Raw genomic sequence first — 111,313 nt, 5'->3', positions numbered from 1 at the left:
GGGCTGATCTGTGTTGTCTTCCGGCACTATAGGTCTGGTGGCTTCGCTGTGGATCAGCAGTGCGAAAAATGATGGCTTGGCAGGAGCATGTTTCAGAGGACGCGTGTTTCAGTCTCCATTTCCTGAGACGCCAGGGGTTTGCAGTGGTGAACTGGGATTAATAATTACACAGTTGGCAATTCTAAATTGGGGAGAAAAAATTAGGTAAAAATCATCGCCTAAGTCTGTCAGGCACTTCTGGGACTTAATTAGCTCCCCTGTTGGTCCTCAAAAAATGATGGTACCTATAGCCCTGCAATCCATACTTCTTATTCAACTGGAAAATAGCTAAGAAACAAACATATTTAGATAAGAATGTGCATACATTTGACAAATATAGCCCAGTGTTAACTGCAACATTTCTTTGTGCACCTGTACAACCAGTACATTTATTTTTAGGGGCAGTCAAAATGAAACCACATGTCTTATGTTTAGTATGATAATCAGCCCTTATATTTGGCTGTACAGTATATTTACACAAAGATCTTGTGTACTGTGCTAATTGATCAGCTGTATTCATTTAAAAAAAACAAACTAACATATAGAGCTGTATATTTTACTGCCTGTTACCAGAGTCCCTATAATATGCCACTTCTGACTAGAAAAGTGATTTGGTAAAAATAGCCTTTAACTGTGTTGCACTAGAATAATATGCTATAAATGTGCTTTACTGCATTATAGTACTTTAGAAATGTATAAATGTGCTTCACTGTATTATAGTATTTTAGAAATGTATAAGTGTGCTTTACTGCATTATAGTACTTTAGAAATGTATAAATGTGCTTCACTGTATTATAGTATTTTAGAAATGTATAAGTGTGCTTTACTGCATTATAGTACTTTAGGAATCTATAAACGTGCTTTACTGTTTTCTACACCATTGATGTTGAGTAGAAGCTGCAATCAACTAAAGTGTGTTGACCCTCAGCATTCACAGATACCAGTGTAACTCTTATATGTGTTAGATTTTAATGGATGGGGATTTTTTTTTCAGCTTTTAGTGGTTCATTCCCTTGTCACAGATTCCCTCATCTATGGGTTTCTCCAGTCTCCATTGAGATTGCACCCACACTATTTACTTGCTGCCCTCTTGTCCTGGCCAGTCTGAACCAAACTACACACTCACTTCAAACACGACCCCACCCTAGGGACAAAACCCCTGTGTCAGGCCTTCCCGATTCTATAAAAGATACAGTACCCATGGTTACCTTGTTTTTTGTTTCAACCTGGTCCGAATAAGACTGCAATATTTACCACAAAATGGTATGAGAGGATGTGAATTGTTTTATGATTATTGATTACTAACATGTCAAATATTTAGGTCTTGTTTGAAACTTAAACCTGGAGCATACAGCATACAGAACTACATTTGAGAATCACCTTGTTTTTTAAGATGATGTCATTTGTTTCTGTGAAATAAAAAAAAACAATTACAATCCACAGTCAGCAGTTAGAGCCATGTACTATATATAAAAATAGAATGAAATGTATACAGATAATTTAAAGTGAATACAAATAATTGTCAAGCTGGTTTTTGTTAGCCCCCTAAGGAAAAACAGTGTTAAGCTCCACAAACCTGTTTATTCACATCTGATCAGGAAGCACTTTCAAGAAACAAGAGGTCATTCACAGTGCACAGCAAGAATACTGAAAGCATGAATGGTGCTGATGTGATGACGGATTATAGGTCTGTCTGCATTCATATTAATAAAATTAAAGCTGTCTAAACCAGAGAAACTCAAATCTCACCTGATTGCCAAAGACAAAATGTTTATTGAAACATATTTCTCAGAGTTTCCTTGTTTCTGAAAACGTGAATGTACAGTGTGTGCTGGGTTGAATACTGTAAGTCAGATTCATGGCTGTTTTTTTCTTTCACAGCATGGCTCACTGTCTGGCTGCCAGTAGAGGTCACTGTGGTACAAAGCTGATATCTGTTCAACGAGAAGGAATTAATATCAGGGAAATAATGAATCAATCATAAAATTGTGCACATAATTAATCAATTCATAAATAGATATTAAGTGATATGTAAATGTGTGCACAGTGTATTCTCCTGGACCATCTCAAATGTCATATGATAACATGTATATGAAATTCATTTGAAATGGTTTCCTGTGTTACTGTTACCTTGGTCTCAATCAATTTAATGTGTAATGGAGTGATATCACTCAGACCTAACCTTTTTGTGCTTCTGTAAATAAAACAGCTATTTAAAAAAAGCTAACCTTTTTGTGCTTCTATAAATAAAACAGCTATTTTGTTTCTTTACAACTGAAAAAATACAGTATGATGTAGATAAGACTTCCTTTGAATGTAACATCCCTCGAGCTTAATTTGATACACATTTGTAAAAGTCATGTAGAACTGTAAATCTGCAACAGGTGCCCACTCCAGGTTTAGCAGGTAAAATTGGATAATTAACTACTTTTAGGGTCTAGGTGGAGGTTAATTGGTTCAATCAAACAATTTAGAAAAGGGTTGGAACAAAGACCAGGACTGGAAGGGCCAATTTTGGCCACCCCTGTTCTGAATTGACTCAATGTTATGAAGTCGGACTGCAGAAAAGAGTTATAGAAAAGCATCAAACGCTTTTTTTTTTTTGTTGTTGGATTTTTTTTTTTTTCATCAGGTAACATTAGTGAATGTTAGGTTATTGTCATAACCCTATTTCCCTGAAATAGAAATGGAACCATTACCTAATGAGTCTTTACCTCTCCAATACCCCAGAACTTGAATATTATATACCAAAGCTGCTTGTCCGGGCCTGTGACGCAGTCATGCCCATCCCTGAGGGTATAAAAGGACTGTGCTCACAGATCTCTGCATCATTTTTCCTTCAAGCCTGCTGCAATCATGGACACGGCAACCTTGAAGGTTAATGGTTACATTTCTATTTCAGGAAACCAGGGATATTATAATTTTCCTTTCAAGTAAGAAATGTAACCATTACCTAATGGGTGAGTATACCCAAGCCGTCGCAAGGGCATTATTGCAGAACAACTGGAATGCTACAAGGCTAAACCGAGAGGCTGCCTTGTGCGTTACCATTAGCAATCCCAGTAACAAGTAGCTAGGGCTAAAAACTCGCGTCTATTCCTGTGTTGTAAAGGATGACTCGAAAGCCACCCTTAACACTAGTTTCAAAGCCAGGGTTTAAGGGTCTATGACATTCAATCTGTAGAACCTAGCGAAGGTATCGGGAGTAGCCCGCACCGCTGCATTGCATGTCTTTGATAGATGCACCCTGGAATAAAGCCCACAAAGTTGCTCCTGGTGTAATGGGCAATGAGCTTTCCTGAAGGGAGCAAGTTGGCTCGCTCACAGGCAATCCTTACTATCTGCTATCCATTTGGTCAGCCTCTGGTTAGACAGGGATTGAGCATGGGACTTTGCTCATAGCAGGCAAAACCTTTCGTCCTGTCAACGTAATATGCCATGGCCTGCACTAGGCAGGGTGTGTGGAGCTGTGTGGCAAAGTGGTTTGCAGTGCGTAGGTGCAGTGGTGATGCGGTGCTCAGGATAAACAGACACAAGACAGTTCACAATAAAACAGCTCTTTATTTGGCTGGGTTGCGCGCTGGCAACACTTAAATAATAAACACGGGCTCTACACAACAATGTGTATCATATGTGCAAAACAATGGGTTCAGTCCCGAAATAATACGACACGATATATAACACAACACAGTCACAAGTCTTAGTGTAGGTGGTGAAATACAGGTAATGTGCACAGTAGTGATGTGATGTCCGGATTTGGAAACTGGCCCCTTAGCAACAGTTCCCGGCTAAGTTAGCCTAATAATGACAAATGCAACAGTTGCCAGACAGGACAAAACAAACACAACACTCACAATTAGTACAAAGTTTTTTCCTCGTAGGTCTTTGCGTAACCATAGCACAAGGAACAGACCTCTCGGCCACATCTCCCAATATACTTTCAGTCATGTCCCCTTTGGTAGTGAGTGCAATCACGCCTCCTCTAATCCATAACTGACACATCACCTACCGCAGTAAGGCGCTGACTTCTAGTATTGTGGCTTTAGCCCCTTTCTAGACGGACAACTTCCGGCTGACCCTGGAATGAACTATCAAACCATCCAGTCCGGGGCACACTGTTCCTGTTATACCGTGCCCTCACAGGTCAGGATGAAGATTGTTGACTCAGATTCATTCGCTCTCTGTCACATATCCCACCACTCAGAGTGGAGCCAAAGAACACTTGGCTGAATCTACTTTCCCCATTACACCCCCTCCCAGGAAAAGTAATCCGCATCTTTCCCTGCATGGTGTGTCATGAAATGTTGCAGCGCTAGATACCACGGAGTTATCCGGTCGTTGCTATCCTTCATTGTGCTTAACCACTTGAGTGGGGTGTGGTCAGTGACCAGATTGAATGAATGTCCCAAGAGGTAATAGTGTAAGGTCTGACTGACCCATTTAATGGCCAGACATTCCTTCTCAATGACAGAGTAATTACACTCCAGGGGGAGAATCTCTTTACTTATGTAGAGGATTGGGTGTTCTACTCCATTGACCTGCTAGGACACGACCACCCTCAGATCAACATCCAAAGCGTTGGTGTGGGGGATGAATTCCTTGTCAAAATCTGGTGTGATAGGTGGCGCATGGCAGAGTCTCTGCTTAATTGTATCAAATGCCCCCTGACATTCTCCTATCCATTTAATCAAATTTGGTGTGCACTTTTTAGTGAGGTTCACTAAAGGGTTAACTACTGTGACACACTTGGGGATAAACCGTCGGTAATAACTGGCCAACCCCAAGAAAGACCTCACCTGGGACTTAGTTTTCAGGATTGCCACGTCCATCAAAGCCTGGATTTTGGTGGAGACAGGTTTCATCTGCCCATGCCCCATAATCAATTCAAAATATTGTGTTTCTAATTTGACAAATGCACATTTACCCAGGTTGACTGTCAGCCAGGCTACCCTCAGAGACTGCAGGACGGCCATGAGCTAGCCATATGCTCTCTCCAGGTGGAGCTGTAAATAACCACATTATCAATATACGCTCCTGCATACTCCCGATGTGGGCGTAAGACCTGGTCCATTAATCTCTGAAAGACAGCGGGCGTACCATGTAGCCCAAACGAGATGGTTATAAAATGAAACAGACCACCAGGGGTAGAAAAAGTAGTTTTCTCCTGTGAACTGCAGGTTAAGAGGATCTGCCAGTATCCCTTTGTCAGGTTCAAAGTTGAGATGAACCTTGCCGTTCCCAGTCTGTCGAGAAGCTCGTTGACCCAAAGCATAGGGTAGGCATCAAACTTAGCAATAGCACTTATCTTATGGAAATCAACGCAGAAGTGGTTCGTGCCATCCTTTTTGGCAACTGTCACAATTAGACTGCACCACTCGCTCCTGGAAGGCTCAATCACTCCAAGTTTGAACATTGCCTGTACCTCTTTGCTAACACCCCTTTGTTGACTTCACAGGATCCAGTAAGGTCTCTCTTGATCTGTGATACCTGGGAGAGTGATAATAGCATGCTCAACAAGATTAGTTCTGCCAGGCACTTCAGAAAAAACATCCCTGAACTCTCCAATTAAATCAAACAGATCTCTTTTCTGACCTGTTCACCCATCAGAATGCTCAGAGTGCTAGGGGCCTCTATACAGGGTCCAAAATCATCCTCTAACCTTGCCTGAGAGTATAAATAAGGCCCCCCTTGGCTGCTATGGCTTTAATAAATCAACATGGTCAATTTCACGCTCATTGCAGCGATAAGGCTGCCAAATTTCGTAATTCACTTTCCTTATAGCCTGAATCACCTCATACGGCCCCTGCCATTAAGCATACAGTTATTATGTGATGTGGGAAGAAGCAACAATATTTTGTCTCCTGGTCGACAGGTCTGAATGTGTGCATTTTGATTGTACTGCTGCTACTGCCGATGCAGAGCCAGTTTTAGACTGTCGTGAGCCAAACGACTGACCAAATCCAGGTGATCTCGGAGTAGGAGCACATGCTGCACTACATTGTTTGACAAGGCTTTGTGCTCATCCTACCCCTCTCTCAACAGATCGAGGATTCCGGGGCTGTCAGCCGTACAAGAGCTTGAAGGGGGAGAACCCTGTTGAGCTCTGCAGCACCTCTCTCACTGCAAAAAGGAGGTAGGGAAGAAGCGTTTCCCAATGTTTTTGCTCTTGGTTCACAAATCGTCTCAGCATCTGCTTTAGGGTCTGATTAAAACGTTCCACCAAACCGTCCATCTGTGGATGTATTTTTTATATTTTGTACACTTGCTGTAACATTTGAGATAAGAAGTTAGTTCTATGATCAGTCAATATCTCTTTGAGGATCCCTAATCTCGACATAATCTGCACTAAATTCCTTGGCTATTGCAGTTGCACTTGTAGACCTCAATGGAACTGCCTGGTACTGTGTTGCATAATCTACCACTACTAATATATGCATATACCGGAGACAGAAGGTAGCAAAGGGCCTACAATGTCCATTGCTGTGCGCTCTAAGGGAGTGGAAATTATTGGCAGGAACCAAATGGTCGGGGCACACTCGACCCGGCGCTGCTCACTGGCAGTCTGGGCATGTGGCTACATATATCCACACTTCCTTATAAAGTCTTACCCAATAAAATCGGGCCAATATACGTTCCCTAGTTTTATCAGCTCCCAGGTGCCCAGCAAAAGGGATGTTATGAGTCATTCTCATGACCTTGGGCTGATAAGACTGGGGAACCATCAATTGTGTTACAGGCTGTCCTATACATGCCCCTTGATAATGAAGTGTGGATATATTAGTGCCCCAGTGGCTTTAACATTCTTACCTTCAATAGACAGGATCTGTCCCCAAGAGTATGGGGTCATTTTGTTTGGTCCCACACTAGGTCAGCACTTCAGTCCCACATGTCCAGTATATTGAGAGGGGCCGGAGTAACCTCTGCCCTTGATGTCCCAGTAACCTCGCCCTCCTGGTCAAACTGCGTACCGACTCCCTTTGAGTGGTGTTTGATACCATCCGAGCTCCCACCAGACCCCAGCCCTGCCAGGAAGTGACCTCCTGGGGATACCGAGTAAATTTTGACATGGCAAGCTGAAATAGCTGCCAGATAGACCTTTAATTTAGAGGGGGAAATCCCCTCGTCAAACAGGTCCCGCAAAATTTGCAGTATAACTGCCATGGGACAAGTTCTGGGGTGAAACACACGAGGCCGACACCACATCGGAAAAACACCCCGCTTGTACCCGTACTGAGAATATGTGGACTCTGATCTTGCATTTTGTAGGTTTTCAATAATCCTTTTGGCAGACCCAGATGGCTCAAATGCAGCCGTTCAGGGGCCAGACCCAGAGCTGCAGGCTTGAAGGGTAGGAATGCCATAAGGTTTCCCTGGGAGGCAAAGACATCTATCTTTGCTCTCCTGAACCTCTCCCAACCTCGGGGTGAAGCAGCCACTCTGAAGTGCTGGGAACTCTCCTTGAGAGGAGGTCGCCACCCAGTTTGTCATGCCGGTTAGATGTACTGCCCGCAGTGGGAGGAGGTTCTCATGTGCCCAGAACAAAAGTTGGCGGACCATGCGATGGAGACTGGGCGACCTGAGATCTGTTCCCATCGCATTGTACATCTTTCCAGTACATAAAATGGATTGGTTTGTGGTGCATGAAAAAAGATAGCGATTGTGCAGGTGCATCATTAAGTAAAAAACAAGAAGTTCAGAAATATGAAGAAAGTTACTTAAAAATTGTATTTACCTTTGTTGGAACTGCAGTCCTCAGTGTGTTATTTGTGGCGATGTACTGGCTAATGAAAGCTTGACGTCTTGCAAACTGCGACACCATTTGGAGAAGAGACACTCTGGACTGAAGGATAAACTACTCAACTTTTTCCGAAAGAAAACTTGAGGGATTACATCAGCAAAAAAGTGCTGTATGCAAACATTCCATGGTTTCTACCAAGTGTTTAAAGGCTTCATATGCTGTGTCATGCTCAACTTTGCAGCCTCACAATATAGCCCTGGTTTTGCCAGCTGCAAAGGACATTTGTTCTGGAGAAAGCTCTGCTATGCAGATTGGTGCCATTCCATTGTCAAATAACACAATGAGTCGCCAAATTTCAGAACTCTTCAGTGATGTAAAAGATCTCTGTTATTAGCTGCTGTGTTGCTGCTACTATTCCATGTATTTTGCAATTTCCACTGTATTTAATGTATTATGCGTTTCGATTTTACTGTATAGCATGTATTATGCATATTTCTGTATTTAGGTTTGACATTACAATTTTCCTTTTCCAGTCCGATGTCGGATCCTATCTAAAGACATCAAGCACAGGTCTCTAGTCGGTTTTTCTCCGGAAAAGCAGAGAAAACCTTTCAATGGCCGAGTGAGACCGAGAGGAGCTGAGAGAAACTGAAAAAAAGGGGCGAATCTGAACAATATACACAGCCACTGCATCATAGAGACACGGACATAAGCAAATGATAGCTGCTTCTGCATCCAGTGCTCAAAGAATACCAGTGAAATTTGCAGAGCTTTTTGTGATGTTATAGTAATAAAATAATGACTTGGAACACATTACTGAGGAGTTTGGTGATAAAACAACTGATCAGGAGAGGATTTATCAGTATGCACGACTATGAAGAGGTATGTGAAAAAGGGGTGGGGCTTGGCTGGAGACGCAGTACTGTGTGTCCTTTTGCTATGCAGTGCCTGTTTTACTCTGAAAAATATATATTTTAAACAGCGTGTGTGAAAATAAATTGGACCTGACATGACAAGCGCTGAATAAATGGACTGCTAAAGGTTTAAGGCACTATATAAAATGATTGCTTGTATTAATTGATTGATCAAGGGGTGAACTACATCAAGATGAGCCAATTCTATGCATACAACTTGATGAGACAACCAATACCGCTGTGGCTGTAGCTGCTTGTTTACATCAGATTTGTGCATGAAGAGTCACTTCTGAAGGGATTTCTTTTTTGACACCCCCTTCCAACTCACACAACCAGGGAACAGATATTTGCAGTGTTAGATGACTTTGTTTATGAAGAAGTTATGGATTGGGATCAATGCATTGGGGGTTGGGGTTTGGGGGCTCCCCGTAAAAAAAAAATATTGCTCAGGTGGGACGTGATTCAAAAAAGGTTGGGAAGCCCTGCCTTAGCAGATGCCTAAGCCAAGACGTTGAGTGGCAGACTGAAAATTGAAAGGCGAAAACTACAGCACAAAGGGTTGTTTTAGACAGTATCAAATGTACTAACTGCCTCAAGTGCACTCATGCTATCCCTTAAGACTACCTTTTATATCTCAGATTGCTCTACAATAAGGGACTGGCAACATCCTCAAGATAGGTTCTCTCCTTAGTCCTCTACAGCATCCTTGAGAAAGGTTCTCTCCTCAGTCCTATCCAGCATCTTGGAGAAAGAGTCTCTTCTTAGTCCTATTCAACATCTTTCCTGGGTGGGACAGCCACCCTTCAGGTGCACACCCCATGGCAACAACATATATCTAAAGGTCTCTTGCACCTAAAACATTCATCCCTCAAAACAGCATTTCTAGCAGAGCATAGTTTTCAGCAAGAAGAGTAAGTGAACTAAAAAGCCCTAATTGAGGTCTATCAAGGCACACAGTTCTTTAAAGTCTAAATCCCAACTTCCTGTCAAAAGTGGTCATAGAATTCCATCTATCTCAGTCCATCATCCTCCCAGAGTTCTAATCCCTGCCTCACAGCGCAGCAGAGGAACAAAGACCATCTAGATGTGAAAAGAGCCCTCTACTACTATATATTGAGAATAAAAAAATATAGAAACGGTCAAATTTTTGTTATCTTTGGGGAGCACACCCTTGGGAGGCCAGTATTTAAACAAACCATTGCAAACTGGCTGACGTAGTGTATAAAGACCTGCTATCCTTGATGGCAGACCTTTAGAAAAAAAACATCAAAGCACTCACTCGGGGGAATATCTAACTCTTACGCCAACTTCAAAAATATTTCCCTATTAGACACCTGCAATGCAGCCACCTGGTCCTCTTTTTCTCACCTTCAGAAAACACTACAACCTTCACAAGCTTCTTTTGCACACTCAATATTGTGCACTGCTTTCCAATAATAACACTACCAATCACTCGCTATAATCTTTTTGGCATAGGGGTTCATGTGTGGAATTGATCAGAACCAGTAAGAATTTACTTGTAATTACTTGTAATGTCATTTCTTCCAGGTCAAGAGGAACTCCACACTCCTATATTTCCCTACCCCCTTCCCTGGTACCTAGATGACAGTCACCAATACCACAAAGAAATGTTAATACATTTCTAATAAATGCAGCTTGACAAGAAGTATGTAGATATGCAACAAAACAAACAGGCACACTGTAGTGAATTTGGTATACAATTTATTTATATATACAAATTAGTCTCTAGGTGCCCTGTTTAAGAACTTCCAAATGTTAATAACTGAGACATACCATAATAGTTCGGTGATATCATGTAGAACTCGGATTCCCTTGACAACAAGTCAGAAATATAAAACAATTGTTTATTTAAGAATAAAAGGAGAGCACAACTAATCTAATATTACAGAAAGGAAAGGCTATTGGTTAGAGATATGCGTAAATAGTACACAGTTAATTGATTCCATAGTCAAACGATTACAACGACCATAAAATCATTAGCATACATGGTTAATATACTAATATTGAATATGGTTTATCACACAAAATGTCTACTTTGCAATAATATTTTCAATACCCGTTTCTTGTTGTAATCAATCATGTCAGTATGCACGAGAATTACTTCAACTTACCATTCAGAAAGGAATCCAACATTCCAGTACCTAATTTAGCAAATTAGTTTTACCGTGTTAATTTAGTTTAGATGTGATGTACCAAGCTAATAATATGTTATCAACCCCAGTTGATTATATATTCAAATTAACTCAGAAATGGGGCAATGATTAAATTCTCTGCATTTAAGAGGCAACTCCTCAAAGTTGCACATTTCAACAAACAAAATACATTTCTTACATACTCTAGAACAGGAAGTTATATTATATTCCTAAAACAGATTCCACTTAGTAGTAACTTGATAGCATTTGCTTCAGTTACTTTTTCGAGTCATAAAGTATTTAACCTTTGATATGTTGAATACTTATCGATTTCCATATAACAAGTCAATCTGTGTCGATGAAGACTGCAGCTGTTCGGAACCGCAGTTCTAATGAAGACGGCACTTTGCTTTACACACTCTATTGCGTAGGCTCACAATAAACAAATAGTTCCTTTCAAACAGAGATCAGCTTGTTGATCTCCAAGTCTTGCAACATTACCTTTGTTGTCAAGAATTTTCCACTGGGAATAGTTCCATTGATCAGACGTAACTCAGTTCAGATAATTCATTGCAATTGAAATGTTATGGAGTAGATGTGTTCTTGTTGCAATTCTTTTGTATGGCTTTGCTTCTGTTTACTGTTTCAATCTCTCGTAGGCAAAACAGCTACGGCTCTCTTCAAAGCTGATTTTAGCCATTATTCAGAACATTGGCTCCCTTTCAAAGGGATGACAACCATTAACAAATGGGAAGAGCCCTCTCTGACTGCCAATCACTGAGCATATATATAAAAGCTGCCCTATCAGGACCCTGCTGTAAGGGGGAAGTCCCTCCCACCTCCTGCTGAAGAGGGACATCCTGACTGTAGAATATAGCCATTTTCTCTCTCACTTTACTGAGACAGGTCACAGATTGCTTCGTGCTTTCTATGTCCAAATTTGGCTGATCTGTCATTATTTTACTGTAAAATTTATTTTATCCACGGTAGAATCATGCTTTTGAGTGTTTTTGAGAGCGCTCCTACCTAATTCTCGCGTCAGTTTACTGAGTAGAGCTGGTTTCAACCCTTCTTTTTGAGATTGGTAAGCAGCCATTACTCTCTTTCACTGCACAAGGCTTCTAGTTTTCAAATACTGTGTGGAGAGCTATTCTGGTACTGTAAGGAGACCCCGCAGGCTTGCGGCATTGTCCTCTATGCCGATTTAATTGGCCAAAGCGACCACAAAAAAACAAAAAAAAAAAAACAGCTCGGGCCTAGTGCCCCTCTCAAGCCTCGGGCTCACCTAGCTCGGCTGCGCTTGCCCTCGGTGACCATGCCTACTGATATGCCAACTTGGCTGCATATCCCGGCATTGACCGCAGTTTTCCTGCCGATGTTCAGGCTTGAAGAAACAGCGCCTACCCAGCCCTGATTGACTCGGCACCAATGTAACCATCTTCGGCGCCACTGACAGCCCAGCGGCGACCACGCCTACCATCGGCACCGATCTTGGAACCGTTTGACTCGGCACCGACTGTTCGGCACTAACAGCGCTTTCCTTGATGCCAATCCCGGCAACGATTGACTTGGCACTGGTGACTAGCTTCAGAGCCATCTATAGCCTGGCACCAACCATGCTACACATTGGCACTGACCACTCGGCATTAACAGCAATCTCCTCGGTGTTGTTCCCTGCACCGATTGATTTTGCACCAGTGAACCTCATCGGCGCCATCTACAGCCCGGCACTGACCACGCTACCCATCAGCGCCGACCTTGGCACCAATTCACTTGGCACCGACAGTGCTCCCCTCGACTCCGATCCCTGCACCAACTGATTCGACACTGGTGAATAGCTTCGGAGTCGTCTACAACCTGGCACCAACTGCGCTACCCATCGGCACCGACCTCGGCGCCGATTGACTCGGCACCGACAACGCTCTCCTTGACGCCGATCCCGGCACTGACTGACTTGGCACCAGTGAATAGCTTCAGACCCGTCAACAACCCAGCACCAAACGCTTTACTATCAGCATCAATTGACTCGACACTGACCACTCAATCTCTGCACTGAGTGCAGCAGCCCCACCTAAGAAGCCGTGTCTGTGCAGTCAGCTGGGCCCTCTGCTGGCTTTCACCAGTGAAGCTGCCTAGACAGGATGAGCATTTGTCCCGCGCCAGATGCACTGGCGGGTGAGTTGGACTGCTCTCCATGCAGAAAGTTCTCCAATAGAACTAAGCACAGGAGAGCAGCCCTATCCCCAATGGAGTCTCCTTTCCCGAGCCAGGGAAGAATGAGATCCGTGGTCCAAGGTCCTCTGCAGCGGTCCTCTAGGACCCCCGCACCACAGTGACCAGGGAGCTCCCCCACTCACCTGGGTTACCCTCCCTTTCTCCACCACCTGTGCAGAGGCGCAGGCATCTCTCAGGGGAAGTGAGATGGTCACCGCCGAGGCGGTACAGTCGAGGGGCATTCACCACGGGACAGACGGTCACCACGCAGGGGCTGGTCTCCTTCCCCACGCAGACGCTCGCTGTCGGAGTCACCTCAGAGATGCCCAAGCTCGGCTGAGCATAGTTTTCGGGAACTGGCAGAGACTGGAGGGCTTAGCAGACAATGCTGGAGACCCTGCTTAAATCTCAGTGCCGATTGCCCCCTACCAACAGGCAGCCCCAACTTCCCCAGTCTCGCTCCCCATTCCCTATGCATAGACCTAGCCCAGGCGAGTTGTCTTTTACTGCGTCTAGGTCAGATGTGTCTGACCCAGTCACATCCATCGGGCAAGCCACAGCGGGGGGCTCCTTACCGTCCTTCCTGCATATGTCTCAAAAGGAAGAGTTCCAGACACTCATGCAGCATGCAGCTGCAGCCACGGACGTTCCCTGGCTGGCAGAACAGGGGGAAAAGGGGAACTGCTTCCTGCAGAAGAAAGGGTACCCACAGCATGCCCTCCCTTTATGCCAGGACTTCCTCAAGCTGGATTGCCTATCCTGGAGTAACCCAGCCTCTGCCCCCTCAGCCTCTAGAACAGCAGAGGCCCTGCTACACACTGCAGGAGCCCAAGAAGTGGGCTTAGGCACGTTCCCCACCATCGGGGACACAGTCACAGTACTGTTGCAGGGATCCAGCTTCACCAGAGGGGACAAAGACCCAACCTGCCCATCCAAGCCGTGCAGAACAACTGACCCCATGCTTAAAAAGGTGTATGTGTCAGCGGCATTATCAGCCAGGATGGCCAATGCAATGGCTATACTGGTCCTGTACCAGACACAGCTGGCTGAGAGGCTGCAAGAGCAGGCAACAGAAGTGGACACAGGGGAGTTACTGTCAGTAATAAGAGCGATGACCTACCTAATGGAAGAGTTAGGCCAGGTATCAGGCAGGTCTCTAGTGGAGCTGGTAACTGTGAGCAGACACCTCTGGCTAACACAGGCCAAGGTTGTCGAGACGGAGACGTTCGGAGCGACCATTGATGTGAGCCTTGAAAGGTCCCACAAGGCCACAGAGGTCGCTTCCAAGTTCTTGCACCTTCCCGCCTACCGCCAGTGCCCAAGGTGGTATTCACAGTCTGCGGAGGCAATAGGGCCTGAACGCCACCAGCCACCCCAAAACAGACAAGCAGGCAAGGGACCACCGCCAGCCAGGGGTAACTGGTTCTCCGGCTGGAGACCGAGGCCGGGGCATAGGAAAGACCCGCTCCCTCCTAAGCCAAAGGGAGACCGCCCCTCAGGGGCCCCGACTGCCACAAACCCCCCTCACAACCGGACTGACCAAAGGCAGTGACCCAAGGCAAGACTGCACCCAGGACTTCTGGGTGCTATCGACAATGAGTCACGGATACGCTCTACAATTCCTCTTAGGTCCGCCACCCTTCATGGGTGTGCTCCTCACCACCGTCGAACCAGCGAGCACGATACTCCTTCAACAGGAGATCGCCAATCTTCAACAGAAGAATGCTGTGCACTTGATAAATCCAAGCAATGCCCTCAGTGGCTTTTACTCCAGGTACTTCCTGGTGCCCAAGAGGGTTGGCAGTTTCAAACCTATTCTGGACCTCAGGGTCCTCAACTTGTTCCTCAAACAGAGGAAGTTCAACATATTGACAGCACAGCTTATCCTCCTGGGCTATTGGTTCACATCGATCGACCAGCAAGACGCCTACTGCCATCCGTCCCGCACACAGAAAGTATCTGCGCTTTGCTCCACTCAGACTATAGGGTATTCAGATCCTCAACTCTCTGGAGAATTGGCTAGTTTGCGTTCATTCCAAAAGACGCGCAGAGGCGCACAAAAAACATGTCATAGATCATTTGACAAAGTTATGGTTCTCAATACATCAACAGAAGAGCAACGTACCGTCTCAGTCCACAGTGTTCCTGGGGATCAAACTGAACTCTGTGAGCATGCTTGCCTCACTGTCGGAAGACAGGATTCGGTCATTGGAGGCCACACTCTCCCTATTCAGAGAGATGCTCTCCTACAGGTAAAAGTATATCAAAGGTTGTTGGGGCTGATGGCAGCCGCCTCAAGAATCCTTCCACTAGGGCTGCTGAGAATGATCCTGCTTCAAGCCTGGGTAAGTACGCTCAAGGTACACCCGGTCCAAGATTGGTACCGGCTGGTGTGAGTTTCCAGACAATGCTGGAAGACACTGGAGTGGTGGCTCCGTCCTGGCAATCTGCGCCTTGGAACTCACCTCGGATCTCCCCTCAGATCCCCTCACAGAAGGGAAGTGATCACTACAGACGCCTCCAGCCTGGGCTGGGGAGAGGTCTGGAATGGGAGAGGAATAAGAGGTCAGTGGAAGCAACATTGGCAGCGAGTGCACATAAATGCCCAAGAGCTGCAAGCAGTGAACCTGGCAATATCTCATTTCCTGCCAGCAGTTAGTGCACAAACATGTGCCGGTCCAGATGAACAATACTACAGTGGTAGCCTATATAAACCACCAACGACCTGCGCTCGCAGGACCTTCACTACGCAGACTCCTGTCCTGGATGCTCCGAAACTTGCGTTCCATCAGGGCTATCACCTCCCCGGTGTGGACAACAAGGCAGCAGACCATCTGTCCAGAAAAGCTCCAGACAGTTCGGAATGGAGACTGCATCCTCAAATGGTGAAACAGATTTGAGAGAGGTTTTGTACCACATGAGTCAACCTCTTTGCCACAGCTGAGTCCACTCATTGCCCACTATGGTTCTCCATGGAGAGAGATGTGGGCCCCCTGGGAGTAGACACGCTAGCTCATCCCTGGCCACAAGGGCTCTTGTATGCATTCCCTCCGCTATCATTATACCCCTGACACTAGAGAGGATCACAGGTTTTGCTGCTTGCACCCAGATGGCCAAGACGTCCCTGGTTTGCTCTCCTCTCCGACATGTTGTTGGGTCAGCCATGGCAGCTCCCGTTGCACAAGGACCTCCTAGGTCAAGCGGAGGGGCTATTATGGCACCCGAACCCAGCCAAGCTCCAACTCTGGTTCTAGCCATTGAACGGAGCCGTCTATTCAGACGAGGTTTGCCAGATGCGGTAGTAGAAACACTACAGTCTGCTAGGGCGCCGAGCACTAGAGCCCAGTACTCATATAAATGGAAAGTTTTCCAAGACTGGTGCCTTGCTGAAGGTCATGATCCTGTGACCTGCCCTACTGAGACAATATTAACCTTCTTACAACACCTGTTTGATGCAGGCAAATCAGCGTTCACTTTGAAGGTATACCTGGCAACAATATCGGTGTTCCCTGGGGCACATTTCCTGGCAGTGCAATTTCTTAAAGGGGCTCAGAGGCTCCGTCCTCCCGTGAAAAGTATGGTCCCCAAGTGGGATCTAGAACTAGTACTGGGGGTACTGCTGGCAAAGTGCCAGCCCCTGTGTGTATTTTGTGTTATATGTTGTGTGTTAATGCTGGTGTGTAGTCACTGGTACAGGGTATATAAACAGGTCAGCGTAACACAAGTGTTTAAAAATGTATATTTATTTAGGCATGAGGATTGCACAGCACTTCACGTGCAAGTAAAAAGTAACATGTGAGCACAGGGAATTGCACTTTATTAATTCACTGCAGCATGTTTTCATCCACTCGTGGTTGTGTGTTCGGTGAGTGGAGAACGGGTTTGGAGAGGAGAGAATTAAGAATGAGAAAATGAAACAAAGTAATTTATATAACCGTTGTTTTCACTCACCTTGTTTGTCTGTTAGTCCACTGTTTGGTTAAGTGTTAGTCGGTTTTGTTTGTCTGTTTATTTTGGCCTCATGTGCCGTGTGCTGTTTTTGTTACAACCTTTTTATTTACTTTTCTGTTCACTCACTAAATGCTGAATGAAACCATTCGCTCAACCCTCTTTGGGCTCTAGGGTGTTGCAGGCGGCATGCCCTGAGGCTATCACCGTGAGGCTGTACTGTCAGTAATCTGGAGCCACGACATCTTTGGTACAGCTTTCCATTCGGTAATGGTTATCATTACATTGAAAGGGAATGTTAGATTATTACCATAACCCTGGTTCCCTGAAAGAGAATGACAACCATTACCTTTCAAGGTTGTGTCCCCAGCTGATCTATTTTTTCGAAAGAAAATGGCGATATGCTACTGTGAGGACGTCCCTCTTCAGCAGGAGGTGGGAGGGCCTTCCCCCTCACAGCAGGGCCCTCATAGGGCAGCTTTTTTATATATGCTCAGTGATTGGCGGTCATTCCTATTCGGTAATGGTTGTCATTCTCTAATGTTCTTCCTTGCCTTCTGTGAATTCGAGCATGTGTTCTCCCATGACTTCAAAAACTTTCTTCAGAGCAGTGCAGCTTCCATTTCGTATCTCCGAACTCCAAGCCACTTCCTCTCGGCACGACTTTCTCTTGCCTGGAGCACTGTTCCATTTGTGGGGAAACCTTCTCAGTGTGGGGCGCGCATGGGTAGCTCGTATGGAAAGCTGTGCTGGGAAGCAGGCCTGAAAACTTAACTTTTTGAAAGTAGGAATGGAACACTTCACTCTCTGAAAGTCAGCGGCTTTTTGCGATTCTCTCTTCAACCCTGTGTTTGGTTAGTTTGGTTATTTTGGGCTGTGCTGGAGTCCACTTGGCGTGTTTCTCATTGGTCGTTCTCGTTCAGAGACAGCCCATTGTTCTCAATTAGTTATTGAGCTATTCCACCCCCTGTCGGCCGGATTTATGAGATGGTCTGGTCACTGTGTTAAGTATCAAGGAATACTTAAAACTGTCTAGCTTGCCTTCTGCAAGATACTGCTGGCGTCTAAATGATTAATTCAGTGATAGATAAAGATAAAACATTTGTCCAGCAGTTAGTTTACGACCCTTTCTAAAAGCATTCTTTGTCAGTGGGGGAGTTTGTGACCAGACCAAGAAGACACAGAGAAGGGTTTAAGATCCCCCCTCTGCATATTCCAATTCTGTTACTTTCATACATAGAATGATATTATGACCCCCCCCCCCCTCCCCCGACACTACAACACTAGAATTAAAAGTAGAGCCATAAGTATCATGAACAAGTACAATGACCTACATCCCAAATACATTACATGCATAGAAATATGTAAATGTGACATATTGTATATTTGATAAGGAGTACACTAGATATACCGTATATACAAATGTTAGTGACATTAGACGTACGTAGCTCCACTATATCTTCATGGCTAGTGATATGTATCCCTTGCAGGGTAAAAGTAAGGTGACCACACTCAAAAGTTTAAATTAATTAAAGACTAAGGAGGTGACTAGGATGTTGTCATGTATTTGTGACTTGTTTTTAGGAGCATGGAGACAGTTGCCATGTGTAAAGGTTATATTTTATTTTTAAAATGACAGAAACTTCAATTAACAAAGGCCTGTGTTTTGATATTTTAATCTTGTTTAACCCATAGTGCAACAAAATGTGTCAACATATACATACATAGTGTTGTTTCATTCCACACAAGTTTTATTTCCTTTGCTATTAATACATTTTTTAACATAATTTAAAAACAAAACATAATGCATGCTTCCATTTGAACCGTTATGAAGTATGACCTTATGAAGAGCCAATATACATATTACACAAATCTGCACAGAAACATCCAAAATAGTAGAAATGTTTTAAATAATTCCCCCAAACACATAATTACATCAGCCCACACACAGAGCAAACAATCAATTGTTGGGTGCACAATGTGTCTAAGGGACACAAAAGCAGTCAGTGCAGAATTTAATACCTGAATTGAATGTTTTTAAATTATATTCTACCTGTTAGACAGCAGTAAGTTGGGTTTTCCATTTGCTGATAGATGAGCTACTGTAAACTGAAACATCCTTCATCGTGTTGCTTTGTTTACAGCACTGTTGGTGCACTGTGCAGGCGTTACTGAAGCAATGTATCAGTAACCTAGACTATATGTTGTCCAGGCAACAGCGGGTCCTTTTCTATGTGATGGTTCAACCTCTAGTTTATTCATCATAAGCTTTGACAGGCTCTAGGCTAAGCTCAATACTCTCTTACTCTTTCACATAACAACAACTTTTGCACTCCTGGAACTTATAGGTATCAGTGATTCTGACTGGAATGTTACAATTATTTGTTTATTTTAAACGAAACTGATGTCATGGATCACCAGCTACACGACTTTTTGTTTTTATAAATCTTGAAATTGAGTTGAATGTTTGAAATCTGAAATATGCACTGTATACATCTAACCAAGATCTCAATGCAGCTCCAGCCATGTGGGTGTAAAAAGCCTGGAGGAAAAACTGAACAAGGAACTGAAACATTCCTCTTAGAAAATGTTATATATGTTAGATATAAACAACAAAATCCCTGAACTTACAAAATTAAATTTTTGCACATCAATATTTCAATACATCTGGTTCGTCTCTTTCCTAAACCATTAGTTTTGAGAGATCCTTAAATGCTACCTGTTCATGGGTGGTATTTTTAAGGTTTACCTGGACTTGGACAAAGATGAGTTAAACCTACACTGAGCCTACCTTGGCTAATTTTCATTCCAGTCTTATATACAGAATATTAGAAAGAGGAGGCTCAAACACTACATAACATTAAGAATGCCCAGGGGTACAGTATGATTCTTTTTTAAAGTTATACAAGTGTATTAAAATAAACGTCAGTTACAACTGGAAGACTTATATACAGTACATGCTTCTTTTTCAACAAAAAATGCGTACTGGCAGTAGTACATATTTGAACTGTCTCATTTAGGAGCAAAATTTGTCCTGTAAACTGCTTAGTCTGGTTACAGGTAGACTGAGAGAAGCAGGTGAAGAGCTGTTTGAAAAGCAGACTGTTTTAGAAAGGCAGCAGGAGTTTCAACCACGATAAACTGCTGGTGTGTAAATGTTCTCAGAATGCCACCTAATGGCAGCCTAAAGGCGCTTCTTGAAACTTCCGTTTTCCTGGCCAAAGTTGAAGGTACAGCAGATGATTTATAAAGGTGGCGACCTTAAAGAGGCGCAATGTGCAAAAGTATATTTCCAGATATATCTATTTTACAGAGATGCCGAAGTAAATATTGTTTAATCAAACAACATTGACAATCAGCAGTCACTGTCCTGGCTGCTACTTGATTGGTTATATACTGTCTATATGTGTAAATGATGGCCTGCTCGTTGGAAGTTAAACGTATGATGTCTTCCTCGCTAATATCCAGACTTTAAACTGTGCTGTTTGGTAGTATGAGATGTCAGGAAGCTAGAGCCCGCAGCTACACTGCAGGGTTTTTAAATTGTTGCCTACAGCTAACAAGGACACCTGCAGAAGCTTTTGGGCGGCAGCCCTGCCTTGTGCATCTTAAGGTACTGAATGATAACAGCTCAGAGAAGGGGCTGTTTACAGGGAGTCCGCCAGCAGCTCACCCTGTCAGGGTCTGGACGTGTCTCCGTAAAAGCCCTTCCTCCAGGCTTCACCTAGGAGCGATTCTGGAGGGAGACATTGGCCCTGGGGAGCTGCGGTGGATGGGCGAGGAGGATGGCGACAGTCGGACAGGACTCATGGGCTCTCCAGTTTGGAGTCTCCAAAGCAGCTCCTCATTTGTGCGGCTCAGCCGCTTCTTCTCATTGCTCTCCTTCTCCACATACTCCTGCAGGTTTGCATTCTCCTCAGATAACTCTCTGCAAATCAAAGAGAATCAGTTCAAACATGAAGACAATTAGTGTGACCCTTTATCAGTGCTATGCATAACTACACATAGCTATGCATAACTACAGTAAGGCTCTATTCAATGGTTTGGTGGATGAAAGCTCCTTTGCAAACCAGACATTGAAAGTTAATACAGCATACAGTGCCAAGGAAATACTTAATTTGTTTGGTTTTTAAGCATGCTCCTCCATGTGGAAAATTTTGGGTGTAAAAAATCCACGAAAACCCTAGAAAATAAGTGATCCAGCACTGAGAATTGCATGGATAAATAATTAAATAACATGAAGAAAAGAAGGTGGTGGTTATATTGTTGATTTTTCCTCACTCAGACCCTTTACTTAATAGATATCTTGGTATCTCTGAATATATGATCTCTTCTTTAAAAATATGCACAAGATTTTAATGAGCAAGAATGCAGAATGGTTGTGAAATGTTCTCTTTTTTTGTAGGCGAGCAGTACAACTGTGGATGGTGAGTTTGTTGCCTGATGAACTTCACTCAGATGACTTCACTAAATATCTTGCTACGGTACCTCTAAAAACATACTAAATATTTTAATGAGCAATCCGCATCCCAAATATGATCCACTTCCTACGAATGCAGAATGACTTGGGCTTGACATTTTCTTTTCCTTACACCCTCAGTAATAGGTGCCTGGCTAATGGCTGCCAAGGACAACACTACTTTGACTATTAAAGCAGTCTTGGCAGTCATACTTCAGGTAACTTTTTTGGGGAGTAAAATAAAAAACAAATGTTCCACAGTCATTCAGCATTGGTAGGAAATTTGGGGTATTAGGGGTACCACTTGCTATTTCAAATATGTTGCCTATTTCTAAAGAGGAGATGATTTTCTATTCGGGGATGCAAGTAGTCTGAGTGAAGTTACCAGTCAACAAACTCCCCACCCCCAGTTGCATTGCTTTCCAAGAAATCTGAGAACATTTTGGGGTACCGTTTTACCTGTGAGATGTCTTGCTCATTTTAAATCTTTTGCCTATCTTTATAGAGGAGATAATGATCTATTCAGACATGCCAATATATTTAGGAGTTAAGGGGTCTGTTTTAGCGAAAATGGGCAATACAATTCCCACCCCCTATTTTGTAAATCATTTGTGGTAATTTTGCAGTTATACTGTGGATTTACCATGATTTGGCATTTTTTTAAAAAAAAATTAATTTGCTTTACCATACCTCTCTGTGCTTTACAATTCTTATCTACGCTTTACTATGCTTTCACTGTTATTTATTACACTTTGTTGTGCTTCTCCTATGACACACTTTTATAAGGCTAGCTGCCAAAGAAACATTTTTGCTCTGGAATTTATTAATGTGAAATTAAGATACAAAAACCTACATTAATAACCATATGACCTTATGGTGAAACATCTCCAAACTATGGGGGGAGTGTTCTAAAAACTTGCTTTAATACTAAATGGGAAAAAAAAACAGAACAGCAAACCTTGACATGGCGGCATTTCTATCAATTCTGACTTTGAGGTCTTCATTTTGCTGTTGAAGCACTTGAACTCTTTCTTGTAATACAACATTTTTCTCAGCCTGTTAAAATAATAGGCAAGGAAAATAAAAAAGTGAACAATCGTTGCAGGGGTGGAAATCCAGACAAAATACATGTTTGCCATATAGTACCGTGAAAAAGTATTTGCCCCCTGTCTGATTTTCTGCATTTTTGCATATTTCTGACACCGAATGTTAACAGATTTTCAACCAAAATCTAATATTTGATAAAAGGGACCCTGAGTGAACAAATAACACAGACTTTTGATACTTATTTCATTTATCTATTAAAGAAAGTTATGCAACACCCAATGCACCTGTGTGAAAAAGTAATCGCTCCTTAGACTGGTTACACCACCTTTAGCAGCTAATGTGAAAAATGTGCAAAAATGCAGAAAATCAGACAGGGGGCAAATACTTTTTCATGGCACTGTATATTAGTGCTGGGACAAATATCCAAATATTCGAATGAATATTTTTTTGACGTGTTCGGATACAAAAATCAGATGTTCGTATTCGCTAGAAATGATAAAAATACCTTGCACTTATTTATCGCTTCACCAGAAGTTGTGTGACAGTTTAAAAAATAGAAAATGAAAAAGAGATCTGTGTGATAAAAACACAGACAGAATCAACACAGCAGCTCAAGCCTCTATGTAAAAGTTTTAGACAGCAAATAGTAAACAAACCAGATTATGTGCGCGCAAGCATAGTCATCTGGCTTGCTTAAACAGTGCCCAGCTTGCTGGAAATGTTGTGTAGTGATATATATATATATATACATACAGTGGCTTGCAAAAGTATTCAGACCCCTGATCAATTCTCTCATATTACCAAATTACAAATGGTACACTGAAATTTCGTTCTGTTTGCTATTTTATTTTTAAACACTGAAACTCAGAATCAATTATTGTAAGGTGGCATTGGTTTATGTTGGGAAATATTCAACCCCTGTGCTGTGGAAGCTCCCAGTTAGCACCGATGAAAGAATATATATATATATATACATACACATACACACACACACAGTGGCTTGCAAAAGTTTTCAGACCCAACGAGGACACAATTACCTTACCATTGGCCTCCACCTGTGAACCATTAAAGTTGTTGTTACATTTTCTAGATAAAAACCCCACTGCTGAAGGATCATTGGTAAGGCTGTGAATCTGAAGGAAAATGAAGACCAAAGAGCATTCTACAGAAGTTAGAGATAAAGTGATAAAAATGCATAGATTAAGGAAAATAATATTCAAGTGTTTGGATATCCCAATGAGCACAGTTGGATCAATAATCAGGAAGTGGAAGCTGCATCACACCACCCAGGCACTGCCAAGAAAAAGCAGTCCCTCAAAACTCAGCGCTCAATCAAGAAGGAGACTTGTGAGAGAAGCCACAGAGAGGCCAACAATCACTTTGAAGGAGCTACAGAGTTCAATGGCTGGGAGTGGAGTAATGGTGCACCAGTCAACCATATCAAGAGCTCTGCATAACACTGGCCTGTATGGGAGGGTGGCAAGAAAGAAGCTGTTACTCAAAACGTACCATCTGAAAGCGCGTCTGGAGTTTGCCAGAAAGCATGAGAGTGACCCAACTGTGATGTGGGAAAAGGTTTTGTGGTCAGATGAGACCAAGATAGAGCTTTTTGGCCAAAACTCAAAGCCCTATGTGTGGCGCAAACCTAACACTGCCCATGCCTCAAGACACACCATCCCTACAGTGAAGTATGGTGGTGGCAGCATCATGCTGTGGGGATGCTTCTCATCAGCAGGGACTGGGCATCTTGTTACAATTGAAGGAAGAATGGATGGAGCAAAATACAGGAAAATACTGCAAGAGAATCTGCTTCAGTCTGCTAAAAAAACTGAAGCTTGGGAGGAAATTCACCTTTCAGCAGGACAATGATCCCAAGCACAAGGCCAAAGCAACATTGGAGTGGCTCAAGAACAAAAAGGTGAATGTCCTACAGTGGCCCAGTCAAAGTCCTGATCTCAATCCCATTGAGAATCTGTGGCACTATTTGAAAATTGCAGTCCATAAGCGTCGTCCAACCAACCTGAACAACCTGGAGCAAATATGCCAAGAAGAATGGGCCAGCTGTTTTGCAGCGAATGGTGGGTCTACTAAATATTATTTTGTGGGGGTTGAATACTTATGCAAGCAAGATATTTCAGTTTTTTATTTTTCTTAAAAATATTTCCCCAACATAAAACCAATGTCACCTTACAATAATTGATTTTGAGTTTAAGTGTTTTAAAATAAAATATCGAACATAACTAAATTTCAATGTACCATTTGTAATTCAGTAATATGAGAGAATTGGTCAGGGGTCTGAAAACTTTTGCAAGCCACTGTGTGTGTGTGTGTGTGTGTGTGTGTGTGTGTGTGTGTGTGTGTGTGTGTGTATATATATATATATATATATCAATTATATATAATATATATATTATATATATATATTATATAATATAATCTTACATTAATTGCAACTTTCTGTAATGTGAAATGTAATAAACAGAAGCAAAAGGTGAGTTTTTTAACCCTTTGTTTTACAGTGTCATTTCCATGTTTGTTTTATTTCAAGTGTTAAAGTTACATTTCAAAAAAAATAAATAAAATGTGGTCTCAACTTTATGTACTATTTTTTCGGGAATAACCAAAACACAGTTTAACTTGACCTGCTGTTTGGCATCCTTTGTGTTGTAGTTAAGTCACTGGGGTAAAGTACAGCCTACACAATGTATTCTTTACTCCTGGGTTATTTCTTTACTTTAACATGTTACATAACGTAACGTCGTGCTGTAAAATAAAGGCACACACACACACGGGCCACGTCCCCCTGCCCCTGCTGCTATGCTATGCCTGCGTTCTGAGCAATATAATGGATTTTATTACTTAACGAATATTAAATTATAAGTGAATATCCGAACATGAAAATCCTGTGTTTGTCCCAGCACTACCAGATACAGAAGTATAAAACAAGCAACACTGTACAACATTTTACAAAAAACATTAGGTTAACAGATGGATTACACCGTGTAACAAATTATTATTATTTTCTTGTTCCTGGGTAGTAAGTGTTATTTCCTAATTGCTTACAGTATAATTGCAAATCTTGAAAAACTACTCACTTCTAAATCTTTTGTAGTCATTTTTGTATTACTTTAGTATAAATACATGTTAATTTGGATTCATATGTTGTTTTTTTCTGACTTTATGTGAACGAAAAGACACACATTTGCCCGTTTTCCCATTGGAAATAGTGATATTTTGAAATATCACTGTCCTGGTCACAAAAGCAAAGTTTGTGGGGAATAATAGCCATTTTCTATACTTTTGAGGCATAAGCAATTAAGAAATAACACTTACAACCCAGGAACAAAAATTGTGTTACATAGTGTTATTGATTTTAAACTTGAAGAAAATAAAACACTGCACTGTACTATCGATTTCTCACATAAGATGTACACATTTACAGCTTACATGAGGAATCATGTTTCAAATACAATTCAAGAAAATGAAGTGATCACTTACAGGATATATGCCTTGTATTTAAGGATCTGATAATTCTGCTCATGAATACATTGGAAAATCTTTACTTAAAATTTGTTCCTGAGTTGATCTGAACCTAATACAATGCCTCCATATACTCACCAATCTTTCAAACTCCATAATCTTCTTTTCCTGCTCATGAATTTGCTGATTCTTCATCTCTAGAATTTGCTTCAGACTCTTCATATCTTCTTCTATATGTTGATAGGGGGCCAGGGCCTCCTAGAAAGTGATGGAAGAATAGTTACACACACGTTTTATTAGCTATATATATATATATATATATATATAGATATATATATATATAAATATCTATATATATATATATATATATATATAATATTTGGTACAGTTCAAGGGAACAGTCCTACCATGTCAAGGCTTGTCAGGCTTCTCGTTTTTCTCTGTAACACTTTTCTGGTACACAATTACTCTGATAACTAACAACTTGATATAATTGAATCTGCCTTTGCAGGCAGGTAGAGGATTTGGTGATCTAGACACCTATGGCTTTTGGGTGGGTAATATCCCTATAGAAAAGGTAACGACAGACAATTTACCACTAATGGTACAGGTGCAGCAGCATGCAGTGACCTGGGCTCTGTTCCACAATGAGAGATCTGTTTCATTGCTGTGATTATGGGGGTATTATTGGTTGAAATCCAACAGGAAGCTCGATGGAAGGGGGTAGATGTAGCTTTGTGTTCACTTTAATTAATGCTCTAGTTTCTCCTGATTTTATACACCTTTGTTAGTTACAAAAGAAACTGTGCAATTGTTAAAAAAACATACTGTACAATTGGCTTTACTATAGATTTACTATTCACCCCTTAAGGTATATAAATAATTGAGTGGTTGTTCAAATGGTTTCTTCTTAAAATACATTTGAGAGTGACTCAAGTATCATGAGGAAACTGACAAGTTGGGTGACCAGATCCAGTCAGTAGCTTTGTGCACCTCATTGCAAAAATAAGAACGTTTGCATCATTTGTATTTGTGGGACACATATGACCCTTGTACCTTAAAGATTTAATTGACTATAAGTTCTTGTTTTGGGGAATTTACAGACTGAGCTTACAATAAGTAAAACTCTGCTGATTATTGGTTGAGGGATGATGCATCTCAAAAATAAAGATTCAAGATAACCTGCACCAACACCTGTAGCACAGCATGCAGGGAACTGTACAACACTTTGAATAGGAGGGGAAAGAGGAGGGCAGCTCAGCTTTGTGCAGAAACCAGACTGCAAAGAGGTCATTTGCCCCACAGCCCTGCCGGTGCTATGTGAAGATTCACATGGTAAACATCTACATAGTGAAGCTGAAACTGTTTGCCTGCAGCAATCTGTAAAACCTGGAGCTGCTTACTTGATGCACAACTCAGGTTGCCTCCTTCAACAGGAGCCAGAAAGCACAGCATTCATGTACTTTCAGAATGTTTTAATACAATCTGTCTAGTCAGACAGCAGAGAGCTAGAGAACTCATCACTCCTGGCCTGGACATTTTGATTACTGTACATTTGGGTTGGATTTAAATTATTATTATTTTTTTTTTATCTCTACATTAATGAAGCATTAAGGCATGATAAGGGATGGCTTAACATTAAGTGTGCAGTTATATCATGTCAACCCTTCCCCTGGAGGACCTTAATGTTATTAGAAAATTACACTATGTAACACAATTTTTGTTCCTGGGTAGTAAGTGTTATTTCCTAATTGCTTATGCCTCAAAAGTATAGAAAATGGCTATTATTCCCCACAAACTTTGCTTTTGTGACCAGGACAGTGATATTTTGAAATATAACTATTTCCAATGAGAAAACGGGCGAATTTGTGTCTTTGCGTTCACATAAAGTCAGAAAAAAACAACATATGAATCCAAATTAACATGTATTTATACTAAAGTAATACAAAAATGACTACAAAAGATTTAGAAGTGAGTAGTTTTTCAAGATTTACGATTTTACTGTAAATCACTTTCACGAATCAGCCCCCAAATCTCCCATCATGTTCTCGTTATACTGTCCTTGGTAGCGGCGTTCAAAGTCCAGTATATCCTGGTGGAAGTGCTCGCCTTGCTCCTCCGAGTACGCTCCCATGTTCTCCTTGAATTTATCAAGATGAGCATCAAGGATATGGACTTTGAGGGACATCCTACAGCCCATTGTGCTGTAGTTCTTCACCAGAGTCTCAACCAGCTCCACATAGTTTTCGGCCTTGTGATTGCCCAGGAAGCCCCGAACCACTGCGACAAAGCTGTTCCAAGCCGCTTTCTCCTTACTAGTGAGCTTCTTGGGGAATTCATTGCACTCCAGGATCTTCTTTATCTGTGGTCCGACAAAGACACCGGCTTTGACCTTTGCCTCAGACAGCTTAGGGAAGAAGTCTTGAAGGCTGCCGACTCCTTATCTAGAGCTCTGACAAATTGTTTCATAAGGCCCAATTTGATGTGCAGTGGTGGCATCAGCACCTTCCGGGGGTCCACCAGTGGCTCCCACTTGACGTTGTTCCTCCCCACAGAGAACTCGGTCCGCTGTGGCCAGTCCCGCCTGTGGTAGTGCGCCTTGGTGTCCCTGCTGTCCCAAAAGCAAAGATAGCAGGGAAACTTGGTAAAACCGCCTTGGAGACCCATCAGGAATGCCACCATTGCAGCCTCTTGATGCCATCTCAGAAAAATGCAGATATGTATCCACTTAGGCAGCTGGAACTAAACTGAACTGGTGGGCTTAAGGCCCCTGTATTTATACTACTATTTATATTACTGGAAAGTTCTAGAAAGTTCTAGAAGTTACTCCAAGTTTACTCAGCACTGAATCTATCTGGAATGTTCTGGAAAATAGGTAAATTTCAAAATATCACTGTCCTGGTCACAAAAGCAAAGTCTGTGGGGAATAATAGCCATTTTCTATACTTTTGAGGCATAAGCAATTAGGAAATAACATTTACTGCCCAGGAACATATTGAAAATATTGTTACACTGTGTTATTACATGTATTTACTTTTTAAATTAACACAACAAATAAAAAACAAAAATCTTTACAACAGTAAATATACTATGCACAAGACACTAGTACCAGTCTGAACAAACATGCTCTGAATGAACTGTATTGACTGTTGTACTGCCGTAAGGGTTACTGCTACAGGTGGAAACAACAGTGTCAGTGTGAGAATGCTCTTTGTGCTTCACATTTTTTAGCTGCTGGTGTTATTGGGGGATAGTGTGTTGTTTTATTTTTTCCACTTTGTCTCCTTTTTAATTACTGTTAGCATAAAGTCACTAAATTCACTTTTCTGCTGTATGGTGGGTCATTCAAAAAGCGATTGATACCAGCTTGCATAAAGCTAGATATGCTGTACAGCTCTCCATCTCTACTCCTTATGGAACCAGGATAACATTCCCTGAGGAGACTGTTCAATTTGTTATTAGAAAGTGAATGAAATATAATGCCCTTTATCACTGGCATGATCTATGTGGTTCAGAACCTACCCAGGCAGGACCCGGTGTCATCAGTGTACGTGATTTCACATTGCTTTTGATAAAGCAAGGTTGGCCTGGATGACAGATGCAAGTACATAATGCGGTACCAATGCCCTGGAAACAACTTGTTACTGACGTTTCTATCCAGGCTTCTCTCGATTGAACTGTCAGCAACATTTTTAATTGGAGCAAATGTTCCTACATCCCTGCTGCAATCTGATTCATGCTGTGTCTCAATCAACAAAAAAATGGCTAAACAGAATAAACAGAAAATTTCCTTGCGGAAGTGAACCTTCACGCAGGCATGGCTGTTTGTTATTGCGGCGGCTCACGAACGGCCATCAGGCATTTTATCTCGCTCAACCTGGGTCAAAGAGTGTCGACCCACATCCTAACATGGGTCACTGGGACCTGGGTTAACTGGACCCGGGTAGGAGTGTCAGTGTGAAAGGGGTTTTAGAGGTCCACCTTTTTCTTGGAGAGAATTTTGCCTTTAGAAATTTGAATTTTGGGTACTTTGTGAAGTTCAGGAAATTAATCTTCATACCATTTTTTCCATTAAAATTATCAATTTGATTCTGGGTCTGACATTTTTTTTTAAATTAGCAGTTACTTACAGATATTAAATGTTATAGAATTACGACAGGTAAGGGGCAGAGGAATATAAATCATAGGTGGTATGCCTGTTGAAATATAGTTGATAGAACGGAGGTAACCAATCAGAGAGCTGGATTTTTCTAAGCAGATATTTAATGTAGTGTGAGATTTTGAGGCCCCTATTGCCCGATTCGCACAAGATTCCAAATCACCACATAAACTGGTGAATTCTGAATTTTTACCGACATCGTGAAATTTAGTCCCATGCACACCATTAATTTCTTTTTATCCCAGATAATTCTCAGAGGTACTCTCATTTCTTTACAGCATATCTTGACCTTCTGTAAAATTTAAAACTCAACTGATCCTGTGTATTTGTACTCCCGTGCGAATCGACCATGTCAGTATTATGTCATGATAGAAGCATTTCCATGATATTCATCTCAAAGAAATCCCAGCCTTTACAATAAACCATAATATAATTTTAATATTGGTATGATCTGTCCTAAGATTCTAGAGTTCAGTAAAACACAAATATTGGGCATAACCAAATCGGGAACAGGTGAAAATACAAAACATAAATTGCTGACATAAAAATGTAAATACATATCACTCAAAGGACAAAATGGTTATTCTATCCTTTGGAAAATAAGGTATAATGAAATGAGTTATTTACATCCAGTTCACTGTTTAAAAATCATGCACAAAAGTCCCTTCTCTGGCCACAACATCGCATTTCAATTAGAATTTACTGACTTTCCTTGATGAAAACTAATCCACATCTGGGATGTTACTAGATGTTCTTTGCTTTTGGACCCCTGATTTTTAATCCCATGTGAATCATGCTTATGTGCTCTGTGAGACAGGGTAAAGATTAACTTATGTGAATTGTGGAATACAATATCCAGTACTTTCCTACTCACAATGATCACAGCTTTTTGATCAGTGTGTGATGAAGTGGTTGCAAAAGGATCAAATAATAATACTACCACTGATCCTCCACTGTATTATACTATTTGCTATTTGCAATACTGGTATGATTAACTATCTGCTACAGTCTGTGGCACAGAAGATCATTTTCCCACATATTTTACCTAAAAAAAAAAAAAAAACACCCCAGTGAAGAGCTTTCATATATTATATATGTCAATCCTTTGTTTGGAGAGCAGCCAAAGGGACTGGACTGCCCTTGGAGCACAGATGAAATCTAGAAAGTTACCATTGAAAGACAATAATCAATATGCTAGAAGTGTACTGTGATCAGGTATATTTTTTAATTTGAAGCAGGTAACAGCAGCAATCTGTTATGTAGTGGACAATATTCTCATTATACATTCTGAAAGAAATTCACTGATTTATTACCCAGAGCAAGTTGTCGTACATGCACGGAACTGCTTCTTAACTGTGTCAGTTTAAATTGAATAAATAAAATGGGACCTACAAGCACAGTTTTGCATTATGGATTGCACTATGATGTCTACCTGACTTACAAATAGAAGACATCTAATTTATCAGCTTCAGATTAGATGGTGCACTAAAACTGTTAATCAACGTTGGTAGTAGGGCAGTTGATGTAGGAGGCATTATTGTAATACAGGATATTTGCAGTACCACCTACATTTTTTATCAGCCATAATATAGACTAAATATGTCATTTAGAACAGCACACTGAATTACTGTAGCAGCAAGAGAGAGCTTTACAGACAAGCTCCTGAGGAGGAACAAACCAGGAAGATGGAAGATGTTTTCAGCAATTCTTTTACTCAACTTTATCTTTTGTGTAACATGTTTCTTTTAATGAAACATTAAGTTGACTACCACAATCACTTGGTCATACCTCAATATGCTCATCTGTGCTTCTTCGTAGTGCCTCCTCAAACCGCCTAGCTCTGTCTCTCAGAGTGCAGTTCTGAAATGTCAGCGTGTCCACCTGGTCCTGTCATACACAAGGTTAAAATTATTTGTTTGTCACATGTGCTGAACTACTATAGCTATGCTCATCAGCAATTACCACCTACAAACAGAACACCATAATAAATAACCAATAGGTCAAGGCAATTTGACAGATCTATAATGTATACTATTCATAGCTTAGATATTAGTAGTATTTGTGGCTCAGATATGAATATTGATGGGTCAGAATTAATATTATAATGTATATAGATCAGAGGAAAGTGTTTTCAGGTTTCTGCCAACAGGGAAATAAACGCTCAATAAAGGCAAGAGAAAATGCACACTTGTTTCACACCTTAGGAACGCTGAAATAATTCAAGTTCAGTACATCAGGACAAACCCCACAACACAGAAATCTGAATTTAAGGAAACATTTTATTAATGATTATGCAATGTATGGAAGAAACAATTTGGCATCAAACCTGCTTGGTTTGAGGGTCCACCACCTGGCAGCCTGGGCAAGGCAGGAGACCTCCATAACTGATTGCACATAAGAAGCTGGGGTGGAGATGGGGGAGGTAGAGGGATGCAAATGAATCAAATGCAAGAGATGGGTGAGTTACATGGGTATTTATGTTTTTGATAGGTTACATTGAGATGATGAAATGTGTGGGGGCTGTCTCTATTCCCTAACTTTAGTTTGTAAACTTAATTTCAGTAGTTCAGGACAAACCCCACAACACAGAAATTTGAGTATAAGAAAATATTTTATTCTGGACGAGGCAGGAAACCCCCAAAAGATCCAAGCGGGTCCCAATGCCGTAGAGTAGATTTTAATTACTGAGCACAGCAAAAGGTCACTAATGTCAGTTCTGATATGTGACCTGCTCCTATCTGAAAAGAATGACCTCAATATTTTTCTACTGGAAACCCAGAACTGAACGGGATCTGGTGGAGGTGATAGATAAACCTATGACGGATGACAGTGGTTCCGTTTTCATTCTGGCTCTGGGAGCGACGGAGGCTCCTCCTCCCTCTCTGGCTCTGGGAGCGACGGCGGCGGCTCCTCACCCCTCTCTGGCTCTGGGAGCGACGGCGGCTCCTCCTCCCTCTCTGGCTCTGGGAGCGACGGCGGCTCCTCCTCCCTCTCTGGCTCTGGGAGCGACGGCGGCTCCTCCTCCCTCTCTGGCTCTGGGAGCGACGGCGGATCCTCCTCCCTCTCTGGCTCTGGGAGCGACGGCGGATCCTCCTCCCTCTCTGGCTCTGGGAGCGACGGCGGATCCTCCTCCCTCTCTGGCTCTGGGAGCGACGGCGGATCCTCCTCCCTCTCTGGCGGAGGCGGGATCCTCCTCCCTCTCGGGCTCTGGGAGCGACGGCGGATCCTCCTCCCTCTCTGGCTCTGGGAGCGACGGCGGCTCCTCCTCCCTCTCTGGCTCTGGGAGCGACGGCAGCTCCTCCTCCCTCTCTGGCTCTGGGAGCGACGGAGGCTCCTCCTCCCTCTCTGGCTCTGGGAGCGACGGAGGCTCCTCCTCCCTCTCTGGCTCTGGGAGCGACGGCAGGATCCTCCTCCCTCTCTGGCTCTGGGAGCGACGGCGGATCCTCCTCCCTCTCTGGCTCTGGGAGCGACGGCGGATCCTCCTCCCTCTCTGGCTCTGGGAGCGACGGCGGATCCTCCTCCCTCTCTGGCTCTGGGAGCGACGGCGGATCCTCCTCCCTCTCTGGCTCTGGGAGCGACGGCGGATCCTCCTCCCTCTCTGGCTCTGGGAGCGACGGCAGATCCTCCTCCCTCTCTGGCTCTGGGAGCGACGGCGGCTCCTCCTCCCTCTCTGGCTCTGGGAGCGACGGCGGCTCCTCACCCCTCTCTGGCTCTGGGAGCGACGGCGGCTCCTCACCCCTCTCTGGCTCTGGGAGCGACGGCAGCTCCTCCTCCCTCTCTGGCTCTGGGAGCGACGGCGGCTCCTCCTCCCTCTCTGGCTCTGGGGACGACGGCAGCTCCTCACCCCTCTCTGGCTCTGGGAGCGACGGCAGCTCCTCACCCCTCTCTGGCTCTGGGAGCGACGGCAGCTCCTCACCCCTCTCTGGCTCTCGGGAAGGCGGCTCACCCCTCTTTATTGGAGTGACCGGGGCATCTCCCATGTCTACCGCCAGGTAATTAACCACCATGAGGGCAACCTCTGGGAAGGAGGCCGGGTGGTGTTGTTCCTCCCACTGTTCCCACCTCTCCCCATCTCGACGCCACAGCGTGTTGATAACTATGGGGAGATCGTGGACGAGGTCTGCCTCAGGGTGCATCAACCAGTCCCAGATCTCCTGGGACGGTGGTGAAGGTGGTGGTGCTGGAGGTAGTGGGGTGGCCCCTGATGCCCGGGGTGAACACTGCACCTCTTCCTGGGCCTGGTTGTAGGGGCATCCTGCCCAGTTGTGGCCGTCCTCCTCACACCGGCCACACCAGTTTGCCGGTGGCACGTCTGGGCAGGACCGCCAACGATGGTCCTCCTTCCCACACCAGGAACACCAGGGGAAGAGGCTGGCCGGGTCCTCCAGCGGTGGCTGCAGCAGCTTACATTTCTTCAGCTGCTGCTGCTTTTCCTGCCTTTGCCGCTGTCTGCTCTTCTTTCCCATTTTTTTTTTTTCAAAAAAAAAAAAAAAAAAAAAAAAAAAAAAAAAAAATTTATCCCAAAAATTCCACAAAACAAAACAAAAATACTGCTCTGAGCCTCTAGGTGGCGCTATCCCACTTCTGACACCAAATGTGGGAGGCTGGCGAGTGGATAGAGGCCCAGAGACAGACTGCAGTTCAAAAAAAATAACTATTTTATTATAAATAAACACAAAATGAAAGGGCACAAGGGCCAAAACAAAACAATTTGAACACAAAGAAAGACAAAAAAGCAAAATTTACAAAAATAACAATCTCCAGGCTGGGCAATGCCTTCACTGGATTCAAGCTCTCCAAACAACCAAAAAAAACCAACCTGCTTCCTCAGCTCCCTCTCCCCAAATGAGAAGCAGAGGCCTCCTTTTATATCAGGTGGCTGGGCGCTGATTGATTGTTAATCAACCTAATCAACTAATCAACCCCAGCCACCTGAACATAATAAACCCAGGCAGGCAGGGGAAGTTAACCCCATCCCTGCCAATTTAAAAGGGCAGAGCTTTGCTCTTCCACAGACCCTATCAACTGAACTACACAGAGACTATCCATTACATGCAGATATATGACGGAACACTGTATTACAGTGTAATATACATTTACTCATGCAACAGTGAGTAAAGGGTATCTTGAAGTTAACAGGAATAACTTTTTTATATTCAGTAGTCCTGAGTAAATATTATATTTTTCAGCTACCCTTATTTGTGGAATAATTACAGTACACTATGAAAATGAATGGTGTATCCTCTATATATAATTATTTTTTCTAGCTGTTTAGGCTACAACTAAATCTACAATATAATATGTATGGATGACAAACACCATGTAATGGCAATAAATAAATAATTATTTTGGTGGGTAAGGGTGGAATTTCAACCAGTAATAAAATCTTAAGCGAGAACTCTGCATGCTAAGCAACACAACAACATTTAGATTGACAACAGATTTCTGTGTGACATTTAGAGTAAAACCATGAATATTTATATGGTTGGAGGTATGCCCCCTGTACATCTTACATTTTCACTCTAATAGGGCAGGGGTCTGTAAAGTTGATGGTGTGATTATCCAGGGCTTGTCATGCATATTCATAAACCTGTTCCCACTACCCTGAATCTGTGCTGGAGCGACAGGTAGGACAGATGAACCAATCAAAATGCTGAACTTTGGGAGAGGAGTCAAGAACCAAGGAAACGTTTCTGATTGAACAGGTTGGAGTTTAGCAGCCGATTTTATGAATTCAGAAGACATTTTGACTAGAAGACTGAAACTGAAAATAGCTAATCAAAACTGATGTATGACCAGGGATATATCAGTAAAGATATCAAAACATTGTTGTTGAAAGATTATTGAATTATGTTGAAAAATATATTACAACAAAGCAGGAAACTAGGGGAAGTAATGTGTTGTGATTTAAACCCAACGGCCTGTTCAGGAGTGATTTTAACTCCTAAAATCACAGTACTTTGCTATTCATTTTGGTTTTTGTGGTATTAACATGTCATAATTTTTTTATATTGTTTATTAAAAGTCAATTTTCTTATTTCTTACTACTGACACAGCAAAACCACAGTGACAACACATTACCAGGGGTAAATTGTGTTTTATATAACATAATTGACACAGTAGAAAAAGACTAAATCCTACCAGAGCAAAAGTTTAAAACAAAAATGATGGATTATTGATTTCTCTACAGAATAAAGGGCTACAGTGTGGATTATTTATAGAATATCTCTTAGTGTCAGGCCCATAACTTGGCGAATAATAAAAACCATGAATCACTGTATGATATCCAAATTAATGCACAGCAATGCTCAATGCTACAGTGTCACAACTGGGAGCTGATGACCCATATCCATTCTCAATTATAGCCTGCATGGGTCTGTTTAAATGATCCAGGCAAATCTACATGCTGCCCCTGTTTACATGATTAAAAAAGAACCCGAAGGTATGATATGGTGTTTAGATTTGCTGCTGTTTAGATCCATTGACTAGACCCCTATACGTGATTGTCTTCTCAAAACTAATAGGTCATAGTAGTAGAAAGCTATGGACAAGTTGACATTCAGTATAGTAAATGATCACTGGATATGCAAACATTTTAAGAAAGATTCAATTAATCCCTGAATTAAGTAGGTACATATTCTGAATGCATTATCTGAAAGGTTATTGTATTTATTTCTTATGGTTTTAACTAAGAATTTATAACATTTTATAATAATCTGGCAGGGTGAAAACCCTAAAATGTAAATAGTGTGTGTGCAGGGGAATGTAAGGTTGGCAGGGATGGGGTTAAATCTGTCTCTGCCAACAATTACAGGTGTGGCCATTCCCAAATTAGACAATTGGGGAGTGGCCATCTGATTAAAAAGAAGGAGAAATTCTTTGTGTGGTGAGAGGGAGTTAGGTAACTGTAACTGTGTATTTTGTTGTATATTGTTGCCCATGTGTGAAGAAGACGATTGCCCAGCCTCCAGCCAGTTAGTCTTTAATAATAATAATAATCTTTATTTTTATATAGTGATTTTCATAGTGGACCCCATCACAAAGCGCTTTACAAGATATGAGACTAGGGTGTGTGAACTATGCATCAGTTGCGAGTCACTTACAACAACGTCTCACCCGAAAGACAGAGCACAAGGAGGTTAAGTGACTTGCTCAGTTAGTTTAAACTTTTTATTTTGGCCACTTTGCCTCTGTTTGTTTGTTCCTGTGTTTTGTTTGTTTAATAACAGCGCTTCATTGCAGCTTCTGCCTCTGAGTCTCTACTTCATGTCGGTAACATCTGGGGCCACAGTGCTATCCTGTGACAGGAATAGCCACACTTGTGATTGATGGCAGGGACAGATTTAACCCCGTCCCTGCCAACCTTACATTCCCACACAGACACTCTTTACATTTTGCAGCTTTCGTACCGCCACACTGTGTTTGAAGTTGTGGATGAATATAATTCACAGTTACCTCGCTTTCCCAAAGGGTCCAAAAGTCTTTCTTATTCCACAAAAGATAACATCGACATTACAAGTGACTTACATAAAAGCTTTGGCCATGTAACAGTGATGTGGTGCAGTGAGGTAAATGTGTTAGAATAGCATTCTGGAGACACCACAGCTATGTTTGACAGCTGCATGAGTTTCTCTTTGCCAGGAAAACAAAGCCTTCTGAAACGCTTTAGCTGGCCCTTACCTGCAGTGATAGTCGCAGATTTTCAAAGTCTTCCTCTAGTTTTTTTCTTTCAAGTTCATGAGCTGTTCTGAGCTCTGAAAAAAAAGTACAAGTGCCTTGTTATGGTCTGGTCCTGGTCCTTAATTAATTGGTTAAACCAGATTTGATTGAGTGGTGGAGGTCTTGAGCTGAGATGGGTTGAGTGAGCCACAGGTGAGTTACCACAGCTTTAGCTGTAAAAAATATTTCATATGGATTTTGGGATATGCCATTTGTTTGTATTGTTCCTTTGCATATGATTTTATGTTTTCATTGTTGTTTTTTTATTTTTTGACCCAGTAAAGTAGTGACTGTTAACTCAGTTGATTATGATACAGACATCACAGGCAGTTTTACATTATAGTGAAAACAGTGTGTTTATTTTAACATACCAGACATAGTGCTTACCTGGAATTCCAAATTCCTCACTTATATTTTCATTTCCAGTAGTTCTAGTGTTATCGTTATTGTAACTCTTTTGTACATCAATGAGTTCACAGTACCTGTCAGTTTATTCTCATGGTCATCATTCAGCTCTGCAATTGCTAAAGTGTGACTGGTTTCCATCTCGAGGATAGCAGCTTCATGGTTCGCATTAATATCATCAATCTGGCAAAAGAAACAATGCCATTCAACTGTTTTGCTGCTACACAATGTATTACACTTACTGGGTTGGCATCTATCTCATCAATAAACAACTGAGTTGATGCAGGAGCTCTTTACTCCTCCACCCCTAAAGTTATTTAACTCCTTGCCTCCATGCATAGGCCACAGTGGAAGCTGTGACAACTCTACCTCTATTCTCACTGTGACCAATACCTTTTCTGCACCAGTTTAGTTCCTTAGCAACCTTATAACCACCCTGTGGACAAAAATGTAAGGCCAAATATTTGTGAAGTACATGTAAATATATATTTTGTTTCTCAATGTAAGTGAGAGGGAGCAGAAGCAAGAGGCAGGTTTATTTCTAGAACTCACCTGATCCTGGTGCTGAGACCTGATCCTTTCCAGGTGTGTGAGGTGCTGCTCCTGCAGTCTCTCCTGCTGCTCAGTGTAGTGTGACTTCAGGTTGTCCTCCAGGGCCAGCAGCTCAGCCTGCTGCTGGTGTTGGAGCCGCCGCACCTCCGTCTCAAACCTCTTCTCCAGCTCCACCTTGTCCCGCTGCAGGCGCTCCCATCTTGCTGTGTTGAAGGCTGAGAAGAAGAGGTGCTGCTTGTGAGGAGGCACTTGCACACAGGGAAGCATATTACTGCAGTGTGTCAGAGACCAGCGAGTTCAGACGACAGCTGTTGGAAACCCTAACAATAGTTTTTGGCTGGGCAGAGCTGGTCGTGTGAGTTTTCAACTTGTCCAGCTGGTTCAAGAGCAATTATGTCGAAAATCTGGTTAAGCTGGTTCAATAAAAAAATAATCTATCTGAGTACACTTTCACTGTAACTTTCTAATTACTGGTAACCTATTCAGGTTTTTTTATTATTATTATTATTATTACTCAGTTATCTTTCAACACAATAAAACATTTGTGCTATACTTTCAACATTTGATAGTCTTATTTTCTTTCATTTCAGTACAAAAGCCTGGTAACATTTAATATACTTGAATAAACCGTTTATTGTTTGTGGTGAAAATATAAACCGCACAGAAGTGTTTTATTTCCCAGACCAGATGAAAAAATACAGGCCTCTCACACTGAGAAATATTTGTAAACTTGTTCACAAACTGCAGTAAACTAAGCTGTGTTGTTTAAACTTAAACATTTACTGATTGTACCAAATATGGCAACTCACACAATGACATTGGTTTAATTAAACTCTGCATTGTCAAGCAGGGCTCCCCATGTCGTAATCAATACAGAATGTATTAATATAAACTATAAAAGTACCAACAAAAATTTAAAATGAACACTGATTTAATTTAAAATGTACACCCCTACAACATTATTATCCACATATTTAGTTGCTCTTTCTGTTTGCATTTGTTCACTGTGTTCAAATGGCCTCAAATCAGCTCAGAAAGTACAACAAACTGTTAATAATGATCAAGACAGACCTGACAGAAACACCCTACTATAGTTTTCAAACATAATTTTCAAGATCTTCAGACGTGCATTCTTACAGCAATGGTTTCCAACTTTATGTGAATATGAAGCAGTTTCATGGAACTGTAGAACCAGCACAACTACTGGCTAAACATACCTCTACAGATCACTATCAAGGCTGCCAGTAAAGGCATACTATAATTATAAATATACTACTTATTAAAAACTGCCCACTGTAAATGGTTGCTGATTAAAACCACCTTAAGGGAATTGAAAGTGTTTGTTTTCCGTGGGTGTGCAATATTAAAATTAAAAACTCAACTGGCAGCTTACTGTCCAAAACACATTTCTAGCAGAATGTAATTAAAAAAATAAGTTACCAACATGTATCTTACTGCAGGGCCTTGACACGTTGCTTTATTAGGCATTCCAGTGAAGACTAATCATTTGACAGAATGCAGAGACTCAAGGGCAGAACAAATCCTCTTAGGAAATTTGACATTTTCACTCATGTTCAGTTGATCTTAATTATTAGTTGTAAAACTGGTTCCTATGTTAGTCTTTCTTTTTTAAAGTTATGTTTGAACTTACGTAAACTTCAGAACAATATGTTTTATATAAGGAATTTAAAATCAGCGAGATAAAAACAGCAAAAATAAACTGGAATTCCATACAGTAGAACACCAACACTGCTATGACTATATTAATTTCATCATCATACTACTACTACTACTACTACTACTATAATAATAATAATAATAATAATAATAATAATAATAATAATAATAATTAGTTCCTGTTCATACCTAAAATTTCGATTTTAAAGAAAAATTTGAATAACAAACTTATTGTTTAATTACACCGTGTAACAAATTTTTTTTTTTTTTTTTTGTTCCTGGGTAGTAAGCGTTATTTCCTAATTGCTTATGCCTCATAAGTATAGAAAATGGCCATTATTCCCCACAAACTTTGCTTTTGTGACCAGGACAGTGATATTTCAAAATATCACTATTTCCAATGGGAAAACGGGCAAATGTGTGTCTTTTCGTTCACATAAAGTCAGAAAAAAACAACATATGAATCCAAATCAACATGTATTTATACTAAAGTAATACAAAAATGACTACAAAAGATTTCGTAGTGAGTAGTTTCTCGAGATTTACGATTATACAGTAAATACAGTTGTGTTACACAGGGTTATTATTGTTTTCAATTGTGAAAGCAGCAGAGGTTGCAGAGTATGCTGATGTTTTTTAACCCAAAGTGCAACATCTTGTCCCACAGTGACAAGCAGGGATCTGAACTACACTTCTCTTACTGTACCTTTGCTGTATAATCAGCTCTGAATATCTGAGGAAATTAGTTTCGGTGGTCTTAGCCTAGTCACTGGGACACTGTGTCAACTTCAGAAACCAACGTCACAACAGGCATTCATCTTTCAGTCTCACAGAAAAGACAAAGACTTCTGCAAATGTGCATGTCAACTGAATTGCTATCTAACTACACCCATCAGGGCGGTCCTTGCTGGGGAGTTTGAGAAGCTTGTCACTGCTGGTGCCACTTACATACCTATTCTATACATCACCCTTACCTTTAGAAACTCACAGTAAACCATAAAACTATATAAAGCTGGGTGAAGGTTAAATATAGGGGTGAAGTTTGGCCTCCTGGGAGATAGAGGTGCTAATGAGGTTAATTTCTCAATCCTCTCCAGGAAGGAACTGGCGACAGGCAGAGTGTCAGGTTGAGGTGGTCATCTTGGTGAGGACACATAAGCAGGTGCTTCACGTTCCAAATCATCAAGACTAGGGAGAGGTAAAAACAAACACACACTGTCCCCCTGAAGCGTGTGCCATCAGCTGACCACTTCTTTTCACACTGCAGTCCAACCATGCAGCCACCTCAGAGCTACAGCGTTGGAGGAAAACGAATCTCTGGGCAGCTTACAGGCAAGCCCGCAGGCACCCTGCCAGACTACAAGGGTCGCTGGTGCGCAGTTAGCTGAGGACACTCTGGCTGATAAGCCCTCCCCAGGCGGTGCCCACTGGGAGCTCCCGTCCATGGTCGGCAGTGGAATAGCCCAGACTCGAACCGGTGATGTCCAGGTTACAGGACGCATCCTGCACGCCTTCACCAGATGTGCCAGTTGGGAACTACACTAAACTTTTTGTATGAGAATACATCTATTGACAAAACAAGTATGAAATATTTAAGCAATGGAACAAGTTCTCAACTGAATTTTCTCAGTTTTGTACATTACTGTTGAATTGTCATCCTTCTAAAAGTATGAGTTAATTAAAGACTGGAGTAAACTGTTTGAGAATATGGCCATTCATCAGAAGGCAGTCCTTGTTTACTGTACATTCTCCAAAGGTTGTTGTCGTTATAAAATTCCATGCCCTTTGAACTCTAATTGCCACTATAACTATGTATGACAGTCACAACCCTGTTACTACTGCAGCAGTAGAAGGTTATAAATGTCACAAGTTCAATTATAGTCCAGGAAGGAAAATAATAATTTAATAAGGGCATGTTTTCCACATGATGATTTTGATAACCTTTAACAACTCTCACATTAACCGTGATTGGGGGGTTACGAGACCCCTAGTGCACAAGCTGCTACAGCCCTGCTTAATATACTGAAGAGAGAGGGAGGGGGGGGGAGAGAGAGAGAGAGAGAGAGAATCCCAAGGCACAGGACAGCCTGTAACCTAACTCAAATCATCAAATCAAATTAAAGTTTATTTATATAGTGCCCTCTCAAAGCACTTTACAGGACAAAAATAGTCAAATTTATCAAAATAAAACAAGCAAACAAACAAACAAACACATGTCAGATGAAAAAAGTTTAAGACATATATAATGTAAACAACAGTAATAAAATTAAAAAAACATATATAATGTAGATAAAATAATTATTGGTTTCAAAGTCTTTCCAGCCTGAGGTCATGTGGTTGGCTCATGATATTCCTTTTTTTTCTGGACACTTGGGTTATGGAAAGTATTTTTGATCAAATATTGGCCCGGTTTTATTGGATGGGAATTTTTGAGGGTGTGAGGAAATATGTAGCAGAGTGCCCGGAGTGCTAACAAGAAGCGCCAGGGCAGATTTCCCCAGCCCCACTGGTCCCATTGTCCCTGACTGGAACCCCTTTTGAAAGAATTGTGATGGACAAAGTGGGTCCACTGCTCCCCTCTGACTCTAGATATACGCACAAAGGCAGTGCCATCGAGATCCACTTGTGCATCAGCAATCTCCCACAAGTTAGTGCAGATAGTATGTAGAATAGGGACCCCCAAAGAGATTCTGCCTGATCTGCCTTTATGTCAAATTGTCTAAATCAAATGTATAAATTGTAAAAAATCAGGTCTATTAGGACCACCATTTATCATCTGCAAACGGACAGACTACCTAATAATGTAATAGACCTTAAAACAGATGCTGTGGTTTGTCAACCAACAGCAGAATTGGGTGAAAATTCTTCCTTACCTCCTTTTTGCAGTGAGAGAGGTGCTGCAGAACTCAACAGGGTTTTCTCCCTTTGAGTTACAGTAAGGGAGACAACCCCGAGCAGTGGCAGCTTGTCATAAGAGGCCAAGTTTGTAAAAGTAGCCTCCAAATGGGAGGGATTCTGTGTGTATTCCACCTGCAATCACCCTCTGTCTGTCAAGTTTTAATGTATTTGTATTGGCTACACGACACAAGCTTGCAACTAGCCTCTACCATTTGTAATTAGACTTAATCTTGACGTGTTTGATGACAGGCAGGTTAAGGGCCAAGTGTGGCTACTCCCTGAAGTTTTGATTTCCATATACAGTATGTAGTACATTGTTTTATTAATTCATACACAATAAATAACAATAAAGGTCATCCAAAACCTAAATTGGACCTTCTTTAACAGGGAGGACCAAAACAGAATTTCCTTTTTAATTGCTCATGGTACGAAAAAACGAAATGGTTGACTGTGAGTATTCGCAGTTTGGTTTTTCAAACTGACTCTTCATCTTCCCTGTGGATTTCTGTGGGCTACAGTAAATCTTCCACGGGCTATAAAAATATTTTTTATACAAATGACATCACTCAGGACTCATCAATCAAGTAAGTACATAATGTTTTTGTTATATTCAGTTGCTTGCCTTATGTGCTGTGTATACTACATTACTGTATTACATTTCTTATCTTGTAAAGCGCTTTGTGATGGTGGTCCAATATATATAAAAATAATAATAATAATAATAATTATTATTATTATTATTATTATTATTATTATTATTATTATTATTATTATTATTATTCCCTGCATGTCATTCACTAACACACACACACACACACACACACACACACACACATATACGCTAATTAATCACTCAATTGGAATCTCGGCACAGCTGCACGAGAACTAATTGTGCTCCCTGTGCATCCATACTAATACTCACTTTAATCTGCACCTGGAGCGATTGTGCATTTCCTCGTGCCTAAATACAAATAAACATTTTACATCACCAGTACTACATAACCCACACGCTGTGCACCACTACAATAATACATATAACAGACAACATTAACATGTCACATAAAACACAATAATATTCAGGGGCGGGGCACCCCCAACACACCTCCCCACTTATTAAAGTCATGAGCAGCAACTGACCCCCAAGGTATTTTCGATCTCGTAAGAGAGGTGGGAAGACCAAACTAATAATTCCAAAAATGTAGTGAAACATGCACTACTTAGTTGGTCATTTGGCACAAGAGAATTTAAAACTGACTAAGCATGGCCAGGAGCAACAGTACAACAAAAAGGAAAGAATTCTGACCTGAAGATAAAGTGCTGTTGCTACTACCCACGTCGGAATCTAAGTTATTTGCTGAGTGGCAGGGACCTTATGAGGTGACTCTGGCAATTGGTATAGTAAAGGAAATTAGATAATCTGATAACTGAAATGAACTACAAATTTACCAGATCAATTTGTTAAAACCCTGGAAAGAACGAGAGGCCCTGTTCACAGCTTCGGACAAACCGGAAAAGGATTTTGGCCCCGGTGTTGATCCACTTAGGGTAAGTACCATTACGATGGAAAAACAGTTAAAAACAGGAGCTGCAAGAGTTGGCGAAAGAGTTTGGTAATGTACCTGGTAAAACTAATTTTATCGAACATCCTATTGTCACTCAGCCAAGTGTCAAAGTCTGCTGTGTATTTCCATTCCTTTTACCTAGTACTGTGTGTTCTTCCAGATTTCCATTAGAAAAAAATCAATGGTACAGAGATTCTGAACTTAATATGGATGTAAACCCCTCCCCCATCTTTTACAGCAATTGTTTTTTCTTCACCTCAAAAACTAGCAAAACCAGTATTTTGACATAGACTTAAGCAGAAAATGAGGAAACAGTAATAAGCAAGACTGTTTACACATGACTTCTTGTTACATCCTTGTTTAGTGTATCCTTTACATTATCTAGATCTGAGACGTGTACCTGTTAATGCTAAAAAGGAGGTTAACAGACTTGAACACACACAGACTGTTTGACTGTGAACACAAACATTCTTTAGCCTAGTTGTAATAGCTTTTTTGGTTTTACTTCTGTTAGGCCAGTATTCATTTTAATGGATCACCAGGGATCATGATGAGTTCAATTATTCTGACCTGAAATTCTGAGCGATAGAGGGACAGACAGGGTGTTTGCTGAAGAAGCGTTCTTGTCAGCTTTTAAATGTCATTATAAAAGTTAGTATCTTGTGGCAGAGCACAGCTCTGCCCTTTAGAAATTGGCAGGGATGGGGTTAAATTCCCCTACCTGCCTGGGTTCATTGTGTTCAGGTGGCTGGGGTTGATTAGATGATTTGTTTAATTAATGATCAATCAGCGCCCAGCCACCTGACATAAAAGGAGGCCTCTGCTTCTCATTTGGGAGGAGGGAGATGAGGAAGCAGGTTGGTGTTTTGTTGTTTGTATTTTTTGAAAGTTTGATTCCAGCGAAGGCATTGCCCAGCCTGGAAACCTTATTTTTTTTGTAAGTTTTGTTTTGTTGTCTTTCTATTTGTGTTTGAAGATTTTTTTTTATTTTGCCCTTGCACACTTTCATTTTTGTGTTTATTTATAATAAAATAGTAATAAATTTTTGAACTGCAGACTGTCTCTGGGCCTCTATCCACTCATCAGCCTGTCACAATCTGGATAAAATATGTTATAATAAAAAGCGCTGAGCTTTAGATCTGGCATGGCCTATTTTACTAAAAATAACCATTCCGTTTCCAATTTAACACAAAACATGAACTCATTCTAAGTTAAGCAATTAAGAAGAAATATATTAAAAAGCTTTGTACCGATAATTTTACTATTGGGAGTTAAAACTAAGAAACTTCTCAATTTTAAAAAATAACTTAGTGTTACAGAACCCCCTGCAGTGTTTACCTGAGTTATCCAGATCACAGACATTTACATTATAACATATTAACCATAGTTTTGATAGTTTTGATATACATACATCATAGGTAAATAAACTGGGGAATATATATATATATATATATATATATATATATATATATATATATATATATATATATATGAGCAGGTGGAGGGTTAAATTCCTCCCTGCCTAAAAACATGTGCGTATGCACGCTTTGTTTAATTGTTTTATTAGTTCATTATCATCTGCACCTGGCTATTATTGTAAATTAGAGCCAGGTGCAGGGTTTAAAAGGAGTACAGCCAGTCTATTCAAGGCTTCTGTGTGGAGAGCCCTCTTGATAGTGTGCTCAGGTGTATGGAAAAAAGGTATTGTGCATGGCCTTTTGTAAAATAGTTATTTGTAAAAACTGTGTTTTTGTTTGTTTTTGTGTTAACAGGTAAACAGCTTAGCTGTCCTGTTTGTAAGTTAGGTTCCTGCTTGTAGTAGTCAGTGCTTGTATAGAGCTAGGTTTTTGTTTTCTGCTTTGTTTATTTTGCTTTATTAAAAGTTTTAATTTCAGAACCTCAAACACGAATTGTGTGTCCATTCGGTACTTTCCCGCTTTACTTGGACTCAGCGTTCCGACAGGCTTGTTTAAATATATATATATATATATATAGATATATATATATTATATATATATAATATATATATATACATGTTATTAAATTTTATATATATACACATTTATTTATTTAAAACACAGCAAAGATAACATAATATGTTTCTTGCAAACTTTGCAAGGTGTTGTGTAACACCTTAATGAAATTTAGCTTGAATCTGTTAATGTTTTGAGAACACTGCAATAGTCAACCAATGCCACGCTTTCATTTGTTTCAAATAAAATGTCTGATCAAGAATGAGGTAGTAGTTGGAGTCTGGAATAAGTTAAGGAATTTTTTACTTTACGGGTTGACGAGGAGGTGAATACAGAAAGGAAGGTCACTGGATGATGGATCGACCCACCCTCAAGCCCGGCACAACAAATGGCAGTAAATACAGTATAATCATAAATCTCGAAAAACTACTCACTTCTAAATCTTTTGTAGTCATTTTTGTATTACTTTAGTATAAATACATGTTAATTTGGATTCATATGTTGTTTTTTTCTGACTTTATGTGAACGAAAAGACACACATTTGCCCATTTTCCCATTGGAAATAGTGATATTTTGAAATATCACTGTCCTGGTCACAAAAGCAAAGTTTGTGGGGAATAATAGCCGTTTTCTATACTTTTGAGGCATAAGCAATTAGGAAATAACACTTACTACCCAGGAACAAAAAAAAAAAAAAAAAATTTGTTACACGGTGTAATTCATGAGTGTCACCTGCCTGTGAGTTTTTGTTTTGTTTATTTCTTTTATTTCTCTAAATAATAAAATCGCACAACGTGCTTAAAAACCTTACATTTCTTTGTCTGGGTCTGTATAAAAAGGGCAATCGAACCTTAAAATCAGCAAACTCTTTCACAATAGATAGATAGATAATGATAATACGAAAGATAATGAGTGTTTAGTTACTACATGACTGGAATAAATTAACAGGATTAACACATAAATGTATATATTGGAACAGCTTTTATGTAATTTGAATTGTGCTGATAATAAACATAAAGCTGGTTAGGCGCCTAGGATGTGAATTTATTGCCATAGCAACCAAGGAATGGAAATTACTACCCCCTTCTACTGTAGTCCATGGATACCAAAAGATAGGTAATTCTATCAAACTGTACAGAATATGTACTTATTAAATGAATCTCTTACCCACTTCATCCCGGATACCGGCAAGCTCAATGGAGAGTTCCTTCTCTTTCACAAGGGCACTTTCATTCTGCAAAAAAAATGACGCAGAAAAGGTGAACATTTTGAAGAATTATTATTTTTGTTTTATGTAGCATACATTTCATACAGTAACTGTCAGCTGCTGTCTCCACCCACATGGAAGAATGAAGTACTGCAGTACTTTAGTCTGTCGTATCTTAGAATTTCAATTAATAAAGCAAAACCTTTATTGGTCAATTGAGAACAAATTATCATTTACAATGATGACCTGGTACGAGGCTCACACCACCCCAGCAAACAACATAAAACACAATGAATACAGAGCAAAACATAAAATATAAAATGCAGCAGCAACTTAGCAGGTACAGAGGTCAGTCATGTCGTAAAAAGTCAAGCGATTATGGTTCAGGATATCTTATTGTATCATCAGGAGGTATTAAAACAATTGTCGGATCAAACGTTTTACTTAACTCTGAAATCAGATCCAACATTTGCCTATGCTACGGAAATTAAAACTATTTTACAGCATGGCCTTGATGGCATGGCCTTGATAATACACTTTTATTCCATCGTCTCACTTTTTAACAGATACCACAAGGTAACTTTAATTGTCACAACTGCGCTAGTTGCAATGCAGTGATAAAATGTTACTTGTGTTACCAAGTTTGTAGTCTATTTGTTGAAATGCCCTTGTGGTCTGTACTATGAGGGTAAGCTCATTAGTTAATTGAAAACGCATATTAGTAAACATAAAAGCGCTATTAGGAATAATGACATACGATCACCTGCAGCGAGACATTTTAATGAACAGCATAGCGTTTGTACTCTCAGATTCATGGGGATTGAAGTGGTTAATACCTCACGTCGAGATGGAGAGCGTAATAAACTGTTACTTCAAAGGGAAGCCTCTTGGATACACACTTTGCAAACTGAATCTCCTGGTGGCATGAACGAGGCGCTATTGTTTACAGCTTTTTTATAATCTTATCTATTGTTGTTGCATCTAGTGGTCCATTATGATTTTGTGTGCTAGTTTGCAATTTTACAATAGACTAGACCTGGATATACATATTTTTGTGTTGGTCTGTATGTTTTAATAATGCGTGAATGCGCTTCATTGTTTTTCATAATGATGTTATAATAATAAATATTCAAGCTTAACAGAAGATACCTGGTGAGTGCTTGATTTTTTACAACATTCTGTATATTTACTTGAGCCTATAGCATATGTCGATACAAGAACATTGCTCTTTAAGTGTGCTCCTATTCTTTCAAACAGATGTCAGTCAACAATAGCTATGAACAAGACAAACACATTTCTAGTGAACGTGCAAAATTTTGCACAAAAATACATGCACATTTTATTGTACAAAAGCAGGTTTTCATGAAGCTGGATTCTAGCGAACAAACAGCTGTACGTAATGACGTCACAAGTACAAAAATCTAATTTGTAAAATCTAATTTGAAAGCGTCGTGGAGTACGCTCGGGTACCAACAAAATGTGAAAACTTTGCACGGGGTGAATACTTCTGCAAAACACTGTGTGTGTGTGTATATATATATATATATATATATATATATATATATATATATATATATATATATATATATATATATAGTGGCTTGCGAAAGTATTGACCCCCCTTGGCATTTTCCCTATTTTGTTGCTTTACAACTTGGAATTAAAATGGATTTTTTGGGGGTTTGTATCATTTGATTTACACAACATGCCTACCACTTTGAAGATGCAAAATATTTTTTATTGTGAAACAAACAAGAAATAAGACAAAAAAACAGAAAACTTGAGCGTGCATAAGTATTCCCCCCCCCCCCCCCCAAAGTCAATACTTTGTAGAGCCACCTTTTGCAGCAATTACAGCTGCAAGTCTCTTGGGGTATGTATCTTTAATCTTGGCACATCTAGCCACTGGGATTTTTGCCCATTCTTCAAGGCAAAACTGCTCCAGCTCCTTCAAGTTGGATGGGTTCCAGTGGTGTACAGATTCTCATTGGATTGAGGTCTGGGCTTTGACTAGGCCATTCTAAGACATTTAAATGTTTCCCCTTAAACCACTCGAGTGTTGCTTTGGCAGTAAGCTTAGGGTCATTGTCCTGCTGGAAGGTAAACCTCCGTCCCAGTCTCAAATCTCTGGAAGACTGAAAAAGGTTTCCCTCAAGAATTTCCCTGTATTTAGTGCCATCCATCATTCCTTCAATTCTGACCAGTTTCCCAGAGTCTGCCAATGAAAAACATCCCCACAGCATGATTCTGCCACCACCATGCTTCACTGTGGAGATGGTGTTCTCGGGGTGATGAGAGGTGTTGGGTTTGCGCCAGACATAGTGTTTTCCTTGATGGCCAAAAAGCTCAATTTTAGTCTCATCTGACCAGAGTACCTTCTTCCATATGACTGGGGAGTCTCCCACATGCCTTTTGGCAAACACCAAACGTGTTTGCTTATTTTTTTCTTTAAGCAATGGCTTTTTTCTGGCCACTCTTCCATAAAGCCCAGCTATGTGGAGTGTACGGCTTAAAGTGGTCCTATGGACAGATACTCCAACCTCCGCTGTGGAGCTTTGCAGCTCCTTTAGGGTTATCTTTGGTCTCTTTGTTGCCTCTTTGATTAATGCCCTCCTTGCCTGGTCCATGAGTTTTGGTGGGCGGCCCTCTCTTGCCAGGTTTGTTGTGGTGCCATATTCTTTCCATTTTTTAATAAAGGCTTTAATGGTGCTCCGTGGGATGTTCAAAGTTTCGGATATTTTTTTATAAACCAACCCTGATCTTTACTTCTCCACAACTTTGTCCCTGACCTGTTTGGAGAGCTCTTTGGTCTTCATGGTGCCGCTTGCTTGGTGGTGCCGCTTGCTTGGTGGTGCCCCTTGCTTAGTGGTGTTGCAGACTCTGGGGCCTTTCAGAACAGGTGTATATATACTGAAATCATGTGACAGATCATGTGACACTTAGATTGCACACAGGTGGACTTTATTTAACTAATTATGTGACTTCTGAAGGTAATTGGTTGCACCAGATCTTATTTAGAGGCTTAATAGCAAAGGGGGTGAATACATATGCACGCACCACTTTTCCATTATTTATTTTTTAGAATTTTTTGAAACAAGTTATTTTTTTCATTTCACTTCACCAATTTGGACTATTTTGTGTATGTCCATTACATGAAATCCAAATAAAAATCCATTTTAATTCCAGGTTGTAAGGCAACAAAATAGGAAAAATGCCAAGGGGGGTCAATACTTTCGCAAGCCACTGTGTATATATATATATATATATATATATATATATATATATATATATATATATATATATATATATATAGACTGGAGAGGAGGGCAGTAGTGGAAAATGATTTACCTAAGAGAGAAGACTATTGTTACTGACAGGGGGCTATACTGCCCAAAGACATACACTGGAGGTAACAATAGTCTTCCCAAGGGGCATTTAATTTTCCACTATGAACTGAGTCTGCAGTGCATATTTAATATATGAGTCAGTCAAAATAATGAGGCAAGGTTGGACATTAAATATGTCTTTATATACTGTAAGCCATAAGTATTTGCAAGCTTTTTATAACGCGGCTTTCACGTAAACATTTTTTGGTGCACCACGTCAATATTTCTGGAGCAAAATAGGTTTTATGAGTATGACTCGCCAAATATTTTGTTCGCAAATATTTATGACTTTACAGTATTTTCTTTAAATATAGCTGATACAGCATAAGTAAATGACTAAATAATATAAATAAATAACAGAAATGTTTTTGAATTCCTACTGCACATTTTATTTTATTTTTGTAGTATGTTTTATAATTGATTTTCTGTTAAGTCACAGAATTGCTGTTCAGTAGTTTTTTAAATTTTTTTATTCAGCCATTTTAACTTCTTGTTGAAGTGGAGGTGGAGGGTGTTCCTTTGAAAAGGGATGGGATGGACAGTGATCCAATCATGTGACAGATGGAGACTATTGCCCTGTGGTGTAAGGATGTTAAGGCAATAGTTAAGGTATTAATTTTTCCTCCTATGATGAGGTTTTAACCAATCACAGGCCATCATTTCCAACCATATTATATATGTGGCTATAGAGCACGCAGAGAAACGGTGTACAAAAAATATATATGATGAAAATATTAAACATGTCTGCACCAGAAAAGTAGATGTCTGTAAGAGAAGCGAAAGAAAACAGAGGGTCAGATGTACTGTAAGTCGGAATTTGTAAACTTGGACCAGTTTGGCAAAAGCTCAATACCGTTCGAGCATTTTCCTTGTCTCATTCCTTACAATTCAACATTTACAATGATCAGCCAGTGATATAGCACACACTAAACAAAGAATGAATTTACTGTAGCTACAGTAATAGTGCAGCTGGAGACCTGCTGTTTATGATACAATAATAGAAGCTGAATGCGCACCCTAAAGGCACAATAAAGAAGCTGTCTACGTTTAATTAAAAAAAAAAAAAAAAAAAAAAGATGCAACACATGCAGGAGAGATCAAGAAATCAGGAATCTGGGAAATCATAAACTTAAGGAAGTTTCTGCTCTTTGTGCTGTTTCCACTGCAACTTCTTAGTTTGTTATAGTGGGGTCTGCAGGAGAAACTAAAGCATAACAGTGCTTTCCCTTTATAACGTTGTAGTCAAGAGCCATAGGTAAGAGACCTATGCAATTTGTGTTCCCCCTGACAATGAAAAAACTACTGCTATTATGAGACAAATGGGAACCGTGACCACACCGCCTTATAACTTTTTCCACGGTGCAAAGCATCACTTTATAATGAGAGAACACTGTAAATACACACACTTAAACGGTTTTCATAAAGACACACTTGAGACAGAAACCAATTTACAGTATGCATGTTTTTTTCTGTATTTTTTTTATTTTGATTTACAATGCTGTAAATAAAAACACCTGAGAGGTATACAAATAACAAGGAGCAATCTTGTCATTTCTGTTTCCTATTCCACTCATAACTAATGCCAATGAGCTCTTGGCTGTAATTTTACCACCCTTTCTGTGCCAGCAGGCAGTCATAAAGTCCGAGTTTACAAGCACAATTTACAGGGGGTTTTCTGTCAAGAGGTTTTCTCTAATGAATTGTAATTCTCAGCTTTATTAGAGGACATTATTCCTTTATTTCCCTCAAGGACCTTTTTCTTTTCAATATCTAACCACAGCTTCCTTTCTAAATAGCCTATTCATCTGCTATGTTATATATTTAGATGTATTCAATATTAAGTTGATTTAATGAATGAATGTATGACAAAACTACAGAATGACAAAAATAAAACTCCATTCTTTAATTTTGTCATCAAAACGCAAAAAAAAAATAAAAAAATAAATGCCCATACACTGTAGCCTATTTTAAATAAACAGGAACAGAAACTTTTCTTTTTTCTGGCAAATGACAATCAAGCATTTGTAACAGCATATTCCACTGATTACAATAAAATGGATGGTTAAAATATCAGCAGAGTAGCAGTTTAAATTAAGGCATACATTTGAAACCTCCTCATAAAACCTGATCAAAATATTTGAGACTGCAGATCACATTATGTAAGGGACTGCAGTCTGTGAGAAAAAACTGCTGAATATGATTACAACCTAGTTTTGACATTAAACAGTATTTTTAACCTGTCAGAAATCCCAACAAGAAGAAAGCAACTTAATTCAATTATGCTCAGCATGCTTATGCAAGCCTACGCCTCTAAAGTCTCTAAAGGGGAGGGAAAGAGATTTACCGTCTTGTCCAGGCACTGGAGGCAGTAATAGGTCTTACAGCAACACTGGCCCATCCTAGTAGGCTTGCCGAGAGAAAAGCCTGCTTCATCAGACAGCCTGTATGAGCTCTGAGTCAGTAGATTACTGTACAAAGTATCCAATGCACTGCCTACAAGCACCTCTACCTGCATGTGGCTCCACTGCTACCCTAATTCTCCTAATCCTCGCAGAGGCCCTGAGTGAGGAGTGATCCAACAGAACTTCTTTGGTCTCCAGCTGATGGGAGTGGCAGGAGGGCAGAGTCTCAGAGAGAGGCTGATCAATAGATGCATAATAATGAGGCCTTCCCAATTTCACCCCTTTCCATGAGGACAAAGCTGTGCCTCAGAGTACATAGGACATATTGCCTGAATTGATAATACATGAACATGTATTAGAAATGTAACTGGACTCATTAATGAAACTGTGTGTCTTGAGTCTTGAAAAGGAGGCCTCTGGTTCAAGGGCGCTGGAACTAGGGGTACTGGGGGTGCGGTAGCACCCCCAGGTTTTGCATGGCTTCCATCACATACATGGGTTACAGTTTTGTTCAATGGCTTTCAGCATCCCCACTTTAAAAATGGTTCCAGTGCCACTGCTCGGGTTTGCAAATGGATTGAACTACAGTACCGTGAAAAAGTATTTGCCCCTTGTCTGATTTTCTGCATTTTTGCATATTTTTGACACTGAATATTATCAGATCTTCAACCAAAATCTAATATTAAATAAAAAGGACCCTGAGTGAACAGACAACACACCACTTTAATACTTATTTCATTTATTTAGTAAAGAAAGTTATGCAACACCCAATGCCCCCATGTGAAAAAGTAATCGCCCCCTTAGTCTCAATAACTGGTTATGTCACCTTTAACAGCAATAACTGCAACCAAACGCTTCCTGTAGTTATTGATCAGTGTGACAAAGACCGAATGGATTCTTGTTTTAGATCTCCCTTCCGACCGGTGAGGACGTTAGGGAGGAGGAGCAGTCACCCCTAGGGGAGGTGGAAGTCGGCCACCTGGAAAGGGGGCGGAGCCGCGGTGCGCAACGTCATCGACCCGGTCGAGAAGCGCGGTGGCAATCAGGGATTGGTTGACGGTGGTTGCCCTCACTGACCAATCGGGACGGGACGGAGTGTACAAATGGGGGCGTGGCCCACGGTTCTGTTCCTTCTGGCAAGGTACTGTGCACGAGAGAGAGAGAGAGAGAGAGAGAGAGAGAGAGAGAGAGAGAGAGAGAGAGAGAGAGAGAGAGAAACGAGCAGGGAGCTGAAAGACGGGACATCTTTGTTGTGGGCTGACGGGCTAACCCATCTCCTTTTTGTATTTTAGAGCACTAACGGGACGCTCCGGGAATACTTCGGAGGAGCAACAACCCGGAAGTGCTGGATTTATTATTATTCTGCCACAATTAGTCTCTCACAACGCCATGGAGCAATTTTGGCTCACTCCTTCATGTAGAACTGCTTCAACTCGGTGACATTTGTGGGTTTTTGAGCATAAACTGCTTGTTTCAGGTCCTGCCATATCATCTCAATGAGGTTTAGGTCTGGACTTTGACTAGGCCATTCCAAAACTTTAAATTTCTTGTTCTTCAACCACGCTGATGTAGACTTGCTTGTGTGTTTCGGATCACTGTCTTCCTGCATTACCCAGCTGTGTTTCATCTTTAGCTCATGGACAGATGAACTGACATTCTCCTGTAGAATTCTCTGATACAGAGCAGAATTCATGGTTCCTTCAATGATGGCAAGTCGTCCAGGTCCTGATGCAGCAAAGCATCCCCAAATCATGACACTACCACCACCAAGCTTGACTGTTGGTATGAGGTTCTTACTGTGGAATGCAGTGTTTGGTTTTCGCCAGCTAAAACTGGGACCATGTTGGCCAAAAGGTTCCACTTTTGATTCATCTGTCCATAGAACGTTGTTCCAGAACTCTTGAGGATCATCCAGGTGCTTTTTGGCAAACTTGAGACAAGCATTCATGTTCTTCATAGTGAGCAATGGTTTCCGCCGTGCTACTCTGCCAGGAATCCCATTTTTGCCCAGTGTCGTTCTGATAGTGGAGTCATTAACAACGACCTTAATTGAGGTAGGAGAGGTCTGCAGATCCCTGGATGTTGTTCTAGTTCTTTGTGACTTCCTGGACAATTTTACATCTTGCTCTTGGAGAGATTTTGGCAGGACAGCCACTCCTGGGAAGATTCATTACTGTTTCTCCATTTGGACAATATGGCTCTGTGGATATGTTGCCCCTCCCCTGTGTGTATTTCTGTGTTGTATGTTGCGTGCAGTGTGTTAATGTTAGTGTATAGTCATTGGTATATGGGATGTAATATGGGTTACGAGCACAAGTGTTTAAAATGTATATTTTGTATTTAGGATTGCACAGCACTTAACATGCAGGTAAAATGTAATAATATGTGAGCACAGGGAATTGCACTGTATTAATTCACGTGCAATTGTACCGAGACTCCGATTGAATGATTGAGTAGCAATCGAGTCTCTGTACAGCTGCATAAAAGCAGCATGTTTTCACTCACTCAGCGCTGTGTGTTCGGTGAGTGGAGAACGGGTGTGGAGAGGAGAAAGTAAAAGCATAAAGTAAATCATAATATCAGCTCACCGTGTTTGTCTGTGTGGTCTGTTTTGTTTGTCTCTTGGTTTTGACTATGAGTGCAGTGTCCTGTGTTTTGTTTGTCTTTCAACCTTTTATTTTCTACTCTGTTTAATTATTAAATGCTGAGTGCAAGCAAGCACTCAGCTTCACCAAAACTCCACGTCTCTCTGTCTATTCTGTGTTAATAGCTTATTCACTCCTGAAGATTGCATGTTTGATTACAAACAAATGAAAGAAGCACCAAACTTTGGTGTCATTTTTTCTCTCAGACTCCCTCTATATATTACTACAACCCAGGAAAAGATCTGGCCAAATTCAATGTGAAAAATGTGCAAATATGCAGAAAATCAGAAAGGGGGCAAATGCTTTTTCATGGTACTGTATGTGTCCTACTGGGGACCGGCGCGTGGACTGGATTAGAATGAGCGGACAGTTGAATTATGTACAGATAATTCACGTGCAATAACAATCATTTTGATGCAAGGAAGACATAAACTAGCGATGTCCCAATGGAAAAGGACATTAAAACATCCAAGGACTGGGAGCTTAAAGGGGCAAAATGCACAAATGACCTCATGAAAGTAGTTACTCAGCAGAGTGAGAAAGACTATAAATATCTAAGCAAAATTGAACATTTTGCGCTCCACATCGAATGCCAAACAAGGTGCTGTCACTCTGCTAAGCAAAGCTGCAACTCCGGGACTCGACCTAAAAATGGAATCAAGACAGGACTCTGCCTGAAAACAGACTCAAAATGAGGAAACAAGCCAACGTCAACGACCACAAGCAATGAGACTGAGGCCCTGCTAGAGGACTGCCATAAAACTTACAGAGACTATTGTCAGACAAACCAGTCTGGGTCTGTTGTACACCTAAAACCACAGTATCCAAAATAAACTGTGCCCTGCTACCAGCGAGGCTAAAGATTCAGCAAAGAGGACAGAGTGGACGGGCGCTGTTGTGGATCCTATACTGAGCACTGAAGTCTTTGTTGCAGCTATTTGTTGATTCTATCTAGAATTGACTGCTTTATTGCCGAGTTTGATCCAATGCAGGATTGAAGACTTTGTTGCAGAGAAGAGTTTTTGTACTGGACACTTCAACAGATTGAATTTCCAAACCAGCGGACCAAAAGTCTAAGCTTTAAGGAGCCGTTGAGTATAATTCCAGTTGCATTTTCCTTTCATGGAACTAAATTAATTAGTTGTTACACATTCACATAGAATTGAACTGTTAATTATTTAGTTTGCACACTTTGCGTGTGAAATAATTTTTTGTGAAACTTGATGAAGTAACTATAATAATGTATGAAAAATGTATTTAAAAGAAATTAATTGCATATACTTAATCTATATACCATTAATAAGCTTAATTTGATAAAGTCTAAGGTTGTCTGCATCATTTCAGTTGAGTGTGTGTACTTGGATGTGGGTGTGTGTAAGCAAGCTACTAATTCACAGCTAAGGCAGTGAGAGTTTTGAATTGTGTTTGTGCTTAAAGACTAAAAGATTTACTTTATGACTTTCCTGATTTCTATTTATTATTTGTGTACTTGATAAAATACTACTAACCATTCCTTGTGTCTGCGCGTGAATGTGTGTTCATAGCAAATCCTCAATCTTTGGAACACGTCAATTTAAGTATTGTAGTAAGAGAACTAATCAACCCAGACAAACATTAAATGATCAATTATTTAAATGTTCCTACAAGTAGGTCTGTTGTTAACCTTAACTTGCAATTTCCGCACTTTTGAGGGTTTTGCTTGAATATAGTTAACGGTACTTTGTTACCGTACAGTTTTTGCAATGAATTTCCTTAGGGTTTCTTTTTTTGTTAAAACAATTAATTAAATAAATAAATAAATAGATAAATTAATAAACACATTTTAAAAAGTTAAGAAGGTTTCAGTTAACATCCCTTATTTACATGACAGGTCAGGTTGAAACAAAGTCCTGCTTGGAAAGGATTACAAGTGCCAAGATTGGCTGCCCCTGAGTATTTTGTAAATTGAAAGTAGAAACATGTTAGTATTCAGGAATAATTATATGTCATAAAAAAAACACATATGAAATAAAAACTAATAATACATATCAAATAATTAACACATTTCTAACAACGTATATTTTTAAGAAATAACTTTATTCAACAAGCTGTATATATAAAAAACAAATGTAATAATTTTACATTATACATTCTCTGAAAAGTGGAAATATCGTATTGAAACCTCAAAATGATCGTATTTTCAGAAAAATTATCGTACATTCTAAAATTCAGAATATACAACATTTTTTTGTCTAAAACGTTACAGCAAGTATATAAAATATAAAAAATACGTCCCATCAGGATGTTTGTTTATCATCCACAGACAGACGGTTTGGTGAAACATTTTAATCAGACCTTGAAGTCGATGCTGAGACGATTTGTAACGCAAGAACAAAAACATTGGGCATCACTTCTTCCCTATCTCCTAGAGGTGCCGCAGAGTTCGACAGGGTTCTCCCCTTTTGAGCTCTTGTACGGCCGACAGCCTCGTGGCATTCTGGAGAGGGGTGGGAGGAGCACAAAAGCTTGTCCAAAAATGTAGCTAAGCATGTGCTTCTACTCAGAGATTGTTTAGATTTGGTCAGTCGTTTGGCCCAGGACAACCTTATATCGGCTCAGCACCGACAGCAGCAGCATTACAACAAAAATGCACAAGTTCAACTTTTCGACCAGGAAACAAGGTAATGCTGCTACTTCCCTCATTAGAATCAAAACTATGTGCTAAATGGCAGGGGCCATATGAAGTGATTCAGGCTATAAAGAAGGTGAATTATGAAATGACATGACCTGATCACTGAAACGAACGTGAAATTTATCATGTAAATTTATTAAAGGCCTAGCAGGCAAGAGAGGTCTTGTTTATAGCCCCAGGCAATATAGGGGATGATTTAGGCCCCTGTCCAAAGACTCCTAGCACAAGAATTATTTCAATGGGGGAACAATTGGTTCCAGATCAGCAATGGGAGCTGTGTAAGCTTATTGAGGAGTTCAGCAATGTTTTTTCTGACTTGCCCGGCAGAACTAATTTAGTTGAATATGACATTATCTCTCCACCAGGTGTCACCAGTGCGAGAGAGACCATACCGGATCCCAGAAAGTCGACGAAGTGGCATTCGCAAAGAGGTATGGGATATGCTTGAGCTTGGGGTGATTGAACCTTCCAGGAGCGAGTGGTGCAGTCCTATTGTCATAGTGGCCAAGAAAGATGGCACCAACCGCTTCTGCGTAGATTTCAGGAAGGTAAACGCTATTGCCAAGTTCGATGCATACCCTATGCCTTGGGTCGACGAACTTCTAGATAGACTGAACTTCTTTTCGACTGAGAAAAGCGAAGATGATCTCTGGACTGTTTCACTATGATACCGGCAGGGAATTGGGTGTCGAGGAAATTGGCGTCCCGCAGAGAGAAAACTGCATTTTCAACACCAGAAGGGCTGTTTCACTTTAGAACCATGCTGTTTGGGCTACATTGTGCACCTGCTGCCTTTCAGAGACTGATGGACCAGGTTTTATGCCCACATCATAAATATGCAGCAGTGTATATTGGTGGTTATTACTGGTGGGGCAAACTGAGACGCTATGGCGCTCAGCTTTTATTAAATAATATAAACAAACAGTTTAAACAAAACAAAACAGTCATAAACCAAAGGGCATGTTGGCCAAACAAATAACCAATAACAAATAAGTATCGTGTTGGTGTAGACCCAGGACGCTTAGCAATTGTTGTTGTCGTAATTATTATTTTACCTATTTTCTCAACTCCCATTCTCTACTCCCTGAACACTCTACATGAGCGGCTTTTATATAGGTGACCATCTCCCGATTAGCAACAATTAATCAATAAATTAACCCGGGAGATGGTCACCTTCTGCACGAGGTTATTATGAATGGGGATTTTAACCCCATTCATGTGACTATTATAACACATCAAATAATAATATCCAATGGTTTTCGTACGTCCGCACACACAAATATTATATATATATATATATATATATATATATATATATATATATATATATATATATATATATATATATACACACACATAATAACAACCACCACCACATAAATCATAATACAAATACAATAATAAACAAAGGGGCGGGACACTTCGCCACACAGATACACAGAAGTAGGCCTATAGTGTATAGATATCATATTGTTAAGAGATCATCTGTAGCATATACTTGCATATTTTTTCCCCTTCAAAGTACAAGACTTATAATTGTTAATTCAGTCACTGTTCTAGGGCAAAATCTATACTTATATAAGTAGGCTTTATACTTTGACGTTTATTTCTGTCCTCCTTCATCTATAATTAGCTTTATTAAACCATCTCCATTTCTTAATTACAACGTGGCTATATAACAATGATAAAAGGGGCTTACAGTCTTCGACAGGTAATGAAATATTTTTGTTTATGTACAATGACAAATAACAATACAGTATCATACTTTTCTGTGCTTTCACCTGTGTTTTGCTGTACTACTGCGTGGTTATTTTTCTAAACTCGGTGTGTGAGTTTACCACGTCTCTGTAATCGGGGTAGTATGTAGGCTAACTACTGTGATTACATGGTGGTAGTAATAGATAATAAAATAAATAATAGTTTATTTTTTTTATTATATTAGTTAATTGTTATAAAATTGTTATTATTAAAAAGGTATGATTTATGTATGTAGCATTCGTTATCAGAACTTTTTTAACTTATTGTAACTTTTAATAATGAATATTTCAACATTAAAAACTTTAAAACATACATTTAAAATAAAGTGTCGCCATGATGTCTATTTATTTCCTGTGACACTGGTCGGTACAGTTTAACAGATATCATTGAGAGGCCTTCTCGAAGACAAGCCAGGCACTAGATTTTATAACTTTTGCAACCACTAGTCCCGGTCAAGAACGCGGCGTTAATGAACTTTCAGATTGAAAACTGCCACCACGTCAGCGTAAAGTTCACGAGAATTATGTAAATACATTCTTAGCATTGAAAAACTGATGAACTACACTAATCCTTTATGAAAAAACTATTGTGCATACGACTGTCTTTGCGCATTTTTATTAAAACATTTTTTTAAGAAAACAGGTTAAAACCTTAAAACAAAAATAGCAAAAGGCACGTCACACAAATAGGATTTACATGTCTGGTTATTTTCATTTTAACTAACCTGGTAGTTTTAGAGAACCACAAGGTTGAATTGTTTTATTTTTTATTTTGTTACTCTATGTCTCCCTTCTCCCTTTCCTCTCTAAAACCACTGAGCGAGCATTACATTGCCAACTCCCTGCTTTCCTGTCAAAACATTCTCCGCTTGACCCCCTCCAATCCAGTTTTCGCCAAGCACACGCCATTGAAACTGCTCTTCTCTCCATCATTAACTCTCTACCCTCTGCCAGTGCCTCCTCCCTCTCCTCTGTCCTAATTCTCCTTGACCTCTCTGCTGCCTTTGATACAGTCGACCACTCTATTCTCCTGTCCTCCCTCACTGACCTGGGAATCTCCGGCACTGCTCTTTTCTGGTTCTCCCCCAACCTATCTGATTGCATGTACCAGGAGTCCTGGCATTGATCACACTCTGCCTCTTGCTCTCTTTCTACAGGCACCCCCCAAGGCTCAGTCCTGGGACCTTTCCTGTTTTCTGTCTACACTCGGTCACTGGGTCCCCTCATCTCCTCGCATGACATATTGTATAACTTCTATGCTGATGATGCCCAAATTTTCCTCTACTTTCCCCCCTCTGACTCCCACATCTCCTCCCTGTCTATCAGCCATCTCCCCCTGGATGCAATCGCATCATCTTAAACTCAACCTCTTTAAATCAGATCACGTCTTCCTTCCCCAACACTGATCTCTCTATCTCTATTCCTCTTCAATCTACCACCCTCTCTCCCTCCTCATCCACCACCAACCTCTGTGGCACACTCGAACCCTCTCTCTCCTACTCTCAGCACCTCTACTCTGGCACAGTCTTGTCGCATTTTTATTCAGCAACATACGCAGAATTCGCTCCTTTCACTACTCCACACAGTTCCTAATTTGGGCCCGGGTACTGTCCCGCCTTGATTACTGCAACTCCCTCCTGGCCAGCCTCGCTTCTTCCATTATCCATCCACTCCAGCCTTCCTTGTTTCTCCCACACTACTCCTCTGTTCCGTTCCCTCCACTGGCTCCCTATTGCCGCTCGCATCCAGTTCAAAACTCTTGTTCTTGCATATTGCTGTCTCTACTTTTCTGCCCCCTCCTTCTTCCAGACTGTTATTTCTCCCTACACTTCCTTCATCCCCTCTACTCATCTGCCAATGCTAGATTAGTAGTAAGCCTCCTCCGCTCCACCGCCTCCAGAGCCTGCGCCTTCTCCACCCTTGCCCCGCAGTGGTGGGATGACCTACCCACGGATATCAGGACTGCTCCGTCCCTGACCACGTTTTGAAGTCTCTTCAAGACACACCTGTTCAGTCAGCATCTGTAAACCTCACAACTCTTGACTATACTGGACTATATGGCACCCAATTGTACCAGTACTTGCATCATCTTGTATTTGCACTTAACCACTCCACACATTGCTGTATTCTACTACTGCTCACAATTATATTATTTGTATCTTGTACTTGATTTTACTCTTAAAAATGACCATATTCACATTTTTTTTTTGTAATTGCGCTTATTTGAAATCGTTCTTACCATTTATTGCATTTGCTCTTACTTACTACTGATTTTATAGTATTTTTTAACTCCTATTGTGATATTTTGTAATTTGATACTTTTTAACAACAGCAAGTCACTCTGGATAAGGATGTCTACTAAGAAATAAACAAATAATAATAACCTCATTAACTGTTAAAGTTAAAAGCACAGTGAAAGCAAGGTATACATCTAAATAAATAAAAAAAAATGGTGTGAGCCTATGAAAAACCAAAAACAAGACTTGATTTTCATTTTTTTTTTGGTGATAAAAGCTGACACCAGGATTTCTGAAAAGGGCACCAGTAGACATAACGTTAGGTTATTACCATAACCCTGGTTTTCTGAAAAAGAATGACAACTATTATCGAATGGGAAGAGCCCTCTCTGACCGCCAATCACTGAGCATATGTAAAAAAGCTGCCCTATCAGCCCTGCTGTGAGGAGGTAGTACCTCCTACCTCCTGCTGAAGAGGGACATCCTCACAGTAGCATATCACCATTTTCTTTCGAAACCAGAGGTCAGCTGGGGACACGACCTCAAAGGGTAATGGTTGTCATTCTTTTTCAGGGAACCAGGGTTATGGTAATAACGTTCCTTTTCAATGGAATGACAACCATTACCGAATGGGACGCTGTACCAAAGCTGTCATGGCTCCAGATTACCGATAGTACAGCCTCACTGTGATAGCCTCAGAGCCCACATGACGCCTAAGGGCATGCCACCTGCAACACTCTAGAGCCCATTGAGGGTCTCGCTCGGTTTGCAACATCAAGGATGTAGAAACGTGCAAATGTCTGACTACCTGTCCAAGTAGCAGCATTGCAGAGCTCATCCAAGGAGTCGCCATGAAGCAAAGCCCACAAAGTTTCCTGGCCCCTGGTAAAATGGGCCGTAATGTCCTCCGGTAAGGGGTAGTCCATCTGTTCATACGCCAAGTGTATAGCATCTGCCACCCAGCAGGCCCGTAGCAGATAAACAGCTGGTTGGACTGTCTCCAGGACGCTGTCCTATCCATGTAACAGCGCAGAGCCCGAACTGGGCAAAGCCTGTGCTGTCTATGGTCATCCTTTGACTTGTGCGGGGGAGGTCTGAAAGTTTCCAAAACCACTGGTTGGTTAATATGGAATGAAGATCCACCTTTGGCAAAAAGGCTGGATTTGTTCTTAATGTTACCCGCAAGTCATACATGTGTCATCCATCGATGGACAGCGCATGAAGCTCACTTACTCGTCTGGCAGACATAATGGCTACTAAAAATGCCACCTTTAAGGAAATGGCACAGTTCTGCTGACGCCATGGGCTCAAATGGGGGACCTGTAAGGACCCGCAGTACCAGTTCTAGATTCCACTTGGGGACCATACTTTTCATGGGAGGACGAAGCATCCGAGCCCCTTTAAGAAATTGCACCGCCAGGAAATGTGCCCCAGGGGACACAGAGTCAATTTTGACAGGATCGTGACCTTCGGCAATGCACCAGTCATGGAAAACTTTCCAGTTGTATGAGTACTGGGCTCTAGTGTTCGGTGCCCTAGCAGACTGTCCTTGCGCAGCAGGAGTTGACATGGTTGACCTGATAACATGTTGAAGAGGAGAGCAAACCAGGGGTGCCTCGGCCATCTGAGTGCAACCAGAAAAACCTGTGCTCTCTCCACCATGATCCTCTCTAATGTCAGGTGTAGTAATGGTAGCGGAGGGAACGCATAGAAGAGCCCCTGTGACCAGGGGTGGGATAGCATGTCTACTCCCAGGGGGCCCCTGTCTCTCTCCAAAATCTGTTTTACCACTTGAGGGTGCAGCCTCCACTCCGAGCTGTCTGGAGCTCTTCTGGACAGGAGGTCTGCTGTTTTGTTGTCCACACCCGGGAGGTGAACCGCCCTGATGGAATGCAAGTTTCTGTGTGTCCAGGACAGGAGTCTGTGTGCTGCGTGGTGAAGGCCTGATGCGTGCAGGCCGTCCTGGTGATTTATGTAGGCTACTACTGTAGTATTGTCCGTCCGGACCAACACACGTCTGTGCGCTAAATGCTGGCGAAAATGAGATAACGGCAGGTTCACTGCTTGCAGCTCTTGCGCATTTATGTGCGCTTGCTGCCAATGTATTCTACTGAATGTAGATGTCCCTTCTCTTATTCCTCTCCCATTCCTGACTGCTCCCCAGCCCAGGCTGGAGACGTCTGTAGTGACCACTTCCCTTCTGTAAGGGGATCTGAGGGGAGATCCGAGGTGCAGATTGCCGGGACGGAGCACCACTCCAGTGTCTTCCAGCATTGTCTGGACACTCGCACCAGCCGATACTGATATCGGACTGGGTGCATCTTGAGCATCTTTACCCAGGCTTGAAGCAGGCGCATTCTCAGCAGCCCTTGTGGAAGGATTCTCAAGGTGGCTGCCATATTCTGACCTGTAGAAGAGCCAATGACCAAATCCTGTCTTCCGACAGTGAAGCAAGCATGCTCACAGAGTTCAGTTTGATGCCCAGGAACACTGTGGACTGAGACGGTACATTGCAATTCTGTTGATGTATAGAGAGCCTTAGCTTTGTCACATGATCTATGACCTGCTTTGTGTGTGCCTAGGCACGTGATATGGAATGTGCGCAAACTAGCCAATCATCCAGATAGTTCAGGATCCGAATACCCCGCAGCCTGAGTGGAGCCAGTGCTGCATCCATGCACTCAGAAAATGTGTGAGGCGCCAGCGAGAGGCCAAATGGCAGCACACAGAATTTGTGCGTTGCCTTGAAAGGTGAAGTGCAGTTACTTTCTGTGCGCAGGACAGATTAGGAAAAGTAGGAGTCTTGCAGTTCGATCAATGTGAACCAGTTGCCCGGCTGGACGAACTGGAGGATACGCTGTGCTGTCAACATGTTGAACTTCCTTTGTTTGAGGAACAAGTTGAGGACCCTGAGGTCCAGAATAGGTCTGTCCCTCTTGGGCACCAGTTAGTACCTGGAGTAAAAGCCGCTGAGGACATCGCTTGGGTTTACCAAGTGCACAGCGTTCTTCTGTTTAAGATTGGTGATCTGCTGTGAAGGAGTGTCGTGCTTGCTGGTTCGACTGTGGTGAGGAGCACACCCTTGAAGGGTGGCGGACCTAAGCAGAATTGTAAAGCGTATCCGTGTTCCATTGTCGATCGCACCCAGGAGTCCTGGGTGCAGCCTTGCCATGGGTCGTTTCCTTGGGTCAGTCTGGTTGTGGGGGGGGGTTGGTGGCAGCCAGGGCCCCTCAGCGGCAGTCTCCCTTGGGCTTGGGAGGAGGCGGGTCTTTCTTAGGCCCCAGCCTCGGTCTCCAGCCAGAGAACCGGTTACCCCTGGCCGGCGGTGGTCCCTTGCCTCCAACTCTTCCTCTCCCTGCTTGTTTGTTCTGCGGTGGAGGGCGGCGTTCAGACCCAATTGCCCCTGTAGGCTGTGAAGGCCACCCTGGGTGCTGTCGGTAAGCTGGAAGGCGCGAAATTTGGAAGCGACCTCCGTTGCAATGAACGCCCCAAGCGTTTGCCCCAGTGTAATGGGGGTATGCAATAACGCCACCTTCTCGGTCTCTACCACCTTGGCCTGAGTTAGCCACAGGTGTGTTCTGGTGGCTACCAGTGCTACTAGAGACCTCCTGATGCCTGACCTAACTCCCCCATTAGGTCGGTCATTGCTCGTTACCGCTGACAGTTCCCCTGTGTCCATCTCAGTTGCCCTCTCCTGCAGCCTCTCAGCCAGCTGTGTCTGGTACAAGACCAGTATGGCCATAGCATTGGCAGCTCTGGTTGACTCGGAGGTCTGTGTGCCGGAGATGGAGATCGGGACTGGGGTGGTTGGGGCTGCCCAGTTTGCCCTGAGACTTTAACAGGATCTCCAGCATGGTTTGCTGAGCCCTCACTGTCTCCACCAATTCCTGGAAACGCCGCTCAGCCGAGCTATGGCGTTTCTGTGGTGACCCCGACGGAGAGCGTCTATACCTCCATGGGGAAGGACAGCGGTACCTCCTGGGTGACCGCCTACCTCCTGGGGAACGTCCCCTTGAGCAGTGTCGTCTGGGCGGTGACCATCTCGCCTCAATGGATGCATAGCTGTGCTTCTGCACCAGTGGCGGAGAGGGTGAGTGTCCCTGGTCACCGTGGCAGGCGGGGTAAGTGCAGCCTTGCTTAGGAAAGCCTGAGGCTTGGGAGGCACACGTAGGCCCGATCTGTAAGTAGCTGAGGCCGAGTAAATCGGCGTTGCACCACAACATCTCAAAACACGGTCGAAAAACTACACCAAGTAGTGGAACAGAGAGTAATGGCTGCTCGCTAATCTCAAAGAGGGCTCAAAACCAGCTCTAGTCAGTAAAATGACGCGAGAATAAAGCAGGCCCACTCTCAATTAACGCTCGAAAGCGTAGTATTACCATGTACAAAGTAATTTGTTTAAAAACCAACAAATCAGCCAAATTTGGACAAAGAAAGCACAAGACAATCTGTGACCTGTCTTAGTCAAGTGAGAGAGAAAATGACGATATGCTACTGTGAGGACGTCCCTCTTCAGCAGGAGGTGGGAGGGACTTCCTCCTCACAGCAGGGCCCTGAAGGGGCAGCTTTTTTATATATGCTCAGTGATTGGTGGTAAAAGAGGGCTCTTCTTATTCGGTAATGGTTGTCATCCCATTGAAAGGGAACTCACATCCCCATTGAAACACGTTAGCAGTAACTACACTTATAATTTCCCTGAAAGTGTAGATAATGCAGCCAGAATGTCAATGATAAAACACTGAAAACCTCTAACCACAATTTGTTCTATACAGATTATACAGTGATATTCTAAGGAGTTTTTAACTCTGTGGCTGACGTAGTATTATGATTGTCATTTCTCCTGACACCCGGACTTATCGACTGCTACTTCGAATAACTTGCATTTTCGTAACAGTTAAGGGAGCCTGTGCAACCTGAGGGAGAACACACAGTTATTTGACTATACACAGAAGTGTTTCTGCTAGGGGTGCACCAATAAAGATTTTCTTGGCTGATACTGATAGCCGATGGTTATCTACCCATATCGGCAGATGCCGATGCAGGTAAGCTATTGTAAACTACTAGAACAAGACACATGACCTATATTTAAACTGTTTTATAATTATAGACGTTAAAAAAAATTGCACATATCGTTTGCATGTTGGATTTATGACAAAAATGAACAGGTATTGTTGTTGCATTTACTTCAGAAAATGAATACAAAGAATAACTTAGCATTATATTGTCTGCTTAAGAGGAATTTATACATCACACAAAAATAACATTTTGCATTTTAACTAGTAAAAATATATACTGTGACATTAACTTTTACAGCCACTTGCTGTCAAACATTGCATATTATAACTTATTATACTACCTATAATGTACAGTAGAATTGTTTTTTATACACATGTCAACTACAACAACATTCGTTAAATGCTTATTTTTAGCAGTACAACTTAAATTGTTCACTTAACCAAAAAATAAGATGTCATAAAATATAAAATTTACAGTTACAAAATTCAGTCAAGCTTGAATTTGTTACAAAAGATTGCACAATAACCAATTACTGCTTCAAAATGCCACCAAATACATCGGCTGCAGCCAAAGCAGATTGAGCAAGAGCAACAAAGACTACAAAAGGCCATTTTGAAGTCACTGTGTAATAATAATAGTAATAATAAATTCGGGCTGGGCAACGAAATGAAAATTGTATATCGATATTGTGCATGAATTTTGGTATCGATAATATCAAAGTTTTCCAAAACAGAAATATAATAACACAATCAATACAGATGTTAAACTGATATTTACATGTGCAAAGCAATAACTTACTTTAACTTAGTGGTGCTTTGCTTCACAGTATCCATATTGTACAGTATTATATTGTTTTACTGTTCCATCAGCCACCTCAAAACAAAAATATTTCTATACTTCACATGCTGACTCTTGAAAGAAATTATGAATTTTGCATCCCCTTTTGAGACAAGTTTTGATGTTTTAAAAGTACATCATATTTATAATACAAAAAGTTCAAATTTTATACATTAATACTAGCGTGAGTAATGAACTGATGAAGCATGTGTATGTGCAAAATATACTCCAAATGTATTCAATTATTTTTTTCTGCTATGTGTTGGTAGTGTCAAATAAAGAGAAGGTGAGAGCAGAAATCAGTATAAGGGCCCGCTGTTTCAGATCCTTGAAGAAGAATGAGAAGCCGCACAGTTTAAGAGTAGGGTACAAAGTTCAGAGTTCCACTTATGTTTTTGTTATTGTTCGTTGAATTACTATAAGCATTATGTCTAATGCTTCTACTAATACATCTAATAATACACAATAATAAACCATTTTGTTTTAATTATCACAAATCTGTTTAAGCACTAATGTATTAACTTATACTCAATTGACTTATTTATATTTGATATTTCATAAAAAGCATGGTATTAGTTGTCTGAAATTGTTTGTGTGTGTGTATCTATATATCTATATCTATATATATATATATATATATATATATATATATATATATATATATATACACACACACACACCCACACACACACACAAACACTTTAGTGTGCTTCATTACTGTGAATTGTATTTTTCAGCCAATTTTCTTTCTCACTGCACATCTCCTCAACTTAGTGGGTGATACTTGGAGAAAGACATTTGTAAAAGTAAATTAACTTGTTATTGCTATAAAATGTGCATTCACTGCTTGCCCTGCCCGCAAAGCATGGTTCTGTCAATCACTGCAAGAAAAGGGGAAAGCGCCTGCCATTTCACCTTCACCGGTAATCACACGGTGGAACAGCTGGTTTGAAGCTATACATTTTCATGCCAGACACCTTAAGGATTATGTGGACTTTTTTTGAGGACGAGTGTGAGGGAAGCAGTAGCTCATCTGTTGAAGATGTGGTCAACTTAAGTAAATCAACAGAAATAAAAGCAGATGTTGCAACAATAGAAGCGTTTGCACCAAGAATCATGGCAACTCTCACTGCTTACGAAAAACCAGAAATCAGATCACATAAGGTGGCAAATGATTTGGCCGATCTTGCCAGTTGGGCGAAGTCTTTCAGTGACACGACTGACAATGTGCTAGCTAAGAAAGCCCTCCATGAAAACAACAATAACATCAAAACCTCCATGACTGGATCTGTATGATTCTGTCAACCCGCTGCCAATTTCTTCAAAGCCTGTCCAGTGTTTGATCCCAATCAAGCCAAACATCTTGACCTTGAATCACTAGGTGTGTTTGAATTTATTTTTATGTTTAAGGACAACACACTAGCAAAAGCATAGTTTAGCAGCTACAGCAGTGCAGTTTGTGAAATTAAATGCCTTAACATTGAGGAATTTGGGGTTGATTTAAAAGATTGCTTTCTATATCTGGCAGTAATAGCTATGAGGCGTTTATCGATGCCAGCTAACAGTACGGACTGCGAGAGATCGTTTTTGTGTTAATTAAAGAAGACAACCTGGCGATGTACAACATTCTGTTTCAGAATCGAGGAAAGCTCTAACTAAGTAAACTGCAATTTTACACTCTAACAATAATTCTTGTCAGTAACTATATTATAACGTTAAATAGGTAATTTAAAATCGTCTTTGATGCAGTGAAAACCGTATTACGTGTGTACATTTATATGATTTATTGATATTGCCCGCAACCTGTCCTTGAACTTTGCTATAATTCACTGTGCCAAAATCGGAGCCTTAGTTATGGTTGTTTTCCCAATTTATAAAGTAAAAATTCCCCCCTTTTTCTTTCTCTTTTCTTCTTTAATCAATGAACGAAAGTATATTTATGGATTAATACACATACATGTATACTGTAGGTTTGCATGCAGGGAAGGGAAATATCATAACCAACCTTAATTGCTATTACCGTAAAACTTCAAATAATCGCTAGTCTCCAATACTCGCCGTGTCTCTAATAAGCACCAGGCTGCTGGGAAATATGGTAAATAGACGGCGGGTCTCTTTTAAACTCCGGGTTATCAATAATAATATAATGCACGTCTTACTGAATGTTCCAGCCTATACACACACGGCTGTACAACGAACTTACCAATTTGTTTTTCAACATCAATGAAGAGACCCTGAGGCTCAGGATGAATGATAAGAAAACTTAATTTAATTTATTTTAAAAGCAACACGTAATGCATACAGTTTTATTTTTATGACGTTGTTCATTTTAAAACCAGTTGTGAAGCTTTTTTGAGCGTGCTGAAAGTAAGTAATATACAAACTTGTTTTCTGCTATTAACAGAGTTGCCATTTAGTGTATTTGTATGTGGGTTTTTTTTTTTATTAACAGTATTTCGTGTATTTGAGTCTTGCAATGAATATTCATATTTTGCTCCTTTTCCAGCGTTCTTATTTATCAATGTACACATTATAAAATTAAAATAGTCACTTTTGCTTTGATTTTGTGATAAAACTGGTACTTGTATTGATTTTATTGTTCTCTTTAAACATCAAGCATTTCTGTGTGTGTTGTGGGCCAACAGATGAACTTATATTTCATATTAACACAGTATTTCATGAGGTTGTTTTGCAATGAAGATTCACTGCTGGTTAATTTTTCATTGAACATAATTACCAATTTACATGCTTTGAGGGTGAACAGTAAATAAATATGTGTTAATAAAGCATGATACTTATTGCTTTTATTAAATTTAAAACCATGTTTGTTTTTTTTATTGTCCTGCAAGCCTACCTTAATACACACTTGTGCACTGATATTTACAGGCTCTTTAGTGGATTTTACAGTTTTTATTATTATTACAATACAAACTGTTATTAACCACTGACACAACCTTTAATCATGTTGCTGGAATGTTACAATTTACTTATGTCGTTTCTATAAGGTTGTGTGCAGACAGATTTTTTTTTATGATTGCATCTGAAATATGTGCAGATGTCAGTGATCTTACATAATAAGTGCCGGTCTACAGTAGGTGCCGGGAATACTGGCAAGATTTAGAAGTAAGTAGTTTTTCGAGATTTACGATTATACTGTAAATTTACAGTATAATCGTAAATCTCGAAAAACTACTCATTCTAAATCATTTGTAGTCATTTTTGTATTACTTTACTATAAATACATGTTAATTTGGATTCATATGTTGTTTTTTTCTGATTTTATGTGAACGAAAAGACACAAAAGCGTCCGTTTTCTCATTTGAAATAGTGATATTTTGAAATTTACCTGCCCTGGTCACAAAAGCAAAGTTTGTGGGGAATAATAGCTATTTTCTATATTTTTGAGGCATAAGCAATTAGGAAATAACACTTACTACCCAGGAACAAAAATTGTGTTACATAGTGTTATCACACCAAGTCCAGAGGCTCTGACATTCTGGTACACAAAACTTTCCCCATTATACCATCTCAGGTGCAATCAGACCCCCAAGTCAGTTTATTAATAATTTCCTTTCCTCCTTACCCAATTTAAATTCCCAAGATATAATTCTGGGTGAGGACTTTAACTGCGTCCTACACCCAACTTTAGACCTTTCTTCCAATAACCCTTATTGCCTTCCTAAGTCGGCCCTAGCCATCCACTCATTCCTTAATACATTTAAGGTTGTTGACCTGTGGTGCTTTCTTTTTCCCACCTCAAGACAGTATCCCCCCCCCCCCCTCCCCGTGCATCATACTTGTTCTCTTATTGATTATTTCTTTCTGATAGTAAACTACTTCCATCAGTCAGAACTGTACTTATGATGGTAAAGTAATATCTGATCATGCTCCCCTAGTACTTGAACTTGCTTTTTCCAACCAAGACATGTCTCGTCCCTGGCGTTTTAATAATGCTTTGCTTTCTAGTCAGGACTTTGTTGAGTTCATGAATTCTGAGATCAAGTTTTTTTTAGACATTAATAGTACTACCGATGTGTCCCATATCATGCTGATACACCCAACTCTGCATCACTGGAGACAGAAAAGTGAAGTTGGCCTGATTTATTAAATACCCCAAGGTGGCACTGTGGTACCTCTTCTACCAACGATGGTATTAGCCCGACTTTTGTTCACACGCAGGTGCCAGAAATTATAATCCAAAACAGAAGGTATAAAGGAAAAAGTGAAAACAAAACACTTGAAACAAAACTACAAAATAAAGGTGCTGCACTTTGCAGCGTTACCCAGACCGTTACTATCCGCATGGCCCAGGTCTCTGTCCTATGCTCCCTTGTTCCCTCAGCCTGAACTATAACAGAATTTGGGGTTCTGCCCAAGTTACTCCCCGTTTCTAAAATAAATTCTTATTTTTTGTTCTTTTCTTTAATTTGTCTTGGTCTCGTTCCTCTCCGGCGGTACTAGGAGATACGCTTATACTGGCTCTTTTTTTTCTCGTCTTAGAGGGGCAGGTCTGAGGGAACAACAGAGCATATTTTATAGGCCCAGCAATCCCCCCAAGGCCTGCCTCCTAGTGTGACCACCTGCCCTTAATTGAGAAGGGTATGACTGCGTCCCCGCAGACCCAGGCTGAGAGGGACCTCCCTTCTCCACCTTTCTGCGCACGCATCTCCCCTCCCCACCCAATTACGTGAACAGTTCTGATGTCATCAGAAGAAATGATGCAATTCCCAAAAAGGGTACGTGGCAAAGTGCCCGCCCCTGTGTGTATTTTGTGTTGTTTATTGCGTGTTAATGTTGGTGTATAGTCATGGGTACACAGGATATAAACGGGTCTGTGTATTCAGGCACAATGATTGCACAATACTTCACGTGCAAGTAAAATGTAATACGTGAGCACGGGGAATTGCACTTTTATTAATTCACATGCAGTTGTACTGCGACTCCAATTGAATGATTGATTAGCAATCGAGTCTCGGTACAGCTGCATAAAAGCAGCATGTTTTCACTCAATCTGGGTTGTGTGTTTGTTGAGTGGAGAATGGATTGGAGACGGAGAGGTAATAATAATAATATAATAATAATAATAATAATAATAATAATAATAATAATAATAATAATAATAATAATAGTAGTAGTTAAAATATCAGCTCACTGTGTTTGTTTAGTGTTAGTCAGTTTTGTTTCATCTCTTTGTTTTGGCTACCAGTGCCGTGTCCTGTGTTTTGTTTGTCTTGTAACCTTTTATTTTCTTTTTATTGATTAAACTGCACAACAGCGCAATTCACATTTCATCTGGCAGTACTGAGTGTTCCTTCCGGGTCTGACTTCACCATACACGCCAAACTGTTACAGGGTAAAACAGAAAAAAAGATGGAAGATAGAGAGAAAAAGGTAAGCGATAAGACATGTGATTGAAATGAACGGCAGCTAGCTAGCTCTGTGGATAAATTGGATCCAATGCATCGCATGTCTTGACTTGACTTGTTTTTAGAATTAGAATTTATAACTTTTATTTGGTTTATTTTCCATCATATTTTGATTTCTCAATGTTGCTCAAATATACATTCTGTCCATACAATTTAAGTTGCTAGCTAACATTAAGTTAACGTAACTATCTAGCATTAGCTAATGTTAGCTAACATTACTTGTTTCGCAAGTTGCTTTGGCACTACTGAACTTGCTAAATTAGCTAACGTTATGTGAATGTGAAAAATTATTTGTTTTTCGAAAAGGATTGGTAAATCTATTGTTTTAGCGAGTATTCATCCGTTTGAAGCCAAGGACTTAACGTTATTGTAAGTTACATGTTTTGTGTGTGTTAGCAAATGTTACTTCGTCCATTTTAAAACTAATGATTGATTAATTTTATATATTTGCTGTATTTCCAGTGTTTACTGAGTGCTGGTTTTAGATGTGTGTAGCTAGGTAGCATCTTGCCGCTAATCATAAAATGAGGCTATATGTACTGTCTTTTATTAATGGTTCACATTATGTACTTGTCATGAAGACGGCTGGAGTGGAGGACGTCAGACCAGAAACCAGGAACCAGGAAATAAACAAAGAGATGGAGTTTTGGGGAAGCTGAGCGCTTGCTTGCACTCAGCATTTAATAGTGCACAGACAGACAGAAAATAAAAGGTTATGACAAACAAGACACAGGACACAGCGCTCATCGCCCAAACAAAAAGACAAACAAAATGGACTATACAGACAAACCACGGTGAGCTTCTATTATTATTATTATTATTATTATTATTATTATTATTATTATTATTATTATTATTATTATTATTTTTATTATGATTACCTCCATCTCCAATCCCGTTCTCCACTCACTGAACACACAACATATACACAGGGGCAGGGCACTCTGCCACAGTACTACATAGTAGCAAACGTTACTAACTAATTAGCTAGATATCACACATTAATTGTTTTGCTCTTTTCTAGTTCCACTGCACAGTAATACAAATGGGAGAGTCCCCAGAAATCAGTAGATCTGCCAAGTGTTGTACATCGTATCATTATCCATTTTGCTCAACATCATGGAGGTTTGTTAACCATTTTATAATCACAATTTTAAGTGATTTCTAATGTGCTCAAAACGTGTTTATATTCCAACTGTTTTCTTTATTTTTTTAGATTTCACAATTTATAAATGTCACTGGGATTGCAGGGAAACAGGCCATTTTCTTTGCTTCTGTTGTCAACAGACAATCATCAAGAAAGATAATTTCATTAAACACTTGCACTCTAGATGCAACCAGGCTCAAAAAGCAGCAGCATCAGCAGCTGGAAAGAAGGTAGCCGCAGCTGGAAAGGGGCATCCTGCAGCTGGAAAGAGGGGTGCCACAGCTGGAAAGGGGGATGCCACAGCTGGAAAGGGGGAACCCGCAGCTGGAAAGGGGGGTGCAGCAGCTTCATTCATTTTGTAATATAAAGTTCAACTCTTGTTCTAGAGTTTTGAGTTCATACTACAGGCTTCTCCTCAAGACAATTGAACTGTTGTGTTGCTCCATTGTAGTGCTTCATTTGCAGTATTATACTTTAACAGGGTTTGCCCTGGGTTTTGAAATGGATTAGGTGGTGAAGCCACACGAGTTGGGCGATTGCGGGATGGATGGGTGAAAAAAAAACATGTTTTTGGTGTCAATTTCATACAAAACAGGTTTGAGTTGCTTTTTGGGCATGTCCCACTTAGGTGGTAAGAGAAAAACTCTTAGGTGGGCCACCTAGCATGGAGATTGGTGGGATTACCTGCAAATTCTTTCTTCAATTCAGAGTTTACACTAATGTAAGATGTTCATGGTGGTTTTGTTTTAGACTGTACGTGTTTATGTAATTTCCAATTACACAATGCTAACTGTTGTGTTTTGTGTTTTATGCATGCTTTTCACTAATTTGCCAATACACCAACTCGCATGTAGAACTAACAAGTTATGTGTATTTACAGCAATCTGGCAGAGTTGATTGTCAAAGGATCTTAGACAACCATATCTGGCCTAACAGCAAGTCATATATACTTGGTTGTAAGGGAAGGGATGGGATGTTTGTAGTTATTTTCTATGTACTCATACTATCACAATTTACAGGATCTTCCAGAGCAATACACAGGCATTGATTGTGGCATTTTCATGTTGATGGTGAGTGGATAAATAAACAGGGTATTTCAGTAATAAAACTCTGGTTTGTGAAGTATGCTAATGTATTGTTTAATTATTTTTATAGTATGGCTTTTACATTACAACGGATATGGCCTTTGATTTTATTTTGGTGAAGTAGATTTCAAGAGGAAATATGCAGAATGAGAATATGAAATCAATATTTATTTTCAATCGTTTGTTAGACATGCCGGTTATTCGTAAGTGGTGGTATGTACTCCTCATGGAATATATATATATATATATATATATATATATATATATATATATATATATATATATATATATATATATGTTGAATAGCCATGGAAGATGCTTTGCACTCTGGACAGAAGAGGCCACCTTTATATAGAAGAGACTATTTGTTCTACAAAGAGACCAGGTATTAGTCTGTGTATTCAAAGTTCTCAATAATTAATAATAATGAGTAACGCCTGCAAAACAAAAGATTCTTCCAATACATGGAAAGTATTTAATTCAAAATTACATGAAATTAAAGGTTTAAGGCTGTCCATGTGTTAACAGGTGACACACAGGAAGCTGAGAATGGGGCAAAAAAACGGCGACACAGCCTCCCACAGAGAAACCAGGTATTACTCTCTGTAGTGTCTCCAGTGTATTGTAGTTGTGGTCTCACAAAGGAAAGGTAGCTAAAGCAAAAAAATTAACTTTGAATTAATGAATAGAATTTTGTAATGGTAAATACGTTCACAGACACAGATATGCTTTGTTGCTGGGTGGAGTGTGTATATTACAATGTGGGTATCTTATGTGTCAGTCTTTGTTAACAATAGCAATTTGAAATTGGCATGGTAACCCTGCTTCAATAAAGTATGAGGTAGCATGTTGCATTGTTCTGTTAATATAGTATTTGTTGTGACTCTTGTTATTTATTTATTTGTGTGTATTAAGAACATTGCATCATGTTTTTCTTTTTAGGAATCCAGAGTGATCCAAGCCATCCACTCAGCTGTTCAATGGATGCAAGAATTCAACCCAGCTTTCTCTGACATCGTTGACTCTCCAAGAGTGCTGACCATGAATGACGAGAAAGCACAAGAAGCTTTAAAGATGTGCGAATTATAACGAAAAGCAGAATATAGAGGGGGGAGACCCTGAGGAAATTCTAGCCCTGTTTTGCTTTTATTTTAAAAATACAAAGGACATGGACATATTCCTTAAGGAAGTGAGAGATGTTAGAGGACTAGTGGTTTACTGCTCACTGTAACATTGTAGCAGGGTGTATATATTTGGCAGGGAAGGGGTTAAAATCCCTTCCCTCCCTAGCAATAGCCTGCAGGTGGCTGGGTGTTGATTGGAGTTAACTGAACAATCAACCCCAACCACCTGCTATAAAGCAGCACTCCCTCAATTAGGAACCTTTTTTTTCTTAGTAAAACCCCTTTGTTTACCTGCATTGTTGTCCCCGGGCCTCAATCACTTGGGCTATCCCTTCACACGCGTATATAGAGCACTGTTGCTGAGGCTCTCAATCAAAATATAACTAGCTCAAAAAAGTTACTGGAGTGCACCTAAACACTATGGCGTTGTTTTATGCTTCCTCATGCTTAACAATTCACTTATGCATAACAATGTAAAGAGAACATGCAGTTAGCCTACATCAGTGCTTCCCAACCCTGAGGTCAATTTACAAAAAGATTATTGTAGAGTATGTACATATATTAGCATGTTGTGTTGGTCATATTTATTTTAATTGAACAGTATAAAGCATTTGCATATTTAAAAGATAAAGTATATGGCTATTATTTAAAGTTGTATTTGTAAGGCTGTATTTATGCTCAAAGGTTCATATTGTCCGCAACATTATGAGGTCGCGGTGAGCAGAAGCCTAACCCGGCAGACCCTGGACAGGACGGCAGTCCATCGCAGGCACCACACACACTCACACACAGGGCAATTTAGAGTTGACAGTCAACCTGAACAGCATGTCTTTGGATTGTGGGAGGAAACCCAGAATAAACCCACGTGAACACAGGGAGAACATGCAAACTCCACACAGACAGACCCCCTAGGCCGGATTCGAACCCAAGACCCTGGCGCTGTGAGGCAGCAGCAGTAACCACATTAAAATAAAAAAATAAAATAAAAATAAATTACGTTTTTACTTTTATTTTGTTGTCATAATGTTGTCCCTTATTTTAAGCACCGTATGTTAAATTAATTTATGCTTTAGTTAATGCTAGCTGTAATAAGCTATCATTAATGTTAATTAGTAAGACTAGCTAACGTTAGTAATGACTCAATTTGTAGTCAAGGACTGTTAACGTTAGCTAGTAAACTAGCTAGGCTGGCTGATATGACTAAATCTGTCACGTTTCTTAATTTCCCCTTAAAAACTAATATATGGCTAATACAACTTTCAATTAATTTCCCCCTAAAAACTAATACATGGCTGTGACAGAAATACAATGAGTTCTGGTTGTAAATCTCCCTCTCGACCTGTGAGGGTGCTAAATAGCGAAAGGAAGTATCTGGACGGGCTGGGCTGACAGTTCGTTCCCGAGGTCGGGAGGTCGGTCAGCCTAGATGGAAGCAAGACTGTTGCAGGAACGTATTGACCCGGAAGGTAAACGAGGTAGCAGCTGCAAGCAACAGACGCAGCTGGAATCGTTTACCAAGGGATCATGCGGGGTACCATAAAAGGGGCCAGAGAAACTTTAATCTTTTCCTTCGCTTGGGGTTGTGTACATAAACCTGGAAGGACTGAGAGCTGCAGTAAGAACGGCTTAAGAATATTCGTGAGTGTTTGTTTGTTGTATGTGTTGTTAGTAATTGTCTTTTTTATTGAATCACCAGACGGCTAAACACGTTCTGGAGCTGTCGCTTTTGGGCCACCACAAGCCAGAACTGCACTTCACGAACTGTCACCAAATAATCACCCATCACGAGCACTAATACACACACCCTGGACTGGTGACTGTGTTTTAGTATGGTGGGGCGGATAACGATTGTTGTTTGGGACTGTAAACCGTTTGTTTGGCTCCGCGCATTAAACGTGGTTGTGTATTGCCGGAGGGTATTTTTCTTTTTGGTCACCAGATCCAGATTATAATTAAACCCCCCGTTTCCTATTTCTTCTGCACTGCATCACCTCTACACACATATATTTTTGTTCTTTTTTTATCGACTTTTAAACAGACGAGCTGCCATCAATGTGAAGCTAGCAAAAATAAGCAACATCAACAACTTCTGGTAAAACTTACTTCCGCATCTCACTCCGGAAGTTGCATTTTTAAAAAAATAAAAGATAAGTCTCTCGTTAATCTCATATAACGGTTGTCTCTAACTCCTGTCAATCTAAGTATATTTTAAAACAACCTTTTATATCAATCTGAGTATTTTAAAACGACTTTTTGTATTTATTTATGATATATTATTTTCATAGTTATATTGTAATCTACATTAAATATCTACTTTAAATTGTATTAATTGTATGTGCTATATGTATATGCAATAAAAAAATGCATTCAATAAAAAAATGCATTCATTTAATAAATACATTAAACTTTGTGTACATCAAATTTATTTATTCTTTTTATCCACCAATTTTTGCATTGTATAATTATTGCTACTAATAAAGAACTAACTTTTTCTGTACTTTATTAGCTAAAAGTCCCATATCCAGCACAAAAAATATAGTTTATATACACATACAAAGTGGGGTGCAGTGTAATTTAGACACTGGGGGTACAGAAAATAGTTACTTAAGATTTACATCACTGTAATAGCAACACTACTTTTTAGGTCAGGTGTCTAGTTAACACAGCCATTTCCCTGGGTGTAGCCTTGCCATGGCTCATGTCCATTGGTCAGTCCGGTTGTGAGGGAAGTTAGTGGCAGCCGGGGTCCCGCAGTGGTGGTCTCCCTTGGGCTTGGGAGGGGGTGGATCATTCTTAGGCCCTGGCCTCGGTCTCCAGCCAGAGAAGCGGTTACCCCTGACCGGCGGCGATCCCTTAACGTCGGCTCTTCCTCTGCCTGCTTGTTTGTTCTGGGGTGGGGGGGCGGTGTTCAGGCCCCATTGCCCCTGCAGACTGAAGGACATCTTGGGCACTGGTGGTAGGCAGAAACGCGTGAGAATATTGAAGCGACCTCTGTGGCCTTGTGGGACCTCTGAGGGCTCACATCAATGGACGCTCGGAATGTCTTCCCTGGTGTAATAGGGGCATCTAATAGCGCTACCTTCTCGGTCACCACAACCTTGGCCTGGGTTAGCCAGAGGTGTCTGTGAGCGGATACCAGCACCGCTAGAGACCTGCCTGATGCCTGACCTAACTCCCCCATTAGGTCGGTTATCGCCCTTGTTACCGCCAGTAGCTCCCCTGTGTCTGCCTCTGTTGCCCACTCCTGCAGCCTCTCAGCCAGCTGTGCCTGGTACAGGACCAGTGTAGCCATTGCATTGGCCACCCTGACTTGCTTCCGCTTATGCATATGCATATGCGTTTTTTAGCATGGTGTCGGTAGTTCTGCACGGCTTGGATAGGATTAGGGTAGGCACCGTGCCTAGCTGCCCCGGTGTTTTTTAATACCGCGGTGCGTAAGACTCTGCCCGCGCTACTTCGGTACCACGGTGCTGTACCGATATAGGCTAGCACGCCGGTGCGGCACGGTACTCAGTGCACGCAGTACATGCGGTGCATCTCTGCACACGGTGCCCGGTGCGAGCGGTATTTATTGTTGCACTCGGTGCACGCATTGCACATAGTACTCGGTACTCATTGCATACGGTGTTTAGAGTGCACAGTGGTTTCCAACCCGGCGCTATCACGGGCAGGGCTGGCTTCCATGCCTGCGAGACCTGTGGGACCAATATCCCACAGGAGGACAGACACAGCATGTGTGCGCAGTGCCTAGGTCCTGGTTAAGGCTACACCGATGTGAGGTATGCCCAAGGACCCTGTGTGCCCAAACCTGCAGTGCAGGATCACGGAGACGCACGTCTGTAGAGCCTATGTGGCTGGAGCCCAAAGTACCCGCCTAGCGAACACATCCAGCATGCTCACAGCATACTTGGACGGAATTTTGCGTGATGCCCCGCTACCAGAGCCGGTTCCCACAGCTCCGCTAGGTGACCTTAGGTACCGCCTACAGGCTTCATCTCGGGCGAGAGGCAGGACCCTCCGTAGGGTGGTGGATGTGGACGTGGCTGTAGCCAGCCCACGCAGCGACAACCGAGAATGCAGCTCCAGGTTTTCCGCCCTAGACAACCGCCACCGCTGGCCCCGCCCCAGCCTCAGCCGCCCCAACAGGGCCCCTGTAGGCTGGTGGCCTCAGACCCAATTCACAGCACAGCTGCACTTCCGACGCATAGGTGCTCACAACCGTACAATTTGGTTACGTGCTTCAGTTTCGTTTGGGACCCCCTCCTTGTCGTGGCGTCACGTCTACGTTCGTAACAGACCCACTTCAGGCCTCGGTGCTCCAGACTGAAGTGCCAGCCTTGCTGAGTAAGTGCGCCATTCATCTCGTACACCCCTGACATAAAAAGTAGTGTTCCTATTACAGTGACGTAAATCTTAACTAATTAAATTTATTTTCTGTACCACCAATGTGTCTACATTATGTTGCACCACTTTCTATGAGTATATAAACTATATTTGTGTTGCTGAATACAGGACTTTTATTTTGATACCGTGCCTGCGCTGAGCCATTTTGAAAACCGGAAGTAATCATCTTATTGTTGCTAGCCTCACGGAACTCGAGCTGCCTGTGTTTGATTATTTTGCTTAGGCGGCAAATGGTTAAAATTAGGCAAATGGTTAAAACAACACACACACACACACACACACACACACACACACACACACACATATATACGTACATATCCAGGCGCCACCCCCCCCCTCCCCAGATCAGACTGGCTTTATCAAGGGTAGGCATTTATTTTTTAACCTTCGACGCTTCTCTAACATAATTTATAACTCAGACTCCTCATCACCCTTCCTGAAGTATTGAGTTCCCTTGAAACAGAAAAGGCTTTTGACCGCATGGAGTGGGACAATCTTTTTGCTACATTGGACAAGTTAGCTTTGGCCCCAATTTCATATCTTGGGTGAAATTACTGTATTCTTCCTTTTTAGCATCTGTTTGCACTAATAATACATTATCTAACTACTTCCGCAACCGCGCTGCCACACAATAACACTGCTGTACTTGGTATGTATTCAATGAATGTGTATTCACTTTATTAAAACACATTTTCACTAACATAAAACACAAAAAACATACCTGCACAATGCAGTGGTGCAGTCACTGTTTGATTAGTTTCTTGTCCAGTGTTTCCTGTATCGCCCACTGTGTATGTGCCCATAATAGCGCGAGATATGCTCAAATTCAAAAACGGCTTTATTGGCTGTACTCAGCATTGCATTTGATCAAGTACCGTATTACATGTAGTCAGTTTGCCCAAAAACTGATTGCTTGATTCTTACAAGCAGATTATTTTACATTGGTTAGTATAGGAATTATTTTGCCCCAGTGGTTTTATATCACTATATGCGGTTGATTCTTATATCCATGATTCTTATAAATGGAGTGCACTGTGTACACTTTAAACACACAGTTTAAACACTATCAGTTTCTGAGGTTAACACTTTGAAAGTATTTTTTCATTCTGTCTGGCACAGGGATAGAATACAATTCAACAAACAAGTAGCAAAAAGTCCCTAAAGGATTTTAAGGTTGGAGATTCCCTTGTGGGACATGGAAGGGGAAGTATAACACTCTTCTCAAACTTTAACTCAACCTTGAGTTAGAATTCACAGTCTTTCAACGTAATGAGCAGTACAACATGCGTTTGAAACAAAATAAGGAAACTACAAAAGCCTTAGCAACACCCCCAAAGTACTTTGTTATTGACAGTTATTCTTATATTGCCCAACAACCATCACTACATGAAACATAACTGGTTAGAAAAACACTACAACAGCTTTTGACAGCAACACAACCTGCAACACTGATTAAATTTACCATTGTCTTGTTCACAAACCCTATAACATATTAACGGGTAAAACTTTAGTCTAGAAACCAAGTACTGCATTCCATCCGGTTTCTGGAGCTGGACTGGCACTTGGTGTTTTATAAGTATACAATAAGGCCTGACAGGGTGTTCGTATACATCGAATACACGGACACCCTGAAGGTCTTATTGCATGTATAATCCATGTCATAGTGGATTTGAAAAAAGTATAAGTAACTTTTAGGGCAAAGTTTTTTATTAACTATCCTTACGCCAACAAAGGGACCACAAAAGTAGTCCAATTTATAACTTTGAACTACACACTAAGTTAATCTGAGTAAATTGATTTACTGTAAAGCCATAAATATTGCGAGCAAAATAGTTGGCGAATAACACCCATAAAACCTATTTTTCTCCAGAAATGCTGGTGACCTGTTGCAATATAAGAACTATGTACTGTTAGTGGAATTTGATTTAGTACAAAAATGTTTTTTTTCATAATCGAAAAACACATAATAAAAGGCAAATATTTATAGCTTTACGGTTTTACATATTTTTTAGATTAGATATAGGGAAGGGCAAGGTACTAGTGAGAAACGCTATTCAGCAAAGACAATCCCAATTAATTCATCTCCAGAAAATCTAAAAAAAGGCTTACCCCATTGAAGTTATGTCGACTCCCCGTGGCCGAATAACCACTACATTCTTTACTAAACACGCAAACGATCGTGAACCATGTGGTAGTTGTTTGTGGCAAAGTGGTGCGTGAATACAGGTGAGTGCAGTGCAGAGCGGATTAATCACACAGACAATAATTAACAGGTGAAAGGGTGTTTATTGAAATTACATCAATGACCAGAGCCTTATGGCAAACACCTGTAAATAATAAATGATGGAAGTGAGTACAGCGGCGTGTATCATTTCGTTTGTAAAATCCCCAGGTTTGACCCTCAACCAGAAGTCCAGTTTAACACCAACACTAAACACAAAACAAAAACACAGTTCTTAGTGATAATGAATAAGTGCTTGTGGTGTATTACAGTTCTCCATGAAAATACAGGGCTGAAAGTGATGTCCGGGTTTATGCTGGCTTTCACTACAGCTCTGGATCGTGCTACTGGTAGTCTATTAAAAAACAGACAACAGTTAACAAACACTAACAGACACAAGACAAAAACTTACCGTTCACAATACGGCAACACCGACTCCTTGTAGGTTTAAAACACTAACCATTTACCAAGGAACAGATCACTTACACTACGCCCCCTATTTATACCCTCACTCATGACCCTTACCCCCTGACACCTCCAATCCTCTCCCGTCCGAGTCATTGAACTTGGTTTCTGTAGCTTAGCCCCCTTCCTAAATGACTGACTTCCAGCTACCATAAGAATACATTGTCATGCCATTTGATTAAGGGTACTCTGTTCCTTTTACATAGTGCCCTCACAGGTCGGGAAGGAGACCTAACACCAAGAATCATTCGATCACATTGTTACGCCAATCTTCTTCAAATCCCTATGAACTGCATTACACGGCTTGCATCTGATTATAAAACAACATGCCTGGCTACTTAATGTTGAATCTGTCTCTAACAAGTCGCTTTTAATTCATGATTTTATTAAGGATTCTATTCTGGATTTTCTAGCATTAACTGAAACATGGCTTAGAGTTGAGGACAATGTATCCATGATCAAGGCTTCTCCTCCGAACTACTACTTAATTTAGAAAGCATGCCCTTTAGGGACGGGAGGTGGACAACAAATACATAACCAAACCGATGTTTATAGAGGAATATTCATCCTTTGAATTATCTTAACTCTAATTAATGCATTACCTGTTCTTGTAATTATATACTTTCCACCTAAGTTAAATGTATCTTTTTTTACTGAGTTTAGTGGGTTTGTACCAATTGAGTCTGTCAGTTATGATAGGATTCTCATACTTGGGGACTGTAATATCCAGAATACAATGGAGACTTTTTCTGAGATTACTTTACAAGACCTGACGGCATTAGTTATGCATATGAGACCTACTACGTGTTCACTTGACCCAATTCCTACCAAATTATTAAAAGATGTATTTTGTGCCATTAATGTAAGCATCTTAACAATTATAAATGAATCACTTTTCTCTGGTACAGTTTAAGGTCACGGTAAGCCTTTGCTCAAAAAAAAAACAACCTTGATCCTAAAGCACTTAGTAACTATAGCCAATATCCAATCTCCCATTTTTAGCCAAGATTTTAGACGGAGTTGTTGCCATCCAATTACATACATATCTAGCTTGTAATACTGTATTTGAGAAATTTCAATCTAGATTTTGTGCTGCACACAGCACAGACGGCCCTTGTTAGGGTAGTAAATGATCGCTTGTTTAATTCTGACTCTGGATTCCCTTCAATTTGAATTCTCCTAGATCTTAGTGATGCTTTTGACACTGTCGATCATTCCATTCTGCTTGGAAGTGTTCTGTTCTGGTTTAGGTCTTATCTTTCGGTTAGGTTCCAGTATGTCTCTATCGGGGAGACACAGTCAGATTTGTCAGACGTTAGCTGCAGTGTTCCACAGGGCTCTATTATAGGTTCCCCGTTATTCTCTCTATGCTGCCCTTAGGCGACATTGTCCGCAGGCACAGAGTTAATTTACATTGTTACGCAGATGACACCCAGTAATATTTATCCATGAATCCAGGCAATCCTTCTACTGAGAAGATATTATCTGCTTGCTTTGCTGGCATCAAGTGTTGGATGTTATGTAACTTCTTAATGCTGAATTCAGATAAAATAGAGATCATACTTGTGGGCTCACAGCATCAACAACAACAAAAAAAAAGATGAATTATGTAAGTTAGACCTTAGCAGTCTCTCTTCCGAACTAAAATTAGAAATTAGAAATTTGGGGGTCATCTTTGATCCTAATCTATCTTTTGAGAATCATATTAGGAAAATAACTAAAATAAAATTATAAATATAATATAATTTGCGAAATCGAGCTAAGCTTAGGTCAAGTATCCTTGCACCTGATGCTGAGAAGATGATGCATGTGTTTGTTTCATCAAGGATTGTCCACTGCAGTGCACTTTCCTCTGGTATCTCAAAACGCCTGGCATCCCTCCTACATCTTATTCAGAACACAACTGCAAGAATTCTGACTAAAACCAAGAAAAGTGACCATATTACCCTGCCTTAGCATTTTTACATTGGCTCCCGGTGGAATATAGAATTGATTTTAAGACTGCTGCTAACATATAAGGCCCTTAATGGTCTAGCACCTGTTTATCTGCAGGAGTTGCTGATCCCATACCATCTTTGCTGCACTCTGAGATCACAGGATGTAGGGCTGCTTGTTGTTCCAAGGGTCAACACAAGTAATACAGGAGGTAGGGCTTTATCCTGTAGAGCACCAAAATTATGGAATGCTCTCCCTGTATTTATTAGGGAAGCAGATACCGTTACATTTTTTAAATCAAGACTTAAAATGTATTATTATGAATTGGCCTGTTTATCTTAATAGGTTTGAATGTAACATTGAATTGCTGCTTTTAGTGTGCTATTATTGCATCATAGTATCTTACTATTTTTTATTGTACTATTATGTAAAAGTGTATATACGCATGTCTATATTGGCACCTATGTTTATATGTATTTATTTATTTTACACTATTATTCTACACTGTTATTAATCTGTCTGATGATGTGACAGTGGTAGATGTATATGTATTATGTTATACTAATGTTTTGTTTTATCTTAATGTATCATTCTCTTTGGTATGTTTTTGTGACAGAGATCGAATGATTCATGGTGTTAGATCTCTCTCCCGACCTGTGAGGGCACTATGTAAAAGGAACAGAGTACCCTTAATCAAATGGCATTACAATTTATTCCTCAGGGTAGATGGAAGTCAGTCATTTAGGAAGGGGGCTGAGCTATGGCACCCAAGTTCAATGACTTGGACTGGAGACGGCGTGGCATCCGAGGATTGGAGGGGTGGATGCACTCGTTAACCTAGGGGTCATGAGCAGTGGTATAAATAAGGGGCGTAGCGTAAGTGATCTGTTCCTTTGTAAATGGTTAGTGTTTTAACCTGCAAGGATTCTGTGTTGCCGTATTTTGCAATTATTTAAATTATTTTGTCGTGTGTGTTAGTGTTTTGTTAACTGTTGTCTGTTAATAGACTACCAGTAGCACAATCCGGAGCTGGAGCGAAAGCCAGCATAAACCCGGATATCACTTTCACTCCTGCATTTCACGGAGAACTGTAATACACCACGAGCACTTATTCACTGTCCCTAGGAGCTGTGTCTGTGTTTTGTGTTTAGTGTTGGTGTGTAAAAACTGGACTTTTGAGTTACGTGTTAAACCCAGGGATTTACAAATACCGAATGATACATGCCGCTATATCACTCCATCATTATTATTTACAGGTGTTCGCCATAAGGCTCTGGACATTGCTAATTAAAATCAATAAACACCCTTGCACCTGGAAATTGTTGTCTGTCTTTGTTTTGTTCCGTGTCTGTTGTGTCTGTCTGCTTTGGCCACCATGCCATTTTGTTTTGTATAAGTGTTTGTTTTGTGTTCAACCTTTTTATTTATAGTTATTTATAATAAACCTGCACAACAGTGCTTCTATACCCCAGTACTGTGACTATGTCCTCCCTGGTCTGATGTCACCCGCAAGCCATCTTGCAACAGGTATTTCTTTCTGTTTTGCAATCTTTCAGTTCATTTAATTGTTCTTCATCCAAATCATTATGTCTACTTAGTTTTTTGGGATTTTTTTTTTTCTGGTAATTGGTCACTCAGTTTTATAGTTACTGTACATCTATAACTATAAACAAGATGGCTATTGGTATTTCAAATTCTGTGAGGCAGCGCAGTGATTTTGAATATGTGACAAGTCTCCAAATGTCCGTACCCATCCAATATACAGACAGCTGGAACCTTGCTCAACGAATCGCATTGCTTGTTTCATGTTTCGTTGCCAGATCTGGATTATAAATAAATCTAGTAATACTTCAAGCGGATAGGTCACTTACAGCATGTGTTACAAAAGGAAGTATAGGGGAATCACATTTTAATTTTTTTATCCAAGTCAACCTAATCTGGTAGCTGCAGGACTTTACCTTCTGACAAAAGTGCTGGGTGGTGATGGCAAAGACCTCCAAGCCCAGCGTGGCTCTCCTCAGCTCCTCCTGCAGACTCTGAAGTTGCCTAGCCTGCTCCTCACACTTATCCTTCAGCTTCTGCACAATCTGTCGCTCTGCCTCCCTAGACTGAGAATCAGCCTTGGCAGATATCCCATTTCGTAGGATGCCAGCTTTCTGTCTTGTGTGTCCTTAGAGAGAGAGAAGAACAAATGTAATGTTCTTGAGATTACTTCACAAACAGGCTTCCTTACTTCTGAAGTTTATTGACTGTCACATGCCTCCATTTGGCTAGGCAGGGATCAGCAAAACCACATGTTAAGGTTTACCCTACCCATTAGTGCCAATTAAACTGTAAAGAGCCAAACCCTGATGTAGTCATCAAATATTTTTTGATAGTTTTGAGCCATTAAAACTGAGCAAAGGAATTGCAGTATAGCCCCATCTTACTAACATATTATCTCGGGTAACTTGCTGTGCAATAAATGTCAAAACAAACCTACTCTGCTTGAAAGAAGCTCTGGACTGAATGGCAGGTTGTGCTCTAATGACACTGAATTCACTAATGGTTCAAAACTAAATTAAAACAATAAACACATAATACTGTATGTCCACTGTTAAATAAACTGCATTATTAATTGCAGCCCAAAATAATATAAATCCCATTATGCACTTCCCACAGTTTTTACTGTTTGCATTGTATATTTTAGCTACAAGACTCACCTTTTCCATAGTCCTTTCAAATAATAATAATAATAAAACATTTAAAACTGTTTAAAACTGTCCTATTCACATCTTACAATTACTGGTTTTGAAATTGAAAATACAGATTTGCACATATGAAGGTTAATGTAAGGGTCATTCCACGCCAACCAGAAAAGGGGCATTTTGTTGCCCGACCGTCTTAGATTTTGCTAGAAAAATTAACCTGGGGGGTTTTCGGACCTGCTGAGTTCAGAAATATGTAATTGCATCATTAAGGATAATGTGAATGAAATGTCAGCATTCATTACAAATGGCCCCACCACTACAGCTAATTGCTTTGATAAAATGGTTGATGTCTGATGATCAGCAATTAGTTCAATGAAAATATGCTTTCATCCCCCCAACTCTAAGTATCTTTATGGCATGTAAATCTGTATATTAAAAAATGGATCAGAGACTTCCTTTAACCTGAGAAATACATACATACAGTATTATTTTATGTATTTGACCTTTTTCTACTTCATGAAAGAAAATCTCCAATCAAGTACACACCCTCTGAATGTTGTCTGTCAATGGCGTTGTTTACATGCACAAGTCATGACAGTTTTCCTCATGACCTGTTTGCCGTACTTTTCAGGAATGTGTTGCTGTGCAGTTCTGATTTAGGAAAAAAAACGTCCGTGCCAATGCAGATTAATCAATTCATAGTTGTTTAGGGAGGGGATATTTAAATGTCTGTGTCTGCCTAGTAATTAGGAAAAGAACGACTGAATATCGTGAGGAGAGTTTCATGCGTTGCCATGAAGATAAAAACATTTAACAAGAGAAATTAATTCACGTGCTGTAGTGCATATTCTGAATTACGCCGCCTATTTGCTACTTGCTTGTCTGGTTACCTTTCCACACACACACACACACACACACACACACACACACACACACACACATTTTATATAAAATATAATTTCTACAAGTTTTACTACTTAGAATTTATATTTGTGTTGTACAAGGTAGGAGAGATTTCGATCAGATTGGATTCTGTGCTGCGAGTGACACACATGCAAGATCAATCATGCTACTTTTGTTTTAGATTAAAAACTACTTTAGTTTTTATAGTTTTTTATGTGCAAATACCAGTTTACACACTAGTTTATTTTGAAATGTTTATTTTATTATAGTTTTTCATTTTTTGAAGTAGTGCTTTTATATGTGGTAAGTTAGAAAATAAACACTTATGTTTAATTGTTCATTTAAGTATGGTGTTTTGGCTGTGCAGATGTTTGATATGTAGGGCCCTAAAGCATAGTGCTGATATGCTCCTTGCAAAGGAGTCGGCTCTTTTGTACAGTGGTATTAATGCTATGCTTTGCACCTATCAGCCACCATGCACAACTGTGACTTCAACTATAACAAAGCGCTGCCTCTCATACCACTTCACTTGCTAGCTACCGTTATCACTTGGGGGAAAACTTACAATGTTCATAGTTGCTATTACATTGTGCCAATTTGTAGCCTTTTTTCTGACAGCACTGATTAAAACCGTTTAGAAAGTTTTTTTTGTCATATTTTTTCATGCATTTCTACATTCATCACTGCTGTCAATAAATCAAACACTCATGTGGTTATAAAACAAAAAACAAAAAAACTAACTAACAAATCACTGATTTTTAAAACTGAAAAATCTGAAATCAGGAAAAAAATAAATCCAAAAATTCAAAGTAATAAAACTGATTTTTATTATGATGTGCTTGAATAAAACTTTTGAGTTGTATCCGATAGTTTGTTTTTCATTTTAATACTGATGATGTTTAAAATACACGGTGATGGTGACTGCCATCAGCAGTTCTAGCGTTGAAGTAGTCGATAAATGTACAGTGTGTGTGTGTGTTTGTTGGGGGGGGGGGTCTGGTCTGTACGGCCTTTCTGCTGGGGATTACGTAATATTAAGTCAGAAGAACGGGATCTTGACTGCTGAAGCCTCGTGAGTTTTACATTATTTTTAAAAACAGTTCACAAACCATGTTCACTCCTATTTAGGTGTGTGGCAAAGTGCCCCGCCCCTATGTGTATTTTGTGTTGTATGTTGTGTGTTAATGTTGGTGTATATTCATTGGTACACGGGATATAAATGGGTCTGTGTAACACAAGTGTTTATTTGTATATGTATATTTGTATTTAGGCACAAGGATTGCATAGCACTTCACGTGCAAGTAAAATGTAATAATATGTGAGCACGGGGAATTGCACTTTATTAATTCACGTGCAGTTGTACCGCGACTCCAATTGAATGATTGATTAGCAATCGAGTCTCGGTACAGCTGCATATAAACATCATGTTTTCACTCACTCGAGGTTGAGAGATAGAGGAAAAGAAGCGTAACTATAAATATCAATTGGTACGAGTGTAACTAGCAATTGATATTTATGGTTGGTTGTCTGTCTCGCTTTCACAACCCAGAGTGAGTGAAAACATGCTGTTTTTATGCAGCTGTAAGTCATCAAAACAAAGTGATTTTGTTTATCGTGTTTACACAATCGCAGTCCTAGAAGCCCACTTCAGTATGAACGTGTTAACACGATCCCGGCCCTTAAAAGGTTAATACGCTAGTTCCAAAGCCAAGATTTTTGTGGATCTATGATCTAAGTCTGTAGAACCTAGTACAGGTATGGGGAGAAGCCCTCAGGTCTGCATTGCAAATGTCATTGATAGACACACCCTGGAATAAAGCCCACAAAGTTGCCATGCCCCTAAGAAATGGGCACTATGCTTTCTGGAGGGGGCAAGTTGGCCAGCTCAGGCAGTTCTGCATGAGTCTGCTATCCATTTGGTCAGCCTCTGCCTAGACAAGGCTTGACCATGGGACTTTATCCCAGAGCAGACAACACATTGTCTGGGCAGCCTGCAACTTTTTGTCCTATCAACATAGCAGCATATGGAGCTGCAGCTCTCTGTCAGACTGGAAGGATGTAAAAAGATGTCTTGAAATCCACAGACTGGTTGACATAGTGTTCAGCAGAAGGCACGAGCGTAACCCTTGTTCTGGCCTCTTTAAAAATTAAACAGGTACTCACAAAGGAGAAAACTCTGCATCTCGCTCACCTGCTTGCGAAGGTGACAGCAAGCAAACAGTTTGCTTCAGTGATAAGATTTGAGCTCAGCTGAATGCATGGGCTCAAATGAAGGCTTCAAGAGTGCATTGAGCACCCATAGGCGCAGTTCCCGGGGGGGGGGGGGGCAGTACATGTATTTGTCCTCCCCACACGCGCATACATTTTTACGACCCCTTAACAATATTTTTAAATGGTTTTATGATTCAGAACTGTTAACTTGTTTTGTTGGGATTGTAAAGCACCAGATTCTCCACATCCTCCTTATTTCACACAATGAACTAGTCCGAGCCTGTGAACCTGACACGCCTCATTGCTTGCATATGTGTCATTGATGAAGTTGATGCGTTCAATAATGTGTTTTTTTTTTTTTTTTAATGGAAATTCGATTTTGTTTTAAGCTGCTTCCTGCAAAACAAACAAACAAACAAACAAACATAACAACAGAGTGCAACAATTAGATGGCAGCAGTGAAAAACTGACAGAAGTTAGTGAGGTAGGATTTTTTTATATGTAAAATATATGGGCTAATCTTACACACAAATGATTTTGGGAAACTTAATGCCGCTTCTATTATTTACCAAAAACGCTTTCATATGAATATGTTTAATTAAGGGGACAGATGAAAAAATGCAAAGTGAAAACAAAATTGAAATAGAAAAGTGTTTTGATGAAATGTAGCTTATCATTTTGTGAAGGTAATCGCTGAGACTAATGTAATTTCGACCTCATACACAACTTGATTCCAACTTGTATTAGCTAGCTAGCTACAACACATATGAAACCTATGCATAGATAGTTGTGATAGACTGTTTAATAAAGAATTTGCTGTAGATGCAAGTAATAAATTAGTTGGGAATTTAAGCATCATTTTGCTGCAAAATCTAAAACAGCTTGTACCATTTACAAGTATTATACCTATTTTTAGCAATAAAACTTTTCAAGCCGACCGGTTTCACATTTTATCCCTGGTTACACTGCGAGGAGTCAATTAAGGGAGTACAGTACTGTGCCTTTTCTGTGCAAAGGCATGATAAATGAAACTAATATATAGTTGTTGTTTAGGCAACAAACAAGTGTGTGTGTGTGTGTGTGGGGGGGGGGGGGGGGGGGGGTGAAATGGGCAAAATTATTAAAAACATTTCTTATCCCTGTCGTTTCAAAACTTGACATCTGTGTTTAGAATAATTTGTCGTGTTGTCACGCCTTATTTTCCTAAATTGTCACACGTTTCATCCCCCCCACCTTACAGTACAGATCGGCGCCCATGTGAGCACCTCGTTTAACCTCCAGCAAGGAACAATGTCCTTCATAGGTGGCTAAAGGGGCCAGACCTAGAACTAGGAGCACCTTGTCCCGGTGCCTGATTTCCACTACACACAGTAGGAGCAAGTCAAGCGTTGGGAAGGCATATAACAGTGGTGTGCCAAGGCATCTACTGCCAGCGGGTCCCTGTCTCCTATTATGGAGAGCCAGAGGGGATAGTGGGTTGATTCCTGGGAGGCAAGAGATCTATCTCTGCTCTCCCGAACCTCTCCCAAATGAGGCTACCACCTCAGGGTTCACCTCCACTCTGAGGCACTGGGACCCTCCTTGAGAGGAGCAGCTGCCTAGTTATTTTCACCCTGGGCAGATGTACTTCCCACAGTGAGAATAGGTTCTCGTGTGCCCAGAGCAAAGCTTACAGGCCACGCAATGGAGACTGGCTGACCTAAGGCCGCCTTTGTGGTTGACGTAAGCCACCACAGTTGCGTTGTCTGCCCGGACATGCACATGCCTCCCTCGAACCTCCTGCAACAAATGCTGCAAGGCTAATTAAACTGCCTGCAGTTCCAAACCATTATGTGGAGTGCCATTCTACACAGCGCCCCAGCCGAGGCTGGAGAGGTTATAAGAGGTAATGGTTACATTTTGCACTTGATAGGGAATTAACTGTTGCATTATTAAGGTCCTGTCACAAAGGCGGCCGGAGTGGGTGGCATCAGACCAGAGCCAGGAAATAAGCAACAAGAGAGAGGTGGAGTTCGGTGGAGCTGAGCGAATGGTCTCGCTCAGCATTTAATAAATGAACAGACAGAAAATAAATGGTTGTAACAAACAAAAACAGGACATGGCACATTTGCCAAAATAAACAGACAAACAAAACGGACTAAACAAAGCACGGTGAGCAGACATTTAACTAAGACTACTAATATTATTATTATTATTATTATTATTATTATTATTATTATTATTATTATTATTATTATTACCTCCATCTCCAATCCCGTTCTCCACTCACCGAACACACAACCCTGAGTATATGAAAACATGCTGCTTTTATGCAGCTGTACCGAGACTCGACTGCTAATCTTTCATTCAATTGGAGTCGCAGTACAACTGCACGTGAATTAATAAAGTGCAATTCCCTGTGCTCACATATTATTACTTTTTACTTGCACGGTAAGTGCTGTGCAATCCTCATGCCTAAATACAAATATACATTTTAACACTTGTGTTACACAGACCCATTTATATCCGTGTACCAATGATTATACACCAACATTAACACACAACATATAACAGAAAATACACACAGGGGCGGGCACTTTGCCAAATATACCCCCCCTTGTGCAAATCACACATGGCCTCAATGGCCACCTCCCCCCATAAAATCCTAAAAGTCTCGCTCAAAGTCCTGGGCCAAGAACAGGGACTTTAAGGGGTTGACTTTAAGGCTGCTACTGGCCATGCTGTCAGCAAATGTGCTGACAGTGGGGCAAATCTCTCCTCCCGCTATACCTCTGGCAGCGGAAATGCTGCCAATGGTGCGGCTGTCAGCAGATGTTGATGCTCCTTCAGCCGGGGCAAGTCCAGCAGCGTAAAAGCTGCTGGGGTTGGTGGTCTCTAAACCTGCCCTAAGATCTCCTGCAGCGAAACTGCTGCGGGTGAAGGTGGTCTCCTGACCTCTCCCCCCTTTATAGCCGGCAGCTCCCTCTGGCAACCCCAGGCGATGCGGAATGGCTGGCAACCCCAGGCGATGCCAGGCAGGCATCCCTGGGTGAAGCGAGGCAGGCATCCTTGGGCGAAGCGAGACAGGCATCCTTGGGCGAAGCGAGGCAGGGAGTCAGGACAAGCTGGGGTGCGGACGTTGGCCCTCTTCCCGGCAACTGCAGCCGGGCGGTTCTTCCCTGTTCTTCCCTGTGCCTTGCATAGGCTGCTGAGGACCGCCAGCATCTAGTCCTGGTCCTTCTGGTGCAGGGAGAGGCAGCTCCTGCTTCTCTCCCCCTGATGGTGCAGGAAGTGATACCAGCAGGCATTCATCCTCTGCTGGTGGGGGAAGTGATACCAGCAGAAATTCATCCTCTGCTGGTGGGGGAAGTGATACCAGCAGGCATTCACCCTCTGCTGGTGGACGGGGACACAGCAGGCATTCACGCTCTGGTGGTGGACGGGAACCCAGCAGGCATTCACCCTCTGCTGATAGACAGGGATCCAGCAGGCATTCACCCTCTGCTGGTGGACAGGGACCTAGCAGGAATTCACCCTCTGCTGGTGGACAGAGACCCAGCAGGCATTCACCCTCTGCTGGTGGACGTGGCGGAGGCAGAGGCAGCTCCTGCTGCTCCGCTCCTGCCAGTGGAGGTGGTGGAGGCAGAGGCAGCACCTGCTGCTCTGCTCCTGCCGATGGAGGTGGCGGAGGCGTGTAGACTCCTGGCGATGGAGGTGGGAGCGGCGTGTAGTCTCCTGGCAGAGGAGGTGGGAGCGGCATGTAGTCTACCCTTATTACAGGGAACTGGTGCGGCTCTCCCTCACTTGCAGGGGACTGGTGCGGCTCTCCCTCACTTGCAGGGGACAGGTGCATTGGCTCCTCTCCCTCTGGTCCTGGAGACAGTGTCAGGGCTTCTCCTGATGAGACCAGAGGCGAGGCCCCTCCCATATCGGCAAGGTAGTTGAACACCATGGCTGCGATGTCTCAAAGGGACACTGGGTGTTGTTGATGTTCCCAAGTTTCCCAATGCTCCCCATCTCGGGCCCACAGCAGGTTGATCACCTTCGGGAGATCTCTTTCCATCTCCCTAGATGGTGGCCCTCGAGCAAGCAGAGCTTCTCCCACCGACGCTGGAGATGGAAACAGCAGGCACTCTCTCTCTGATGGTGGAGACTTGGGCTGTTGATGCTCTGACTCCCCCCTTGCGGGCTTTGGACGCTCGGCCTCCTTCCACACAGGCTGTGGAGGTGAAACCAGCAGGCATTCTTTGCTGTTGGAGACTTGGGCTGTGGATGCTCTGCCTTCCTCTTCCCCTTTCCCCTTCTCTGCCTTCTTCTCCTCACCTTCCTCTCCTGGGTCAGTTCCTCCTCCTCCTCTTGGAAGGGGCAGACAGCCACCGGGTTCCCGAACTCCCCACAGGCAAGGCACCAGCCTTGGTCCTCTAGACCACCGAGGAGGTCCTCCAGATCCTGGCAGCCATCTCTCCAGCTCCAGCCTTCCATTTCTTATTTTTTATATATATATATATATATATATATATATATATATATATATATATATATATATATATATATATATATTTTTTTTTTAAACCAGAAACTGCAGTTCCTGCTCTGGTCTGCATCTAGGAGGCACTGGTAATCCCAGTTCTGACAAACACGTGTCACAAAGACGGCCAGAGTGGGTGGCGTCAGACCACAGCCAGGAAATAAACAATAAGAGGTGGAGTTTGGTGGAGCTAAGCAGATGGTCTCGCTCAGCATTTAATGAATGAGCAGACAGACAGAAAAAAAACGTTATATAACAAACAAAAACGGGACATGGCACATTCGGCAAAATAAACAGACAAACAAAACGGACTAAACAAAACACAGTGAGCAGATATTTAACTACGACTAATATTATTATTATTACTTCCGTCTCCAATCCCATTCTCCACTCACTGAACACACAACCCTGAGTATGTGAAAACATGCTGCTTTTATGCAGCTGTACCGAGACTCGATTGCTAATCAATCATTCAGTTGGAGTCGTAGTACAACTGCACGTGAATTAATACAGTGCAATTCCCCGTGCTCACATATTATTACTTTTTACTTGCACGTGAAGTGCTGTGCAATCCTCGTGCCTAAATACAAATATACATTTTAAACACTTGTGTTACACAGACCCGTTTATATCCCGTGTACCAATGACTATACACCAACATTAACACGCAACATATAAACACAACATTAACACATAACATAGGTCCCAACCCTATCCCCACTGAAATCTGAACCTGGTGGAACCACAGGTAAAATGGTATTCGAGACATTAACCACAGAGCAGGTAAACATGCACCCAGTTCCCTTTTCTTTATAAACACATTTAGTTTATATTTATAACAAAACAACAACAGCTTGAGAATCTGTCATGAATAAATTCAATTCTGATTATAAGTTGCTTTTTAATAAAGCTCATCCTGTATCTCCACTTTATCCCTCCCGTGAATCAAGAAATGATGAGTCTACTTGGAGGTAGATTCACATTAAAGTGAGGGTTTCAAATACCATTCATGAACATATACAGTAGGTCTTGCTGATCTGTCAAAAATGGCTGGAGCGGCATTATGTATTTCATTCAGCTATAAACTATGGCCCATCAAGTTAAATAAACTTTAGTATTGTAAGACCAGTTATGGATATTTCATAGATATAAAATGGTGTTATAGAGCTATTAAATTGTAATGTGATTTTTGTGAATATATTATAATGCTATGTAGCTGTACAAGGTATGTGTACCATGCTACATTACAGAACATGGAATGGATGCAAATACATTTAAGTGATCTTAAAATGGCACAGTATTAGTGCATTCAACATCAATGAAACAGCCATAACTGATCTTGGAATAGCATGGCAGTGTCTACTATAGAGGAATTCAAGCTATGAGATTTTTTTAGGAAGAAAGAGAAGCATGAATAAAACTATGTTTGATAAGTAATTATCCTTGTGTGTTCCTCTTGAGTATGGTGCTTGAAATCTCAAAGCTGTTGGTTTACGGCAGGTCACATTTGCTAATGGAGATCTTTAGACAAAGCTTGACAGCTGTATGGAGCTCTGAAGAATTCTTATGCCAGCTTTGTTGTAACATAATGTAACATATCTTAACAACAATGCTTTTCAAATTGTACGGAATGTTTTGACCTCATACTTGGCAAACAGACAAGAAATAACCAGTTGGCAGTATAGCAGTTATACTTTGAAGCTGATAGACAGTCTTCTCCAGTGGAATGTTGTGCCTTTAAGGAGCTTATAATGCAAATTATGAATGCAACTGTATTATCACACAGCAAAGAAGCCTTTATTAGTGAATGATGAAGACAGTTACCAAATTATACACAGTAGAACTCCAAACAACCGCATGTCCAACTGCACGCCAAACAACCGCATGTTCAATCACACACTGTCGTGCATATTTCCATTGTATATCTAGGATTTATGTCACAACTGTGTCCTCGGCAATTACCATTGGAAAATACCCATTATAGCCCATAATGTAATTATTAACCATAATAAACACAATACCTCAACAAGCTCATTCTGGCATAATTATCCCTAGATTCATGATGGAAAGAGATTAACAATTAATATTATGTATGTTTAAGTATTTCAAATCAATCATAAATGTGTATTTGTTATACAACAAAAAGAAACCTGACAATCCAAATTATTATTACATTTATTCACATTCTCAAAGGAAGAAGAATAAAGGATAGGCTTCATAGTTAAAAAAAAAACATGTATAAAGAAGAAACAAAATAAAACATTCAAGGAAAAGTAATGCATTGTTAACTGTTCATAATAAAACGTTGATGTGCTCTCTGCTCATAGAGTTCTGCATTAGTGAAACAGTCTTAATAGTTCATCATGCATTGTTTGGTTGAGTCACGCATTACGTATACATGTGCTAGCTTCCAAGTGTACAGTGTTCCAGCATCTAGTTGAATAGACACATATTACGTATTGTGATGATTTCACTAGCATGACTTAATTTCAGTTACTTATAAACACACAATATAAATTTGATACCTATTCTGTTGGTGCAATGTCTAAAACAAAGTCTTGTTAACACGGTTGTCCTCTTTGTAGAAGTTAGTTGTGCAGCAGCGCAGTGAAGTCTGTAGGCAAAAGCTTTCGTCATTAGGGAGTCCATCTTCTCTGGGACAGCTCTAAAGATTACATCATTGCGTCTTCGTTGAAGAACTTGAAGACTTGAGAGCGATGAGATGTTCTGAAGAAAGAGCGAATCCAGCAAGCGAATCCAGCGAGCGTGAATCCAGAGAGAAAGAAAATCCTTTGTTTTGAGTTTAAATAACACGATGTATAGGTGTTCCCTTGTACTATAAACAGGTCCTTGTCGGTCCTTCCATTGGTTCACAGTATTTGATAGACAGTTGTGTGTCACACAAAAAAATGGTGTGTTAGAAATGGAATGTATTAACCTATTTTGTTATCAAAGGATTCTACATTTATCATTTAAACCTCATATTCAATATAACTTCTATAGAAAATTATTATTACAAGCATATAAAACACATCATAATACAATCAAAGGATAAAGTTTAAAAATAGTTATTAGTTTATAATATTCATTTAAAACACAATAAACACTTCAGATTTATTGGGAAACTTACTTAAAATAACTATTAAACTTGTGTCCACAAGTTATGCAATTAAATGACTCAAAGCATTTTAACTAACTTTTAACACGATAATAGTACAACTGCATAGTCACTATAGCTTCCCTTGATAAGTTTTATGACACCTTAGGAGGCCACAATAAGCAGATAGCATTTTGGAAGGCGAGCTTCAAAGCGTTAACACAGTTTGTGGCCTGTGCCTTGGTCTAGTCAACAAGCTTTGAAGTAGATCTGGTTAAGAATGTTCTGGAATTGGTGTTAACAACCCAATCACCACAGCATGTCACATAGACAACAGTCTGAATTAAATATCTGGGAAATGCTTATATTATTTAACCATGAATTTTCTTGACAACGCCAAACAACATGTCCAATCAACTGCATGCCAAACAACCTCACGCCAATCAACTGCATGTTCAATCAACCGCATGCAAACAACTGCACACCAAACAAGTTTCTCTTGCGTGGTTTTGCCGATCTCGCAGCAACAATAAAAGTGTGAATAAAGCGAATGGTTCTTTCTGTTGATACAAAACTAAATACTGCATAATACAACGTCTTGAAAAACTGGCACATGAACACAATGTGGGCATCCACACAGATGAATTCATGAGATCATGCTGAATTCACACAGCTGAATTCATTAGATCAAGTGTCTACACAGTTTTTAGTAAGAAAATCTTCCCATTGACTTTTCAGTCAATGAAGTTATTTTATTGTTATTTTGCTTGCAATGTAAGAGCTCTATGGCACTACATGCCTGGTACCTACAGCACAGCAATCAGGACATGTGGATAGATATAATGAAGAGGGCTGTGATAGAAGGTAAGAATGAAGAAACACTTATATTCCTAGTCACATATTTCTGAAGGACAAACTGTAAAGAATTAACAATTCAGTGATTATACACATCAGTGGATGATGCATTGATGTGGAAACTTACTTTCTAATCACCCTGTATATTGCACAGTATTCAATTCTTACCTGGAGAATGAAGCTTTGAGGCTGCCACCACTAATCTCTTGGGCGATGAAACCGCTGGTCTAGCAACGTCAACATCTTTTAGCATTTCTTTCCTGGAAGCTGCAAAACATGTCAATTTGAAGTGTTCATTTTTGACTGACTGTATGTTATGTATTTTTTAACATTTTGTTTTAAATTATGGTTGTTGTGATATTATTTTTCTTAATCAGCTGGGGGAATGCTACTAAAATGATTTCACTGCCCACCCCAGTACAGTTTTCCAGGCACCTCTCAGTTTTGCTATCTAAATGTCATAATGCTACACATTTGTAAAGATCCATCTTCATCTCTACTACCGTTAACAAATTAAATGTGGTTCAGACAGACATGATGTTCAGAAAGCAAAGTGGATCACACTTTATAACCGCGAAACAATTTTTAGATAGTTACCTATTATTTTCATAGAGTTACGTAGTAATAATTAGGAGTGTCTGAACAGGAGTAATGAGTATTAACGAGCATGGCTATTTTTCTGAATATGAGAAGTGCTCTTAAGTACAAAGTTCATTTACTGTTTGTGCAGGGCACTTATGGTTAGACACACCCACTTGGTAAAAATACACATTAGGACTTCAAAAACAATAAAATAGCTGTGTGGTCACAAATAAACAACTTGGAATGTTCTAGAATGGTTTAGATCCATTCTAGAATGGCTCAGGGAGATACATAAATCATTCTAAAACACACACACACAAATAAACATGTTCTGTGTTACCTATAAAATCCTGTTCTGCAAAAGCTTTGGATAGATTTATAGAATTGGTTCTGCTATATATGGAACAGGAAATCGATAGTCTAGTGAACAGCAGTTGGTCACTGAACCTGATTACATGATTTATTAAATGGAACATTTTACACAGATATTTATAATATTGCTGGCTCTGACATGTTTTTTCAGGGAATGTACTTTCCTGACTTCCCATTTAGCAGGGAATGTAATAAGCTTGAATTTCACAGCATTCCTTGCATTGCTGGGGAAGAGTGGAATGTCAGCCAGTCCCCCAACCCCCTCATCAAGCAGGCCTGAAGTATTCGATTTAAACCCTCACCAGAAGGTGATCCTCCACTCCTAGGGGTGGGAAGCAGGCATCGACGGCTGCCTGCCACATTGCTTGAAGCCTGCAAGCCCGTCCTGCTGGCACCTCTGGAAATGTCATAGGGGGGCACTGCAGGCTTCTGGTTCACTTGCTCATCACCCGCACTGCCAGCACCTGCAAGGATCATAACAAGTGTTCATTAGAATGGGAGGAATATGAAACACTGCAGTTTCTCGGAGGTAGAGGTGCTGACGTGAGACATTATAGAGCAGAAGGGAGGCTGGACCACAGAAGTGGTTTTCCCAGCTAATTACCAGTCCAGCTGTTTGTTTTGAACATAGTCATAGGTTTTTTTTATTTACATTCTCATCTAATGATTAAAGTGAGTGCTGTTTTATTGGCAATGAATAGAGTTTGCAAGTTTAATTCAATACCAACGTTTTCTGAGTGTAATGATATTCTAAGGAAGAGACCCCAGAATCAAGAGAGATACCCTCTTAATTATCAGCAAATCATAAACTGAGAAATAAGGGGTACTGGTGATAGCACATGAAAAAAAACAACCCACTCCCAAATGCGTTAAGGCTGCAAGAGTCATGTTACAAACAAAAGCTTTAATTCATGAGTTATTTAACTCTTTTAGCACATTACAGAAAGATAATCCTGGGATAACAAACACAAGATTAGTTTAAGATATATCCTTAACAATACAGTAATCCGTCTCATATATGCTCGTCACATATCTGCCCTAACTGTTTATCCGCGATGATCAACCTCTTCATCAATGTTAGGATTTATTAATACAAAAGAAAACAAAAGTAATCAAAGGGGTCATGTGACATTACCAGCGACGGTAACGCACAGAGGACACATACAGCAAGCTGTACAAAAGGCAAAATAAAACACAGTACAAAAAAACTAGAAATAAAAGGTGCCACAAAGAGCAGGCACTAGACTTATAAATGAGGCGTCCCGCTCCAGGAACCGGCTACACTACGTAACCCTCACTGTACATTACATGGGATCACTATCCCATAAACTAGCCTACTTATGAGCCGGTATTCACACGACAACTCCTGCTGCTTCATATGGGCTTGGCTGGGCATTGCCTTCACGAGCACCGCTTGCGGTTTCAGGGTTGCGTAGCTGTCGTTCCTGTAGAGCGGGCCCTCTCTTCCCGAATATGCACAGCATGGCATTGCAGTCACACAGAGCCATCTCCACTGGATGTTTTTATGCTGACGGACACTCAGACAAGACCCGTCCTCCTGCTGATTGAGGACCAGCACAGCCAATCACTTGCTGTCCTTACCCTCAACCAAGCCTAACGCAGGAAGTCTCAATAGAGAGACCGTCTGTAAACAATAATTTAATCCACAAATCAACTCCAAAAAGACACACAATATACAAATTACACCAACACTAATTCCCCATTGTGCAGGACAATCACCCTGCCACACAGCCTTTTTACATATCCACCCTTACTCTGGTCCCACCACTGTCGGATATGCGAGGGATTACCATATAAAAAAAAATTAAAACAAACCTCTATTCCTCCACAGCAATAACTCTGTAGAAGAACTATGAAATATTTGCATAAGATATTGTGTCTAATGAAAACATTCATCCAGTCTTCCACAGTGCAATTAAATCAGCAGTAAGCAGTAATAATAATACAATTTCAGCTATTTTAAAGAGGTATGGTCTAATATATCTTTATCATTTTAAATCACCCCCCCCCCCCCTTTCCCTTTTGTGGTATAACGTGGGGCAACTGTATTATTATGTATTTATTTTGCAGACACCTTTATCCAAGGCAACTTACAGAGGCTAAGCTGTGAACTATGCATCAACAATCACTGTTGCAGGGTCATTAGAATAGGACCTTGGTTTCACACCTCATGCTAAAGACAGAGCACAAGGAGGTTAAGTGACTTGCTTAAGGTCACACAGGAACATTCTGGTTCCAAACCTTTTCTCTAACCACTGGACCACAGAGCCTCCACGGAATATAGAAAAAAAAAAAAAAAAAAACTGTTGTAAAAACATTTTCAACTTAAGTGGTGTGCACTAGCACATCATCAAAACAGAGCAAGAAAAAGATATTCACATTTGGGCACTCACATTGTATGAAATTTGATTTACTGGTAATACACTGCTTCAAGCAAATACATTTAAAATTAGATAATTTCAGTGCAGTGCACAACAAGTACCAAAAAAGTATATGTATATGTTGCCCTTTGAAAGAAATAATGCTTCAAGTTGCTTGCAGATCCATAGAAGAAGAATAAACAAACACAAGTACAAAATAGCCCCTCTTATTAATGCAAGATGTCATAATACACTTTAGCTAGCGCAGAGGTTTTCAAAATGGGGTACACGCACCCCTGGGGGTACTCCAACTTTTGTCAGGAGGTACACGAGAAAAATCTTGTAATGGCGGACGGTTTTTTGTTTTTTTTAGAGCGCTTTAGAGCATTTCAATGTTTATGGCTCCCACAAAACTACAGATCTGAGAGTAGTCTGACATTTCACCATTTTACATTTACAGAAATTCGCTATAAATGCATGTTTTTAAACACCAAATATTAATATGTTTGTATTACCAATAAAAGCACCATCTTTAGGCCAGCCACTTCCTACCCTAAAAATTTCAGGCTAAAACTCCAAACTTTCTCAGTACTCATTTTGACTAGAATGAATTTGGCCATGTCATGAGATGTACCCTACAAGACCATCCATGCAAAATGTCGTGCCAGTCCATTTTACTGGGTCGAAATTATTAAAGTGCAAAAACTGGTGTTTAACAATAAAGTGCCTACTCAACCCTGTGATGGTACAGTACCACTATAATTAACAATTCAATTTATACTGTAATACCCGACACACTCAGTTGTAAGTAAAAGTGTAGCAGTTTATATTTTTATAAAGGCAGCACAAAGGTTAGACACATACTGTGTATGTGCACATAAATCAGCTACAACAACAAAATCTGATGAAAACTCAGATTGACTCCGATTATCAAATTCTGACAAACGAACGTCAACAAATACAAAATGATTTGATCTAATAAGGTACCTGACTGGTCAGGATTTCTTCGTGCTCCTGGTTGTCTGAATTTGTGAGTTCTCAACGTCACACTTCCGTTCCTGTAGTCTGCACTACTGAATTATTACTCGCACTAATTATTTTACGCAAGCGAAAAAAAAGGTCCTGCACAAGAATCCCTGGACAGTCCGCCCCGCCTTTGAGCAGGACAGCCAGCTTGGTATCCTTTTGATCAGCTTGGTGGGCTTTCCAACAGCTTTAAAAAACATTATATCATCACCCAAATAGATGACTCTTCTGTACTACTGCATACTACTAAGTGAGAGATTAAATAAAATTAACTTAATATTCTTCTTAGGAGTCATTTACTTGCCCGGTACTGGTAGGATACCGGTACCACTCATTCAAATTTGTAATACGTTCTTCTCTTCTACATTTCTCTGTATGGTGTTTTTATTATAAAAGAGCATGTGGTAAGGAACAAAAGGAGGGGTTCCCTTGCTGTGATACCAGCAATTAAAATGTAAGAGGCATATCTCAAAATCCTGCCCAGCCGAGTGCTCTCTTTCTCAGACAAAACTTTGGCAGCTGACGGTTGTTTTTTCATTTTTTTAAAACTGAAAATAAGATGGCCGCATCATGAACAAAGATTTTTTCTGACTAAAATTCCAAGCAGTTTGGGCACTGGAGGGTGACAAAAAAACAGCAAAAAAATAAAAAGATCTGAACATCCGAACGGAACGAAATGGCCCACATCAAGAGATCTAACCATCGAGACCAAACATCAAAATATTTCTGCAAATACATTGAACAGGGTCAGAGTTAATAAAGTACAAAAATCAGGGTTTAACATTAAAGTGCCTATTCAACCGTGCCACGGTCAATCAGAGGTGGAAAACCAAGCTTATCTATTCCAAAGACTTCGACCAGGAGATTTTGCAAGAACTCTGTGGGGTTCCATTGTTCAACCCCCTCAGGGACCCCGACAACATGCACATTTTGCCTACAGGAGTGGTTTTCCAAATCGTCAGTTTTTGCTGGCAACAACTTAATCTGTTTGGCCAGACTGCTGCACAGGGATTCCAGATCAGCAACTTTCTCGTCCATGTTAGCCATTGAGACCTCCATGTCTTTTATCCAACCAGCCCAGGCATCAAGTGATGCTTACAATGCACCAATACCAATGCATCAACATTTTCCTCCCAGAATGCCAAAAACTGCTGTTTGATCGCCTTCGACATAATTTTAAACATCTCTGTCATTTCGGGGCCTATAATCGCCATTGCCTCGGATGAAGAAGAACCCATGAGGTCATCTATGTCGGCTGAGCAGGCTTGGATTTAGGTTTAGACATCTTGGTAGAAGAAAAATATTAGTGTAACATATTTCATTACTTTAAAAAGAAAAATAAAGCAAGGGGTAACAGGTTACTTTATTAAATGCAAATATTTATCAGAGCTGTTCCACTGCACATTTCTACAAAATGGCTGTCACTGGAACTCTCCATAACTGTCACTTTAAGGGCTTCAGCACTGTGAGGTTGGTAAAGAGAGTGTGTTAAAGGAAGAGAATCAGTTTGGAGGCTACTATAGGTGGTAGAGCAGGCTAGTTCACTAGCCTTCCATGTTACCTATGGAGGCTTGCATTTCAGTCCAGCTCCAGTCAAGAGTAAAATTAGTTCGGTGGTCTTAGTTGAGCTCCCTAACATCAACCAATATCACAAAATGGCCACACAGTTCAGCATCAACATCAGTCTGTCCTTGGGTCTCTGCAGATTCTAATGGAAGGGTTTGTTCAGGTCAGCACTAAGGTGCACTCTCAGAGCTGATAAAGATTACATTTACTAAACTGCACACATACAGTATATTACATGCAGCAGAAATCATGAACCAAATCAAAATCTTATTCTAGGTTACAGATTCCTTTAGATAAAGCACCCTGAGGTAGGAGAGCCAAGGTAAAACCCTAGAGATAGGCGATCCAAGGTAAAACCCTAGAGATAGGAGATCCAAGGTAAAACCCCAGAGATAGGAGATCCAAGGTAAAACACCAGCTCTACTGAATCTCTTTTTCAAGGCTTGTTACCTACTTGTGCTTCAGTAATGCAAAGCTTAAAACTGATAAGACATAAGTTTCCACTGGAATTAAGGGTACCCAGGGCAAACCATTTCGAAAAGGATTCATTTCCATTTACATACTATTTTAGTATTTAACTTCCTGTTTTCAATATGAAGGCTGTAATGTATTGACAAAGCCAAGATGAATACAAGTCATGTCTGAATTAAAAACTGGAGCACACTGAGGAAAGTATTGTATTGATTTCTACACCTTGCAACAGCAAAATGTTTCAGCTGAGCTTCCCACTGCTTCCCTATTTCCCCCCCACAGACACACATAGCAGCCCCACCCCCTTCTTGCCCTCAGGGACACAAAGATACATCAGTAAAAAAAGAAAAATGAATGGTGTTTCTATTTTACCACTCACTCAGTTTGTATCTTAAGAAACGTTACAAGAAATTCATCCTATTAAAAATTGGATTTTTTAAAATTAATATAAAAGTTTACAATGGTAAATTCTATGACATACATACAGTTTACCACAGTACCTCCACTGTGCCTTACCATTATTCACCACTACTACTTAAATATAGGAGCAAAAGGACTGACGTCATAGCGGAAGTAGTCGTATCCCCCTGGGGGGTGGGGGGGATGGATCCTATGGTACTTGGAGAAAATATAATGATCTTCAATGCAGTAAAGTACGGCTGTTGGGTTGTTTTTTCCAGTGTTATTGAACTTAAGACAGATACACCATACGATAAAATTGGTGTGCATAAATCACTTTCAACACACTGAACTAAGCAGTCCGTCCTCCACACCGTTAACAGTATGTGGATCACCAAAGAATTTAGATTAAAACCTAATCAAGAAAGTAATCGGAAAGCTATATTGCTCCTCCAGGCACTAAGCAAAAGAAGCAACATAGTTTTTGTTTTTATGCACCCCTCCTTTGGTGGCTCTTTTAGCCAAGCTACCTGAGCAGGGAATGATGCAGGTGCTGTAACGATTTCATTATTTGATTTGGTATGATAATTTGAAGGATTGTCTCTGTCATGGTGACACATTGAACATCTGAATAGCTTTGATTTAATCCAACCACACATCCATGTCTAAACAAAATTTACAAGGCATCAAGGAGAATGCTGCCTAGTATATAAATAACTGGTGACAATTGAGTTAGTGACCAATAACCTAATCCTCTGAGACAATGTGAATTGATTGATGGTTTCCGACTACCAGCTTGGGTACTTTTCTATAGCCTGATTAAATATGTTTTTATTTCTGCATTAGATTTGTTATTACTACCAAATGATTACTGTTATCAATATTATTATGTTAAAAAAAAAAAAAAAGCTCTTGCAACAATGTAATACAAACAGTCTGCTTCTAATCAGCTAGATTGAGATATCGGGGGAATAATTACACAGATGGTGCTTCTTGATAGGATTCATCAGCAAAGTGACAATGCAACATCAAGCCTTAAAACAGTGAACAATTCGGGTTGTAGGATTACCAATTCAAGCTCTAAACAAAGGTTTTTAGCACTAAAGTATGCGGTCAGTCTTTTCATTTAAAAAAAAAAAAAATCATTTAAAATGTGTGTTTTCACTGATAGCTAGTGAGTTTCCATTAATGCTAATGATATCTTGTTCCTGGCACTAGTCAGCCGGGGAGTTATTGAATACTTAATCTGATGTAAATCATTTTTGATACTGTGCGCCATGTATTGTTCTTCAAGGACACAAAGGCACTATGCTCACAGATCTCAGTATAAATTTTCCTTCAAGCCTTCTGCAATCATAGTCGCAGTGATCTTGAAGGTAATGGTTATGTTTCTATTTCAGGGAAGCAGGGTTATGATACTAACCTAACATTCAAGTATGAATTGTAACCATTACCTCATGGGTATGAACACCAAAGCTGTCGTAAGGCAATATGCCACAAGGCCACCTTGCATGTTACCATGAGGAATCCCAGTACAAGTAGCTGGGGCTAACAATTGTCTGAGGGTCTGGAATCAACTCCCCAGTAATGTTGTTGAAGCTGACACCCTGGGATCCTTCAAGAAGCTGCTTGATGAGATTTTGGGATCAATAAGCTACTAACAACCAAACGAGCAAGATGGGCCGAATGGCCTCCTCTCGTTTGTAAACTTTCTTATGTTCTTATGTTCTTTTACAAATGTCTTTGTCAGGTGCACCCTGCAATAAAGCCCACAAAGTTTCCATGCCCCTGGTGGTAGGTGAGTTTTTCTGGTTGGGTCAAGTTGGCCAGCTCATAGGCAGTTTTGACCATGTCTGCTATCCACTTGGACAGCTGCTGCATAGACAGGGCTAGTCCATGGGATTAAGCCCCATAGCAGACAAAAAATAGTTCGGACTGCCTCCAACTTTTTGTCCTGTCAACGTAGTACACCTGGGCCCATACTGGGCACAGCATATGGAGCTGTTGCTCTCTGTCCGACTGGAAAGGAGGTAGATGGAAAGCCTCCAATTTGACAGACTGGTTAACATGAAATGTTGAGAGTCTTCGGCAAAAAGGCAGGATTGATATGGAGCATAAGGCTTTGTCCCGCCCTCTGTCTGCATGTCACTCACCCGTTTTGCGGCAGTGATAACGAGCAAGAAAGACGCTTTAAATTATTTCAGCTAAATTATTTCAGATTTCAGCTCAGCTGAATGCAGGGGCTCAAGTGGATGATTCCCCACATTTAGCTTCCAACGAAGAACAATGTCTTTCACACAGGAAGTGAGCTCCAGATAAAAGGTCATGCAAAAATTGCAGTATAATATTGCAGACTACATCTGAAAAATATCCCACTTGTACCCATCCTGAGAATGCACGGATGGCGCTCTGGTATTCTACAGGGTGTCAGGTACCCTATTAGAAAGCCTCAGACTGCCATTCAGGGGCCAGACCAAAAGCTGCAGGCTCGATGGGTAGGGAGTCCATAAGGTCCCCTGTGCCGCGCTTGGGCAGTCTCCACGGCTGGCCGCTCAGGAGCTGCATGAGGGTCAATAAGGGGCTACTGATTTTCTCCAAACACAGTGGGAGCAGGACAAGCGGTAGGAAGGCATATAACAGTTGCCTTTGGCACTGGTGTACCAAGACATCTATTGCCAGCAGGTCCCAGTCTTCTATTATGGAGAACCAAAGGGGACAGTAGGTTGATTCATGGGAGGCAAAGAGATCTATCTCTGCTCTCCCAAACCTCTCCCAAATGAGGCTCTTCACCTTGGGGTGAAGATCCACAGAGGTGCTGGGGACTCTCCTTGAGAGACCCACCTTCCAGTTTGTCATCCCAGAAACCTCCTTCATGTAGCCGTCCAGGAGTGACGGCAAACCAGGTGGCCACTCATCTGATAGAGGTTGGCAAAGCACCTCTCGAGAAACAATGGAAGAGACGTGTAAGAGACGAGTGGCGCCTACTCCACCGAAGGAATAGTGGTCAGGTCACAGATAATCCAGTCACACCTGTTGAATTGGCAGAAGCTCTGAACAGAATAACATCTGGAACCGCCATGTGCTATGACAGCATCCCCCCAGAATTCCTGAAGCATTTAGGACCACGGGTAAGGCCATGGCTGGCTGGGTTTCTAACGCATGTCCTGTCAGAGCACCGCATGCCACGAGTTTGGCAATGCTCAAAAGTCATCGCTATCCTGAAACCGGGTAAGGACCCTCGCATCGCAGCCAATTACTTGTGCAGAAAAGTGTAAGGTACTGCATGCAGGAAATAAAAATGTGCATTATAAATATCATATGGTAGATACTGAAATTGAAGAAGGAATCTAT

The 111,313-nt window shown here is 40.8% G+C and overlaps 1 protein-coding gene across 1 annotated transcript; it reads right to left on the bottom strand.

The window, feature by feature from the left end:
* Positions 1 to 18,617: 18,617 nt before the first annotated feature.
* On the bottom strand, positions 18,618 to 102,577 carry LOC121327594 (microtubule-associated tumor suppressor candidate 2-like). Its single transcript, XM_041271699.1, has 11 exons — positions 102,422 to 102,577; positions 101,334 to 101,432; positions 88,861 to 89,072; positions 48,105 to 48,171; positions 38,828 to 39,042; positions 38,353 to 38,458; positions 37,832 to 37,905; positions 31,940 to 32,038; positions 26,131 to 26,250; positions 22,424 to 22,521; positions 18,618 to 20,934 (listed from the first exon to the last, which is right to left on the bottom strand). The coding sequence occupies exons 2-11, from the start codon at positions 101,416 to 101,418 to the stop codon at positions 20,727 to 20,729; spliced, it is 1,284 nt and encodes a 427-aa protein (XP_041127633.1). The 5' UTR covers positions 101,419 to 101,432; positions 102,422 to 102,577; the 3' UTR covers positions 18,618 to 20,726.
* Positions 102,578 to 111,313: the final 8,736 nt, after the last annotated feature.

The sequence above is a fragment of the Polyodon spathula genome, chromosome 15 (assembly GCF_017654505.1).
Source record: "Polyodon spathula isolate WHYD16114869_AA chromosome 15, ASM1765450v1, whole genome shotgun sequence".
In the NCBI taxonomy this organism is placed as follows: Eukaryota; Metazoa; Chordata; class Actinopteri; order Acipenseriformes; family Polyodontidae; genus Polyodon; species Polyodon spathula.
The sequence above is the reverse complement of the archived record's forward strand: the minus strand, read 5'-3'. Positions and strand labels throughout refer to the sequence as shown.

Excerpts from the sequence above, each read along its gene's own strand:
- LOC121327594 (XM_041271699.1), bottom strand. The coding sequence starts at position 101,418 with ATGCTAAAAGATGTTGACGTTGCTAGACCAGCGGTTTCATCGCCCAAG. Across the intron at positions 89,073-101,333 it reads CTCAAAGCTTCATTCTCCAG|GACACACAAGACAGAAAGCT; the intron begins GTAAGAATTGAA and ends TCTCTCTCTAAG. Across the intron at positions 32,039-37,831 it reads ATCTGCGACTATCACTGCAG|GACCAGGTGGACACGCTGAC; the intron begins GTAAGGGCCAGC and ends TGTGTATGACAG.